Source organism: Carettochelys insculpta, chromosome 11 (assembly GCF_033958435.1).
Source record: "Carettochelys insculpta isolate YL-2023 chromosome 11, ASM3395843v1, whole genome shotgun sequence".
NCBI lineage: Eukaryota > Metazoa > Chordata > Testudines > Carettochelyidae > Carettochelys > Carettochelys insculpta.
Genome location: NC_134147.1, coordinates 3,167,515 through 3,303,019, shown reverse-complemented (window position 1 = coordinate 3,303,019; position 135,505 = coordinate 3,167,515). Strand labels below are relative to the sequence as shown.

The 135,505-nt window shown below is 61.6% G+C and overlaps 5 protein-coding genes across 9 annotated transcripts; 3 read left to right on the top strand and 2 right to left on the bottom strand.

Moving 5' to 3' along the window:
- Positions 1 to 16,203: 16,203 nt before the first annotated feature.
- GRM2 (glutamate metabotropic receptor 2) lies at positions 16,204 to 52,520 on the top strand. Its single transcript, XM_075005881.1, has 6 exons — positions 16,204 to 16,268; positions 29,389 to 29,944; positions 46,578 to 47,415; positions 48,671 to 49,734; positions 51,759 to 51,933; positions 52,322 to 52,520. The coding sequence occupies exons 1-6, from the start codon at positions 16,204 to 16,206 to the stop codon at positions 52,393 to 52,395; spliced, it is 2,772 nt and encodes a 923-aa protein (XP_074861982.1). The 3' UTR covers positions 52,396 to 52,520.
- A 4,916-nt stretch (positions 52,521 to 57,436) lies between these two features.
- Positions 57,437 to 68,805, bottom strand: RRP9 (ribosomal RNA processing 9, U3 small nucleolar RNA binding protein). 4 transcript variants are annotated; one of them, XM_075005232.1, is made up of 15 exons: positions 68,700 to 68,805; positions 68,080 to 68,162; positions 66,614 to 66,732; positions 65,243 to 65,310; positions 63,891 to 63,932; positions 63,169 to 63,295; positions 61,878 to 62,002; positions 61,079 to 61,171; positions 60,528 to 60,628; positions 59,752 to 59,886; positions 59,274 to 59,336; positions 59,027 to 59,172; positions 58,499 to 58,578; positions 58,185 to 58,258; positions 57,437 to 57,753 (listed from the first exon to the last, which is right to left on the bottom strand). In XM_075005232.1, exons 1-15 carry the CDS (start codon positions 68,775 to 68,777, stop codon positions 57,651 to 57,653), a joined length of 1,437 nt encoding a protein of 478 aa, XP_074861333.1. In that variant the 5' UTR covers positions 68,778 to 68,805; the 3' UTR covers positions 57,437 to 57,650. The 4 variants fall into 4 exon arrangements, with proteins under 4 accessions (XP_074861333.1, XP_074861335.1, XP_074861334.1 ...); XM_075005234.1 differs by lacking the exon at positions 60,528 to 60,628; XM_075005233.1 differs by lacking the exon at positions 61,079 to 61,171.
- Positions 68,806 to 71,779: 2,974 nt separating this feature from the next.
- PARP3 (poly(ADP-ribose) polymerase family member 3) lies at positions 71,780 to 85,136 on the top strand. 2 transcript variants are annotated; one of them, XM_075005266.1, is made up of 11 exons: positions 71,780 to 71,957; positions 77,394 to 77,593; positions 78,907 to 79,032; positions 80,795 to 80,983; positions 81,064 to 81,199; positions 82,233 to 82,459; positions 82,731 to 82,889; positions 83,146 to 83,232; positions 83,620 to 83,797; positions 84,392 to 84,557; positions 84,698 to 84,837. In XM_075005266.1, the coding sequence occupies exons 2-10, from the start codon at positions 77,417 to 77,419 to the stop codon at positions 84,523 to 84,525; spliced, it is 1,413 nt and encodes a 470-aa protein (XP_074861367.1). In that variant the 5' UTR covers positions 71,780 to 71,957; positions 77,394 to 77,416; the 3' UTR covers positions 84,526 to 84,557; positions 84,698 to 84,837. The 2 variants fall into 2 exon arrangements, with proteins under 2 accessions (XP_074861367.1, XP_074861366.1); XM_075005265.1 differs by having other exon boundaries at positions 71,786 to 71,957; positions 84,411 to 84,557; positions 84,698 to 85,136.
- Positions 85,137 to 94,583: 9,447 nt separating this feature from the next.
- GPR62 (G protein-coupled receptor 62) lies at positions 94,584 to 96,802 on the top strand. Its single transcript, XM_075005416.1, has 2 exons — positions 94,584 to 95,208; positions 95,324 to 96,802. Exon 2 carries the CDS (start codon positions 95,439 to 95,441, stop codon positions 96,663 to 96,665), a length of 1,227 nt encoding a protein of 408 aa, XP_074861517.1. The 5' UTR covers positions 94,584 to 95,208; positions 95,324 to 95,438; the 3' UTR covers positions 96,666 to 96,802.
- A 7,352-nt stretch (positions 96,803 to 104,154) lies between these two features.
- On the bottom strand, positions 104,155 to 132,303 carry PCBP4 (poly(rC) binding protein 4). The gene is made up of 12 exons (XM_075005418.1): positions 132,170 to 132,303; positions 116,349 to 116,516; positions 114,132 to 114,155; positions 114,004 to 114,036; positions 110,636 to 110,752; positions 110,100 to 110,231; positions 109,606 to 109,734; positions 108,994 to 109,068; positions 108,253 to 108,325; positions 107,782 to 107,834; positions 107,214 to 107,383; positions 104,155 to 106,247 (listed from the first exon to the last, which is right to left on the bottom strand). The coding sequence occupies exons 2-12, from the start codon at positions 116,457 to 116,459 to the stop codon at positions 105,932 to 105,934; spliced, it is 1,233 nt and encodes a 410-aa protein (XP_074861519.1). The 5' UTR covers positions 116,460 to 116,516; positions 132,170 to 132,303; the 3' UTR covers positions 104,155 to 105,931.
- Positions 132,304 to 135,505: the final 3,202 nt, after the last annotated feature.

The following is a 135,505-nucleotide window of genomic DNA, read 5'->3' as shown; positions in this document are numbered from 1 at the left end:
GCAAACCCAGTCTTTTCAGCCTACCTTAATAGGCCATATTTTGTAGACCTTTTATCACTAGTGTTGCTCTTTTCTGGACTGTCTCCAGTTTGTCCACATCTTTCATGAAATGTGGTGCCCCGAAGTGGACACACCACTCCAGCCGAGAACCAGTCAGCATGGAACTGAGCTGAAGAATTACTTCTGGTGTCTTTCTTGCAACACTCCTGTTAATACATCCCAGAATGGCCACCATTGTTTTTGTTGCGCTGGTCACACCCCCTTCAGGCCCAGACAGTTCTGGTTTCCCAAACTATCCGTGTCATCTCACCAGTCATCCTCTCAATGTTCCTTGAGCTCATGACCAAGTGGAACAGGAAGATCAAACACCAGGAGCCACATCTGCCTCACCTCCAGGCTTGATATGTGGATGTCCATCACCCTTAGACTGTTCTTGCTCCACAATGGTACAGGATAGCCTTGCTAAGAGGAGAAAGGGTTCTATGAGACATGTTAACTAGCTAAATGGAAATGCTTCTCTTCTTGGGCACAGGAAAGAGACATTCTTTCAGATACTCCATGTATTCCTTGCATCTGGGATTATATGTTACCTCTGAAGACATTCGCTTTGTCCATCAGCTCCTTGCAAGTCACTTGGCAACAAACACTATGTACCATCCTCCTGCTTGGGGCTGCTTGGGGCTACTAGGGCTTCACATGCCCACCTATTCTGGAAAGACCTACTATGAACCATCTCCCCTACTCAGCAGTCCATTCCACAGCAGAACCTGAACCTTATTCTGCTCACAAAGCCCCACCTTTGAACTTTTATCTACTTGTCCCATGTCCTTCTTTTCCATGAGGGTCACCTTTCTCGAAGCCATCACCTCAGCATGATGTGTTAGCAAATGTGTGGGGGGGAGGGATAGCAGACCATTCATAACCATGTCCTTGTGGAATGTAGAGTTACATCTACACCCTCAAATTCACCCCTAAATTAGTTTCAGAATTTCAGTTTAACCAGCCCATTCACTTGCCTGTGTTCTTCTCCAAACCACACAGTTCTTCAGAGAAATGAAGCCTGTTCCTTTGAAGTGCAGCAAGCTTGGGCTTTTTACCTATGGAGAAAGTCACCAATCTGGAAGTTCCTGAGACTATTGCTGTAGCAGAGAGAGTCACAGGGTGAGCCATCTCCCACCAGGAATCTCCAAATGGATCTCTGGCTGCTTTCTACTCTGTTACCAGTTTTGGAACCTCCCCTCCCTGAGCCATGGGGTAAGAGTTCATTCCATCAGAGTGCAAGCAATAACATCGGTGGTGTTTCCTCAGGATGTGTCTATCCTGAACAACTGTGACATGGCTACGTGGTGCTTTGGTCACACATTTTGTAAGACATTATGTCCTGGCACAGGACTCTTCTGCTTATGCCTCCTTTGGGACAGCAATATTCTGCTCAGCCTTACTGTAACCACCCTGTCCCACCTTCCCTGCCTATTTCCTACTTAGGTGTTTGCTGGTTTAAAACTAGATCAGCTAGAGCAGCATGCAAAAGACCAAACAGGCTGGTGGGCTCTCGTACAACACGTGTATGACAACTTTGAAGAGCAGCAATGCGTAGACCTCATTGATGCTTGTGAGAGGAAGAAAGCAACAGTGAAGAAAGGAAGAAAGAGAGGAAGAAAGCACCAACAGAGCCAGGAGAATTCTTTTGCCCCCCGCTGTGAACGCCCAGGCTGTTCAAAGCTTGGACTCCTCAGACATATGGAAGTCCACAACCGATGAGCCTGTGCAAGCTCAAGACATCATCGTCGGACATGACAGACTACCTAGACGTTGCTTGTCAAGCACCCAGTGAAATGCAATAGGCCTGGTCACTCAAAGAAGAGGAGATTATTTACCAGTAGCTAGAGGTACTTCAAGATGCGTCATTCTTATTTGTAGTAACTGCCCACCCTCCTTCCTCTCTGCTTTGGATCTGATGTGAGGAACAGGAACTGGAGAGGCTATTGGTCTGTCCTGCCCTTTCTCACTGCAGTCAGAAGCATGAGGTGAGCCAGGGTGCATGCATTGACCAGCAGACACAATTTCAAATGCTCTGGGGCTCGGCACACCCTGCACATAAGTACCTCACGGGGAAATATGGATATGGATGGCATATCTTGAAGAACCTCCACGAACAGATCACTAACCTCCTCCTCCACCCTGCTCCACTCTTGGAAGCTGGCTTGGGAAGCAGAACTGCCGGCTGGGCCCTTGCCTGGCGTGTCCCAGCTGGAGAGGGGTTAGCCTTCTTCATTCATTGTGTTTGGTCCTTCCCCTGAAGAACGTGACTCTGAGCCTGACTCCCTGCATGACTCTCTGCTTGGCAGCTGCATGGCATATGATGTGCAACTGACCTGCAGCTGCCATGCTCTGTTCACAAGAGATTTTCATTGGCCCAACGTACACATTTTCCAGCTCAGAACATGTCTGGCGCTGGAGATGGCTCACTGCCCTCTACCAGACACCAGCCAGGGAGGTCATCTGCTAGCCTGCCTTTGCTACTGACTGGGGCTGCCAGGACACTCCTTCTCATCAAGGAACATGCTGAAACAACTGAGCTTCTTGCCACTCATCTGCTCTGTGGAATAACTCTTCCCTGGACCCACTCCTGGCCTTCTCCTCAGCCATTTTCCTCTCTGATTCTCACCATTGGCTCTCCTCTCTTCTCATCCTCATCCTCACCATCCACATTCACATCCCACCTCCCCCACTTCCCCTCCTCTGTTTAAAACTTCGGTTTCCACCACCAAGTCCTCTTTCTCCAGCCATCAACACATCTCCTTCAGCACTGCACACACCCTTCCACTCCACTCTTCTTGGTGTCCAAGACTCCTCTGCCACTTACAACCCCCTCCTCTCCTCTCCTGACTGAACTGTTGAGTTGGTCCACGCTCCCCAACACCCCCCCCTTCTCCTGTGACTGACTCCATCCCATCAGGCCCACCCCCAGCCCAACCGTGTCTCATCACCAGCTTCCGCTGAACACTTGTGAAGAACATCTCAGGAGCAGGTGGGCTTACTCTTTGGCAAGGGCATTGTCTCTCTTCCTTCAGTTTTACCATTGTCCCGGTCACTCATGCACTGAGCTCCTTGAATGGAGGGAGCTATATGGAACAAAAATGTCTTTTGTTTACAAGCAAGACCAGGAGGGGCTGCACTAGCCTCTTCCCAAATCCGCTGTGTCTCTGTCCCAGCTTCTCAAGGCTAATGCTCTAAATGGATTGGCCAAGCAAAATCTTAGGGAGCAGGGTAAACAGACTTGCCAAATGTTCCACTGCAGGTTTGTGGCAGGACAGAGATCAGATGCCCACTCTCCCGGCTCCAAGGACAGGGCCCCAGCATTGATATGGCTCCTTTCAACCACTGATTTCTAAGCATCAATTAAGTCCCACAGGATCCCTTAGCACTTACCTGGGCCCCACCTCTGTCAGTGGTTCCTAGGAGGGGAGACTGGAAGTCCTCACGCCTCTCCTGCAGGCACTGCCCCGCAGCTCCCTTTGGGTGCAGAGGTGCTTAAGGCATGGGGAGCAGATGGAGCACACCTCAGGAGACCATCTGTCCACCTTCCCCTCCAAAGCAAAGTTTCTTACCCCTAGACCATTCCTGCTGGGCCAAGCAGCATGGCTACAGCTCCCCGCAGTCCTGAGCTGCTGCCCAGGGCTGACAGAGGAGGTTCTGTTTGTATGGACTAGGAGGTAAGAGCTCTGCAGGACACGTTTGTGGAGAGTGACCCCCAAAGGAGGTGGCAAAAAAGCCAATGGGCTTGTCCCAGTGAAATGCTGGCAGGAGCCCTCCAACTCCACTCTTTGTATAGGGGGGAGGTGCCAGGCTTTCTCTATGTCCAGGGCTCTGCCTGAGTCTGAGCGGGGAGGTTTGCCTGGCTCCATAGGAGGACCAAAATATCAGATCAACCAGCAACAAAATCAGCCATTGGCCCCCTATCCCTTAGACCTTAGCCCAGTCCCTGCCCTCTTGGAGCTGGGGCTTCTTAGGCCAGCCGGGAGCAGCAGCCTCAGAGTTGCCCAGCAGCTGTTGGGTGTGTGGAATGGGTCCCCAGGGGCCCCCCAGGCTTCGTGCAATCCAGTTCTGGGTGGGCAGCAGCCCCCAGGCCATTTGCCAGCCCAGGAAGCAGCCCTAGCTTGCAAGGGATACCCAGGCAGAAAGCAACAGCAGCAGCCACTTCAGTGCAGCCAGAGGAAAAGAGGGGAGGTCCCACTGATCTCCAGGGTCCTCCCCCTGCCACCATGACCTGAGAGAACAGTGGCAAGGGGGGAGCTTCACTGTAACCTGAGATGACCTTCCAGCCTAAAGGCAGCTCAGGGCCCTGCCATCCTGGGAGCTGCTGGTTTCATGGATGCACCTGGGATCATCTGACATGGCCCAGCCCCTGTCACCCAGCCAAGGCTGTCACCGAGTGACAGTAGGAGGGTGTGGGGCAGGATGCCTGGAGTGAGGCACTATGGGGCCTGAAGGCAGAGGTCTGGTGCACCATTTTGGTGGCTGAGGGCAGGGACGCCCTGTAGGGTGAGGACTTGTCCTCCCTGAGCCCTGGGAATCTTTCAGCCCCTGGCTGGAGCCCATCCATAGAAGGGTGGGGACGAGTCAGCTCCACCACCAACTAGCAACAGTCTCTGGGCAAGAGGAGGGACCCATCTGCAGCCAAGTTGTCCAGCTATACTGCCCCAGAGGCCTGGTCCTGTCTTGCCGGAGGGGGATGAGCCCACCTCACAAGTCAGAAGGGAAAATCCAGCAACCCAGCCTGGCTCTGTCCACACTGTGCCCACTGCTAACCTGCTTTCATGGGTCCCAGAGCTCCCTCCTCTGAGATCCCTGTGACCCATGAATGGACAGCACCAGCCTAGTGGGACCTCTTTGTGAGTGCCTCCCCAGGTGCCCCCAATGCCAGGAGCTGGTCTGGCTGCAGGACCTATCCTTGAGCTTGCAACGCCTGGAGCTGTACGGCTGACATAAGCCCCCAGCCCCCAGCAGCCCTGGGCTCTGGGCTAACGGAGCTAACCCTAACCCTGACCTCTGCCTCGACCCCAGCGCAGGACAGCACCCCAGGATCGCACAGCTCTGTGCCGCAACCTGCCCTCACCCTGCGCTGGGGTTCAGCACCACAGGCCCGGACAGCTCCATGCTGCGAGCCCGCTGGCGTTCAGCACCACAGGCCCGGACAGCTCCATGCTGCGAGCCCGCTGGCGTTCAGCACCACAGGCCCGGACAGCTCCGTGCTGCGAGCCCGCTGGGGTTCAGACCCCCAGGCCCGGACAGCTCCGTGCTGCGAGCCCGCTGGGGTTCAGCCCCCCAGGCCCGGACAGCTCCGTGCTGCGAGCCCGCTCGGGTTCAGCCCGGACAGCTCCGCGCTGCGAGCCCGCTGGGGTTCAGCCCGGACAGCTCCGTGCTGCGAGCCCGCTGGGGTTCAGCCCCCAGGCCCGGACAGCTCCGTGCTGCGAACCCGCTGGGGTTCAGCCCCCCAGGCCCGGACAGCTCCGTGCTGCGAACCCGCTGGGGTTCAGCCCCCAGACCCGGACAGCTCCGTGCTGCGAACCCGCTGGGGTTCAGCCCCCAGACCCGGACAGCTCCGTGCTGCGAACCCGCTGGGGTTCAGCCCCCAGACCCGCACAGCTCCGTGCTGCGAACCCGCTGGGGTTCAGCCCCCAGACCCGGACAGCTCCGTGCTGAGAGCCCGCTGGGGTTCAGCCCCCAGACCCGCACAGCTCCGTGCTGCGAACCCGCTGGGGTTCAGCCCCCAGACCCGGACAGCTCCGTGCTGAGAGCCCGCTGGGGTTCAGCCCCCAGGCCAGGACAGCTCCGTGCTGCGAGCCCGCCCGCGCCAGCTGCTTGGCTTCGGCGCCTTTGGAGGAGTTTCCAGCGGGAGCCAAACCCGCCCGCATCAGGGAGAGGGAGCGCCCCGCTCCGCCGCTGAGCAAATCAAGAGCCTTCACCACCAGCGCGGTGGGCAGCTACTTATGCAAGAGCCGAGGACCGAGAGGCAGAGCCCCTCCAGCACCGGCGGAGGCAGCAGCTCCCCAGCCAGCGAGCCGGCTGCCCGGCTCCGATCGGGAGGCGAGGGACAGGCTGGCCGGAGAGGGACCCGCCGCTGCCCAGACGCTAACAGCTTCCCCGGCTGCCCAGGTAAGCTACCGCTCCATCGGCATCTCCTGCGCCGCGAGCCTTCCTTGCGCCGGCCTGGGGGCTGTGGGAGACCCGGCTCTGCCAGGCTACTCCCCGGACGCCTGCTCCTCTGCCCCCGCGCCAAGAGCTGGGCTCAGCCCCTGCCCCGCTGCGCTGGCTGGGGGGCTCGGGTGCCTGGCTAAGGCTACAGAGAGCCCCGGCTTCCGCCCGGCAGCTAAAGCCGCTGGTGGGCGGTTGTCTCGGGGGCTGCTCCCAGCGCTGGCCGGTCCTCCGCTCGCAAAGTTCACCGGGGGCGAGTCACTCCTGGAGCCGGCCTGCCCCCCTCTCCGCCCCGGGGCGGGGAAGGCGCCCCCTTGCCGCTAGGAAGGGGCTGGGAGGCCAGCCGGGGTGGCCCTCCCCACCGGGTTTTGCAGCTTTTGAATGATTCAGCCTCCTCCGGCCAAAAACTGGACATAGGAGCATACGCTTGGCCGGGGCTGAGCTGCAAACCCAGGGCCGGGGAGGGGAGAGTGATGGGAAGGGCCCGGGTAACGCAGAGCCACTTGTTCCCGCTCCTCGAGCCCTCAGTCGCGGCTGGGAGCGAGCAGCCGCCGGCTCCCGAGTGTATCTGAGCCCTCTGGCTCGCCGGGCTCGGCGCTGTGCATGGCGAGTCGGAGGTGAGTGACGGAGGTGCTGGCTTGGATTTGCTTCCCGGTTTTCTGCTGGGAGTCACACAATTAGCAAGTAAAGGGAAGTACGTGAGTGGCCGGGACGAAGCTGGCCGGGAAGCCCAGCCAGCCAGCCAGCCCGGCCAACAGACCCGTAGAGCGCTCCGCTTTCTTTTCCCCCCGTCCTTCCTTCCCTCCCGTGAGAGAGAGAGATTCACTCACACTGCCCTGGCCTGGCTGCTTTTGCCTAAAAAGCCCTGCCCCAGGAATGACGTGAGGGCAGCTCTCTGGCCTGTCCTATGCAAGAAGTCAGACTAGCCCAACACAAGGGTCCCTTCTGGCCCTGGGGTAGGTGGATTTATGAACCTCCCCTTCGCCTCTCTAAATCCTCCTTTTCCTGCATGAAAGGGGAGAACCTCCTTGGAGATCCCAGCAAGGCTCAGAGGTGGCTGCCATCTACCTAGGGCCAAGGGCTTTCTAAGAAGACAACCCTGTAACATTTCACAAATCCCTGGAGGGAGAAAAGGCCCCCAGAGGTTTTCCAGTTCCACAGCAGTAGCCAGCTCAAGCCTGCAGTTCAACTCGTGTAGAACAAAGGGCGTTATTTATTGCACCGGCTGCAAAGAACCCCACTTCCTCTCTCTCCAAAACAAGCTGAGTCTGTGTTCTGAAGGTGAGAGAAAAGGTTTAACTCATCCCCTGGCCCCGAGGCCTGGGAACCCTTCCGGGCCACTGCTAAGACAGGCAGACAGAAGTCAGACCCAGTTGCCCATCTTTGCCACTGATGTCTTCTGAACGCTTGATTTGACCGGCCATTCCAAAGAGCAACCCGAAGTAACGTGCGTGGCTGTAGAGTCACCCCCGCCAGCCAGCCATCAGACGGTCCCTGACGCACAGTTACCCTCTCCTCAAGCAGGCCTGCAGGAGGTCTATTTTGGGGCAATTTATCCAGCTGACTGATGGCATCCAGCAAGCACAGGGCTTGTGGGGATGGGGCCTTGCTCTCAGAGTCTCCCTGTGCATTGCATAGCCCAGAGCGTCACCAAGAAAGGAGCCCCCACTGGCTTCAGCTGTCAGGTAGGAGACTGAAAAGCAACAGGAGAGCCGAACGAACCCTGGTGCACCAGCCCTGCATATCGGGGCATCTCTGTTGCATGTAAATTCCCCTCGTCTGGTGTCCTCCCAGACTGGGTGCCCCCAGATCCTTCCAGGCCTTTGTAACACCTGCAGGGGATGGGAGATGCTAACCGCTCCCAGAGCAGCTGAGCTGCCACCCGTGGTGCTTTCAGGCTCCTGGTTCAGGAAAGCGTTTCAGCATCTGCTTCAGCACATGCTCAAAGCCAGCGGGCCGAGCAGGTTAAAAGATTCCTCCTTTATCCGACCAGAAGGGACCGTTGCAATAATTTCATCCGGTCTCACCTGTAACACAGCCCACAAGATGTCCCACATTAATTCCTCTTTGGTCTAGGGCAGATCTTTTAGGAAAAGCTGCCTTGATTTAAACCTCACGGGTGGGAGAAACTCCCTTGCACTCCTGGGAATCTTTGCCTAATGGTGGATTGAGCTTGCTGTCGAGCTTATCTTCCCTCTAAATGGATCTAGCTTCAATTCCTGGCCTCTAGGTCGTGGTCCAACTTGACTGTTAAACTGGAGAGGCCATTGTTAATGGTCATTCTCCATGTGGGTGCTTAGAGCTGGGATCACGTTGCCCCTTAACCTTCACATTGTGAGGTTGATTGAGTTCCCTGAGTCTGTCTCCACAAGGCAGTTTTTTTAACGCTTTAATCATTCTCATGGCTCTTCTTTTAACCCTCTTTAACTGTATCTCCATCCTGCTTGAATAGTGGGCACCAGACCTGGACCCAGGAACCCAGCAGTGGTCACGCCAGAGTCAAATGCACAAGTCATATGACCTCACTATGCCGCCTCAAGCGTTCTGCTGGTACCTCCCGGGATCAGGGTAGCTGATTTGGCTATGGCATAATGCCAGGATCTCTCATTCAGCTGAGCATCCCCCATGATCTCCTAGTCTTTGCCAGAGTCCCTGCTTCCCAGGATAGAATCCCCACCCCACCCATTCAGTAAGGGTGGCCCACCTGCTTTGCTCCCACAGGCATTGCTGTCCACTACGCACTGTTTGCTCGTGAGCGTACCCCGTGTGTCTCAGGGGGTTGTGTGAGCACCACATGCAAGGGGTTTCCTGTGTAGGAAGGAGAAAACACATGCATGCCTGTGTTTTCCTGGCTTGGACCGGATTCTCAGCTGCTGACCATCCCTGCAGCTCTGGGAGTAGACCCATTTACTCCTCTGCTATTGGTGAAGTGATGTTGATTGCCACCAGCTCAGGCGCTGTCCCTGGTTGGGTAGATTAAGGTTTAGGACTGAGGTTAAGGAAGCTCAGTATGGCTCTGATTCTAGGGCAATAGAGCCTTTGAATGGACAAGATGGAGAGGAACAGGCCAATGTGATGCTAAATCTGCTCGCAGGCAGCTAGGACGCTGGGCGGGGGGGTTCAGGGCTGGGCGTCAGGCCCTGGGTTGCAGCCTCGAGGGTAGCAACCTGGCTTTTGGCCACAGAGCTGTGCTGAGGCCCAGCCCCAGGGCATGACAGCAGATTGCACATTTGGGGGCTAACCCCCTCTCTGAACCTCAGCACTTGTGACTGTTCGCAAGGACGCTGAGAGGGCCATGGGGCCGTGTCTGCTGTCGCCTCAGTGGGGAAGCTGCTCTGCTCTGCATTGATGCCTTTGCAAGTTGTCTTCTCTTGCCTGTCATGCCGGGCCTTTGATTTTGTGATGTGCTCTCCTCAGCTCCCAGGGCCACCCTACATCTGGAGCTTTGCTCTTCTAACTGCTCAGGAGCCTTCACTGTGTCCTGGGTTTTCGCAGGGTTGCAGAGGCCCAAGCACTGGGCTTTCTCGCTGTGCTGCTGGGGGATGGCACCTGACCCACCTCGACTCTGACGCATGGTGGGAAGGGTGGGCGCTGGCCTGGTGTCGCCCTGCTTGCTGATGACAGAAAGGCCACGGCTCGCCGGTCACAGGCATCGAGGCCACATGCGAGCTCAGTCAGCTGCTGTTTGAGATGCCAGAGCTGCCTGTGGCTGCCAGGGCCAAAGCCACGGCTGGGAGCTAAGCAGGTGCTGGGGAGAGCCAAGCCTGCCCAGGCCAAGAAAGGGACTCAGCTCTGTCCTGGTCATTATTGTGCTCAGCCTGTTAGGGCCCCCCAGCCTGGGGAAGGTGGTGCTTTGGAGACACATTGCCTGAGCTGCCCCTACCTGTCCCAGGCTCCGGTTCACAGCCATTACTGCTTTCAGAGCTGGTCTCCCATGTCCCAAGTGGCTCTGCTCAGTCACACTCCTGAAAGGCCCTAGCGCAGTTACTCTGCTTGGCTTGCCCAAGTCAGCCTCATTGGGCTGTTGGGCCAGCCACAAGGGGCAGGGCGGGGGCAGGGATCTGCCAATGCTTAATTTAGGGAGCCCAGCGTTGTCCTATTCATCTCCCTCTCAGCCATCCAGTCGGATGAAGCCGGGCTCCGGGCCTGGTGTGCTGAGTGCTGGGAGTAGGATGGGTGAGACCAGCCTGGGGCTGCAATGAAAGGAAAAGCGCCAGGGTGCCAAAGATCAAGGCACTACTTAGAAATGCCCGAGCTTCTGGGACTGTCTCTGGCTGCCTCTGTCAACCATGCAGCGGGGCTCCGGGATGCAGGAGACACCTGACCCTGGCCCCCAAAGGCAAGGAAAGGCTGGGACAGGCAGGGTTCCTGCAGATCTCACACTTGGGGTGGGTTGCTCTTACTGTGGGGTGCCCCAAGGCCTTGGGCTGTGCAACTCCTGCTCTGTTACTGTGGGGTGCCCCAGGGTCCTGGGCCCTGTAACCCCTGCTCTGTTACTGTGGGGTGCCCCAGGACCTTAGGCTCTGCGACTCCGGCTCTGTTACTGTGGGGTGCCCCAAGGCCTTAGGCTCTGCGACTCCGGCTCTGTTACTGTGGGGTGCCCCAGGACCTTAGGCTCTGCGACTCCGGCTCTGTTACTGTGGGGTGCCCCAAGGCCTTAGGCTCTGCGACTCCGGCTCTGTTACTGTGGGGTGCCCCAGGACCTTAGGCTCTGCGACTCCGGCTCTGTTACTGTGAATCCCTGGCCCATCAGTTCGGGAGGGAGGTGGGGTTGTCGGCCACTCGCTCAGGGGACAGGTGCCGAGCAGACCTGCAGAGCAGTAGTCCTGTGAGGCACTGACCCCTCTTGGCAGAGACAGGCATGTGGCAGGGCAGACCTGTGACCTCCTGGAGGACCCCGCCCCACAGCAGTTGCCCTGCCTGGTGTTCCCACTCCTGGAGCCAGCTGTGACCAGTGTCCTCAGATTCCCCTGCCAGCCTGTCTGGAGAAGCCGCATCATAGGCGGGGGCTATCCCTCTGTGCTCAGTGTCATCCCAACGCTGTGCCCGTCCCTGTCTCCTGCCACGCTCTGCAGGGGGCCAGCCCCATCTCCCTGGCAGGGTGCTGGGCAGAGTGGTTGGACAGGGGCTGTGCCCTTCAGGAGAGAGGGAGGTGGGGGTTCCCTGGCAGGCTGTACCGCTGAGTCAGTGGGTTAGTGTTATCCTCTGCCTCGGTTTCCCCAACTGCAAATTCAGGCTGACGGTACTTAGTTATAAGGCGCGTGCTTAGCTGATGAGGGCGTTGGAGGGTTCATCCATGAATGAGCGTAAAGGCTAATCGAGACATCCATCACCAGCCTTGTAACCTCTGTCCCCGGCCATGTCTCCGGAGCATCTGGGGATCTGGCGCCCTTCGTGGATGTTGTTAGGGAACCAGTCACTCCTTAATCTGGTGAGACCTTTGCTGGTAACTCAGCCCCTGATGGGGGCTTGTTCTCTGCCCCAGACCACCTGCTTTTTGCCAGGACTGCTTGGCTGTGGGACTCCCCCAGGGACCGGGCAATGAATCTGCCCCCGGCCCTGCAATCTGCACCCTGCCGAGGTGTTGTAAGGCCGGCGCTGCCTCCTTTAAGTGAGTGCCCCTCCCAGTGGGATGGGACACTTGTTGGGGAGGGGCTGTCCCAGGATAACTGGCAGAGCTCTGGTGGGGCAGAGGCCCTGCAGGGGGGCCAATGAGGCAGCGAGTCGCCCACCTCACTGGGCCCAGGCTGGAGGGGTCTCAAAGGGCCCTGGGAGCTGATGACTCTGCAGAGCCCAGAGCTGTCACTGGTGCCCTGGCCTGGCCCAGCTGGCTGAGGACCACAGCCGGGGCACCCGCCTTCATGCCGTGCCGCAAGGCCCAGCCTCGGGCTCGGTGAAGCCTGCAGCGGCAGTGAGAGGGTTAAGGGAGCTGGCAGGCCAGTGCTGGCACCTGGGAGAGCCAGGTAATGCGCCCCAGCTGAGGGGGGGAGGAGAGAGGCTGCAGGATCAGGCGGGTCGGGGGGAAACCTGTCCTCAGGGTTTGGGGTGGTGGGGAGCTGCCAGGCCGGGAACCCCATCAATAGCCTGGCAGGAGGATGCACCAGGAGCCAGGCTGGATGGTGCCTGTGCCAGGTGGAGGTAGGTCAGGGAAGCAGGTGGTGCTAAGGGGGCCAGGTCAGACTCCCTGGGCTGGGGCTGCTGCCCTGGCTGGAGTCCTGCGAAGCGGCTGGGTGGCACAGCGGTGACAGCACCACGTGCCCGTTGCTGGGGGTGGCACTACAGGCACTGAGTGCTCAGCCAAGCAGTTCCTGCTGGGGCTGTGGGCACCGGGCACCTCAGGGAGCCCAGCCCACAGCAGGCCCAAGGGCCGGCAGAGCTGGCTCAGGACCCAGCGCATTTGTCGGGGGATGGGTTGGATTCAGGGACCCAGGAGTGGTTCGGCCCATGGGGGAGCTGAGTGTTAGCTGTGGAGCTGTCGGGTGCTGTGGGGCAGGGCGGGGAGCCCCCCTGGCTGGATGAGTGCTTGGGAGAGCTGGGGAGGGGGATGCCTGCTGTGACATGGAGCGACGCTTCCACTCTCTCTGAACTCAACCCAGTGCGGTGCGGACGCCCCGGGGGGATCAAACCGGAACCTCTGGCTCTGCGTGCCTGAGCTAGAAGCTGTGCTAGTCTGGGCCCCCTCCGGCGGACAGACTGCTCCACCTAGTGGACTGCCCAGCCTGGAGGGCCGAGCGATGTGGGGTGAAAAACCTGGAGTTCAGTGGCACAGCGAGCGGCTGGAATTTGCACGTTCCCGGGCCTGGCTTGCCCGGGCATGGGAAGGGTGCACACGGGGATGGCACAGCCCTCGGCCAGCCTGGCACCCGGAGACTCCGGCTGGGCGAGTCCCTCGGGGTTTGTCCGCTCGCGGTTATCCAACTCCCCTCCCGATTGTCTTGCTAGGTCCCGGCTTAGGCTTCCACCATCCCCGGTGGAGCCTCTTTGCACCTGGCCTGCCCCACGCATGGGTTTTGTACGGGGCCCCCTCGGGAGGCGTTACCCGGACCGGTAGGGTTACGGAGCCTTGTGCGTGTGGGTGTCCAGGGGCCTGGTCCCACTACCCCGGCCACCCGTGTACGGGTATCACCGCCTCCGCGGGGGGGGCGCTGTGTGGGTTAAGCCTTCCCCCTGGCACTATGAGAGGAGTGTTCACAGCACGCAAAGCTGAGAGCTGTGGGGCCTGGCCCCGGCTCCCGGCATTCAGGCATGTGAGCAGCAGTGGAAGGGAGCCAGGGCCCCAATGCAGCATGAAGCTGCCCAGCTGGGGGGCCCTGGGCTGCAGTGGGCGGGGGCACCCTGCCCTATGCCTGGGGCTCCTGGGAGGCAGGTGACGGGCACTAGATGGCCAAGCCACCCATCCCCCAGTCGCCTGCCCTGGCCCCGACTACCACACCCCCAGCTTCCTGCCCTGCCCCCGACCCCCCAGACCCCCAGCTCCCTGCCCTGCCCCCAACCCCCACTACACCCCCAGCTCCCTGCCCTGCCCCCAACCCCCCACACCCCCAGCTCTCTGCCCTGCCCCCGACCCCCCACACCTCCAGCTCCCTGCCCTGCCCCCAACCCCCACTGCACCCCCAGCTCCCTGCCCTTCCCCCGACCTCCCACACCCCGAGCTCCCTGCCCTGCCCCCAACCCCCACTTCATCCCCAGCTCCCTGCCCTGCCCCCAACCCCCACTGCACCCCCAGCTCCCTGCCCTTCCCCCGACCTCCCACACCCCGAGCTCCCTGCCCTGCCCCCAACCCCCACTTCATCCCCAGCTCCCTGCCCTGCCCCCGACCCCCCCCACCCCCAGCTCCCTGCCCTGCCCCCGACCCCCCACACCCCCAGCTCCCTGCCCTGCTCCCCCGCACTCCTTACTGCTACTGTCACCTCACCACCCTCTGCCCTCTGCCCTGCCCTGCGCCTCCCAAGGGCACACACCACAGCGCCGGTAAGAAAGTCGTTACGGTCACCCTGCCCGGGAGGGCCAGGGCACAGACTGAAGAGGAGGAGGAAGCTGCAGAGGTCGGGGGGGGCTGAGGAGAGGTGGGGGGACATGGGGGAAACTGGACACACAGGCCTAGAAGGGACCCCAAGGGGCAGCTGGAGGGTGCCCCAGTGAGATGCAGGATGTGCTGCAGCGAAGGCCTCCGCCCCCGGGAACACGATGCTGGGCTTTGCTTCACGCAGCCCCTGGAGGGCGGGCGTTCTGGCCAGGTGCTGGGCTCTGCTGGGCCTTTCTGGCCTGCAGCTGCTGTGTCCGGCGGCTGACACACGAGGCCCAGGCTCTGGCCAGCTTTTGATGAGGACTTTTGGAATGAAAACCCCCTGAATTAACCCCTCCCCCACAAAGGTTTGCCTGGATTTGGGGGGGCTCTCCAGGCCCCAGGCTGCTTTTGCCCATGAGCTCGGCTTGCGGGGGGCAGGTGTGTGACCGAGAACACTCGGCTTGGAGCTGTTCAGCTGAGAGCTTTCCACTCGGTGGGGAGGACGAAACGTTGGCGTCCGAGCCCGCAAAACTGCGTCCAGTTTGGTCGTGAAGCCGCTGCTCATCCCGCCCTGTAGCTCGGCGACCTTGTGGGGAGTGGTTTCCATTGCACCCACCTTGGGTGCAAATCCCAGTGTGACTCCCCCAACCCCTTGGGGGTGGTACGGCTTTACCCAGCCCAGCACAGGTCACCAGCCGCAGGCACTGATCTGGCAACAGCCATAACGCAGCACGCGGTCAGTTAGCCACCTGTCCGCTTCTCACAGGTGCGGCCAAGTTTTCTGCTGTCCCATGAAGTTTGCTTCCAGCCACCAGCCCTGGCTCTGGATTCTGGGCTGTTATTTAGCTGTAATTTACCCCTAAAGGTCTTGTAGGAGCCTGGGAAGCAGTGGAAGTGTTGGTCTTGTGCTGACAATGTTGCCCTCCCATGGTCTGGTGGATTTTCTCATCCGGCACCGGTCAGGTCCCCAGGGTGCCAGATGAGAGAGGTTCATTCTGTAGCAAACTCCATGACCTGACCTATGGCCCAGCCATCACTAGAGAGGGACAGAGCATGGCGCAATGCGAAGCCTTGTTCCATTGTCTCCCAGCAAGGACACTATCCAGAATACAAGGGTATTGGGCTGGCTGGTGTTTTGGTTCAACCTCATCTCCCACCCCACGTGCACCAGGAGGGCTGGGAGGGCGCCCCTTCGCATGCCGCACGCTCTCGGCACTGCTTGGTGGCATTTGGCCAGGGGGTCGCAGGAGCCAGGCCTGTCTGTCGGCATGCCGAGAGCCGTCTGCGTGTAAATGGCAAGCATTTATAATTGACGAGCCTCCCAGGCAGCCCATGTAAACAGTGTGGCTTGCAAAAGGCATGTGGCTGGGGTGAGCTGAGCAGGTGTTTGCAGCTCTGAGCCCAGTGAATGGGGAGGTGTGAAGTCTGTGAGCTCAGGACTGGCCACGCACACATAGGAGCGGCAGCAGCAGGGCCAACCAGGGGGTTCATAGCGTTGTCTGCAGCCCAGAGGTAAGGGATCGTCCTGTATTAGGGTTGGCACTCAGACAGTGCCTCTCAGGTGTGTATCTCTGAGCACTTTGCAAAGGAGGCAGCGGGTGGCTCTGCCCATTGCTTGGATGGGCAAACTGAGGCACAGTAATGTCTCTACTTTTGGACCGGATGGGGACTCAGGACTGGATGACAGTGCTGCCCAGGTGTTAGACACCTCAGCATAGGGACCAGGGAGCTGGGCCTCTAAAGGAAGAGACAAGCAGGCTTACGCAGAGGGTATCTGGAAAGCCAATGGCACACGTCTATTACAGCTGCACCAAAAAGCCCTTTCTGAACTCAGCCCAGTGCAGGGTGCTGGGCAGTCACATCTTGAGGAGCTTTCAGACTGCCCAGGCAAAGGTTTGCCCGGGGAAACCGAGGCACAGGGCAGGGACTTGCCTACGCTCACACAGCAGTGACAGAGCCGGGGCGGAAGCCAGGTGTCCTGACTTACCCAGTCGAGCATGGGAATGCTTGACTGTAAGACGGGCACCGAGCGAGAGGCGCTGGAGGAGTGTTGGTTGATTTGGTAAGGCAGGAAGGGGGCAGGTAAGGATGATGGCTCTGTGGGCAGGACAGTGCACTGTGACAAGGGCAGAGCACACCTCAAGCTGGCCAAATCAGGCTCACGAGGGAGCCAAGTATGGTCTGGACCTTGTACTGGGCCGCTGGAGTTCAACAGGCAGATGCCATGTGGCGTTGCTGCTGCTCTCGGATTGGACAAGAGTTGTGTCAACTTTTTAACATGAAAAAGAGCCTTTTTCCCAAATCAATTTGTGTTTTAAATGTTTTTCGTTCCCAACGTTCTTTTTCCAGCAAATAGACCCCCAGGGCAACGTGTTTCCCCAAACACAAACAATTCAAAATGAGTTTGAAATGCTCAGGGGAAAACCTAAGCTGCAGAGAAAATAAGTTTCTCCCCCAAAAGCAGGGGGGGTGAGAAAAATTCCAGGCATCTGTCCAAAACTGTCCCCAGACATAGGTGTCATTTCATGACCCAGTTCTGCCAGACGTTCCACATTAGCCATTCCAACTGGATGTCTTCTGACAAGCGCAACACTGAGATAGCCCCTTAGTCAGGGTCTGAGACTCTGCAAACTTCTATGTAGCATTAAACACTCGCCGGGAAGACTTATTTGAATTCGTAACTGAATTTGCTTCAGCCGTTTTTGGTCTGGCTTTTGGCCGTGAGCATTTCAGCCGCTGTGTCTTACTGACTGTGGATGTGCCAGGCAGCTGTTCGCCCTGCACTGAGCTGTAGCACAAGTGGAACCTCTCTAATCCGGCACTCTCTCATCCAGCAACCTCCAGAATCTGGCAGGGGTTTAGTTAGCCAGAGGACCACTTATCCTGGGTGTGGCCAAGTTTCCTACAGTCCCATGAAGTTTGTTTGCAGCCATCAGTCCTGGCTCTCTGTTATTTCAGCTGTAATTTACCCCATATGTCTTCTAGGAGCCCAGGAAGCAGTGGAAGTGTTGGTAATGTGCTGGATAATATTGACCTCCTGTGGTCTGGCAAATTCTCTCGTCCAGCACCGGTGAGAACCCGAGGGTGCCAGACTAGAGAAGTTCAACCTGTATTCTTGGTTGGCCCTCTCCCAGTTCTGGAGACAGCAGAAGAGCTGAAGAGGAGTCAGGCTCCAGGGGCTGATAGGTCTTCAGGCTCTTGGGAAGAAGCCAGTTTTCCTAGGCAGCTAGATTGACAGGTCCCGCAGATGGGTGAGTGCCGAGCCTAAGGCTGGGGACTGACGGAGGAACCTCAGCAGTACTCTGGGCTAGGGGAGAGGGAGAGACAGCCTCTTCCCACGGCCTGTTGAAAGACCATTGGGTAGCTGATGCAGAGGGGGTCATGGCCTGGCAGAGAGGCTCAGGAGAAGCTGTTTGTGGAAGCCGAATTTGAAATTCCCTCATGGAAATCCTTGTCCCGACGTGCCCATGTTCCAGCACCGAGGGGAGAGGCCCAGTCTCGCACGAATTATTTAAGCAATGGCAAACCATCCATTTTCCACTGGCCCAGAGCGGGCCAGCAGCCACGCTAGAGTGAGTGGGAACGATAAACGTGTTCAAGGAAGACACCTTAGCCCAAGGGGGCTTGAGGGCAGAGGGGGTAGATCCCACTTGGCGGACAGATGCTAAAGAACTGCATGTGTGGGATGTGTCAGCAGCCCCCAAATTATGCCCCCCAGGCTGCTCTCTCATGGGGGGCTTGATGTGTTGCATGTAGCTAAAGGCAGCATGTTGGCTGCCTGCCAGACAATAGCTCCCACTCCCAATTACTGGCAGCTACGCTATAGGCTGCCAGAAACAACGAAAACTTCTAATGACCTTTAGCTTCCCTCTTCCATTTCCTTCCTTCCTCCCACCCTTCTACCCCATGCCTCCAGCAGGGTTGGGGGAGAGACCCACTGCCCCAGAGCCGGGATGGGCTGCAGTCCCTTGCGTAGCTGGGCAGAGGGCCCCCACGTGGGTGCCGTGGGCGTGGCTCGCCCGCTAGCGAGGGTTAGTCAGCCTCACTCTTTGCGTTAGAATGAAAATGATCAGGGGCATGACGCGGCAGCGACGGCTGGTGTTGGGGGGTTAAATTCTCTGTTGTGATCTGACCCCTTGCGCTCTGCTCGGGTGGCAGGGAGGGGCCAGATTCTGGCCATGACGTTGCATGCGTGAATTAGCCAGGCTCGGTATGTGGCTGGCGGGGACATATCTGGCAGAGATATTGTTAAGCTGATTTGCTGGGCCAGCCATTCTGCCGCCTCAGCAAAAGGGGCCAGGCACGGCTGTCGTGAATGGGGGAGGGGGTTCGGCTGGAACTCTGTTCCTCTCCCTTCTTAGCCACCAAAGCGGCACAAGTTAGAGCCACGCCTGGGCAGCTCTAACTTCCGCCAGGATTGGCTCATTCCAGGCTGCAGGCTCAGGGAGCCAGAAACCAGCTCCTCGAAGTCCACCATGGCTCTCCTGGCCCAGGGTGTATACTCTAGGGATGAAACTTTGGGGCGAGGGGAGGCGCTTCGGCTGCAAACAGGAATGTGGCTGTTCGACACCCTTTTCCTGTGGAACGCAGTGGTTGGAACTGGCGTGTGACCTGACCAGGCCGAGGTCTCTTGGCAGTGTCATTGGCGGCATGGGTAAACGGTGCCTCTCGCTGTTAAACGCTAATGTTTGTGAGTGGTGCCAGGCACCCGCTGGGCTGGCGGGGGCGGGGGGGTGGGTCTTCACAGACAGCCGCATGAGGTCAGTTGGAAAGCTGGCATGAGAACAGCTGGCGGGGCAGCAGCCGAGGTCTCGGGGTTGTGGTGGCCAAGGAAGGGGCGTGGAGGTGGACTATTGGGAAGTCAGGTTTTGGGGGTTCATTTGAATTCTGACCTATGGAGACTCGATCGCGTGGTGGGTCCCTCGCCCAGGCTGAGCTGTGACTTTGGCTGCTCTGTTACAGCGCCTTGGTGAACAGAGCAAAACTTATTCCACCCACGGATGGGGAAATTCAAGGGCTCGCTGTGTGGCCCGTTTCAAACGGGGGCCTCTGGCGGGGTGACATCTGCAAGACCTGCTTTGCCTGCCCTTGGCCGCGGAGATCTGCCTTGAGCTGTTTGGCGTCTCAGCCCCAACTGATGCTGTGACCCACAAAACGCCGCCAGTAAACCAATGGCAAACACAACTGCGTTTCTTCTCTAATCTGCTCCAGTTACAGCCGTCAGGAGTCCCTGGCTCCAAGAGTCAGCAAAGAACCGTAGCCAGCTCCCTGGGGCCGGATCCCTGGCTGAAGCTGACTGCATCCCATTCTTCCTCCCAGCCATCGGTTCGATGCCGATGGCGAACCCAGCAGGGTAGAAAGGGGGATGTGGGGTCTAGTGTGCGTCAGGACTGTTAGCCAAATCGGAAGCAGCAAATCACCGCCATGCACGATGCCAAAAACACAGAGCAAAAGCCATTGAGGCACTGGGACGGGAGACCAGATTGGGAAGGGAACTCGGCCCTTCAGACAACTGTCCTAAGGCGATGGAAAGTCATTGCAACGGCCCAGGTCATCGCAACCTGAGAACCGTCACTAACTGTATTGGCCCAGGTCGTTACATTCAACAACAGTGCATCCGGAGGTCAGCAACGTATGGTTGATGTGTTTGTATCCCCTTCCCCTTAGCCAGCCTTGGACCCGTGTCTAGGACAGCCTGGGGGCCTGGCACGTTGAAACAGCCTCTCCAGGCCAATGGGAGGGGCTTCAGTGAGTTCAGGGGGCCGAAGAGATGTGTAAAGAAAGTCTGGGGTCTGTAGCAGTGTTCCCTGGGAGCTGAGTGCCTGGGTGGACACCCAGGAGAGATTCAAGTGCCGCCCAGCTGGTTAGCAGCGTGCCCACAGTCTGCAGCATTTGTCTACTGGTGGTGCCCATCCGCACAGGCCTTGGCACATGCAACAAAATTCATTCTGTACCTGGATAGAAAAAAATTGGCCCGTTGTGTTCCTGCTCTGCGGGGCTGAGAAGGGGGGCTCCGAGCAGAGGTGGTGCGGGTGGGGCCTGGTGCAGACAGACTAGGCACATAGTCACACGCATGGCAGCAGAGGACCAAGGAGGCTCAGGGCCAAGTGTTAACAGCAGCTCTCCCAGGTGCCAGAGGGGCTGGAACCAAAGGGAAAGGTCAGAGTTCCTCTTACAGGGTAACTCCCTCCGTCAGCGCGGTTAATAGCAGAGATCCAACTCCCGGCAGGACTCCTAAGCTGGTGCAGGGACTGCTGAGAACGTGGCCCCGGAGCCGCAGGAGACGCTGGCGTGGCCTCCCTGGGCTGAGCGATCCCGTGGGGCTCAGCTGGACAGCAGGGGTGCGGTACAGACGTGGGTGGGCAGGACCCTGCAGGGCCATCCCTGGGGAGGTGCGGGACACAGGACACACCCTCTGCCCCGCCCCCATTCCACAGCCCGGGGACCTGGTGCCAGCGGTAGGGGGCATCCCCCCACTGACTGGGGGGCAGCAGGAAGCAGAGTGATGTGGTCCCAGCCTGCCCCACTTCCCTGCTTCCCAGTGGCAACCCTGTGCGTCTCACCAGCACCCAGTGCAGGAGGGCAGCCCTGACCTCTCCTGCTGCCCTGTCCTGCCCACCGTCCCTGCCACAGGGGGCTACACCAGGCAGCCAAATTCCTGGGATGGGCCTGGGCAGGAGCTCAGACAAGGTGATCCCTCCTGTCCAACCTTCATCTCTGGGTCATGAATTTGGCTGTCCCCTTGGGTCTGACTGCAGCATCTCTCCCTGCCAGCCTGGTCCCATCACACCTGGCTTTGGTGGACCATCTTAGAGCACCAAGGCCCTGCAGAGGGGTCCACAGTGAGGAGCGGGCCTTTGCGGCTGCAAGAGGTAGACAGACAGCCCATGATCCGCTTCGCGCCCCATACCCCAGGTCCCCCAGTTACATACATGAAGCTTTGTTTACTTCAGAGAGTTTCCGATGGGAGACAACCCCTGGAACATGCATGGAATCACCATCCCTGGAGATATGTAGGAGCAGGTTAGATAGACACCAATCGGGGATGGTCTAGATGGTGCCTGGTCCTGCCCTGAGGGCAGGGATTGGACCTGATGAGCTCTCGAGGTCCCTTCTAGCCCTAGTGCTCTGTGCTCAAACCCATGGCGCCTCTAGCCCAGTGTCCTGTCTCGGAGGGAGCCAGCAGCAGCGGCGGCAGAGGAGGGTGTAATCCGGACCCTTGATTCCAGAGAAGAGCGGGTGAGATCTCTCATTTCTTTCCAGCTCTCCTCCCCAGTCCAGCAGTGCCGGGAGCGGCCTGTTATGCAAAGGAGCATTTCAAGGAGCATTCTTAGAATCCCAGGGCTGGAAGGGACCTCAGGAGGTCACTGAGTCCAGCTCCCTGTCCAAAGCAGGATCAACCCCAACTAAGTCATCCCAGCCAGGACCCTGTCGAGCTGGGACTTAAAAACCTCCAGGGATGGAGATTCCACCACCTCTCTAGGCAACGCAAACCAGTGCTTCACCACCCCCTGGAGAAATAGTTTTTGCTAATATCCAGCCTATGCCTCCTGCTCCATAACTTCAGACCCTTGCTCCTTGTGCTGCCATCTGACACCACTGAGAAGAGCCCCTCTCCCTCCTCTTTAGAGCCCCCCTTCGGGAAGTTGAAGGCTGCCTCAGCCCCTCAGTCTTCTCCTCTGCAAACTAAATAAGCCCAGATCTCTCATCCTCTCTTCATCGGTCACGTACTCCAGCCCTTTAATCATTTTCATTGCCCTTCACTGGACCTGCTCCAGCAAATCCACATCATTTCTATACTGGGGAGTCCAGAACTGGACGCAATACTCCAGATGTGGCCTCACCAGTCTTGAACAGAAGGGCATAATAACTTCTCTAGATCTGCTGGAAATGCTCCTCCTAATGCACCCCAATACCCTGTTAGCCTTCTTGGAGTTGCCCGTGAGGTTTTCAAGGAAGGCCTGGGTGTTTGAATATACCTGTTGCAGCGCCCGGGTGCAGATTTTCAAGGGAGGCTTTCAGTGGGAAATCAAAACTCTCCCGTTGGTCAGGAAAAGACAAGTAATCTCCACGGAGACTTCAGCAACTGCCAACACTCCCTGCCCGTTGCAAGAGGCTTTGATTCCCCAGCCCCCGCACTTGTTTGTGCAGCGAGAGCACGTTGGGGTTTTAATTTAAAATTGCTTAAATTGGAAGGGAAAAAATTCGGTGTAAAATTAGCAGGGGAAAAAAGCCAACAGCAGAACTCGAGTGCTGGAGGGTGGGCGACGCAGCGTGGCCAATCTTGGCTACAGAGGGAGATGCTTGTTTAAAAAGAAGCCTCCTCTTGGTCCGTTCTCCAATGGCTTGGCCAAACGGAAGAACAAATGAAAGCATTTGGTGGCAGGCCTCTTTGCTCCATAGAAAGCTACCATGTGCCACCTCCTATCTGAGCTCCCCTTCCATGGCTGCAGGCATTAATTTCACCGTGGCCTCTTCTGCCTGCACAGCTCTGGCAGATTTGCTGTGGCCGCTTGACACAAGAAAAGGGCTGTAAGTCGATGACTCTGAACCACCCCCCATAGATTGCAGGCCAGCTCGCCAGGGGCCGCCAGTATTTAATGGTAAAACTCTGCCGGCCTCCCCAGCTCTTTACGCAGTCGGCCATCATGACACCTCTTGGACAGGTGACTTGTAACAGGTTGTTTGAAAACTACAGTTTAAACCTCTGGTCCGGCACCCTCAAGACCTGACTGGTGCCAGATGAGAGAATTTGGAGGTCGAGATTGTCTAGCACAATACCAACACTTCCACTGCTTCCCAGGCTCTTAGAAGACATTTGGGGTAAATTATGGCTCAATAACTGAAAGCCAGGACGAGTGGCTGGAAACAAACTTTAAGGGACAATGGGAAAAGGCTACACCCATGATAAGTGGTCATCTGGCTAACTGAAATCATGCCAGATTATGGCTGTTGCTGGATTAGAGAATTCTGGATTACAGAGGTTCCCACTGTAGTAACCAGCTGGTCTTTACTATCGCTGTGAAATGTGTGTAACGCGGCTCTCCGGGGACTTCTGGATACGCTCTCCGCTTTGTCATTCTGGAGTCTGGAAACCAAGCAAGCAAGCCAACGAGGTGCTTTCCAGACAAAGGAAAATGACCAACAGAGCTGGGGATTGGTTGCAAATCACACCGGGTGTGGCCAGGAGACATGGGGCTATTCGTTGGCAAGAAAATCGTTTCTATTGTCAAGGCACAGGAGATGGCAGAAAGTAATGGGGCGTCGACCAATGTCCACTCTAATTTTTGCCATCTGTGTGCGGAATAAACTTTACACACACCGAGGCGTAAACACACTAGAAACACACACTGCTGGCTCAGTTAATCAGCTGGGTGGCACCTGACTCTCTCCTAGTTAGCCGCCCCAGTGCTCAGCTTATAGGGAACAGCAGTGTCCGCTCCCTGGGACACAGAAGAACTCTGGGAGGGTTCACTGACTTTGCAAACAGAAGTGAAATGTGAGGGGATAAGGCCCTGCTGAGCTGCTTAGGGGGGCAAAGGAGGGGCTGGCACCCTCTGAGTTCAGGAAAAGCGGATCCTCTTGGCCCGGGAGGCAGGAGTTGCTGAAGCTGATCCTAGGTAGACGCCTGCTCAGACAACTTGCTGAAATGAAACATTAGGCGGCAGGAAGCAGGCTGGGGCTGGTTGGCCTCGTCCCCAGGCTGTCTCCGAGGCTGTCCCTCAGGGTCTTCGAAGTCGCTGTTCTTCCTTAATAAGCCTCTTCCGGCTGGATTAACAACGTATTTTAGGACCGTGTACGGCGGTTCAGCTGAGCTGCCAGGCTGGGGGGTGTGCCGCCTCTTTGGAGATGGAGAACTTGGGGGTGGTCTGGTGAGCAGGGCTGCAGGGGTCTTGGGGCAGGAGGGGTCATCTCGCTAGGAGTAGCTGAGCCGGGGGAAGCTGGAGTCAGGCCGTTGTGCTGTGAGCAGAAGGGTGGCAGGTCGAAGCCACTCAGCACAGGGCAGGTGCAGACACGTCCCCTCACTGCTCGGGGGGACCCCCCAGCCCAGGGGCCCCTCCTGCCAGGCGCCGTGCCAGCCCTGCAAGTGGTGCAGACAGTCCATGCTTGTAGCTACCTTCCCTTCTTCCTGGACTGGGGACGGTCACGCCCAAAGCTCCACTAACCTCAGTGGGCTTATGCCAGGGAGTCTCCATCCCACACTGGGCTTGAAGGGGTTAACCTGGCTCACTTGGCTGAGGAAGCCCCGCCCCCCAGCCCTTCTGGGCATGCTCCAGCTGGAGGCCGGCTATAAAGGCCTGTGGCGCTGCTCAGTCAAGGCTGGCTGCTGTAGGGGAAGGAGGTGACCTTGGAGCTTCAGGGGAGGATGCACCAATGGGCCAGGCCATGGTGGCCAGTCTCCCAGAGGCTGCAGGGGAAGCCCCCAGACCAGGGCAAAAGGCCAGAAGGGACAACCTGCAGGAGACTGGGAGGAAGCAGCCCAGAGCAGGGAATTGTAACCCCGGCTGATGGGGTGCTGGGCTGGAGGCACCCAGCCTCTCTGCCCCCTTCTTCTCCAACCCCCCTGAGAAGATCCACTCCCATCGCTCTGCTGCTGGCTGTTAGGCTGGACTACCCTGGCCACAGGGGGCTTGCATTGACTTCTAGGCTGTGAGGCCGTGCGACCCCATGAGACAGGAGTGGACTCTGACTGTTAGGCGACACTGCCCTGAGAGCAGGCCATGGGGTGCTGTTGGAGGGGCTGGAGAGGGCATGCTAGGCCCAAGGCCCCTCTGAAGATTTGCCTGAGCAGAGGCTGAGCAGCAAGTCTGGATTGGCCTGGGTCCCCAACACACCTGTTACCTGTGTCTCCACCCCTTCCCCGACCTCCCCCATAGCCTCTTCAGCCAAGGGGCTTCTCGGGCTCAGTCACCCCCAGCTCCGCCTCTCTGCGCAGCCCCTGGAGCAGCCGGCTCTGCACATCCCGAGCTGGCCGCAGCATCTCCTGCCTCAGCAGGAAGGACCCACAGCTCCACGCAGGCTACCCAGCTGTCGGAACAGCTCAGGGGACTGGGGGCCACTCTGTCCCCGGTCCGGGACTGGGCGTCTTCCCAGAGCGCAGCTGCCATTGGAACAGGACCTACGGCCCAGGAGTTCTGCCTGCTCTGTAGGTGGCCAGTCTACATGGTCCCATAATTCTGACCTTGGCTCCAGCCCCCTGTGGAGCGCTATGGACCAGAGCCTGGCGAGACAGTGTATTGCCGTGGCTGGAACACAAGGCTGGCTGCCGGGAGACCCGGCTTCTCTTCCTTGTCATGACGGAACCCCGGCATGTGACCTCTGCTCCTCGAAGTTCTCGGTGTCTCTGTCCTTCCATCCCTTCGGCTCCGGCTTGGCCGCGCGGTTCCCCCTGCGCCTCCGAACTACTGCAAATAAATGACAAAGGCGACCAGGCAAACGGGTCTCCCTGCCGTAGCAGTGTCGCAGGGCTTGGGGGACCCCAGGCCTAGCCCCCAGCTGCAGGCAGCTGTGACTCTTGCTCGGCAGGAGAACAGGAGTTGATCGGGCGACAGAGACACAGCGTAGAACAGACCAGTCAGCACAGAACCCAGAAGTCGTCAGTACAGTCCAGCTTGGGGAGAGGGGGTCCCCGAGCCGGGCCCTGGCCTCCTTCCTCCCTCCTGCCAGACAAAACAGACCCACTCAACTCTCCAGTTCCAATTCCAACCACCCAGGCCCCTCCTTCTCCCGTGTCCTGTTTCCCGGGGAAGACAGGGGTCACCTGGCAGCTTGAGTTAGAGCCTGAACCCCCACGGCCTACGTGTGAGATGTCATCACGCTGAACCTCCCCTTGCGCTATGCACCGATGCCGTGCCTGGGGAAACTGAGGCAGCCACCTGGGTTTGCTACAGAACACGAGGAAACGCCTGCGACCGAACCAGGGGACCGAAATCTCCCCCCACTGTCCCACAGGGCTGTTGCCAGGCTTGTGCGGGGAAGGACGAAGGGAGACACTGCAAGTGCTGGCAGCCTTGGGGTGAAGCCGTGGGCTGGGCTGCGCAGAGGGCAGGTTGAAAGCGGCCTGGTAACTCCAGTGGAGTGGTCCGTGATGTCCCAGTGCTGCTGAACGCATCTCTCTGAATCCCATATCTGTCCAGCCAGTGCTAAGGCACAGGTGAGCCAGGCCTGTTTCCAGCTGTGCGTTCAGTGTCACTGGGGGGCCGTGGCAGAAGCTGGCCCCTCCTCTGCCAGCCTCGTAGCAGGACGAGGGACGGAAGGGGCTTTGCCAGCCCACGGGTGGCAGCCCGGCGCAAGCCAGGCTTTCCCTGGCTCTGCCCAGCTGTGAAATCGACCAGGAGCAGTAAGGAAGGAGAATGGAGAAGTGAGGTCTCTGTACTCTCTGTGCTTTCCACTGGCCCGGCCTCACTCCCCGTCAGGGCTGGCAGCTCCTTCCATCCTCTTCCCGCCAGCGGGGCGGGCACGTGGCGTCCGAGCCTGTCGGCAGGCGCCTCGGCCGGAAAGAGGAACGCTTGCTCGGTTCTGGGCTGAACCTTTCTTAGATCGCTGGCTTTAAGCAGGGGTTTGCTGTGAGCGACTCCATGCGCGTCAGGGTGCATGGCCTGGATGGAGGGGGCACGAGGTGGTCTCCCTAGCTCTGCAGCTGGGGGCTGTTAGCCGACACTAAAGGGGTGGCTGATCAGGATAGTGCTTAGTGCCAGAAAGCGTCCCTTTTACATCCAAGTCTTTAACTGCTAGCACACTGTCCCTCTGCAGTGGGCAGCCAGGGTGGCTGATGGATGCCCCAGGAGTTTGCCCCTTGGCAGGTGGCCAAACTTAACACCCGGTTTCCAGCGCACTAGCATCACCAGCCCTAAGGTGTTAGTTAGCCAAAAGCCGGCTAGGGTTCTTTGGTTGTTTATGGCTCGATGCAATTTCTGGAGGAGTCAGGCTTAGCGTAGTGGTTACTGTGATTTATTACGGTGAAAAGTTTAGCATGTAAGAGATGTAAACTTATAGGTAATTTAGATTGTTAAACTTAACTTTAGTTACAACAACAACAATGACACTTAACTTATTAATTGCACGCAAAATAATACCTAGCAGGTATAATTCTCACCCCTGCATCATCTGACTCCAGTGTTGCCAGCATCTGTCACTCAATCCCTCGGGAAGAAGAGTACGAGGAGGACGTCCCCTTACCTCAGGAGGCAAAGGCCTGTTCTGACCAGCAGGTGAGGCAATTGGAGCTCAGCTCATGTCTGCTGCTAGGCCCTACTTTATACCCCTTGGGTCACGTATGAGTGTAATGCAACAGGGCTGATGGTGGCCACTGACCTTGGGGCCAGGGGGTGGGGGCCCAGCTCTGTGGCCCGGAAGGGGGCAGAGCCGAGGCAGAAGGGCAGTCAGCCCTTTGCGTGGCCTGGAGCGTGGCACTGGGCCCCGCCCCGCCCCCCGTGGACTGGCACTGCTGCGGCAGCTCAAAGGGGCCTGGAGCTCCAGGCTGCGCCGCTCCCACGTGGCGGGAGATGTGGCTGGCGCTCTGGGCCCTTTCCAAACCCCAGACCCCGGTGCAGTGTCCACGTCAGTCCCGCCGTGGGCCAGCCTGCTCGTGTCTGAAGGGGTGTGGCAGGCGGGGCGGCTCCCAGGGCGGGATGCCAGGGGCACAGCCAGGTACGCCTGGCTCCACGTTTCTCGCCTCAGCGTTAGGGCGGCCAGGCAGCTCCCCCTCCGCCGTGGAGAGCCCCGCGCTTTTGGGCAGGCTGCTTGCCTCAGAGGCCTACAGCTGCCCTCACTTTAAGCTCTTTCTCAAGGGCACTACCTTGCTGAGCTACTCATCCCTGGCCAGCACGAGGGAAAAGTGGGGAACCAAATTCCACAGTCTCTGTGGACCCTCCAAGTGATGCATACTGGACAAACCCCTCCACCGACACCAGTCCTGTTTCTGTGCTGTAATTGGGAGAGGGCAGTGGGTGGAGCCCTGGTCCACCCTCTTCTCCAGGCTCCAGCTCAGGGACCCTGTGAAAGGAGCTGCTTGCAAACATCTCTCACAACAACTGTGTGACAGTTCCCCGGGCCACTTCCCCACAGACCTCCCCACCATTTTCCTGACCCCCAGCTTCTTCTCTCTGGGACCTGCTTGGTCCTGCTCCTCCCAGATCCTCCACCCCACTCCTCATCAGCTCCTGGCATGCACGGAGCCAACAGCAGAGGAGCCCTTTTCAGCCATCTCAGTTGGTTCTTCATTGCCCCCCGCCACCCCGTGCTCTGATTAGCCTGATTCTGGAAAGGTCCTAGTGCTTTATTTGGCTTGATCGCCCTGATTGGTTCTGGCAAGTTCCTGCTGGTTCTAGAGCAGCCTGAGGACAAGGACCTATTTAATCTGAGACTAATATATTTCCCTTCCACTGCTCTCCTGTAGCCCCCTGGCCTGACTCTGTCTTCGTATGATAACAATTTTGGAGGGCTGTTAAGACAACCTCTAGCTATTTGAGACCAGGGTCAGACCTCCTGCAGGGTTCTTACATCTTCTCCTATAATATCTGGGGCTGTCCACACCCAGAGACAGGCTCCACTGGTCTAGATGGACCCAAGACTGGATCAGAGCCCGTGACCCCCATGTTTCTATATGTGTGGTTCAGTTGTGGGTCTATTACACTACAAACCATAGCCAGACCTTTGTGTAGAAGCTGTCATCGAGAACAGTGGTGTAGAACAGAAGCCAAGGGGTGTTAGCAAAGATGTTTGCGGTGGATAGGTTGGCTGTGATCTTATAACAAGCACCCGAGGTGCAAGGGCGTCTGTGCACCATGCGCATAGGATTGTGGGTCAGTGGCTGGGTGTGCATCGCATTTGTGCTTGGCGTGTGCACATACACAAAGAGTCCATCGAGCGGACATACGTACCACTGTGGGGTGCTTCGGCTTTCCCAGCTGAGGGACCCATTGCAGGCCTGGCTCCTGGGCAGCAGCTGTCTGGCCAGGGCCGGCCCAGCCCTCGGGATTGAGCGCTGTGAGAGGCCAGCAAAGCCCAGTGGGGGCATCGGAGGCCCTGAGGGGTGGTGACCCCACTGACACAGACCCAGGGCAGCGCTCCTCTCCAGACATGTAACTGCCAACCTGCTCCCTCTGCCCCACAGGTGCTGAGTGCTTCTCCTCCTCCCCCAGCGATGGGTCCCTGCTGATCTCCGTGCCCTAACCTGCCAGCTCAGCTGCCGATGCTCCGAGGCCAGAGGCCGTCACTTTGACCAGTGCTGCCTGGTGGCTCTCCCCCCGTGCCGTGGACGGGGCCATGGGGCTCTTTGCCCCCTTGTGGCTTTGGCTGCTGCACGCCACTACCTGCCTGGCCGGCAGCCACGGCCCCAGCCTCGGCGTGGTGGCCAAGAAGGAGATCAGCATAGAAGGGGACCTGGTCATCGGGGGGCTGTTCCCAGTCCACGAGAAAGGCAGCTCCAACGAGGAGTGCGGCAAGATCAATGAGCACCGGGGCGTCCAGCGCCTGGAGGCCATGCTCTTTGCCCTGGACGAGATCAACAAAGACCCCCACATCCTGCCGGGGATCACGCTGGGCGCCCACATCCTGGACACCTGCTCCAAGGACACCTACGCCCTGGAGCAGTCGCTGGATTTTGTCCGCGCCTCCCTGACCCGCGTGGATGGCTCGGAGCACATCTGCCCAGACGGTTCCTACGCCATCCACGACGAGGTCCCCATGGCCATCGCCGGGGTCATCGGGGGCTCTTACAGCGACGTCTCCATTCAGGTATGGCTGGGCCTGGAGGGTGGAGGAGGGGTGCTGAGGCTGACCCTAGCTCTGCTTGGCAGAGCGAACGTGGCTACACGCGGCCGGCTACATGGAATGCTACGGTCTGTGCCGAATTGAGGCGGGGGGGGGTGTTGTTCCAGATCCTCATCTCCAAGGGCTTGTCACAAAGCCATCAGCCAGAGCTGCTGCTCGTGATACAGCTCAGCGAGAGGCCCAGGCCTTGGAAGCTCTGGGAGACCTCGCTGACCTGTGGCTCCGGGAGGTGCTTCCTCCAGGTCAGATCTGAGGGGTGGGATGAGGCAGCTCAGAGGTGTAACCATCCCATCCGTAGCTGTCTGGGGGATGAGCAGGGGTGTGAGCGTACGGGTGTGACCCCCTCACCACGTGCTCATCGCTGTCCTGGGGGGTGTGAGCGTACGGGTGTGCCCCGCCCCATGTGCTCATCGCCGTCCCGGGGGTGTGAGCGTACGGGTGTGCCCCGCCCCACGTGCTCATCGCCGTCCCGGGGGTGTGAGCGTACGGGTGTGACCCCGCCCCACGTGCTCATCGTCGTCCCGGGGGTGTGAGCGTACGGGTGTGACCCCGCCCCACGTGCTCATCGCCGTCCCGGGGGTGTGAGCGTACAGGTGTGCCCCGCCCCACGTGCTCATCGCCGTCCCGGGGGTGTGAGCGTACGGGTGTGACCCCGCCCCACGTGCTCATCGCCGTCCCGGGGGTGTGAGCATACGGGTGTGCCCCACCCCATGTGCTCATCGTCGTCCCGGGGGTGTGAGCGTACGGGTGTGCCCCACCCCACGTGCTCATCGCCGTCCCGGGGGTGTGAGCATACGGGTGTGCCCCACCCCACGTGCTCATCGCCGTCCCGGGGGCGTGAGCGTACAGGTGTGCCCCGCCCCACGTGCTCATCGCCATCCCGGGGGCGTGAGCGTACGGGTGTGACCCCGCCCCACGTGCTCATCGTCGTCCCGGGGGTGTGAGCGTACGGGTGTGACCCCGCCCCACATGCTCATCACCGTCCCGGGGGCGTGAGCGTACGGGTGTGCCCCGCCCCACGTGCTCATCGCCGTCCCGGGGGTGTGAGCGTACAGGTGTGACTTCTGAACCACGGTGCTGTCCCAGGAGCTGAACATGTGGGTGTGATCTCTGCACCCCATCGCGTCTGTGCTCCCGAGGCTGATGCACCCAGATCCCCCCCCAACGAGACATTTTAGGGCCCTACAAGGCCAGAGCAGCTGCAGGCCCCAGATCCGAGTCACGTCACCAAGGAGCGTGCACGGCTCTTCCCCGCAGTAAGCGCGGTGCTTCCAGCGCCTGGGTGGGAGCGGGGAGAACCAGGGGTTTGCCCAGACCCCCTCAGGGTGCGGGTGGGGCTGAGAAGCTCACTTCTCGAGGCGGTTGCCATGGCACCCGGTGTGGGGGTTGCATCCCTGTGCTTGTTCCCTGGCGCGGTGATGGGGAAGATGGGGTGGAGGTCACACCCGTGTGCACAGCCCCCTGGGATGGTAGTGGGGTATCCAGTTCCGGGGCCCTGGTGTTGCAAGGAGGGGGACGCGCTGGAGAGAGCCCAGCGGAGGGCGCTGGAAATGATGAGGCGGCTGGAGCAGGCGGCCTGCGAGGAGCGGCTGAGGCGCTTGGGCGTATCTGGTTTGCGGAGGAGAAGGGCAGAGGGTTTGGCAGCAGCCTCCAGTGACCCGAAAGGGGGTTAGGAGGAGGCTGGAGAGAGGCTGTTCTCAGCGGTGGCCGATGACAGAGCCGGCAGCAATGGTCTCCGGCTGCGGGGGGGAGGCCTGGAGGCTGGAGGTTAAAAAGGGTGTTTCGCCGGGGGGGGTGAAGCGCTGGGCTGGGGCGTCTAGAGAGGTGGTGGAATCTCCGCCCTGGAGGTTTTAAGGCCCAGCTCGACGGAGCCCTGGCTGGGGAGATTTAGTTGGGGGTGGTCCTGCTTTGGGCAGGGGGCTGGACTAGATGAGCTCCTGCGTTCCCTGCCTGCCCTGGGATTCTACAGCCCATCCTGTGTCCTGCCCTGGGTCCACCGCGTTCTCCGGCCCCCTGGTGCCTGTGCAGGGGCTTCTGGTCCTCCTGCTGTGCCTCCCCTTCTGCTGCTCTGCCTGGCAGGCTGGAGCCCTGGTGTGGAGCAGGAAGGACCTGCTTACACCCACCTGCAGAGCCTGGCCAGGGGGCAGCAGGGTGGGTGGCTTAGGGGAGCCAGCTGGATGCCAGGGCGTGCTGAGCTGAGTGGGGCTGGCTCCTTGCAACAGGCCCAGGTGGGGGAGCCATTCCTCCAGCTGAGTGGTTGCCTGAATTAAGGGTGTTGAGGGGGGACTCACTGCAGCCCATTCCCAGCCCCCCTCTCCCCCGATCCTGCCCTATGCTGGGACTACCTCAGCACTGACCCTAGCTGTCCCTGCCAGGGACCTGCCAGCTGTTGCTGCTGGGCCCCAAAACCTCCCCTCCCCTTGCCTGCCAGCCATGGCCCTAGATGAGGCAGGAGACCTTCCTTCCTCTGTGGCTTCCTGGAGTGGGTGACGGCCAGGCTGGCCACCTCCCCTGCAGCGTTCATCCCTCCCCACATCTCCAGGCCCACAGCAATGACATCATGTCATCCTCCTTCCATTCCCACCAGGCCGCCTTTTGATACAGACACGTCTCATAGAGCTGGGAGGGACCTCAGGAGGCTGTCCAGTCCCCTGCCCAGGCCAAGCACCCCCCTCCTTCTTGAAATCTATTTCCCCCCAATTGCTAAATGCTCCCCTGTGCTGGGGTGAGGGGTCCCCAAGCTCTGCACCCCGTCCGCAGGCAGGAGGGACTCTCACTCAGCAGGTAGAACAGGAAGTTTATTAGGCCACAGAGGCCCAGCTCAGCAGAGGTGTCCGTAGAGTCGGCAGAGACAGTCCTTCCAACCCCTCCTGGGGAGAGGAGCCTGAGGGGTGCCCCATCTGGGGTGTAGCTTCCTCCCTCGCCAGGCTGGCTGCCTTCCAGCTCCCTCTCCCCCCCAGCTTCTAACCCCCTCGCCAGATTCAAACCCTGCTTGGATCCTCCCTGCTCAGGGCAGAGGTGTTACCTGCCAGCTTAGGTTACAGCCGCAAGGGGCCATCCTTAGCTGTGGGGAGGCTGCTCTGCCTGTTACACACACCCAGCCTGAGTCTCACATGCACCCCCCGCACTCCATCATACCCCCTCGAGAACTGAACTCACAACCCTCGACTCAGCCGGCCAATGCTCAAACCACTGAGCTTTCCCTCCCCCGCGAAGGAGCCTTCCTTGCTCCTGCCATCCCTGCCCAGGCAGAGCCAGGCACGCTGCTTCCCTGCCCCCTGAGCCGGGGGCCTGCAAGGACGGAGTGGGGGCCTTGCCGGGAGTGGGGGAGGGATGCCCGGCTGCCCGTTTCAGGGGCCACGGATGGGCCTGCCAGCAAGGCGGGGGGAGACCAGAACCTCGTTCTCTCTGAAGCTGCTGGGGCGGTATGGGTGGAAATGAGAACGGGTCAGACGGCAACCGGCTACACCCGCAGCCCAAACGGCGCTAAAGGCAGCACTGGACAGATGGAGGCTGGCAGGAGAACGAGCTCATTAGGCAGCTCGTTACAAAGCTAAACAGCTCATTAGCTGCGGCGGCAGGCGCTAGGCTGGGCCGGGCTGCACGGCCGGAGGAGGCCGCAGAGCCGTTTATTAATAGTTCTGGGCTTTCCTAGAGCCACCTGTGCCCCCTCTGGGCTGCGACCTAGCACCTAGCACCTAGCAGAGCGTTCTGCAGCCTCCCCGGGCCCCGTGCAGGGAGTGCCAGCGTTCAGTCAGCTGAGGCTCTGTTTTTCTGATCATCTCCCCCCCAGCCTGCAGCTGTGCACAGGGGCGCCTCTCCTTCCCGCTGGCCGCCCTCCACGCGCCTCTCTGGGACCGGCGGCCCCTCGTTCTGCAGGCCGAGCCCCCGGCTGGTGCCAGAGGCGGCTGTGAGCGACACCCCCTTGTGAATAAGTACCACCCCAGACGTGCAGCCCTGTGCTGTGCCTGTGGGGAGTGGGGATTCTCCCCCAGCCGCTCAGGGTGCCTCTGTCTGTGGGGACTTCCCAGGTTCACAGCCATGCAAGTCGCGCCAGGCACCCTGACGTCTGGCCTTTTGTGGGCTTTTACTCTCCACAGTACAGATTGCGCTGGGGAGAGCAGCGTTCCCCTGACTCTGGGGATCCTGAGCCAAACGGGAGCTGCAGGGGGATCACAAGGTTATTTTAGGAAGGTCCCAGTATCGACACCCCCCCATTTCAGCTTTGCTTTCGGAGCAGGACAGCTGGGGAGTGTTGGATGTAATGTTGGCCAGGCACCCAGCTCTGACGGCAGCAGCCTGCCGGCAGCAGCGCAGAAGTGAGTGTGGTAATGCCATACCCATTCTGCCCTTACTTCTGTGCTGCTGCTGTCAGTGCTGGGCAGCCAGAGAGTGGCAGCTGTGGACTAAGGTCCCAGTTCTGCAGGGCGGAATTATGGGGGGGCGTTACCACATCCTACCTTCCTGGCTTCTGCGCTGCTGCTGGCTGCAGCATTGCCTTCCGAACTGGACTTTCAGTGAGCAGCTGCCCAGCTCTGAAGGCATCGCGGCTGGCAGCCACCACGCGGAAGTGACGGTGGCAGACCCCAACAACTGCAACGCTGAGGAACTTCAGATTTAAGTATCTGAAAGAATGAAATTTCCCATTTCAAAAACCCTATGGTGGTGAAATTGACCAAAATGGGTGGTGACTTTGGTAGGGTCCTAATTTAGCATTTCCAGCAGACCTAGAGAAGTTGTTATTCCCCTCTATTCGGCGCTGGTGAGGCCACATCTGGAGTAATGCATCCAGTTCTGGGTCCTCCAATATAGAAAGGATGTGGACACACTGGAGCAGGTCCAGCAGAGGACAACGAAAATGACTAGGGGGCTGGAGCACATGACCTGTGAGGAGAGGCTGAGGGACTTGGGCTTGTTTAGTTTGCAGAAGAGACAAGTGAGGGGTGATTTAATAGCAGCCTTCAGCTTCCTGAAGGGGAGCTCTAAGAGGCTGGAAAGAGGCTGTTCTCAGTGGTGTCAGATGGCAGAACAAGGAGCAATGGTCTGAAGTTACAGAGGGAGAGGTGTCAGTTGGATGTTAGGAAAAACTCGTTCACTCGGGAGGTGGTGAAGCACTGGAATGTGTTACCTAGCGAGGTGGTGGAATCTCCATCCCTAGAGATTTAAGTCCTGCCTTGACCAAGCCGGGGCTGTGATGATTTAGTTGGGGTTGGCCCTGTTTGGGCAGGGGGCTGGACTAGATGACCTCCTGAGGTCCCTTCCAGCCCTGGGATTCTAAGATAAAGAAGGCCAAAGCAGCATGCAGCGTTGGGTCTGTCCTGGTCTGCGCCCGGCATCTCCGGAGGAAAAGTCCTTCCCCTCTTTCCCAGATTGTAGCCAATGCTCATGGCTCTCAACCAGACGCGTTGTCACCGCCAGCAGGAGCCCGGCACTGGTTTCTCTTACGGCTTCGTGGGTGGCATCTGGATTAATGTGCCTCCTAGCTGGAGATACAGGGTTCCGCACCTGCACTGAGATGCAGCAGGTGGGGCCAGCCAGGTGAGGCGCCGGGGCCAGCTCAGCGGGCAGGAAGGGAGCAGGAGGGACAAGGGCAGCGGGGTGGGAATTTGGCTCACGGCGGGGGGGCTGAGGCTCTGTTCTTGTGAAAGGCTCTGGGGGGGTTTTGCGAGCGGCTTCTCTGAACGGGAGCCGGGGGCAGCAGCACAGCACCACGCGGCAGTGCCCCGTAGGGGTCCCCCTCCCTGCAGCGCCTGCTTTCCCAGCCTCCTGCTGCGGGTGCTGCCAGCTGGGATGCAGGCGCAGCTCCTCCAAGGCATTGCCGTTCCTAACTTCCATCTATTTCAAGGGTGCCTCGTACCTGGGGCTCTCTGGGCCGTCCCCCTTTTATTCTCCTTCAGCTTTTACTGTCTGGGGAGGGTGTGGGGCGTCCCTGCTGCCTCCCCTAACCAGCCACTGGTCTGGCTCTGAACCAGCTGCCTCAAGCGCTGTGGCTGCCCTATGCAGACTAGGCCTGGAGCTGTGCCACCGAGCAGTGAGCTGCTCTTCCTTCCACCTCCCCTGTCCCGGACACTCGCCGTGTGCCTGGTCGCCTGCCCAGGGAGCAGAGAGCAGCAGTAGCAATTCCACGCCTGAGATCTGCCAGGGTCCCAGGCCCTTCTACAAGCTGCCCACGCCCAGAGCTTTGGCCTTCCACCACTCGGGCTGTGCTGATTTCCACCCAGCTTGGAGCTGGGCTGGGCTCACGCTGTCTCTTCTGCACCCCTGGCAGTGGGGCTGGAATTCGGGGCTGCGGGAAGGAAGCACCACCGGGCAGGACCCCAAGATTAAAGTGGCATCTTTAAGGGCCCCAAGCGACGGGAATCTAAGCAGCTCAGCGCTGCCTCCAGAGCTGACCGAGGCCTCGTTCCGCACGGTTTCTTCCCGCAGGGCACCAGCTTTCCCTGGCAAGCTCCTAGCTAAATCACAGGCCAAATTTTCCCCTGCAGCCCCATTTGGATATGCTCTTCCCCCGCACTCCTGGAGTTAAACAGCTGGTTTGCGTGACTGTCTCCTGTTAAAAACAGCTGCCACGTTTCACCCCAGAGGTGGCTGCGTGACAGGGCAGGGCAGGGGATAAAAAACATCTCGTTATAGCTCCGGCTTGACGTGAGTTATTGCACCTGGTGAAGGAGACATCCTGGGGAGAGTAGCTGAGAAAGGGGGAACCCCTCGGCTACCATTTACCAGGGCCAAGAGAACCGTGGAGATGATAAACTGGGACGGTGAAGCTGAGGTGCAGGCAAAGAGGGGCAGAGTCTGCCAGATGGGTGTTGTGCAGCCAGCCCCCCAGGCATGCGGCGCTGGGCGTGGGAAGAGGGGTGATGCCTGAGAACGCCGGGGCAAGAAGTTTGCTGTGTAGCTCTGCCCCCCCCGGCACACCGCCTACTTTCCAGCCTACTCAACCCAACTGCAGTTGGAGGTGGCGGTGATCCTGCAACCTGAGGGAGGCACTGGGAGCTGAGCTAAGCCCCCTGAGGGGATAAGGTCTGGGGGTGACCCTCTGCACGGCGCCTGATGGGGCCGGGCTCTCGCTCCTGCCCCCAGCCAGGCCCTCGAGGTTGTGGCTGGAAGGGGCAGCGGCTGGCATGAGCCAGCTGGGTCCACCCTCGGATTGCACCCCCACGGGTCCTGGCCTTTTCCAGAGGCTCCTGGGCAGCCCACCCCGGCGTGCCCTGCAGGGCAGGTGGTGCCCAGAGCCCCTGGCTGCAATCAGGGTTTATTCCCCTCCCCAAGCTCAGCCGACCATGATCTCGATGTTCAGCTCCAGGCCCCCGTCCTGCGGGCCGCTCCCTGCCAGCTCTGCGGCCGCTCTGCGTCGGGCGTAGCGCCGCCACCGGTTCTGGATGAGCAGTGCCGCCTCCCGGTACCTCCGGTACTGGCTCCTGGCCCGCCACATCCTGAGCAGGGACTGCAGCAGGACGGTGGCTCTGGCGGGCCTGACGTACGCGGCCAGCGCCTGGAGCCGCCTCGCTTCCCACCTGTGGCAGAAGCCCCGCCTCCACCAGCGCTGGATCACCAGGGCGCAGAGGGTGGCTTGGCGCAGCGCCCGCCGGGTGAGCAGCCCCCGCCACCAGCACTGGATGGCCACAGCGGAACGGCCGTGGGGCTCCGCCGCTCGGGCCGGGGGCAGAGGGGGAGAGGCCTCGTCCTGCTGGGAAGAGAAAGCGGGGATGTCCGGGGCTGCGGGAGAGATCGCCCACCCCGAGTCGGGGAAGCGGCACCCGCCCCCCCCGCCCATCGCTTCTGCAGGAGTGACGCGCTCAGCTGCAGCCCGTCAGCCGAGGCTGAGCTTGCAGCCTTGTGCAGGAGATGGAGGGGTAGCTCCGGGCGCTGGCAGCAGTAGTAGGCTGTGGCCTTCTGTGGGGCCTCTTCCCGAGAGGAAGGAGATATGACCCCTGCGTTTGGCTGAGCACATTTTTGCCCAAACAGAGGTGTCTGTGGAGGCCATAAATGGGCACTTATGAGGCAGGCCTGAACTAGCTGCCTTGGAGTTGAGCCAGCCAATCGCAGCCTTTCAAGTTGCCACCCTGGGGGGGGACCCTAGCGGGACTTAGAATCCCAGCCCGAGTCCCCGGCACCTGGTCGGCAGCGTTTCCTCTAACGTTTTCCATCAGTGTGTGGAATAAATTTTACGCACACTGGGGCCGGTGCAAATGTGCACCACCCATAGAGGCACATGCTGCTGCCTGGAGGGTGCTCTGCTAATCTGCTGGGTGGCACCTGGCTCTCTGCTGGGCAGCTGCCCTGGTGCTTGGCTTGCAGGGAATGCGGGCGGCCGGGAGAGCTGGAGTTTTGGCTGGCTGAAGAATCCCTCTGAGCCTGCCTCTCTGCTCTGCGGTGGGAGGAGAGGACGTGGACTGGGCCTGGCCGAGAGTGACCCTGGTGGGGAAACAGGAGGGTTCCCGGAGCTGGGCAGAGAAGAGAGGTGCCTCTGCTGAATCCCTGCCTCAGTTTCTCCAGTTCCGCTGGGTGTGCCATGCAGCGCTTGCCAGCTCTCGTCTAAGTCCCCTTGGGCTTCCAGAGTCAGGGGGATGTCCCAGGAAGGGGGGCTGGGGGAGGCATTGGCAGCGGAGAGACATCGCCTGCCAGGTGGAGGGTACTCACGGCCACAGCTGCCGCCCGATCCGGAGCGCCCGGATGCTGCAGGGAACCATCTCCAGATGCACCATCTCCCCCTCCCAGGGCAGGGCCCGCGAGCGAGGCCTTCTGCAGCGTCTCGGCATCAGCGGGCTTCTTCCTGGGGCTGCCCTCGGGAGCCTGCCTGGCCCCGCCGTGGAGGAAGGAGAGGGTTAGGGAGGAGGTGGCGGAGCCTGGAAGCCTCCAAGCCACCAGGCTGCCCCAGGAGGAGCGGAAAGCAGAGCCTGGCTCCGCAGGACAGAGAACCAGGGGCTGGAGCCAAGGTGGGAGGATTCTGACCCAGCTGCATTGCTGGGGGGTCAGTTTCCTTGTGTGTGCGGTGGCCGCCGAGGTAGTCCCGGGCACGCCTGGACCAGCACGGGGGCTGGCAGGTTCTCCCCTCCCGCCCCCCGAGAGCCGCGGAAGGGCACGTTATCTCCGTACGGGGGCTTTGCTTTCCCGGGCCCCCATGGTGAACCTCGCAGCTCAGGAGAGGAGCCTGCTTCCTGGGGGCGGCGGGAGTCCACCTCCCGGGAGCTGAGGGGTGGGGAGGGCCCTGGCCTTGGCAGCCTGTGACCAGAGCGGTGATGCTACAATGGACAGCCACCTCGCCAGGCCAGCTGCTCAGCCCAGGGAACGGATGAGGCAATAATAGACCTGCAGCCACCTGTCTGCTGCGGGTCCTTGGCTGGGTCAGGGGCAGCCCAGATCCGGGGGGGGTCACAGGCATGGAAACCTCGCCTTCGGAAGGCCTCCGCAAGGGGCTTGAAGGCCTTGCGGTGCCCTGGGGCAGGACATAGGGGACTGAGGCCCCAGTCGGGCGTGCTCTCTTGTACTTTGGAAGAGGGTGTCTGCAGGCGACACCAGGGTCAGGTCAGGGCGGCAGCCTCTCTTCTGCACAGCGCTGAACAGAGAATCACAGCACATGAGGCAGCTCCCAGCGGTCATGGAGGCCAGTCCCTTGCACCCCGAGCAGGACCAGGCACCAGCCAGATCACCCTGCCAGGTGTTGTTCTAACCGGCTCTTCAAAATCTCCTTCGCTGGGGAGCCCACAACCTTCCCAGGCAACTTACTCCGCTGCTTAACCACCTTAAGAGGAAGATTTTCCTAAGGTCCAGCCTAACCCTCCCTGGCTGCAGCTGAAGCCCATTGCCTCTTGTCCTGTCCTCAGAGGTTAAGGGGAATATATTTCCTCCCTCCTCCTTGTCGCGCCCTTTAGGTGCAGCAAACCCCCAATATACCAGCCTAAGGGTGCGTCTACACTAGCCGGCTACTGCAAAGTAGCTGGCACAATGTCGAAATAGCACCCGTCGCGTCTACACGCGCCGAGTGCTATTTCGAAGTTGAAATCAACGTTAGGCGGCGAGACGTTGAAATCGCTAGTCCCATCCGAAGACGGGAACAGTGCCCTACTTCAATGTTGAACGCCGAAGTAGGGTGTGTGTAGATGATCCCCGTCCCCCTACTTCGAAATAGCGGGGTCCTCCATGGCGGCCATCAGCTGAGGGGTTGAGAGACGCTCTGTCCAGCCCCTGCGGGGCTCTATGGTCACCGCGTGCAGCAGCCCTTAGCCCAGGGCTTCTGGCTGCTGCTGCTGCTGCAGCTGGGGGTCCATGCTGTGAGCACAGGGTCTGCAACCAGTAGTCGGCTCTGTGGATCTCGTGCTTTCCTTTCGGGGGCTTGGCCTCGTCCCTGCTGAAAGGAGGAGCACAGTCCCGGCCGGCCTGAGCATCATCACAGGAACTGGGATGATCCGAAAGCAGGAAATGCTGCAGAAGAGCCCACGTCCCCTTTGGTAATTCACGTCCAGCTCCCCAGGGGGTCTTCAGCAGTTGTGCTTCGCCCCCAGCGTGGCCACACCATCTCCATCCCCCGTGGCCCATGGAGGGTCAGAGGGGAAGGCCGGTAAGGCCATTTGCCCAGCACCACGGGCCCTCGGGTGGCATGATGTCCATCACCCAGCATGAAGCATTGTGGACATTGTAAACCCGATGGTGCCCCTGCTACCCAAGTCCAGAAGTGGGGCAACAAACCGAGCCGCGGTGGGTAACGGGTCTGACCAGAAGATAAGAGGGTGGAGAAGCCACCAGAGTCCAGGCTGTGGAGGCCTCCGCGAGCTGGAGAGAGCCGCTGAAAGGCAAAAGGACCTGCCGTGCCCGGTGGAGGTGCCCCCTTAGCACCAGCGGCCCCGGGCGGGTGGCTCTTGCCCAGAGATGGGGGGATGTCCCCGCTCTCTCGGCAGGCTCTGAGGAGCAGCTGACCCTGAAAGGAACTGGAGCCGCCCGGCCTGACCTGACACACTGGGTGTCCTGGGAGACGCTCCCACCCCAGAGGAGCTCACCTGCCTTTTCAGGGGAGGGTGGCAAAGGTCTCCCCGCAGGACCTGGGTTAGCGAGGTCACTCCTGGGTACCGCCAAGATCCCTCAGCTCCTCCCAGATGCCGGGGCACCTCCATGGGGCCAGATCGAGCCCCGCTCTGGGCTGCGGCTGGGAGCTCTGCTGCCTTCTCCCAGCAAGGAGGCGCCTTTGGCATTTTACCTGGGCCTGGCGAGCCTCAGACCCTCCTGCCCAGCGCCCACCAGGCGTCGGAGCCCGCTGGATCTCCCCGGCCCCGGAAGGGCAGCGGGGCTGAGCTCCGTGACCACACAGTGGTAGGGCGGGAGATGGGTGTCTCTCCTGTGCCTCCGGTCTATTGCTGGCCTGGCGCGAAGCAGGGCAGGGTAATTTTCAGGTGCTGATGCCATCTTAACCTCCCTGGATGTGCTCTTGAAGCAGCCCAGACCACCACATCAGCAGGCACTGGGGAGCAGGGTACAGACTCCCGCTTTTGCACCAGATGTTTATTTATTTCCCCAAAGAGCGAATGGGGTCAGAAGTGCTAAAACCAGGCCCGCAGCACCCCGAAGAAGTCACCAGCTTGGGACAATTACCGCTCTGCGTCTTCAGGAAGCCCGGTCTAAGGCAGCCAGAGACCGGAAGATAAAAAAAAACCTTCGAGCCACTCAAAACAACAGACACCCGTGACCTGCCCCTGACAATGAACACGAGGGCACTGGTAGGGAATGCCTGACAGGTCATCCCCCTCCAGGCTGCTGCTAATTATCTTCCCATCTCGTGGGAGGGGTGGGAAAGGGTTTGTTGGCCTGAAGAAAGGACATGGAAAAGAAATATCAGGAGGCTGCTGCAGCCCCCCAGCCAGCTAGGTACGCTGGTGGGACATTTGGGAAAAGGCAGGGTGCAGCTGAAGGGCCTCGCTCTGAGCCGGAGTTCTCCAGGTCCAGTAGCCAAAGGCCTCTGGCCTAAGGCATCTCCTGTGCTGCTACCTTCCTGAAGGCTCCCTGGCGTTGCTTGTGTTCCATACCGTGACCTTGCAGAGCTGGCAAGATGAGGGGAGGGCGGTGGGATTGTCTCTCAGTCATCTGCCTGGGGGACCTCCTGATCAGCCCCATTGTGTCGTCCTTGCAGGCGGTTGGGGATGGACTCGTGGACACGTCCAGCCTTGCACTTAGTTGCCATTCCAGGCTTCACGGCCAGCTTCGCCCTGGAGCTGGGGGGAGATGGATACCAGGTTTTGTCTTCTTCTCCGTCTCATGGAATCATAGAAGCCCAGGGCGGGAAGGGACCTCAGGAGGTCAGCGAGTCCAGCCCCCTGCCCAAAGCAGGACCAACCCCAACTAAATCGTCCCAGCCAGGACTTTGGCAAGCCAGGACTTAACCTCTCAGGATGGAGATTCCACCAGGGATGGAGGTTCCTCCAGTGCTTCACCCCCCGCCCCAGTGAAAGTTTTTCCTAGTACCCAACCTAGACCTCCCCCACCGCAATGTGAGACAATTGCTCCTCATTCTGTCCTCTGTCCTCTCTGAGAATAGGCTGGAGCCATCCTCTGTAGAACTCCCCCTCAGGTAGTTGAAGGCTGCTATGAATCATAGAATCACAGAACAATAGAGCTGGAAGAGACCTGAAAAAGCCATTGAGTCCAGCCCCCTGCCCAAGGCAGGACCAAACCCATCAGATCAGCCCAGCCAGGGCTTTGTGGAGCCGAGACTTAAACATCTCGGCCGTGTCTACACTAGCCCCAAACTTCGAAATGGCCATGTAAGTGGCCATTTCGAAGTTTACTAATGAAGCGCTGAAATACGTATTCAGCGCCTCATTAGCATACGGGCGGCCGTGGCACTTCGAACTTGACGCGGCTCACCGCTGCGCGGCTCTCCCCGACGGGGCTCCTTTTCGAAAGGACCCCACCTACTTCGAAGTCCCCTGTGATGGAGTGGGGGTGGGGGGGAATGCATGTGTGAGACTCAGGCTGGGTGTGTGAGACAAGCAGAGCAGCTCCCAGCGGCTAATAATGACCCTGGGGCTATAACCTGGGCTGGCAGGTAACATCTCAGCCCTGAACAAAGAGGAGGGTGGAGCCGAGCTGGTTTTGAATGGGGGGGGGGGGCAGCAGTTAGAAGCTTCCCCCATGCATCTGTGTCCTCTTAGAGCATGAGCGTGGTTAGCTGGAGCTTCAACAGCTAGGGCAAAACCTTTGGCTGAGATTTTATGAGACTGGACCAGTGCTGAACACGGGGCTGTGGCCCATCTTTTTCCTGCACGAATGGCCCCTGAGTCTCCCGCAGCTTAACCTCAGCCTCCAGCAGAGGAGAACCTCAATTTCAGATCCTTCAGGGATCCAGGGCCTGACTCTCACCACGGGGTGAGAGTTTTATAACTGCAGCCCCCCTGCAGGTCATGCAAAATAAAGGTGCAGATCTCCGTGTGCAAGGAGCCTGACCAGGCGCGGCTGTGACCACCGCAGGTGCGCACAGCCAGGGAGAAGCGCAATTACCCTCTCGCACCTGGCGTGGCTGTGCCTCTGTGTGTGGGACTGGGGCAAGGTGGGGCCAGGAGAGGGGAGGCAGGAGTGAAGACAGAGCAGAGATGGAGCTGAGGAGCAGGCCGCTTTAAATCCATTAGGGCCAGCTGAGCCCACTCAGGGCTCCCTTTATAAGCCCTTCTCCAGGGGTAAGGGGCAGGTGGTGAAGGAGAGTTGGGAGGTGAGTGAGGAGATTTAGAGGAATCTCAGAAGAGGGGGGAGGTGCCTTGGTGACCCCGGGGGCTGGACTACCCCAAGTGAGGGGGGCCTGGAGCTCCACCAGAGACTGTGGAGAACTGGTCAGCCAGAGGGCCTTGCTCCATGGCTACCGCTAGCAGAAGGAGGTTGTGCTGGGGTTCAGGGCCCCCAAGCTCTGCACCCCGTCCGCAGGCAGGAGGGGCTCTCACTCAGCGGGTAGAACAGGGAGTTTAACAGGCGCCAGAGGCCCAGTTTCTCACAGAAGAGTCAGTGCAGCCGGCAGAGACAGTCCTTCCAACCCGTCCTGGGGAGAGGAGCCCGAGGGGGGCCCCTCTGGGGTGTGGCTTCCCCCCTCGCCAGGCTGGCTGCCTTCCAGCTCCCTCTCCCCTCCACCTCCGATTCAAAAAACCCCCGCTTGGCTCCTCCCTCCTCTTTGTTCAGGGCAGAGGTGTTACCTGCCAGCCTGGGTTATAGCTCCAGGGGTCATCCTTAGCCTCTGGGAGCTGCTCTGCTTGTCTCCCACACATCCAGCCTGAGTCTCACACATGCACCTCCCCCGCCCCCCCAACTCCATCACAGAGGTACAGGGGTGGTGGGGAGGGAATAATCTGGGGAAGTGGCCCAGGGAGAGGAGCTGCAGGGGAAGGGTGAAGGGAGCCAGCCCTCGCTGGTAGCGGCCATCCAGGGTCCCTGGGCTGGAACCTGGAATGGGGGGGTGGGGACTGGGTTTCTCTCCCCCCCCCCCCCGACCATCCCCTGCCCCTGCAAGGGTAACAGGGCTCTCACGGTGGGGCCAGTGGCCTGAACAGGGACCTGGGGCCCAGGAATGAGACTGACTCTGCCACAGGGACAGAGGGCGATTGCAGGAGTGAAGTTATCCGTAGCCAGGGCCTCTGCTCCACCAACGGTCTCGTTCCAAACACAGCCTGGTTCTGCAGCACCAGCCGGGCCCTGTAGTCCAGCTTCCCCCTCTGCAGCGGCGCTGTGGCTGGAAGTGGGCGCCGGGGCAGCGTGATGCAAGGGCACCACGTTCAGTGATGGGATGTTGGGGGGCTACTGCCGGAGTACCCGGACTCTTCCTGGGGCCCCCACCCTTTACCAGTACTGGAATGTGTCTGCACCCAACCCCCGTCCGTCACTGCCCAGCGGGCTCCTCGCAGGAGTTTTGGCTGAAGGTGGGGAGAAGGAAGGAGGCCAGAGCTGGGCAGAGCGGAAGGGGACGGCAGGCAGAGCTGGGGCCGGAGGCAGAGCAGGGGGGTGGACTCGGGGATGGAGCTGGGGTGCCGGACTGGGATCAGAGCTGGGGTTGGAAGTGGGCTGGGGCGCAGCTGGGGTTGGAGGTGGGGGTGGGGGGTGAAGTGGCCTTGTGGCTGGGGCTGCAATGGGCCTTGGATCTAAGGCTTTTCTGTGCTCTGAGCAGGGGAGGGTCCCTGTCTGAACAGCGCCCCGGGTGCCCGGAGACACGGGGATCCTGGCATCCCGCTCACAGGACGCAAGGCCTTGCCCCGAGGACCGGCAGGGCGAGGCATTGGAGACGCTGGTCTGTGGGAGTCGGTCGCCCAGAGGCGCAAGGCCAGGGAATGACAGAGCCGCTCTCTGCACCGCCTTGTCTAACGCTGCCAGGGCAGAGTAGCTGCGCTTGGCACTAGCTACGTGTCCAGCTGCCTGCCCGAGAGGAGCGGAGCCTGCAGCCTGCGGTGTCCCTCTCCTCCCGCCGCACGGCCCCAGAGCAGAGACCCGGGGAGAGGAGCCGTTCGCTGCCCCAATAAGGTCACTTTCCAGGGGCTGATGGCGTTGGAGAACTGCCATTGGCGGGGCTCAGCCTGGTTTCTGGGCTCCATGCGTGGCCTGTCCCACTCCTAAACTGACACCGGCCAATAGAGCAGGATCCAGCCGGCAGCCCGGGGCCAAGGTCGGGGCAGTCGCGTGCAGGTGGGTCAGAAATGGTTGACCAGTCATTCGAGTCCCACCTAGCAGCAGGGTGCAGGGACTGGACCTTAAACCCATCTATATAACCACTGACACTTGGCTCCGTAACGTGCTCCCAACGGCCAGCCAGCCTTGGCTTACAGCCCTTTAGCAAGGGTAGCCTTTCCTGCAGCCACCCCCCCGCTAACGCACCCAGGGCTCCGGGAGCCAGGCCTCCGATATCGCGTTCCTTGCCATGCCGGCTGCGTGCTGATAATCCTGGAGAAGCAGGGCTGGACAGGACCCCGAGAGGTCAGCCCATGCATCCCCCTGTGCTGACGCAGGAGTAGGACTCGCTGCACCAGGTGGGTGGCTCAGCTGGTGCGTAAAACATCTCAGGACAGGGGTTCCGTAAAACTTGACAGGCAACTGACTCCTGGGGCGTGTCTACACTTGCATTCCTGTTTGGAAAGAGGTATGCAAATAAGGTAAACTGGAAATGCAAATGAGGTATAAATTCGCATACTCGGCACCTCGTTTGCATATTCTAATTTCAAAAGAGCATGTTTGGAAAGAAGAAAGCCAGTGCAGACGCTGCTTTTTCGAAAGTAAAGCCCATCTTCGAAACAACCCTTCTCCCCGTTAAAGAAAGGGAAGGAGGGTTCTTTGGAAGACGGGTTTACTTTGGAAAGAGCCGTGTCTCCACCGGCTTTCCTCTTTCGAAATTAGAATAAGCAAATGAGGTGCGGAATACGCAAATTCACACCTCATTTGCATGCCTCGTGGGAAAGACGCATGCAAGTGTAGCCACACCCACCGCTTCTGAAGGCTCTTGGCGGCGGCTGGTGAAAGCGGGAACCCTCCGAGTGGGGGGGGGGAGGGTGTGTTCTCCCTTCTAGCCCCCAGGGGCCCCGCCGAGCTGCCGGGCCCTTCTCCGCCTCCCCCGCCTAACCCCCTCCCCTCCCCTCCCCTCCAGGTGGCCAATCTGCTGCGGCTCTTCCAGATCCCCCAGGTCAGCTACGCCTCCACCAGCGCCAAGCTGAGCGACAAGTCGCGCTACGACTACTTCGCTCGCACGGTGCCGCCCGACTTCTACCAGGCCAAGGCCATGGCCGAGATCCTGCGCTTCTTCAACTGGACGTATGTCTCCACGGTGGCCTCGGAGGGGGACTACGGCGAGACGGGCATCGAGGCCTTCGAGCTGGAAGCCCGAGCCCGCAACATCTGCATCGCCACCTCGGAGAAGGTGGGGCGCTCCGTGAGCCGGGAGACCTTCGAGGGCGTGATCAAGGCGCTGCTGCAGAAGCCCAGCGCCCGCGTGGCGGTGCTCTTCACCCGCAGCGAGGACGCCCGGGAGCTGCTGGCGGCGGCGGGACGGCTCCAGGTCTCCTTCACGTGGGTGGCCAGCGACGGCTGGGGCGCGCTGGAGAGCGTGGTGGCGGGCAGCGAGGCGGTGGCGGAAGGGGCTGTCACCATTGAGCTGGCGGCCTACCCGCTGCCGGAGTTCGCCAGCTACTTCCGCGACCTGCACCCCGCCAACAACAGCCGCAACCCCTGGTTCCGGGAGTTCTGGGAGCACAAGTTCCGCTGCCGCCTGGCCAGCCCGGACTGTGGCCGGCGCTCGCTGTGGGCCGCCAGCTTCGAGCAGGAGTCCAAGATCATGTTCGTGGTGAACGCGGTGTACGCCCTGGCCTGGGCCCTGCACGACATGCGCCGCGCGCTCTGCCCGGGCGCCGCCCGCCTCTGCGATGCCATGAGGCCGGTGCCGGGCAAGCGCTTCTACAAGGACTTCCTGCTGCAGGTCAAGTTTGACGGTAAGGTCAAGGCCGGGCCGGGGGCGCTGCGAGCCAGACGGGCCAGGCTTGGTCTGCGGTCCCCCCGCCTCGCTTGTCCCGCAGCTGGGGTCTCCTGCTGCACCCCGGGAAGGTCATGAGCAGAAAGCCCCGGCCGGCCCGAGCCGCTCTCCTGCGCCGCTGTCTGGGCCTCCGCTCGCAGCTGGGGAGAACTTTGCCCCCTGTCCTGCGTTTGGCTTCATGGCGCAGCAGCCTGGAGCGCTGTGCAGCTGTGGGGCCGCTATTCCCCGCTGCCCGGGGCCAGGCTCTCCGCAGGCAAACGGAGCGGGTCCCCTGCCGGCGGAGGAGGGGAGTGGCAGGGCCCTGCGTGCGGGGGGCTTCATTATCCGCCCCGCGAGTTGTAGCCCGAAAGCTGCGGGGTGGCTGGGTGGGAACCGGGGCTGGGCTGGCATTTGCTCTGGAACTTGCAGTGCCGGGTTCTGTCCCCGGCTGGCCGGACTGGGGCGAGAGGTCAGCGAGCCGCACTCCAGCCTTCAGCCTGGCCGCGGACTGGGGGAGCTGGGAGCTGGGTCCCTGCCCCGAGCTGGGGCTCCAGGCGGCGGAGGAGCTGCCCCGCGCACGCCACAGTGAGGTTAGGCTCCTCTGCGGGGGGCTGGGGAGTGCCGGCGGCGGGAGAGCGTCGACCACACCCGGGGAGCGCAGGGGTGAGTGGTGGGGCGGGATAAGCAGCCACCCGGACCCCGCGGGCTGCGCTCAGGGCGGTTCACCTGATGCCCTCGGGTCACCCCGCCAGCAGCGCGGTGCTGGCTCAGCCTGACGGAGGCGGAGGCAGGCCAGGAAGGTGGCTTCAGTAGCGCACAGGTGTGGCCACGGTCTGCGCTGGGGCCCGCGTTAACGCCGCAGCCTGGCTCACCCCGGCCGAGCTCCTGACGCCCCTCCAGGCTCCCCGGGGTCGCTCCCGGCCTTGGGCTGCTTGGGGTCCCGCAAGGCGCTAAGGGGGGCGCCTCCACACGGCAGCGGCGGGTCGGCCCAGCCCCGAGCTCGACGGCGGGGAACACGCCCTAGCGGCCCGCCTTGAAATCCCAGCCTCAGCAAACCCCGTGGGGCGGGGGGCACCGGGAAGCCAAGGTGCAGTGGGACCCACGCGCCTCCCAGCCCAGGGAGTGTAGCGGAACGCTCCTCCCCTCCAGCGGTCCCGGGTTCGAGCCCCCCTGAGCGCGGGAGGAAAGCCCGGCTGCCCCAGCCCTCGAACCTCCTCCCCTCTTCCTCCTCCCAGCCCCCTTCCGCCCAGCCGACACCAAAAGCATCGTTCGCTTCGACCGCTTCGGCGACGGAATCGGCCGCTACAACATCTTCAACTACCAGCGCGTGGAGGGGCACTACCGCTACCAGAAGGTGGGCTACTGGGCGGAAGGGCTCACCCTGAACACCACCCTCATCCCCTGGGCCCGGGCCTCGGTCCCCGTGTCCCAGTGCAGCGACCCCTGCAAGAAGAACGAAATGAAGAGCGTGCAGCCGGGCGACGTGTGCTGCTGGCTCTGCATCCCCTGCCAGCCTTACGAGTACCTGCTGGATGAATTCACCTGCACGGACTGCGGGCTCGGGTACTGGCCCAACGGCACCTTGAACGGCTGCTACGAGCTGCCGCAGGAGTACATCCGCTGGCAGGACGTGTGGGCCATCGGGCCGGTTACCATCTCCTGCTTGGGCTTCTTCTCCACCCTCTTCGTCTTCGGGGTGTTCCTGAAGAACAACGACACCCCCATCGTGAAAGCCTCGGGCCGGGAGCTCTGCTACATCCTCCTCAGCGGGGTGCTGATGTGCTATAGCATGACCTTCATCTTCATTGCAAAGCCCTCCACCGAGGTGTGCACCCTGCGGCGCCTGGGGCTGGGCACCTCCTTTGCCGTGTGCTACTCCGCCCTCCTGACCAAGACCAACCGCATTGCCCGCATCTTCAGCGGGGTGAAGGAAGGCGTCCAGCGCCCGCGCTTCATCAGCCCCACCTCGCAGGTGGTCATCTGCATGGCCCTCATCTCCTGCCAGCTGATCATCGTCCTCATCTGGCTCCTGGTGGAGACCCCGGGCACGGGGAAGGAGACGGAGCCGGACAAAAGGGACGTCGTCACCCTCAAGTGCAACAACCGCGACTCCAGCATGCTGGTCTCCCTGGCCTACAACGTGCTGCTGATCGCCCTGTGCACGGTCTATGCCTTCAAGACCAGGAAGTGCCCTGAGAACTTCAACGAGGCCAAGTTCATCGGCTTCACCATGTACACCACGTGCATCATTTGGCTGGCCTTCCTGCCCATCTTCTACGTGACCTCCAGCGACTACCGCGTAAGTTACCCCCGCGTGCGGGGCGGGGAGCCTGGGGCGGGCAGCCTGCTCCGTCCCTGCTGGAGTTGGGCCTCCACACGATACATTTCCATCCCACCCAGCAGCGGGGTGCCAGCTCATCTTGCTGGGAGGAGAGGCAGGCAGGAAAGCTTTTGGATGGCCCGCATCATTAGCAGCGCCTACCGTTAAGGCTTCCCGACCCCTCCTGTTACCCGAGGCTTGCTTGCAACTTAGCTGAACTTGAACGCACCAGGGTGACGTTTCCCACCCACCGCCCCCGCCCAGGCTGAGCGTTTTTGGGAAACTTGCAGCCAAAAAAAGGCTTCCGCTGCGTCCAGGACCGGGCGGAGGGAAGCTCTGCTCGGCTTTCGGGGACAGGCTGGAAAGGGGCACCCAGGCGCTGGGGCCACTGGCTACTGATGGCCATTCACCAGCGGCCCCTGTGCCGGGCGAGCTTGTCCAGTTGTGGTCAGGTGTGCCCCATCTTTCTGGGGCCTGCCTGCAGGTCTCCACCCCAGGTGTTTCTGGGGCGCCCTCTGCTCCGTTCCCCTTGTGGGCTCCAACTTCAGGCCTGCCTGGTGACGGTGGTGGGCGGTTTCCTGAGAGTAAGTCCAACCCATCGCCATCTTCTCTCCCTGGTTTCTTCTCCCAGGGGAGGTTGGCGAGTCAGTTGCCCCAGGTCGGGGTGGTTGATGGGTCTGGCCGGTGGGGCCGGAGGCTATTACAGAGGCGGCTGTTGATAAACGTCTGGCTTTTTGGGGGGCTATAGGGGTGGGAAAGTGCAGGAACAAGAGTTATGGGGATGGGCACCACAGCTGTTAAACGTCTCAGCGATGCTTGCGAAAAGGGGGTGAACAGGGAGGTGGGAGAAGGGCTGTGGGCGAGGGGGAGCTCAGGGCCAGGATGCTGAGGACAGCTGCTGGGGCTGAGCGGGAAAGCCAGGAGGGGGTTGAAGAGTCAAGGACAGGGCTTGGGGGGAACTTCAGCTGGGATGGAGGCCGAGGTCTCTGTGGTGAATGGAGAGGTGCCCGGCCTGCTGAATCCACCTGGGTGCCCATGGGAGGGGCTTGGTTTGGGGGGATTTTAAGCTGGAAGCCAGTTCAGGTCGCAAAGTCGAGCCCCCTGCAGTTAGGGCAAGCTGTGACTGCCGGCACCCCCTGGAGCGCGTCCCTTGAATGACAAGCTCCCAGGCTGTGTTCTTCCCAGCGAGACCCCTTCGTCCATCAGTGCAGAGCTTTTAAAGAGCTGAGCCTCAGGGCAGCTGTCCCCCTGCCCCCTCGGCAGCCCCAGATGGGACCGTGGGAAGAGACAGGAAAGCCTTAGGGTTAAAGCAGAGGACTGGTGCCCTGGAGAGAGATCCTACCCGTGCCTCTGCTACGGAGCTCCTGGGGGATGTAGGGAAAGTCACTTTAAAGGGGCTTTTCCTGGGTGGTCATCTCTGGTTTTCGGGGTGCCCGACCGGAGCCGGGCACTCACTGAAGCCCTGCACAAGGCACTTCAGCCTGGGCACCAAAACCGAGTGGGGCCTTTTGTGCTCCGTCGGGCTCTGTGACTCAGTTTCCCAGCTGTAAAATGGGCACAATAATCTGCGCCTCGCTGGCGCCCACTAGCGATGAGACGCAGGGAGAAGCCCAGGAGGGAGGGTACCAGCCTGGCTGCAGCGCAGGTGCTGGGCTGCGTGCAGTAACCAAGGCTTGGCCACGCAGCCGGGGTAAAACAAAACATTGACTAACTGCTCATTAGCCGAGCACCATCTGCCTCGTGTCCTGCGCGAGGAAGAAACAGGACGGGAGCCTGTAATTAAAGCCTAAAGTGACGCAGATGGGGGCTGAGCGGAGGTTGCCCGGGCAACCCCGGCGGGGGCGGGCCCGCACTCCCGCACACGGGCTGGAGTAGGTCTCGGGGCGTTCGGGGGTGCTAGAGCCGGGCGCTGTGACCCGGCGCGGGCTGGGGCGCGTGGGGCGGCCCCCCAGGAGACAGCAGGCGCGCGCCCTGGGCTGACCCCGCCCCGCTGCTCCCCGCAGGTGCAGACCACCACCATGTGCATCTCCGTCAGCCTCAGCGGCACCGTGGTGCTGGGCTGCCTCTTCACCCCCAAGCTGCACATCATCCTCTTCCAGCCCCAGAAGAACGTCGCCAGCCACCGCGTGGCCACCAACCGCTTCAGCGTGACGGCCGCCAGCTCCAGCCACTCCCACGGTGAGCCGCGGGGAGGGGGCGTGGCCGGGGAAGGGGGTGTGGCCAAGGGGGGCGTGGCCGGGGAAGGGGGTGTGGCCAGGGAGGGGGCGTGGCCGGGTGACCCAACCCACCGGCTCCTTTCCCAGGGCTTTGCCATTGACGCGTCTCTGGCTGCCCGCCCGGCAGGTGCCAGGAGTGGCGTGGGGCTGGGACGCGGGGCTGGGACGCGGTCCCCGCTCGTGGGCAGGGCGGGACTGGGGACAGGCTCCACGGCTCGGGCGCCGCAGCAGCTCCAGCGCTCGGCCCCGTGGCTGGATAGGCGGCCGCTCCGGGCGGCGGGGCGCCCCAGGCAGCCTGGGTGGGGCTGGCCGCTGCCCTTGCGTGACACCCCCGTGTCCTTCCCCGCCAGGCTCGGCCTCGCAGCCCGTCCCCACCGTGTGCAACGGCCGCGAGGTGCTGGACTCGACCACCTCGTCCTTGTGAGGCGCGCCCCGACGGTGGGGCGCCTCCCTGGCTCCCGCTGGCCCTGCCCGGCTGCCGCTCTCCCTGCTGGGCGGATTGCACCGCACGGACCTGGACGGGGTGCGCCCGACACCGAGCCAGCCAGATCCCCGGCGGGGCAGGTGACCAGGGAGTTGAGCTGAAGCTGCTGCCCCTCCCCGCCTCTCTGCCCTGGAACGGGGGCGGGGGGAATCCACAGCCCCGCCCCCCAGGCTGCTCCCATCTCCCCCAGAAGGAAGGGGGCCGCTCCCCTCGCCCGACGCAGCTACTGCCAAGGGCCGCCGGGTGGGAAGGCCCGAGCCAGGGCACGCGGGGCCGCGGCTGATCTTCCAGGGCGAGTCCCGCTGGGAAGGGGCCCCCCTGCCCTCGCTGGCTGTGACATGGCCAGACGGGGGCGACGCTCAGCAGGGAGCTGGCTGGCGCTGGCCCCGCAGCTGGGCTTTGGAGGGGCAGTGGGCTGGCGCCAGGGAGCTGCAGCCCGGACGTGCTCCCCAGTCCTTGCCCCTACAGGCAGGGGGAAAATGACCTTCCCGTTGCATTAGCCTTCCCCGTCCTGCCCGAGGGGTGGCTCTCCCGGATTGCCCCTATGCCAACGGGCCGGGGAACCGCACCCCACTCCCGGGCCAGCTGGAAGCAGCCTGCCCCTCACGGCGCCTGGCCACCGAAGCTGCCCCCCTCCATAGACCATCCCACCCCCGGCTTCGCAGCTCCAGGACTCAGGCGGCTGCCCTGCTTCGGGCGGTGTCCTTGGCCCATCCTCCGTCCTGAGCCGGCAGGGGAACGCGGAGGGGCCCGCCCAAGGCCAGAGCTGCTCCGAGCTTTTCAAACGGCACCAGTTGTGGGCCCCCAGTCGCCTGCTCTCTGCACGAGGAACGAAGCAACCTGTGGGACCTTTAAAAAGGCTTTTTTCCGCCCCAAATTCAAACTAGCCGGACTCAGGATGCTGGGGTTTGCCGGAGGCCAACCAGTGCCGTCCAAAAGCCTGGAAGCGTGGCCCGAGGCACTTTGACACTCTCCAGCCAAGTCCCCCTTTCACTCTAATGCCTGAGAACCTGGTGGGAGAAAAACACTCGGTGTGAACCTGGGCCCTCCCAGGAGAGGGAGGGACGCGCCCTTCAGCTCCCCTGGGGCGTTCACCAAACAATGGTTCTGTGACTCCCTCCTTCCCGCCCTGCTCAGCGCCGTCAAAGCCAGGCCACCATGCTAGATGGGCCATGGGCTGACCCAGTGCAGCCAGTCTGCTGGGACTAGGCCTGAGATTTGTAAGCAGAAATAACAAGCCGGGACAGCATCGTCAACCCTGCCAAATTTGTAGCCACAGCTGAGCCGCAAAAATGGGCCACCAGTGTGCAGGACTTTGCCAGGCTCCACGAGGGCACCTCCCATTGGAACCTTTAAAAGACTAAATTTTGCATGACCCACTAGGAAGATTGAAAAGCCACTGCTGGGGCAGGCTGAAGGAAGCCATTGACGAAGGGGGGGATGGGGTCTGCTTCCTTTGCACACTTGGCCACCCCACCCCAGCCATTGCTACTGGTGCGGGGCTTCCTAGGGAGAACCAGTGAGCAAGCCAGGCAGCTGGGAGTTGGGGAGTGCCCAGCTCTGTGGCAGGACCTAGGTACGTTACTTGTAAATCGTTTGTGTTGCTGAACGATTAGCCTTAGGTTCCCCGGCGCGACGAGGCCCGCGCCAGCCCTTGGCTCATGGACTGGGCCCGCTGACCTAGGACTGGGTTGTACCTGTGTTTAACTGACTGATGGGGTTGGGGGAGAGAGAAAAAGTCCATTCCTTGTAGCTCCATAGCCGTATGTAAGCCAGGTAAGTTCTTAGATATAATTGAAGCAAACATGCTGTTATGCATTTGCAGTGGGGGGTGGGGTTGCAGCTTTTTTTACAGTAGCCCCATGATGTGGGTGCTAAGTCCTAGTGTTCGTACCTGTGCCCAGCCCTCAGCCGGTGACACCGGCGCCAACGTCCTGGTGGCCTTCTGCCAATGCCGCCTCCCTGCCAGGCTATCCACTGCTCCAGCAGGACCCCCCGGTGGCACCAGGGCGTGGCACCATGTGTCCAAGAAACAAGGAGCTTGTCCAGGGTTCCCTGTAAGCTGCTCACTTGGGTGTCTGCCCAGCTGCTTAGCAGAACCCCCATCGGGGGCTGCTTGTTTTTAGAGGGGGGGTGCACATCCATGCATGCCTTGGTGTGTTCAACAAAATTATTCTGCACATGGATGGAAAAACTAGCAGGAACCTTGAAATCGGCGGCCTCCTCCACTGCTACCAGTTGCTAATCTCCACCAGGGCCAGCTGCACATAGCTGTCTGCTCCTGCCCTCCCCAGGGGTGCTGGCACTCAGGGCGAGGGTGCCCCTGAAAACCAAACAGGCTGGGCTGGGCACTATAACTCCGTGTCTCATAGTGTCTCTTTCAATTTTTATATCCTATGTAGTGGGTGGAGCCTTTGGGCTGGCGAGAAGAATCCTGTACCAATTAGCAGGCGGCTAACGAAAACAGGCTCTGTTTGGCGCTCGCATAGGAGCCCCCTTGTGACCCAAGTATTACAAACCAAGCCCGTTTTTAAGCGTAGATCTTTTTGTGACCAAGTTTGTGATTTTTTTGTAATTTATGTAAATAAAGTGTTTTTTTTTTTTTTGGTAAGCGGTGGCCCGGGGGCCTCTCAGCGGTGGGTCTGTGGCAGAACGTGAGAGCTGGGTGGTGTAGCAGACTGGTTTGGCTTTGGGGCCAGCATAGGGCATGGCTGGGTTGGGTGAGGCAGGAAATGTGAGTTCGGTTCCCTGCTGTGGCCATGCTCAGCAGAGAGGCCTGCCAGCCCTTTGTGCCTCAGTTTGCCTGTAGGGCAGAGGTGGGGGAAGTACCCCAAAAGTTACTTGAGTAACAATGCAGCTGCCTTCCTTTCTGGCTACTTGAGTAGACTCCAGGTGGGCCATGCATGTCTCTTTACTCAAGTAGTTTTCCAGCAGAGCACCGATAACTTGTATTTAAGTACCACCCCCTGCCCCCAGCTGCACTTTTAGTTAAGTAACTTTGGGGAAACTTTTCTCACCTCTGCTCCAGGCCAGGCTCTGACGCCCTTTGTCATCCTCGGGGGGAGTGGGGGACTGCCCAACAGGTTCCCCCCCTCTCCGCACTGAGGTGCTAGAAGGGGGTGAGCTCTGGGACCCAGGTGGGCATTGCTTCTTGGTTCTAATCCCCTCCTGTCCCTGGGGTGGTTGTGGCCTCAGTCTCCCCAGCTGAGAAGTGGCACTGCTGTGCTATGGAAAGAGGGAGCTGGGAATCTGCAGCAGGGCAGGGCTGACTATGCACGCTGGTCCCCTGCCACCATGCTCATCCCTGGCTTAGTAGAGGTGGCTGGTGCAAGGCATTTGGGTAAGAGTCAGCTGTGCTTCAGCCTCCCAGCTCAGAACTGCCCAACTGCTTGGCTAGGCCTGGTAGGGAGCCATGCACCTCGCTGGGCCCTGCTCCAGCCTGGCTGGCCCTTTAAGAAGAGGGCCACACAGCCCCCTGGTGTTGGCCAATTAATTCTGATAAGTGACCACATCTGCCAGACGGTCAGGAGCCAGGGAGCTGCAGAGGGCTATGGCCCAGAGGTGAGGCTGGAGTTACTGCAGGTTACTGGGAAAGAGCCCAGGGGCTGCCGGGTGGGACCTGGCCTGGCTGACAGCGCTGCACGAGCAGCTGAGCACAGAGCTGGGGCACCAAGCCCTGGGGGTTGGGGGTGGCTGCCGTTGCTGGGCCAGCCGCTGGAGAAAAGAGCACTGCCCCACCACCGGCCGGGCGGCAGGAGCTGAGCTGTTTGGCTGGGCAGGTTGAGCAGCTGGGGCTGTTAACACAGAGCTGTACCCAGCAGAGGGTTAAGAGCTCTGAGCTACCCCAGCCTGCCACTGGCCTTCCCTGCCCTGGGTGCAGTGTGCAGGGAGGCCTGGCTAATGTACAGCACCCAGCCAGAGCCTGTGGTGTAGCGAGCCCCTCGGCCCCTGAAGATGCAGGAGCAGAACACCTGCAATCCAAAAAAACACCCAATGCCAGCCTGACTGTCAGCGCTCTGCTAACGCCAGGAGCAGCAGCAACCCCTGGAAATAGGAGCAGGCCCCCCAGCTGCTTTTGAAGCAGTAGCCTGCCTGGTGGTAGGGAACAGGCCTGTTTAGAAACCCAGCATCCTGTCTGCAGCAGCTGCACTTACAAGCTGAACTCCAGGAGGTGCTGTGTAATGGTCCTGCGATAGTGGCTTAAAAAACAGCCTGGCCCTCACTGCCTGCTTCCAGCTGATCAGCCCTGGAGTTTAGAACCAGCCCCCGCCCCAGGGGAAGAGGCACGCGGGCACTTCAGCCAGACTCCAAGGCTGCAGCTGTCGCTCCCCAGGGTGAGTGGCCAAATGCCACAAGTTTCAAGGCAAAACGCAAGCGAGGCTCACACTTCGGTGCTGGAGCCGGGGGGATGGTGGCTGGCTCTCTTTGGGCTCCGCAGCGTCAGTCTACACCGCTCCGGAGGCAGAGACGGAGCAAAGCAACCTGCCTCTCAGGCTGAGCGGGAGCTGGCATCGCACCGCTACCGGGCCTTTGGGATGTAGACCAGACCTGTCTCCTCCTCTGAACGAAGACAGCCGAGCGGCAGGATCTGCGGCACCCCCCAGCCCTGGACACCCGCGGCGGCTTCCCCAGCAGGGCGAGAACATCACGCGGGGGGGGGCCGTGGCTTGCGGCAAAAGGGCCTGTCGCTCAGCCTTCCCCTCGGCTGCACGCCGCAGGGAGGACTCAGCCCCAGCCATCGCCTAGGGAGCAGCTGTGGCCTGGCCGGGGAAGGGACCCTGGGGGCTGCCACAGCTCTGACCACGGGCCTCTCGCCCCCAAGCCGGCCAGGTTGCAGCCGCACACACCTTTGGAGGGGTTTGGCCACTGCACAGTGGGAAGCGGCTGGTGAGCAAAAGGGCCCGGGTGTTTCACCCCAGCTCCCAGGCCGGTTTCACTGGTGACGAAGCAGCTAAGCGAAGCAGCCGCCGACTGCAGGGTTCTCACAGAGTTGGCTTTTAATGCAGTTTTAGCTCCAGAGTCGTTGTCCCCCCCCGGCCGCCAACCCCGGCAGTGAGCCCATCCGCCCAGCTATGAGGGAGGGGAGGGGTGGGGCGGGGCTAGGAGCTGTCAGCTGGCTGGGCACCGCCCATCTGCCATAAAGGGGCGGAGCTAGGAGCTGGCTGGGCACAGCCCATCTGCCACAAGGGGCGGGGCTAGGAGCTGTCAGCTGGCTGGGTGTGGCTGGCCCCCATCCTTTTCAGCGGGATGATGCAGATGCTGTTCTTGGCTTCCTTGATCCGCCACCAGCGGCCCAACCTGAACAGGAAAGAAATGCTGAGCTCCCTCCCTGCAGTCTCCAGCGCCTCCCTGGGGCTGGGTCGCAGCGATCCAGCCTGCCAGACCTGAACCATGCCGCCTCCAGCCTGGGCCCCAATTCCCCCAGCTGGCTGGGAGCTGCTGGCAAGGTTGGTGGCCCTGCTGCCCTGGCAGGAGGGGCTCCATCCTTGTGCCCGGGGGCTTTCAGGACAGAGCTCCGGGTCCCGGTGCCCCACCAGCCACCTGCTGCTCCCCAAAAGCTGTCCTGTCCCCTGCCCAGCGTTCTGCAGACCCCGCCAGCCCAGCTGCAGCTGGAGCAATGCCAAAAGGTGTGGGTCACCAGCTCCCCCAGCCCGCGCGCCGCGGAGGGTCACCTCCAAGGCTCGCAGGACGGGCTGGGTCTTGGCCAGACGCCCCATGGCCAGCAGTACCTGTGCTCCTGCCCGATCCCAGCAACCAGGAAATCCCCCGCGCTGGAGAACTTCAAGCTGTTGACAAAGCCGACCTGAGAGAGGAGACCATGTCAGGCCACCGCCGTGGGCTCCAGCCAGGGCCAGCCACGAGGGCCCTCGAGCGGGGCATCGCGCTGGCTGGCAGCCCAGGAGGGATTCTGCCTCCGCCATTCGCACTCCCCGCAGCCAAGAGCCCAGCTGGGTGGGGAAGGGGAACCCAGCTGTGCTCCGCCCCCAGGGACTGGCTCCTGCTTCCCGGGGAGCCCCCAGCCCGGGGCCCTGCCCATCCTCACCAGGGGGATGTCGAAGAGCGGCTCCAACCTGCGGAACCCCTCGCCGCACTTCCACAGCCTCATGCTGCCACTGTGCGAGCCTGTGGGTGGAGCGGAGGGTGAGGGCCGGCGCCCCACCCGACCCAGCTCCCCTCCCAGCCACACCCACCCGCCAGGGCCAGGAAGCTGAAGCTGCTGGCCGATTCCAGGGCAAGCCCCCCGCCCTGTACACCAGCACCCCCTCCCCCTGGCCGCTCCCCCTCCTGCCAGCCACCTTCTAAGCAGGGCTGTCAGCAGAGCCCCTGGGGGACCGGCTGGAGGTGAAGCCCCGGAGCTGCCAGGAAAGCAGGGCCAGACTCACCCAAGGGGAAAGTTAGGAGTCTGGGGAATGAATGGACCAGGGTGTTTTCTGGCCCCGCCCCCTCGAGCCCACGCCTCCCAGCTCTGCCCAGACTGGGAAGGAGGCAGAAATCACCCTGCACTGGGGGCCTGAGAGGGCCCCCGTTCTCCCAGCCCCCGAGTGACTGCAGAGCAAGGGGTTCACAGCACCTGTGGCTACGACGTCGCTGTTGAGCAGGGCGGCCACGGCGGAGACCCAGTGCGGCTGCTCCAGGCCCTGGGCCCCGTGGGCCCCATGCGCCTGCCTCACCGTCGCCAGCGGCTTCTTCTTCGAAAGCCCCCAAAGGGCCACCGACCTGCGGGGAGAGGGGGGAGGCAGGTGAGGCCACGGGCTGGACGCCGGGCCAGAGCCCCCCCACCGCTGGCAGCGCCCCCCGCCTCCGGCAGGGCCGCTCACCCGTCGTCCGCGCCCGACACCATGTGCTCCTCGTTGATCAGCTGGACGCAGTCGATGGAGCCCCTAAGACGAGCAGAGGACGGAAAACGGTTGGGGGCTGGGGGACCCCAGGAAGTTACCCTGCAGGGGGCAGAGCCCAGGGCCGGCCCCAGACCTGGTAGCTGAGACCCCCCCCTCTTGCCGGAGACCAGGTGGCACATTCGCCAGGTCACCTGCCAGGACGGCAGATCCCAGCCCCCACGTCAGGATCGGGGAGGAGCAGAGTCCTGCAACCAGCTGAGCCGCTTGCCCTGGCTGGAGCTGCTGCAGACAGAGCAGCCCCTGCATGGTGCAGAGACCTCCGGCAACAGGCCGGTCAGCTGGCAGGCCGGGACCACGCCCGCGGCAGGGGTGGGCGGCACCAGATCAGACGCTGCGCAGCAGCCTCAGCAGAGCACCCCACTCCCCCGGCCCGCGCCCGGGCAGCCACCGGCCTCACTGGTGCCCGTAGAACACGAGCTGCGACTCCTCGGGGATCTTCCAGACCCGCACGGTGCCGTCTCGCCCGCCGGCTGTCACGCAGCACTCCCGGCTCAGGCTGTCCAGCCCCGTGATCGCATCCTGGTGCCCGAACCTGCAAGCGTGGCAGAGAAGGAACCCCTGGCTCAGTAACCCGGGGACCCCAGCCCGGCAACTCTGCCTTCCCGGCCTCGCAGGTCACCATCTCCCACCCCTGAAGGGCGGAGAGCCCATGGGCTCCCTCCAGCCCCCGCCAGCTTTGCCTCTACCAGCTGCGTCTGGCAAGAAGACCTGGGGCCTCTCTTGCGAGCAGCAACGCGCAGCGAGAACGGCTCAGGCCTTCCGATTTCCAAGCCACGGCACCGCTACGGAAACGGGCGGGAGCGCCGGCCCCGAGGCCGCCAAAAGAGGGGCACCCTCCAGCAGCGACCACAGTGCAGCGGGGGGGTAAATGCCCACCTAGGCCAAGTTTGCTGGTGCCCCGAGCCCAGGACAGGGTGCTTGTTAGCTCAGCACTTGGACAGATTTAAATACCGCACAGCTGCTTAGCAGAAAGCCCACAACACCATGAGCGTCTATGGGTGGTGCACATCCGCACATGCCTTGGTGCGTGTAAAATTTATTCTGCATGCTGATGGAAAAAATTCAAGGAACCCCAGTTCTTTGCCTGCAGGGTCACCCCGAAAGCCGCAGCATCCCCACCCAGGAGCCCCGGCCTCCCTGTGTCTGCCTGCACGCAGCCAATGCGGCTCTCACAGCGTCTCCACGTAGGCGTTCTCGGCCACGTTCCAGACCTTGACGGAGCGGTCGTGCGAGGCGCTGTAGAGCTGGTGTGTGCCCTTCTGGAACGAGAGGCCCTGCACGGGCGGGAAGGGGCTGGATGGACAGTCTGGCCCAGAACACAGACCCAGCACTGCCTACCCATCTCTCCCCAGGCCAGACAGCCCTGCCGGGGCGCCCAGTGCAATGGGGATGGCGGGTGGCGCGGCAGCTCTCTGGGCCCTGGAAGGCGTGCACAGCAGGGTGCTCGCGGACCAGCCAGGGCTCCCGAGAGAGAAGATGTCCAGGTCTCTGCAACGCTTGGACCACTCCCGGCCTGGGAGCGGCAGGGGTGTGTGAGACACACGTGCGCACTTCCCACCCCTCCCACCCTCCAGAAGAGAGGGCTCAGCTACGGGCCAGAGGGGTCCCTGGGACTTTGATTCCAAGCCGCCCTCCGCTTCCCAGCTCTGCGTGGAGGGCCTGGGCGCTCAGAGCCACCCAGCTACAGCTGAGTTATCCCTCCCACCCGTCCTCCTGACACTTACTGATACCGCGTCCCGATGGCCGGTGAATTTATACAGGTGCTTGCAGGTGGCAGCCTCCCAGATCATGATCAGTTTGTTCCTGTCTCCTGTGGCCTGGCAGGTAGATCAAACGTGCTCACCAGCAGCCACGAGCTAGCTTCTCTGGGGCTGTGTAGTACGGCCCGCTGTGGGTCCGCCCCCCAACGGGCTGCTGATGCCCACAGGGAGCCTTGGAGACAGAGCCGGCCAGCAGGAGAGGCCTTGGACAGATGGAGGCGGGATTCCCCACTGCCACCCCCAGCTTTGCCCCCACCGCGCGGTCTCCCCCAGGAGGGGGTACGAGCAAACAGCCTTCGCCCTTCTTCATCCTCTTGGGACGAGCCCCGTCCGCACCACAGCCAGCGTTGCCCCGACACCGAGCACTTAAAGCCGCCCAGCAGCATTTTAACTGGCGGTGCACGTCGGCACCTGGATGGAAAAAACGCGGGAGCCCAAGGCTGCAGCCCCAGGCTGGCGCGACGGAGCTGTGGTACACTGGGCGGGGCTGGCAGACGGGTCTGCTTGTGACACAGCTGGGCAGCGGGGGTGGGAGCCAGACCCTGCCCGGAACTGAGCCAGCTCTCCCAGCGGGGTCTCACCGTACGCGCCGCGAGCTGTGCCGAGGTGCCGGCTGCAGCTCCTGTATCCTCCCTGGAAGGAGGCAGAGCCCAGCTGGGGCAGCCCCCCCAGCTCCGCCGGGAGCCCAGGGTCCAGCGTTTGCAACGAAGCAGGAAAGGGACAGCGAGCGCCCAGAGCCCAACGGGGCAGAGCTCCTCCTTACCAGGTACTTGCCGTCCGACGAGACCGCCATGCAGAGGACGGGCGTCGTGTGGCCGACGTGCTGGGCCTCCGTCCCCTTCTTCCCTCCTGGGATCACGTGCAGCTTTTTCCCACTCTCCACGTCCCCTGTGGCGGATGGCACCCGTCACCCCGGCCCGAGCCCCTGGCTTGCTAAGCCAGACTAGCAGGGCTGTCTGGGCCGGGGGTAGGAAACCCCTGGCTGGCAGAGGAGACCGAGGCCCACTCCCTGGCCCAGCTCACCCACGTCTCTCAGACAGACCCAGGAGGATCTGCTCAGTTTGGGCCCCATGCTGTTAGGGAAAGGGTTAAAAACAGCCCTGGGAGACGCCTGTCCCCGGAACCAATGGGGGACGGGAAGGATCGTGGCAGCCAATCAGAGCCCAGGAGGGTGCTATAAAAGAGATTGCGCCAGCTCTGGAGGGAGAAAGACCTAGTTACTGGCTGGAGCTGGGGACAGGAAGGGTGAGCCAGGGGAGCGCTGGCCAGGCAAGGCCCAGGCTGCGGGGCCTGAGGCAAGGCCAGGAGTACTAGGGCGGCAGGTCCAACCCCTCGTCAATGATGAGGGGCCATTTCAGACTGCAGGTGGCCCCTGAAGGAAGGAGCTAGATGAAGACCGGCAGTGTGCCACTGAGGCCAGGTGGGTTACGGGGCTTTGGGACTCCCTGCCGGGGAGGACCGCAGAGTGTGGGGCCCTGCGGCAGGGCAGGTCCTGGATGGAAAGGCTCTGGTCAGGGAGGGAGGTGGGTTCTGGTGAAGAAACTGACAGGCAACAACAACAGGTGGGACACCAGGCAGAAGGGGGCACTTGGGAGGCTGAGAAGCTGATTCCCACGAGACCAGCAGGAGGCACCACAATGGTGTCATGCCTGGGACAGGCCCCCAAGATCTAAGCACCCCGAAAAGGCAGCGGGCGCTGAGTGCGCAGTACTCCTGGAAAACAGGGGCGGAGGTGGTTTGAGCTGAGCCCTCACAACCCCCCCCGCCGACTGGTGCTCCTCCTGAAGATTTAGCTCTTGCTTGCAGGGTCAGGGCTGCTCCGGCCCCGCAATCTCTCCTGTGACACAGCAGGAGACTCCCTGCAGAGCAGGGAAGGAGCAAAGGGAGAAATCCGCGAGCAGAGCCTGCTCTGCGAAGCTAAGGCCTGTGACCTGGCACCTGCTGGGAGGCGGATCATGGCCAGGTTACGGCAGAAGATCCGTCTCACAACCCTCTTTGCGACACACTCCCGCAAGCTGCTGGAGTCCCAGGGGTGTGGGCCAGGCAAAACTCACACTTGATGATGGAGCAGTCTTTGGCAGCTGAGAAGATGCTCTTGTCGTCAGGGGAGATGACCAGGCAGGTGATGGGCAGCTGGTGACCTCGGAGCACTCGGATGGCTGCTGTATCCGGAGGCTGCAACTGTTGACGCACAAGGCGCCTGGTGAACGAAGCGCTCCGGCACCACGGGGCAGCTCTCGAACTCCCAGCGACGGGCTATGTGCTGACTTCATGGGAACGCGGCGCCTCCAAGATCCGTCAGCGTTCAGCTTGGCGAGGCCAAGGCTTTCAGATACCTAACACGCTTATCTACCACCCCATGACCCGTAACTGAGTACCACCCGGAACTCCGAGTACTGCTAGGAGGCAGGATAATGCTATTATCCCCATTTTATGGATAGGAAAACTGAGTCGCACATGTGCCATGTGATTTGTCCGAGGTTACCCAAAAAGTCTGTGGCAGAGCACGGACATGAACCCTCCTCCAGTCCAGTGCTCTACCCACTAGGTCACACTCCCACAGAGGCGTTACCACAATGGCTACCTGGCCCTGCCATGCAAAAGCTGTTACTAAGAGCAAGCTTGTCTCAAACTCCTGCCCTGCGAGAGGAAGAGCTGAGCTGAGATGGAGCCAGCGGGAAAAGGGATCCTATGACAGGAGACAGGAACTCCCCCGTGTCTCCTCGGGTGAAGCACCCCAAAGCCGAGCTGCTCCCGGGAAGCTTTGCAGACTCACCTCTTTGGCGACCGGCCGCTGCAGTTTTCCTTTCTGTTCCAGCTGTTGGAAGAACAAGGCCGTCAGACATGAGCAGCAAAATCCCACGAGCTCAGGCCCTGCGCAGTGGAGGTATTTTACCCTTCTGAGAAGTGGAATAGGGACAACTCAGACGCCAGGTTTACACTGCACAGTCACCTCCTTGCCCACACGCTGGCTCACGAGGAAACACGTTCACGAAAACCAAATAAGCGACAGCTGTCAGACGTGTTGCCAAAGGCCAATATAGAGTCTAGGTCAGGAAGACCCTGGCTCCGAGATGCTCATGTAACGTCTTAACTTCACCTTACGCCAAAGATGACACGCTCCCCAAGTCACCTCTCTAAAGCCACCCGCATATCCTACCCCTTTCCAAGGGGTTCTGTGGATTTCACCCCACTGCTTTCTACCTTGTTTTTCAGGTATCCGGTGGTCCCCTCTACCTCGCCGTACCGCCAGCCTGAAGCCCAGGGGACCTACATCCATGCAGACACCTACTCTTTGCAGGAGGGCAGACCACGGTCTTGACCTTTTGCCTTTGGGACTTTCCAATAGCTATCTGGGAGAGCAATTCCCTGCCTCTCGCTGAGGTAAAACACTCCTATCCTCATCCCGCCAGGCTTCCCAAGCCACAGCTCACTTTGCAAGGCGTTAGGGACATTCGTTATGGATGGATAGGACTGTGGACCCAGTAATACGTTCAATTCAATTCCCAATATAAATGCAAATCTGACAGGCGCTAATGAGTCAAACATAAAGCCCGTGGGCGAGTTTCCTAAGGAACAAGCCCGTCTCTCGCCGCCGATTCATCATTTGTTTGAGAAGCAGCTGCCCCGTGGATCAAAACAGGGAGCATCTGGGAAAATCTAGCAGCGGCAGGACCTGGGGAGGCAGCTGCTGCAGAAGATTCTACCCCCTCCTCTAGCTGGTCTGTAGGCATAAAACAAGTAGCCCTGCCAAGGCGGCCAGGGTCCTATGGACGGAGCAGCTGCTTGGTTGTCTGGAGCATGTGAGGTTCAGAGAGCTGTAGAGCCGCGCAAAGCAGAAAGACGGGGATATAATCCAATGCAGAGCGCGCGTGGTCACTTCCGCACCCACTGGGGGATGTTTGGTAGCCAGAGACCCAGCTCTGCTGTGGCTACAGGAAAGGTCAAGCAAGCAGATGGTCTCAGCTCAGAAGGTGGAGCCCTGAGACAGGCACTCGAGGGCAGATCCCCTGTGCTCCAGGAGCATCAGCAGAGAGGAAGTAGGCGCGGCTCAAAAGAGGAGAACTCTGCAAACAAGGAAGGAGCCTCCGAACCCACTAACCCCTCTCCCCTAAGCGAGCCACTCACCACATCTTCCTTCAGTCGGCTGGCGACCAAGTCCTTCTCAAAGGCCTCCTCTTCTGCCTTCTCCTCCTCTGCCCAAGACACAAGCACACAGACCATTCGCTACGACCGGCGGCCGGCAAGCACAGGGAAGTAGTCCTCAGCGACCGCCTGTTCCAGACTTAGACCCCAGCTCATCAGGCCTGGCCTCATTTACAGCAGTTTCCAGACCCACAGCAGAACACGCGTCCCTGACACCAACATCCAGAAAGCAAGCGAGCCTTATAGGCCTCCTGTTACCACTTTGGGGCCTGGGCTGTGTACTGGAAACCACACTCCCAAACAGCCATCAGATGAGAACTAAATTAGCTGGCATCACTTGAGAGAGCCTGGAGCGATCGGGGAGAGATCTCTGAAAACAACTGCTCAGTGTGCGGCAGCAGCCGTCGAAAAAGCAAACCGAACTTTAGGAATCATTACAAAGGGGACAGAGAATAAGACAAGGATTATTATTATTGCAGCTCTACAAATCCATGGTACACCCACACCTCACATACTGCAGACAGATGTGGTCGTGTCTCTGGGGGAAAAAGGTCTTGGTATTGGGGGGGAAAAAAGGCGAAAAAAGGGCAGCATGAAGGATGAGGGGTTTCGTATGGCTGCCACAGGCGGGGAGGTTAAAAAGAGTGGGGCTTTTCGGCTTCGAAAATGAGACCAAAGGGAATAGGACAGCAAGAGAAAATTGAGTGACGTGTGGCCAAAAGCGCCCTTTGAAATGCAGCGGCTCGTCCTCCTTTCCTGCTGGCTTACTGCCCTAAACAGGGCTGGGCTGGGCTGGAAAGGTCGCCCACTGGCTACAGAATTTGAACCCGTAGTTTGGCTGGACGCGTGACAGCTGCCGTGCTGTCTGCATTCCCAGGAAATGGAAAGAAAAGCTGTGATGTGCCTCCTCTGTCATCTAAAGCCCCCTGCTATGTAAAATACGCTGTCTTGGAGCAAGGCTGCCACAGCTGCAGAGCTGCCTGTTGATCTCTGGGTGCACTGCCCAGCCTGGGACAGGATTCCTCAGTTCTCCTGCTTTCCGACCGGGCTGCTCCACCCTGTGCTTGGCTGTTCTACTCTTATCCTACCCGACATGCTAGTCCCTGCACTGACGAGTCAGATTATCCCCCAAGAGCTCTAAGAGCAGACCCCAAAGATGCAGCCTTCAGCGTAAACTCCAGCAAGTGAGGGTAGCCCGATTGTGACTTTTATTACTACACTGACAACTGAGCAGGAGGGAGGACGCTCCGGCCCGGCACACCAACCAGTAAGGACGAGCAAGCTGGCGTGGAACTCCAGCACAGCGACTGGAGTCCATCCCCGGCACTGCCCGCGCCTGGTCCAGATCCTCACCCTGCTGGCGAAGCTGCTCCAGGTAAACTTTGGCTAATCTCAGCTTCTTCTCCTGCGCTGTCTCCTCTATCTCCTCTTCTGCCTCATTGTCCTTCTTCCGCTTCCCACCCAGCGCAGAGCTGCAAGGGAAGAGAGAGGGGAAAGGGGTGGTTTTTTTTTTCCCTGCAGCCAGTCAGGAAAATCTGCCTTTAGGCTGACAGCTGGCTCCAGGGGCCATTCAGCTGGCAGTTTAGAGTGTGCAAAGGGCCATATTCTTGGGAATCAGCCCAGCCAAGACCCAGCTTTGCAGGGGTGGGGGGTTGCCCCCAGCTGCAGTTTGACCCCCCCCCCACACACACATCTGATCCCAGCACTTCAAGTGAAGGGGAGGGTGACGGCACGTTTTGTTCCAAACCCGTCTACGTGCATCCTTAATTAGCTGTAGTTCCGCCTCCCAAAGGAATAGGTGACCCTGGCCTGCCCAAAACCAGACAGCCCCTAGTCCAGGGGTGGGCAACCTGCAGCCCACTGGGCTATAGGGGTGGCCCACAGGACATTGTTCACCATTGTCCAGCTGCAGGGCTGCCAGATGTTGCTGGTTTCCTTCCACGTAATTTCTCCCTTACTCAAGGGAAACGCACCTAAAGCCAGGGCACCTGCCATGAGGTGTGTGCTGACTGCACCGCCCAGGAAAGCCACACACCCCCTGGGAAGTCAGAGCCCTGCTCTGGGTTCAACGGCACACCCTGCAATTCTAGGTACACAAGCAGCTACCCTAGCCCAGAGGCCATCGTGAGGCCACTCATGAGGCTCACTTAGCCAGCTGGCCTTTAGCTCATGTGGCAGAGCACAGGGGTTTAGTCCCTATGATTGCAGGTTCAATCCCTGGTACCGGCAATCCAGGTCTATCAGCATTAGTTAGCTACGTTGCCCAAGGCCAGAGCTTATTCTCCTCTCCCCAGAGGAGCGTTCTGAGATTGTTTGGGGACACGCACAAAGTGCTGTTCCCATGTGATCCTAGGAGAAGAATCAAGTATCGGAGGGGTAGCCGTGTTAGTCTGGATCTGTAACAGCAACGAAGGGTCCTGTGGCACCTTATAGACTAACAGAAAAGTTTTGAGCATGAGCTTTCGTGAGCACAGACTCACTTCATCAGATGCTGGTCTTGGAAATACCAAGATTCGGATTTCCAAGACCAGCATCTGATGAAGTGAGTCTGTGCTCACGAAAGCTCATGCTCAAAACTTTTCTGTTACTCGACAAGGTGCCACAGGACCCTTCGTTGCTGTGGGAGAAGCATGTAAAAGAAAAGCTCTGAGTACCCCCCATCCCGCTTGTCTCCCAGCCTGGTCACCCCTCTGAACCCACCGGGCGCGATCTCCCCTCTGCAGCGTCTGGGCACCTGGGAGGGGGGGTCTCCTAAATTCTGCTCTGTAGAGTGACTACCCAGGTGACCCTGGGGAGCCAAAGAGGGCTCAGCGTGTTACCTCTCTGCTTCGGAGTCACTGGAGATTTCCTCGTTCAGCTTCGAGCCAGCCTTCTGCCAGGACTTCTCCTCCGCAGCAGGGACCTCGAGAAGAAAACCTCTCAGCACACCCCAACTACAGCAACAAGAGTTGAGGAAGGGAAGCATCACGCCCCCCCCCCCCATGTCTTACACGTGGAGGGGGCAACGGGCAGGTGTGGGCATACAAGGGAATCCCGCACCTGCCTTGCAACACCTACGAGCCTGTCACCTGCAGCCCATACTAAAGAGGGGAAGTGATGGGCAACTAACCCAGCCCACCCCACGCATCCCTGTTTCCCTCCACCCCTGCCCCACTCGCACACCCAAACCCTCTGCCCCCTGCTGAATACCCCCCCACTGGGACCCCAATCTCCTGGCCCCCCACTGGGACCCCAATCTCCTGGCCCCCACCTGCCCCGGGACCCCAACCTCCTATCCCCCCACTGGGACCCCAATCTCCTGGCCCCCACCACCCAAGGGACCCCAACCTCCTATCCCCCCACTGGGACCCCAATCTCCTGGCCCCCACCTGCCCCGGGACCCCAATGTCCTGCCCCTCCGGTCCAGGACCCCATGGGACGCCCTTGGCGCCGTCCCCACCTTGCGCCGCCGGCGCCCGGCTCCCCCCGCCGCGGCCGCTCGCTGCGGCTGTTTCTTCTTGGCCGCCGCCGCCGCCATGCTGCTCCGGCTCTGCGGAGGCTCGCTCAGAGCCAGCTGCACGTGGCGCTCCGGCCCCGCCCCCGAATTCTTCCTATTGGGCAGAACTGCCTCGGCCCCGCCCCGGGTTCCTCCTATTGGGTGGAATTTCTTCCCCGGCCGCTTTCCTTCCGCGCCCCGCCCTCTCCCTCGCGTTGTGTCCCGCCTCCCCCTCCCAGAGGACAGCTCCGCTGCTGGGCCCCGCCCCTACCTCTCGTTGGTGAGCTGAGCTGCCTGTCAGCTGGCTTGCGCCCCCGTGTGTGCCTCTTGCGCAGGCGCCTTGCGCTTTGGTAAGGAGCTGGTGCTGCGCTCGTGAGCCGGGGTCGGGGTCGGGGGGCGCGACCGGGCATATGGGTGGGAGCCTCGGAGTGGGCTCTGGGGGCAGCCGGGGAGCTGGTTATGGGGGGGGATGGGGATGGTTATGGGGGGCTGGTTGGGGGTGTGGGCTGGGGACTGGCTATCGGTGGGCTCAGGGATGGGGCTGGGAGTTAGTTAAGAGCTGGCTCAGAGTGGGGCCCTGGAGCTGGTTGGGGATGAGCTTAGGGGGGACTGGTTAGGCGGGGGCTCTGGCCCCTGGGGCCGGCTCCCGGGGTTCCCACCTCCCTGGAGGCCTGGGCTGTCAGGCGGGGGATTCGGGATGCTCCTTATCCGTAAGGCTCCCCAGTGGGTGCCGTGATCGTGGTTTGTCTGGGAGCGTTCCTTGTCCAGAATCACTAAAACCAACAAATGAGGCAGCCTGGAAATGAACCCTGGTGGGCAAAACTGCAGCTGGCGTAAATTTACACCATTCAGCAGGGGGACGATCTAACCCCTGCTCTGAGCATGTGCTTGAGCCGCTAGCCCCTTCCCTGGTGCTGTTTAATTCAGTGGTCCTCATGTCTGCAGCTGTCTCAGAATTTCTGCAAGGAGAAGAGAGACTTGTCCTGACCATATGACTCCAGTTGGAGAGCCCCAGGCTGTCTGGACCCCACTTTGTGCTGGAAGCTGCTGGTTTGCAGCTGTGTCGTAGAAAGCTAGAACTGGAAGGGACCTCGAGAGGTCATGGAGTCCAGTCCCCTGCCTTACAGCAGGACCAAGCACTGTCTAGACCATACCTGACAGATGTCTGTCTAACCTGCTTTTCAATATCTTCAGTGATGGAGATTCCACAATCTCCCTAGGAAGATTATTCCAGTATTTAGCTGTCCTGACACTTAGGAAGTTTTTTCTATTGTCTAATCTAAACTTCCCTGGCTGCAGCTTAAGCCCGTTGCTCCTTGTCCTGTCCTCAGAGGCCCAGGAGAACAATTTCTCTCCCTCCTCCTTGTAACCCTCTTTTAGGTACTTGAAAACCACCGTCATGTCCCCTCTGAGTCTTCTCTTTTCCAAACCAAACAAGCCCAGTGCTTTCAGTCTTTCCTCACGGCTCATGTTCTCTAGCCCTTTAATCATTCTCGTTGCTCTTCTCTGGACCTTCTCCAATTTCTCCACATCTTTCTTGAAATGTGGGGGCCAGAACTGGACACAATACTCCAGCTGAGGCCTAATGAGCGCTGAGTAGAGCGGAAGAAGGTCTTCTCGTGTCTTGCTCTCCACGCTCCTGTCAATGCATCCCAGAATCACGTTTGCTTTTTTTCCAACAGCATTACACTGTTGACTCATATTTAGCTCATGGTCCACTCTGACCCCTAAGTCCCTTTCCGCAGGACTCCTTCCTAGACAGTCACTTCCCATTCTATACGTATGAAGCTGGTTGTTCCTTCCTAAGTGGAGCACTTTGCATTTGCCTTTATTAAACTTCACCCTGTTTACCTCAGACCATTTCTCTGTCTTCCCAGTACAATGGAAGAGAAAATGCTGATGCTACTGGGCTGAATGCCCTTTGGAGCCAGGTGGATCTGTGTGGAAGTTGGCAGCTGGGTTGATGGGAGGGGACACAGAGATGGGGAATAGCTGGGGGGTGGGTATGGGGCCGGGCAAGGCAGTTGAGGATGTGTTAAGCGCTGCCTGGTAGCACCCGAGGCTGTTTTCCCCCATAGGAGAGGGGCTTGGCACAGGGCGTGGCAGTCCCCAGTGCCGTCTGAGGCCGCAGGCTAAGGACTGGCTGTCTTTCTGCATGCGGGTTTGAATAAGAAATGAGGTATGTGGCGGGTTTTAGGGCCAGCTGGCTGCTCTGTGCCCTCTTGAGCCTCTTCCTGGGGCGGAGGAGGAACAGGGAGGCGGGTTCACGTGTCAGATGTCCCTGTGGCTTTGCTTTCCCGCATCCCAGGGCGGAGTGGTAGGAGCTGCCTGGTTAGTTCCCTGCCTTGGGGGGGATGTCTGGTTTTTAAGTGTGGGTCTCTGTCCAGGGGCACAGGAAGCCAAATGCTCGTCCTAGGGGTGGGGTGGGGGGAACTAGGTCAACCCTACCACTGAGTCACTGCTGCAAACACTGATCTGCTGACCAAGGGGTCCCCCGCAAACCAGGGCTGTGGGAGCAGCTTATACAGTAACCTGCTGAGAGCCGTCAAACCGAACCGTAAGCCTCAGGCCAGGGGGGCAGCCCCTCCTGCGCCTCTACTTCCAGCCCCCGCGCCCCGGTCTGAGCAAACCTTCACGCCGCCTGCCACTGGCGGGGCGGGGGGGGAGCATGTGGCTCCTGTTGGAGCAGGAGCTGCAGCATCCCCGGCGGTGGGGCCGTGCCCCGGTTGTGAGAGCCCCACACCGTCCTATTAGGGCTGAGAGTGGCAGTCTGACCCAGCTCCCGGTGCGCCTCGTGCTCCCCCCTGCTGACTGGCTGCCGTGCGGAGGCCTGAGTGGGGAGCAGAGACCAGGGCTCCCGGCCAGGCAGGAATGTGCTGGCTGGACTGAGAGCTGCTCGCGAGGACGGGGGCGTTTCGCTGCTGTCCCTTCCCGGGCGACGCCCCCCGCGGCGACCTGCAGGCGGGCACGGCTGCTGGCACTCGGTGGAATGCGAGGCTGCCGGCTGGGCTCGCCTGTTCCCTCCCCTGGGCTGAGCTGGTGCCTCGCCCACAAGGGGAGTTGCTTGGCTGTAGGCAGGCTGAGATCACGGGGAGGAGGAGGAGAGAGCAGGCAGCTGTGCCAGCTCCGGCTTGTCTAAACTTGTCCTGTTTCCAGTGCTCCCCCGTGTCCGGCCCGGAGGTGCAGCCCCAGCCCCGCAGGCTTCGAAGCAGCTCCAGGCGGGTGAGTGCCCCTCTGTCCCCTGCAGCTCACAGGGTGGCTGGAGAGCAGGGGCAGAACCCAGCCCAGCTCGTTAAACTGATGGGCCTGGAGGGCACCGCCCGCAGTCTGCTGCCTCGGGCCTGCCTTGAGCCGTCTGATTGACTGAAGTGGCTGAGCTGCAGAGCTGGGACTCGCTCAGGTCCAGCAAATCCCTGGGCTGCCCTGGCTGGCCAAAGCCCCTGTGTTCTGCACTCCGCCCTTGGTTGCAGCTTGCCCCTGCAGGACCGCTGCCTGCCTCCCCCGCGACGGCCTGGCCAGGCGTCGTGCCCAGCGTGCAGCCCTTGCAGCTGGCGGGCGTTCGCGCAGAACGTCGGTTCGAGTTTCCTTGCTCGTCAGAGGGGCGTTCTCGGGGCGACTGAGCTGTGCCGTCTCCGGCGGGAATTCTCCCGTACGTCCCTCCTCGTCAGGGCTGGCTTTGCCCAGCCTGCTCTCGCTGGCTATCACCTGGGAGAAATCAGGCGGTTCCCAACCTGCTTCCCTCAGCTTTGGGGCCTGCGGCTGTCACTCCGTTTCATTGTGCTGGGTATGCAAAGGAGACGTCAGTGGTTGCTCCTGGGCTGGGTGGATTACGTTTCCCTCTTGGCTTCCAGGGGAAGGCTCTGCTGCAGCAGCTGTCTCTGCCTCTTTCCTGCCAGAGTGGAGGCAAAAAAAACCCCTTTGAATGTTCAAGTATAAATTTATGTTCCCGCCCTGCCCGTGCCCCCCGCCTCGTGCCTTCTGGCAGCCTGGAAGGCTTAAAGGTTGGCGAGGTTCTTTTCTTAGCAATATCAGGCCTGTCTTCCCTGGCTTGGCTGGGGGACTCCTTGGCAGCTGCTTATGTTGGACTCAGAGGGCACTTTTTAGCCAAGAAAGTTTTTCTCCAAAGGGTCCAGTAGGTGTTTGAATGTGAAGGCGTTAAAGGAAAACAAGAGCGTTTGGAACAGGGAGAATGCCAATGCTTTCTTTTCCCAGCATGATGTCGCTCGCTTGGTATCGGGGATGTTAATTCTGCCAGCTCTCCTGTGGTCCATAGCGTCCCCCAGGCTGCTCTAGAAGTACTAGGCAGTAGTGTAAGAACGGCCACGTTGGCTGAGACCGCAGGTCCAGCTAGCCCAGTGTCCTGTCTTCTGACCGTGGCCAGTGCCAGGTGCCCCAGAGGGAATGAACAGAACAGGGAATCATTGAGTGATCCATCGCCTGTTGTTTGTTCCCAGCGTCTGACACCTGGAGGCGAGGGGCGCCATTGATAGACCGAACCTCCGTGAATTTATCTAGTTCCTTGGGAACGCTTCAAACATCCTCTGGCCAGGAATGCCCCAGGAGCTGACTAGTGGAGGGATGGCACCGTGCTTTCTCTCCGGGGAACAGGAGCACCAAAAAGGCCCGAGGTTCTGAGTTACCACCCGGTTCTTCTAAGCAAGCACATTTATCCTTAAGGCAAAAGCATTGCAGAGAAACATCTCAAGTGCCTGCACCTGTGCTCAGTTAGCACCTCTCTCCCTGGGAGGTAGTAGTAGGTGGTCCGTCGTGTGCGACGGCGACGTCTTGAGCTCGCGCAGGCTCATCGGTTGTGGACTCGCGTGTGGCTGTGGAGCCCAGGCTTTGCACGGCACGGGCGTTCACAGCGGGGACAAGGGAATCGCCCTGGCTCTGTTGGTGCGGCTGCTGCCGTTGCTTTCTTCCCCTCACGAGCACCAAAGAGGCGTACGCGTCGCTGCTCTTCAGAGTTGTCATGCGCGTGTCGTACGAGAGCACGCCAGCCTGGTCGGGCTTCTGCGTGCTGCTCTAGCTGCTCCGCTTTTAAACCAGCGTCAGCAACGTCGGCCTTCACGCAGCCTTTATGAAGGCCTCCAAACCACCCCCGCTGGCTTACCCATGCAGCTAAGAGTTCTCCACCAGCTCAGATTCAGGATCACCGCAAATAGTCCCGTCCCTTTTTACACAGCCGGAGCCTTTGAGCTTGGCCTCCTGCAAACAGCCGACCAGCTGCCAGCACTCGCTCCTCGGGGTGCGGTTTCACAAGGCTGGAGTTTTGCAGAGCTGCGGGCGGGGGATTTGCCTGCCGCGCCCTGGATCTTTCCCCAAGGGAAACCACATATTTTAGTCCAAGAGTCTGTTCTTGTCTGGCTCGTGGGTCACTATAGTTCTCCAAACCAGCCGCATGTCTGTCTCCTCCCCCCCAGGAGTTACGTACGATTCTGGCCTTATGAATACAATGAGCCCCAAAGCCACTCGGGGAGATCTCCCGAGGGTACAACAAGAAATTACCCCACCTTTTCCCACCCCATCAAACTTTCTGACTCAGCAGCCACTGAAACCGGCGTGCCGTGGTCCCCCTCCTGCAGCCTGCCCTGGCCTGTCTCTTTCCCCTGCCCACTGTGTAGGACGTGCTTGTGTCAGGACATCTTCACGCAACCTGTTTGGTGTTGCTGCGCGATCCTGTTGTGCTGCTTTTTGTGGCATCGTGGCCGGACACCGAATGAAGCCCGGAACTCGGGCTCGGGGATGAAACCTCACTGGAGTCTGCCGGGCTGCGGCTGCCTGGGTTTGACCGGGCGCGGTTCGGCGGATGTAACCGTGCCTCAGTGGGTCACAGCTGAGTGGCCAATTCAGGACCTCCCCAAAGACTGGGGCAGACCAGTCCTGAAGCTGAGGTTCCCAAACGCTTAGTTGGATGTATTGAGCCAGTGCAAACCAGCTCCTGGGCCAACAGCCCAGTTCCTTCAAAGCTGCCCAGCCTCAGGCTTCCATCCAAATCAAATCTGGTGAGAGTCACTGGAGAGCTTCTGTCTGCCAGCCCCAAGGGGTCAGGTGCATCATCTCCCAGGACGAGGAATAGTTCGGACTGGCCACCAGCATGCGTTGGGTGACCATTTGTATTACCTGCAGTGTCTTGGAAGAGTGCCGTGGTCAAAAGACCAGCACGCGTTCAGTAACCCTCCGCCTCACCCGTGGGCTGACAAAAGTCGGGAACGCCGTTTCCGTGGGTATTCCAACCGAAAGGCCGGATGTGCGGCCGAACGGTTCCTTGAAACCGGTTCCGTCAACCGACCTTCTGGTCCCAAAAGTCCGGCCAGGCCCCCAGGTCAGCACACCCCTTAGATCTTCCCCTGCAATCGTGCTGTTGCCAGTCCTTGCGGAATAGACTGATGTTTATTTACGGGGAGAACGTGGATGAAGGGATCAGACTGCAGAGAGGCACAAGAACAGTTCTGAGCCACTGATGGCAGCAGCAGAGCTGCTGGACACCCCAGGACAAAGGGCAGCGGGGGCTGGCTCTGTGATCCTAGAAGGGGCGCGGGGGTCGTGGAACTCAGGCAGAAGGGACAGGGCCGGGGGCAGCCAGCTCTCGGTTCCACCCGCACAGCGCTCCCCTCGGCCAGCAGCCCTACTGGTGAGGTCCGGTCTGGCAGAGAGCTCTTCCTGAATTGTTCCAGAGGTTCTGGTGCAGCGTTCGTGCCCAGGGTGATCCAGGTGGGTCTGGCAAGCTCAGTCACGGGACTCGGATGTCCCAGCATAAAAGCATCAGGCGGCGCGGAGGTCAGAGGCTCAGGCCCTGGGACTGTGCGCAGCCCCCTGGGATGGTAGTGGGGTATCCAGTTCCGGGGCCCTGGTGTTGCAAGGAGGGGAACGCGCTGGAGAGAGCCCAGCGGAGGGCAATGGAAATGATGAGGCGGCTGGAGCAGGCGGCCTGCGAGGAGCGGCTGAGGCGCTTGGGCGTATCTGGTTTGCGGAGGAGAAGGGCAGAGGGTTTGGCAGCAGCCTCCAGTGACCCGAAAGGGGGTTAGGAGGAGGCTGGAGAGAGGCTGTTCTCAGCGGTGGCCGATGACAGAGCCGGCAGCAATGGTCTCCGGCTGCGGGGGGGAGGCCTGGAGGCTGGAGGTTAAAAAGGGTGTTTCGCTGGGGAGGTGAAGCGCTGGGCTGGGGCGTCTAGAGAGGTGGTGGAATCTCTGCCCTGGAGGTTTTAAGGCCCAGCTCGACGGAGCCCTGGCTGGGGAGATTTAGTTGGGGGTGGTCCTGCTTTGGGCAGGGGGCTGGACTAGACGAGCTCCTGCGTTCCCTGCCCGCCCTGGGATTCTACAGCCCATCCTGTGTCCTGCCCTGGGTCCACCGCGTTCTCCGGCCCCCTGGTGCCTGTGCAGGGGCTTCTGGTCCTCCTGCTGTGCCTCCCCTTCTGCTGCTCTGCCTGGCAGGCTGGAGCCCTGGTGTGGAGCAGGAAGGAGATGCATTTAACACACACACCCACCACCACCACATGCAGATGAATTGTTCCTTACCGGGTTCACAGTCTGGCCCGGGGGCAGCAGGGTGGGTGGGCAGGGAAGCCAGCTGGGTGCCAGGGCCCTGGGGTGCTGAGTGGGGCTGGCTCCTTGCAGAACAACGGGCTTGTGGGTTACGAGAGCGGCTGGCTTGTGCTGCTCAGCAAATCGAAGGGGTGGAACGTGCCCCAGCTTGGGGGATCGTCCGTCCCATTCTTTGCCGTTTGACCCAATGGCATAACCTCAGTGTGGCTCCTCTGGGACGCCCATTGGGCTGGGTCCAAAGTCTGCAGGTGCTTAAATAAGGGTTGAGCAGAACTGGGTCCTCCTAGGCTGTGCAGAGCCATGGTCACACTGTGGCTGACAGACGCGTGGGTTGGATTGCTCAAGGCACCAGCCGGCTCGTTCCATGGCAGGGAGCTGGGCCAGCAACAGCTTTGCTGGGTCTGGGTTTAAACAGGGCCTTCCCCGAGCAGAGAGCTCGCCTGGGCAGGTAGCCCCAGGAATGGGCTGTGGGGGGCAGCGGGACCCAGGGACACCACCCAGGACCAAGCTCTGTGGGCGAGTTCTGGATACAGCAGCCCAGCTCAGAGTGCAGCAGGCTGGTCTTCCACCGGCTGCTGGCTCCCTGGGCCAGCAGCCGCCCACCGGTTAGCAGTGGGGCCGGCTGACAGCTGGGTAGGGGGTGGGAGGCTCGGCATGCCCGCGCTGGTGGGGGAAGGAGGGGATGGGAAGCACCCTGGGGGAGCCGGGCCGCGAGGGCTCCAGGAGAAGGCACCGGTGAGCTCTGGCGCTAGCCTCGTGAGCGCGCCTGAGCTGGGCCACTTCCAGCAGCGTTCCTGGAGCGCAGTGAGGGGTCTCCGCACGCCCTCGTGAGGGGGAGCCTTGCACGGCCGCTCTCCGAGCCGGGGGAGGGTTCTCCTCCTTGGGGGTGGGGAAGCTGCAGTCCGAAGCGGTGCACAGTGGCGTATAGCAGGTCTGTGGCAGGGCTGGGCACAGACACCCGTCAGCACAGGGCCGCCCCTCCGCCCTGGGCCTGCCGCTGGGAGACTGCGGGGCGCTGCTGGAAGGGGAGCTGGTGCCCTGTGCTCGCTCCTGGCCCTGGAGGATGTGAGTGACCAGCCGGGCTCTAACCATGGCCCCGCTCTTGCTGCCCCAGGGTGGCTCTCGCTGGTGGGCGCGATGGCCCCCAAACGCAAGGCCCCAGCCAAGGGCCAGGCCCAGGGCAAGAAGGTGAAGCAGGAGCCGGAGGAGGACATTATCCACTCCACGTTGGAGGCGCTGAAATCCGCACCCAAGGAGAAGCTCAAAGCCAGGATCGACTCCGCCTGCCAGCTGAGCGGGGCTGCCGAGGCCCAGGTGAGCACCAGGCTCAGGCAGCCGGGTTCCCTGCAGGGGCAGAAGACACTGTTGTGCCTCAGCCAGGCCCGCGTCCCAGTTGTGGTGCTGGAAGCCCTGGGGAGGAACCCTGGGGTGAGCGAAGCTCCTGGGGAGCAGCAGAGCTGCAAGGATGCAGTCCTGGGAGCGGTTAAGTGCTTTGGCCTCCAAACAGGAGGCAGAGCTGAGGGGCACCTTGTCCCCACCAGACCCCATCCCTAGCCCTGCTCCAGGGACAGTCTCCGGCCCGAGGGACCCGGCGCAGACCCCGTCCCTAGCCCTGCTCCAGGGAGAGCCCCCGGCCCGAGGGACCCGGCACAGACCCCATCATTAGCCCTGCTCCAGGTACAGCCCCCGGCCCGAGGGACCCGGCGCAGACCCCGTCATTAGCCCTGCTCCAGGGACAGCCCCGGCCCGAGGGACCCGGCGCAGACCCCGTCATTAGCCCTGCTCCAGGGACAGCCCCCGGCCCGAGGGACCCGGCGCAGACCCCGTCATTAGCCCTGCTCCAGGTACAGCCCCCGGCCCGAGGGACCCGGCGCAGACCCCATCATTAGCCCTGCTCCAGGGACAGCCCCGGCCCGAGGGACCCGGCGCAGACCCCATCCCTGGCCCTACTCCAGGGACAGCCCCCGGCCCGAGGGACCTGGCGCAGACCCCGTCATTAGCCCTGCTCCAGGGACAGCCCCGGCCCGAGGGACCCGGTGCAGACCCCATCCCTGGCCCTACTCCAGGGACAGCCCCCGGCCCGAGGGACCCGGCGCAGACCCCATCATTAGCCCTGCTCCAGGGACAGCCCCGGCCCGAGGGACCCGGTGCAGACCCCATCCCTGGCCCTGCTCCAGGGACAGCCCCCGGCCCGAGGGATCTGGCGCAGACCCCGTCATTAGCCCTGCTCCAGGGAGAGCCCCCGGCCTGAGGGACCCGGCGCAGACCCCATCATTAGCCCTGCTCCAGGGACAGCCCCCGGCCCGAGGGACCCGGTGCAGACCCCATCCCTAGCCCTGCTCCAGGGACAGCCCCCGGCCCGAGGGACCTGGCGCAGACCCCGTCATTAGCCCTGCAACAGGGAGAGCCCCCGGCCCGAGGGACCCGGCGCAGACCCCATCCCTAGCCCTACTCCAGGGATAGCCCCTGGCCCGAGGGACCCGGCACAGACCCCGTCCCCATCCCTGTACCAGAGCCCCCAGGCTGTGGCAGACCCACGGTGTCCCACCCAGCACAGGCTGTCCCAGGGCAGCCGTCGGTGCTCGGGGGGCCCATCCGCTCACCGCTCCCCGGCTGCGCTGCCTTAGGTCTATGAGGATGACGACTGCATGTTGAACCAGACCGACATTGGGAACAACAACAACAAGTTCTACATCATCCAGCTCATCGAGCAGAGGGGCAGCTACAGCTGCTGGAACCGCTGGGGACGCGTGGTGAGTGCCCTCCGCCTTGTCTCCCCGCTTCCGTCTGGGTCTGGTCTGTGGCAGGAGCCCCTGACCCCCAAGTCTCTTGGGTACTGGGAGGGCACAGCACACCCCCACAGAAACCAGGGTGCATATTCCCCCGCCCCCAACACGCACACATCCTGCAGGAGGGCTATGGGGGTGTCTGGCTCCCAAACAGGTTTCCTGCTGCATCGTTCCATATGCGTGTGGAATAAATTTTGTTGAGTGCACTGAGACCTCTGTGGATGTGCACCACCTATAGACACTCTGCCCCCGGGGGTCCTCTGCCAATCAGCTGGGTGGCAGCTGCATCTCTCCTGGGTGCCCTCCCAAGCTTTCAGCTACAGGGAATGCTGGTTCCAATCCCGGAGGTGGCTCTCAAGCTGGGGGCTCAGCCAGGGCTGACTTGCTGTGCAGGCAATGCTCAGCTCCCTGCGGGACAGGTACTGTTGTGTAAGCAGGTGGTCTCCCTGGGGTGCCACAGTGAGATTCCCTCCCTGGCCGCTATGTGTCAGTCTCAGCCGGCCTCCTGGTTGCTCACCTAGCTGTCGGGGAGGCTGAGGTGAGTGTGCTGGGGAGACAGCCCCAGGTGAGGCTTGGAAGATGCTCCCTGTGCTGGGGTTTGGGGGTCCCCAGGCACTGCACCCCGTCCGCAGGCAGGAGGGGCTCTCACTCAGCAGGTAGAAAAGGAAGTTTATTAGGCGACAGAGGCCCAGTTTCTCACAGAAGCGTCAGTGCAGCAGTCAGAGACAGTCATTCCAACCCGTCCTGGAGAGAGGAGCCTGAGGGGGGCCCCTCTGGGGTGTAGCTTCCCCCCTTGCCAGGCTGGCTGCCTTCCAGCTCCCTCTCCCCTCCAGCTTCTAACTGCCGCCTCTGATTCAAACCCAGCTCGGCTCCTCCCTGCTCTTTGTTCAGGGCAGAGGTGTTACCTGCCAGCCTGGGTTATAGCCCCAGGTTCATCCTCACCCGCTGGGAGCTGCTCTGCTTGTCTCACACACACCCAGCCCGAGTCTCACACTTGCACTTCCCCCCGACTCCATCACACTCCCAAACAGGCCGAGCTGGGCCAGGGACAGCCCAGCCCAGCTCCACTCCAACAAGGTCCCAGGGTCCTGGCTGCAGCTTTGATTTCTGGGCAACCAGGCTGCCCCTTTGGGAGAGCCGCTGTGATCGGCTGTTGGCCAGGTTTGTGGAGGGGGGTCCCAGCTCCTCCGGGAAGTGCAAACAGTCGGGAGTAATTAGAGCCAAGTGCTCAGGTCGCAGCATCTCTGTGGAGCTGCCACCTCCTGGGGACACACACACTGGGTTCCCCAGAGACCAACCCCCAAAGAAAGGGCCATCGGGTAACAGCCTGTGTCACAGCTGGCTCAGGACCCCCCGTCTTGGTTCTGGATCTCAGCCAGACCTGTGCGTAAGGCTGGGTTTTCAGGGGCTGACGCTTCCCAGAGCTGGGCTGGAGTCGGGACGGTCCATCAAAAGCTTTTAGCCCCCGGGTGGCTTCCTTGATTGGTTGAATGTTTTCTCTGCTGTGCTTTTGCCCTGGGAATAAAGGTGCTTGCTTAGAAGCAGCTGTGTGGTCTGTAGAGCTGCTGCCCAGAGCTTGCGAGGAGGGAGCTCGGGGGGGCAGTCTGGATCACTGGGGCTATCGCAGCGTAAAGCTTTCAGGGCCCCGCTCAGGACCTCCGCCCCGGTCCGGGGCAGGGTGAGCAGGGCACCGAGCCTCACCCCCGCGGGTCTCGTCCCTCCCCAGGGGGAGGTGGGGCAGTCGAAGCTCACCTCCTTCCCTTCCCTGGAAGCCGCCAGGAAGGACTTTGAGAAGAAGTTCCGGGAGAAGACCAAAAACAGCTGGGCCGAGCGGGAGGCCTTCGTGGCCCAGCCCGGCAAGTACACGCTGATCGAGGTGGAGCGCGGGGCCGAGGAGGGGGAGGTGATGGTGAAGGTGAGTGGCCGGGGCCGGGCAGGGCTGGGGGGGCCGGGGGTGTGGGTGTCTGGCGGTTCTCGAGCCCTTGCCTCCCCCAGGTGGACCACGTGGATGGCGGGCTGCGCTCGGCGCCCCGGCCGTTACCCTGCACCCTGGACAGGCCCACCCAGGAGCTGGTGGCACTCATCTTCAGCAACGACATGTTCAAGGAGGCCATGGAGACAATGAACATCGGTATGGTGGCGTCTCTGGGGCTCGCGCATGCGGGGGTGGAGTTCTCCCCAGGCTCAGGCGCCGGTGTTTGGGTGGGCAGGTGGGGGGCCTGTGCTCCCAGCCCTGGCTGTGTGACGGGTGGCTGGCTCTGCTCAGGAGCAGCCCGGGGTTGGGCAGGGTGGGGTGGGGTGGGGGACATTGGCAGGGCAGGGGAGGGGAGCCAGGGCTGGACTGAGGGGCTGTGGGGTGGGATGGGGCAGAGGGCTACAGCAGGTGCACAGAGTCCATGGGGTGAAACTAGCAGGAGGCCAAAGCCCAGGGTGAGGGGTTGTTGGGGTCCCCAAGGGGCTGGGGTCAGGCGGGGGGAGGCCAGAGCCCGGGGTGAGGGGTTATTGGGGTCCCCAAGGGGCTGGGGTCAGGCGGGGGGAGACCAGAGCCCGGGCGAGGGGTGGTTGGGGTCTCCAAGGGGCTGGGGTCAGGCAGGGGAGGCCAAAGCCCAGGGTGAGGGGTTGTTGGGGTCCCCAAGGGGCTGGGGTCAGGCGGGGGGAGGCCAGAGCCCGGGCGAGGGGTTGTTGGGGTCCCCAAGGGGCTGGGGTCAGGCGGGGAGAGGCCAGAGCCCGGGGTGAGGGGTTGTTGGGGTCCCCAAGGGGCTGGGGTCAGGCGGGGGGAGGCCAGAGCCCAGGGTGAGGGGTTGTTGGGGTCCCCAAGGGGCTGGGGTCAGGCGGGGGGAGGCCAGAGCCCGGGGCGAGGGGTTATTGGGGTTCCCAGGGGGCTGGGGTCAGGCGGGGAGAGGCCAGAGCCCGGGGTGAGGGGTTGTTGGGGTCCCCAAGGGGCTGGGGTCAGGCGGGGGGAGGCCAGAGCCAGGGCGAGGGGTTATTGGGGTTCCCAGGGGGCTGGGGTCAGGTGGGGGAGGCCAGAGCCCGGGGTGAGGGGCTGTTGGGGTCCCCAAGGGGCTGGGGTCAGGCGGGGGGAGGCCAGAGCCCGGCGAGGGGTTACCCGAGGGCGAAGGTTTCCCCGCCGGCCGCAGCCGACCCCCTGCTGCCGCCCGCCCCAGATGTGAAGAAGATGCCACTGGGCAAGCTGAGCAAGCAGCAGATCGCCAGGGGCTTCGAGGCCCTGGAGGCCATCGAGACGGCGCTGCAGGAGCCGGCCAGGCCCCGCCGGCGGCTGGACGAGCTCTCGTCCCGCTTCTACACCATCGTGCCCCACAGCTTCGGCCGCGCCCGGCCGCCCCCCATCGACACGCCCCAGGTCCTCCGCGCCAAGAAGGACATGCTGCTGGTACGGCCCTGCTGGTGTCGTGGCGGTGGCGGGGGATTGGCTTCCTTGGTCCTAGCAGGGGCTGTGGAGCCCGCAGGGGCGTCTCCTTGCTGCCTGGTGGCTCGGGAGCGCGGCGCTGGGGCCTGACCGCTCGGCGTCCGGCTCCCTCCGCAGCCCGGCAGGCCTCTTTCCCAGGAGCGCCGGGAGCCTCGGCTGGGACTGTGCCCGCCCTGGGCCGAGCATCTCCGGGCTCCAGGGCTCCTGAGGGTCACGTTGGCCCCCTTCCCGGCAGGTGCTGGCCGACATTGAGCTGGCCCAGAGCCTGCAGGCGCAGAAGGAGGAGGACGAGGAGGAGGTGAAGGTGGAGGAGGTGCCTCACCCGCTGGACAAGGACTACGAGCTTCTGAAGTGCCAGCTGAGCCTCTTGGACTCTGCCTCGGAGGAGTACCAGGTCCGGCTGGGGCTGGCGCACGCCGGGGGGAGGCAGCAGCTCGGGCAGGGGGCCGGGGCGGGGCTGGCGATCGCTGCAGGAGAGACGGGGCGGGGAGGGGGAAATGTGTTCAGGTGCCGTCATGCCAGCTCCCGAGGGAGGCGCCCTGGGTACGGCCCGCTGCGGGGCAGGCCCCCGGGGTGGAGGCCAGCAGTGGGGAGTGAGGCGAGGACTCCAGGGTCACGTCCCCCACCGGTCGCGCTGCTTCCCCTCGCAGGTGATCCAGACCTACGTGGACAAGACCAGGACAAAACTCTGGAAGGTCAAGATCCTGCACATCTGGAAGGTGAAGCGGGAGGGAGAGGTGAGAGCCCTGGTGCCCTCTGCTCACGCACGCTTGTGTCCCAGCCCTCGCGCGCGGGCCGGATGCGGGAGCTCAGCCCCGGCTGCTGCCGCTGGGGGCAAACAGCCCCGGGGTTCAGCACCAGGCTTCAGGCGCCACCGGGCCCCTCTCCAGGAAGCATTTGCTGCAGGGGCTCAGTCCCAGCCACTCCAGGCGTACGTGTGGCCTCCGGAGCCCAGGCAGCAGCTGGCGGTGCTCAGCGCCTCCCTGAGGCCAGCCAGGGGGAGGTGGATATGGGTCCTGCGGCTGTAGCCCCCCCCGCACTGAGATCCCCTCGGTGCTGCCTGGGGGGTGGCTGGAGACACGGCGGCCCCGCTGGGTCCGGCACTGAGCCCAGCGCCTCTGCAGGACGAGCGGTTCCGGGCTCACGACCGGCTGGAGAACCGGCGCCTGCTGTGGCACGGCACCAAAGTGGCCGTGGTGGCCGCCATCCTCAAGAGCGGCCTGCGCATCATGCCACACTCGGGAGGGCGCGTGGGCAAGGGGCTGTACTTCGCCTCCGAGGCCAGCAAGTCGCTGGGATACAGTAAGCCCCCCGCCACCCCTTCTTCGTCCCCCAGCCCTCTCGGCTCGCCCGTGGGTCAGGGGAGACGCCGGGCGCGTGGCTGCAGCAGGGCTGAGTCTGATGCCTCGAGTGCGCGAGCTAGAGGTCAGAGCCTGAGAGAGTGCGGAGAGCAGCTGCCCCCGCTCAGGGCCGGACAAAGGGAAGGAAGCTAACCCTAGCCCCCTTCCCCGCCTCCGTGTCGCCCCCTCCCCGTCGCAGCCCTCCACGTGGTGAAGACAGAGGGCAGGATCGGGGCCGGTCCCCAGCCCCTCAGGAGGGCGCTGTGCTAGCGAGCAGGGCAGCAGTTGAATCTCCCCGGGGCAGGGAGGGTGGGGGGCACTGATCACGGCCCCAGCACTGTTTACCCGCTGGAAGGGCAAGCTGTGTGGGGGGGACCTGGGAGGAGGGACAGTGTGGGGGCAGGGTTATGGTTTGGGGGCTAGTGCCCCCCCCACTTCCAGGGAGCCCCTGCTCTGCTTGGCCCTGTCCTGCAGACCCTCACAGCAGCTGCGTGTGCCCTGCTGGTTCTGGGGGGGTGCTCCGGGCCTGGCAGGTCTGCCCGGCTCAGCAGCCCAGGCTGCCCTCCCCTCCGCAGTGGGGTGCACCTCCCAGCGCATCGGGATCATGTTCCTGGGCGAGGTGGCCCTCGGCAAGGAGTATCGCGTCACCCGGGACGACCCCTCCTTGTGCCAGCCGCCCCCGGGGCATGACAGCGTGATCGCCTGCGGCAGGAGCGAGCCGGGTGAGCGCGCAGCCGGGCGCGGCGGCGGGGGGGGCGGCGCTGGGGCGGATGATGGGACAAGTGGGGCCGGGGCTCCGGTGGAGCGCGGTGCCGGAAGTTCCTGGCAGGGGCCAGCGTTAACCTCTCCCTCCCCTCCCCAGACCCTGCCTGGGACCGGAAGCTGATCGTAGAGGGCAGGACGGTGCTGGTGCCGCAGGGGGAGCCCATCCCCGTGGCCCAGTACCAGGACTCCTCCTTCAGCCAGAGCGAGTACCTGATATACCGAGAGAGCCAGTGCCAGATCCGCTACCTGCTCCAGCTCCGCTTCTGAGGGGCTTCCCCGGTGCTGGTGCCCGGGGCGCCACCCCCAGCCGGGAGAGAGGCTGGTGCCCGCTGAGCTGCCCCCAGAGGCACCGCCGCTGCCTGCTGGCTCAGGAAGCTGGAGTTGTGCGGGTGCTGCTCGCTGCATGGCTCGGCTGCTCACTGCCCCAGGGCCGGGCTGCCAGCGAACCTCCTGCGCTGGGGAGCCGCCGAGAGCTGGAGGCGGCAGCTGGCTCCGGGCTCCGTCCTCCCTGGAAATAAAAGCGTGTGCTGATTGCATTGGGCTGGCCTCCCCGCGGGTCTCGGCTCCTGGCCCCAGAACTCGGCAGGGGCTGGGCTCAGGGGCTGCCCAGGCCTGGGAATGACAGCAAGGGGCTCCCCTCACCCCCGAAACACCGGGGCGGAGGGGGGAGGGGCAAGGGGCCCATCAGTGGCCAGCAGAGCCGGGGAGGGGCAAGGGGCTGGCTGGCAGGACGGGAGGGGCAAGAGGCTGCTGGCAGGATGGGGGAGGAGTAAGGGGCCAGCCGGCAGGCAGGCAGGCCCAGAGTCCCTGAGTGTCAGGGTGACGAGCGTGGCGGCCTGGCTCCCACTGCTGGCCTGGCGCTGCTGGCCTGGCTCCTCCTGCTGGCCTGGCCCGTGCTCACTGGCAGCAGCAGGGCAGTTGACACCCCACTGCCCCTGCTCTCTCTGCGTGCGGCTCAGGGGAGGGGTGGAACCACCTCTACACTCCCCAGCGAGGTGCAGAGCGAGCTGGGAGCTGTGTGGCTCCCCTACACCCACCACTGCCGGTGAGAGCTGGGCCAACCCCCGCTGCTCTCTCCAGCGCCCTAGTCCTCCCCGGCACATCGCTCAGGGGAGTGGGGCTGGGGAAGGGAGGGGCCTGAGACACAGAGGGGCTGTCCCAGGCTGGGGGGCACAGTCACATGGCCAACGGCTCCCCTTATATCCCCCTGTGATGGGGTTTGGGGATCCCCCTGCACTGCACCCCGTCCGCTGGCAGGAGTGACTCTCACTCAGCAGGTACAACAGGAGGCTTATTAGGCGCCAGATGCCCAGTTTCTCACAGAAGTGTCAGTACAGCATTCAGAGACAGTCCTTCCAACCCGTCCTGGGGAGAGGAGCCCGAGGGGTGCCCCTCTGGGGTGTAGCTTTCCCCCTCCTCAGGCTGGCTGCCTTCCAGCTCTCTCTTCCCCTAGCCTCTAACTGCCTCCCTGTTTCAAAAAAAAAAACAAACTCTGCTCAGCTCTTCCCTCCTCTTTGTTCAGGCAGAGGTGTTACCTGCCAGTTGTAGCCCCAGGGTCATCCTTAGCCACTGGGAGCTGTTCCGCTTGTCTCTCACATCCAGCCTGAGTCTCGCATTTGCACTCCCCACACTCCATCACATCTCTCCCCCCTTCCAGACTGAACTGAGCAGGGTCACTTAGCCAGTGACCTGGGGAAGTTCGGGGCCCTCCCTGCGTGACAGGGCATCGACTGTGGTGTTGTTGTTCCCCTTCACATGGACCACCTCCATGTCGTAGTCCTGCAGGAGCAGACTCCACCGCAGGAGCTTGGCGTTGGCCCCTTTCATGTGATGCAGCCAGGTCAGGGGTGAGTGATCGGTGTACACGGTGAAACGCCGTCCAAACAGGTACGGCTGCAGCTTCCCCAGTGCCCACACCATGGCCAGACATTCCTTCTCTATGGCTGCGTAGTTCTGCTCCCGGGGCAGCAGCTTCTTACTCAGGTACACGATGGGGTGTTTCTCCCCTTTGTCATTCACCTGCATTAGCACCGCCCCCAGCCCCACGTCTGAGGCATCGGGGAACACCAGGGAGGGTTTGTTGAAGTCTGGATTTGCCAGCACTGGGGCCCTGACCAGAGCCTCCTTCGGCGCGCAGAGGGCCTCTTGGCACTGCTCGATCCAGACCACCTTGTCAGGCTTTCCCTTTTTACACAGCTCCATGAGGGGGGCTGCGATGGAGCTAAAGTGGGGCACAAACCTCCGGTAGTACCCCGCCATCCCAATGAAGGCCTGGACCTGTTTCTTAGTCTGGGGTGTGGGCCAATCTCTGACAGCCTCCACTTTAGCTGGCTCCTGTGTTAAGCAGCCGCTGCCCACCTTGTGGCTCAGGTAGGTCACCTCAGCCATCCCCACCTTGCACTTCCCTGCCTTGATAGTCAGACCAGCCTTCTGGAGTCGGTCCAGCACCCGCTTGACCTGGGACACATGGTCCTCCCACGTCTGGCTGAAGATGCAAATGTCGTCCATGTACGCCAGGGCAAAGCTCTCCATCCCTTTCAGTAGCTGGTCCACCAGACGCTGGAAGGTAGCAGGTGCCCCCTTGAGGCCGAAGGGCAGGACCAGGAACTTGTAGAGCCCCACAGGGGTGATGAAAGCCGACTTGAGCCAGGCATCTTGGTCTAATGGCACTTGGTGAGGTCTATGGTGGTGAGGTAACGGGCTCCCCCCAGCTTGTCTAAAAGGTCATCAGGCCTGGGCATGGGGTAGGCGTCCGATACAGTGATGGCGTTAAGCTTGCGATAGTCCACACAAAACCGAACAGACCCATCTTTTTTAGGGACTAACACCACGGGAGAGGCCCAGGGGCTGGACGAGGGTTGGATCACCCCCAGGGCCAGCATGTCTTCAACCTCCCGCTCTATGTCCTGAGCCGTCCTCCCTGTGGCTCTGAATGGCACACACTTGATAGGGGCGTGGGTGCCTGTCTCTATTCGGTGGACAGCCAGGTCAGTGCGTCCGGGTCTGTCAGAAAACAGCTGTTGGTGCGAATGCAGCACCTCCTTGATCTCCGTCTGCTGGGCAGGGGTCAGCTGGTCTGAGAGGGGAATAGACTCCAGCAAGGAGCCGGCTCCAGTCCCTTTGAGCAAATCCACCAAGGGATCATCCCCCTGCCCCTTCCAGTGCCTGCACACGGCCAGCATGCGCGTCTCCAAGTCACTGGCCACCCCGAGCCGCCTGGCCCTCTCCCCGCTTACCGCAACTGGGGCCTCTTAGCGTCTCGCCTCCGCCATGGCCTGCTCGTGCTCCCGCTCTCGCTCTCTCTCCTCCCACTGTCTCTCTTGTAGCTGGCGCTCGTGCTCGCGCTCTCTTTCCCGGTCCTGGTGCTCCAGTTCCTTTAATTGCATCTCATGCTCCAGCCGTCACAGCTCTGCGGCGGGGGACTCTGCCTGCGATGGACCACCGCTAGCTGAGCGCAACCTGGTGGGCACCGTGTGTGTCTAATGGCGTCGAGCCCCAGCTCCTGTCGGAGAATCGGGAACGCTTCCTGAGGGTGACTGGCCACTTCCTGCTGGGACAGGCTCTGGCCCCCCGGATTGCTCATTCTCTTCCAGCTGGGCAATCAGATGGGCCTTGGTCGCCTTCCCCACGGGCAGGCCCCTCTCTCTGCACAGCCCCGCTAGCTCTACCTTCAGGAGTCGGGTGTAATCCATCTCCCCACCGTCTCCTGGGGTATCCACTCACCAGCAGCAGCTGCAGGAGTCGCTCTGTTCCACCTCCGGCCCCTCTGGCTCTTGTGAGGCTCTTTCCTTCTCCTGCGCTCAGTCAGCCACTGCCGGGAGCTCATCTGTGGGTGCAGGGTGCCCATCCGCTGGCAGGAGTGACTCTCACTCAGCAGGTACAACAGGAGGTTTATTAGGCACCAGATGCCCAGTTTCTCACAGAAGCGTCAGTGCAGCAGTCAGAGACAGTCCTTCCAACCCGTCCTGGGGAGAAGAGCCCGAGGGGGGCCCCTCTGGGGTGTAGCTTCCCCCTCCTCCGGCTGGCTGCCTTCCAGCTCCCTCTCCCCCCAGCCTCTAACTGCTGCCTCTGATTCAAAACCAGCTCGGCTCCTCCCTCCTCTTTGTTCAGGGCAGAGGTGTTACCTGCCAGCCCAGGTTATAGCCCCAGGGTCATCCTTAGCCGCTGGGAGCTGCTCTGCTTGTCTCACATGTGCACTCTCCCCACTCCATCACACCCCCGCCCCTTCCTTGGCCCTGGGCCACCGGGATGCCCTGGGGTGTCTGGGAGAGGTGCTGGTAGCTGCAAATCCTCTTTCCGGGCCAGGCAGCTCCCCCCTCGCCAGCCCCAGTGGAGAGGTGTCTTCTCTGGGCTCTGCGCCCGGGGAAGAACAGGGCAGGGCCGGGGGGGAGACAGGGGGCCCCCATTCCCAACCCTGGTGCTGGGAGAAGGGGCAGTCGGGGGCCTGGGATGTGGGGCGCTGAGAGGAGCCGGGGCGGCTTGGGGGCCAGATGTGAGCAGGGCGGGGGGCAGGGCTGGCCGCCCGGTGCAGAGCTCCACGCCCGCGTCCCAGGGGTTAATATTTGGAAAGGAAGCCAAGCAGCCGGCTTCCCTTATCTAATCTGGCTCCTTCCGTGGGGGCCATCACCATAGCATCCTGCCAGAGCCAGTCACCGCCCCGCTCTGAGAGCAGCCCCCGGGGAGCTGGGTGGGCTCCCAGCGCTGTTCAGCTGGGGGGGGAGCCAGGGCGTGTCCCTGGAGGGCCGTGGTCGCTCAGGGCTGGGCTGGGCTGCACCCTTGCTGAGAGCGCAGTCACCCTGGGCCCCGTCGCGACGCGCCCGGTCGCAAGGGCGCAGCTCAGCCGGCGGCTCGGCCGTGCCTCAGTTGCTGGGCGCGGCGCCCGATCTCGTCTTCGGCACGGCAGCAACGGAGCCGAGGGCCACCCCAGGGAGGGGCCGTCCGCGCAGCTGCTGCAGGGGAGGGGGCTGGCTGGACAGGTCCTGGGGGCCGGGCTCAGCCGGACAGGCCCAGCGCCAGCTTGGACGGGCAGGGCCCGGACTGGCTGCTGCTGGTATCTGAGCTCGGAGCAGTCCACGAGCAGCCCCAGGGCAAAACCTGGGCCCCTGGGCATCGCTCACGCACCCCCCTGGAGCTGGAGCGCCAGGCTCGCACCCAGGCTCTGACGGCCTCGCAGCCTCCAGCAGTCCCCTGGGGAGGGGCTTCAGGGTGACAAGGTCTGGGGCAGCCCCCCCCCCTTCTCTGGAGCTGCTCTCACACCCTGCCCGCCTGCCCCTCCGCCTCGCAAACCCAGCAGCCAGCTTAGCCGCCCACCCAGCTGTGGCCTCCCCTTACCGGCTGGCTTGTCATCCTCCAGCCGGGGCAAGTCCCCTTTCAGCAGGGGAAGAGATCTTAACGCCAGCTGCAGCTGGGCCCTGGTCCAGCTCTAAGGACCGTCCCCCCGTCCCCAGAGCTCCCCCTGCCCTGGCCGCGTCCGTACCGTGGCACGAGCCGCCTGGCTGGTCTGTTGCGTGGCTTTGGGCGGCTTAGCTCCCTGCATAGCAGGACAGCACCTGGCCGGGGCAAGGAACGTCTACACGGCCGCATGGGCGTCCTTCGCCCCTTCGCCTCGCCAGCCCCCCGATCTGACCAGGGCCGTCAAACCGGCGGTGCAGCTCCCTAAGGCGCCTGTAAACAAGCTCAGGGTGGCACCGTGTCAGCGAGGAACCACTCCCCGGCGGCCGGCCGGCTGCATGAGGCTGGAACTGCCTTGGCCTGCCGCACGGGCCCTATGAGGCGGGGCAGGTCTGGGTGCAGCCGTCAACCCCTCTCGCGGCACAGCAGGGCCAGCTCCTCAGCCGGTAGGAGGAGCGCGGGGGCTGAGGTCTGTCCATCCATCAGCTGAGGAGCGGGCCTGGCTGGTGGAAGGGGGAGAGCTCCGCTCTGGGCGGGAGCTGCCCCCCCAGGAGGGAAAGGGGGGCCCTGGCGTCCCTCATGAATAAGGCCTGATCCCAGGAGCCCTCCCCCTAACATGAGACCCCCCCCGCCCCGCTCCAGCTGGAGAGTCACATGCGCTTTGTGTGGCTGGGTGGTGCAGTTGCTGGGCCCAGGCACAGAACTAAGATGGTGTGTTTTGGGGGCGTTGCTGTAGGGGGGTGGCTGCCCCCGCCCCCGCGCTTCCACAGCCGCCTGCAGCATTTATCTTATCTGGCCATGGGTCTGGCAAACCCAGATTACTGTGGCAGGAGGTGGCAGCAGCCCATCCTGCAACTGCAACGCTCGCTGCTCACGCCGGTTTGCTTCAGCGGGCGGTCTCAGGAGGGCACCAGCCCGGAGTGAGGCAGCGCTAAGTCGCTGACAGGGCCAAGCATGGGCGGGTCCCTGGGAGGGTTTCCACAAGCTCTGTGTGTTTGGAGCTGGGGTTGGGTCTGAGCCCATCTCTCGCTCCTGCTTTGCCCTAGCATCTTGCTGACAGCAGTGAGTTAGTTTGCCAGCCCCTCCCAGCAGGTGGTGGTTATGGCCATGTTGCAAGAGAGGAAAAGTGACTTGCCCAAGGAGATATAGTAGATCAGTGGCGGAGAGAGCTGAGGCTTGGCCCCGGAATCACTGCTCTAGCTGCCAGACATACTTTTCCCAGGAGACAACAACAGCCACAGACACCATCCCCCTGTCCAGGCCAAGGGTTTCCAGAGTGACCTGTGATTCTGGGGGGCCTCTGGTTTTGGGGGCCAGTGGAGATGCCGGCCGCAGGTGTGACTTTCAGCAGGTGGGTGCTCAGCTCCTGTGATGAAGTGGGGAATACCTGTGTGTGTGTGTGGCTCACAGAGGGTGTGGGGCTCCTGCTGAGGGTAACCTTGATGACCAGGTAACACCTTTTTACTGCAGACAAAGGAGGAGGTGGAGCCTGAAGGGTTTAAATTGGAACTGGGAGTTGGGAAGCAGTAGTCTGGGCTGAGGGAGAGAGAGACAAAGGAGGGGGCAAGGCCCCAGCTCTGGGGGCCCCTCGGGGCCTCCTCTCCTCAACATGGATTGGACTGGCTGTCTCTGCCTGCTGCACTGACTCCTCTGTACGATGCTGCGTCCTGTCGGCTAATAAACCCGCTGTTTTCCTGCTGAGTGAGAGACTCTCCTGCCTGCGGACGGGGTGCAGAGCTTGGGGGAGCCCAGAACCCCATCACAGCTCCTCAATCTGGAACCCTGAAACCATGGGCCACCAGTGCTCCCTCTCATTTTCCCATCAACGGGTGGGATAAATTTTATTCTGTGCACCAAGGGGCGTGCAAATGTGCACCACACAGAGAGACACAGGCTGCCGGCTGCGGGCGCTCTGCTGAGCAGCTGGACGGCACCTGACTCTCCCCATGGCGCACGCACTCGCCTCACTGGGACCCTGCTGGCCACTTAGGAAACACGTGGCCGTAATCCGTGTGCTGGGTGTGCTGCGTTCTCGTGGGTGGGCCAGGCACAGGCTCCCATATCCCCACTGCCTGCGTGGAGCTCTGGGCTGAGCTTGGTGCCCGTCTGCCGCTCCTGGGCTGGGGCTCTGCCTGGATCGGGCAGCAGGGTCCCCCGATGGGGGGCAGAAAAAGGCCGCCCCGGCCTGGCTGCTCCGGCGGTGAGGCCTTTGCTTTGCCCTGGTGGCGCAGGGATGGGGCAGGCCAGCCCAGGTGGAGGCCTGAGAGCCAGAGGCTGCTTAGGACCCAGCAGAAGTCTCAGTGTGACTGACAGTGCTTTAAAAGGCCAGGCAAAGACCAGATGTGACAGCCTGTGCCATCCACAGAGCAGCGCGGCAGCGGGGAGGGGACTGCTGCCAGGCAGATGTGCCCTCTGCGGCCCCAGGGAAGGCTGAGAGAACCTCTGTCGTCCCTGCTGCAGGGGCTGGGCTGGGGGGCCCCCCCACGCTGGCGGGCCGGGCACACAGGCTCGGACTCTGTGAGCCAAGCGGGTGCCTGGAGGCGAGATGCCAGCTGCCTGGCGGGCAGAGGGGCTTTGATTTCCTGGCACGCGGTAGCATGGGACCTCCAAGCCCACTGTGAGCCTATGGGCAGGGAGACAGCAGCCGCCATCGCAACTGCTACGGATCAGAGGGGTGAAAGGTGCTCGCCTGTCGGCCAGCGGCCCACGAGTCTCCAGGTGCATCTGAGGCTGGTAAGTTACCCACTTCCTGCCAGGAGCCGCCAGGGAGGGGTTAGGGTGGAGGCGTCCTAACCAATCACAGGGCACCTGGGCCCGATCCTGTGAGGCCCTGGGCACCCCCCGATCGAAGGACCCGGCCCCCTTCTTTGTAGCAGTGTGCCACGTGCATTGTCAGCTGGGGGACAGGCGTTACCTGCAAGGACAGCGGAGAGACCTGCGGGTAGAGGAGGTGTATTTACCACTGGAGCTGGAAAGCGGGGTCCTGGGCTTGGCCTGTGCCCAGCCTGAGCAAGGAAGTTTTGTTGGGATAGTAATGCTGGGCGGAGGGAGGTTTTTAAAGCGTCCGTGGCAGGGAGAGCCCTGGTGTAGACAGTTACCCGGCGCTGGGGGTAGGACACTTCATCTGGGGAGCCGCTCTGAGCCTCTTGCTGGGGCACACTGCGTCTCCGCTGGGAGGACCATCTGCTCCTGCCGTAGGTGTACCCACAAACCCAACCCACCACCAGCCTTAGGCGTCAGCCCCACCCAGTTCCTGCACCAGAGCGGTGGGACGGCCGCATGGGGCTTGTGGTTGAGCGTCTCCCCTCGGGTGCGTTTCAGCCCCTCATCTCCAGCCCTTTGTGATGGACGGCAAAGGCTTGGTCTCCCCAGGTTCCAGATGGGGAAACTGAGGCACGAAGCGACACAGCGCTGGGGGGCTGGAAGGGATCTTGAGAGCACATCAGCTCCAGCTCCCTGGTGAGGGGCAGCACATGGCTCAGCTCTCCCAAGGCTGGAGGTGTTTGAATGGCCCAGGTTTCAGCAGTGGTCCCCGCTTCCCCATCCTCTCTGCGGCCATATGGCAGGACGGTCCCGCCACCGGCCCGGGGCAGCCGCTGCAGGATGCTCCGAGCAAACCGGTTCAGACCTGCCCCCGAGGACTGGCCGTGGCCCTGGGCATCGCACGCCTCCCATCCAGGAGCCAGACCTGGCCCCTTCGCCAGCAGAGAGGCTGGCGTTCCACAGGCCCCTTCTGGGCCCCTCACCCCCAGAGGAACGGGCTGCCCCTCGCTCCTGCTGCAGCCCTCCAGCCCTGCAGCTCCCCCGAGCCCCTGGAGTCGAGGCCTGAATTCCCTGCCAGACTCCAGCCCTGCTGGGGTCAGCCCCGGTGCCTGTTGCTGAGAGAGGCCACTTGGACAGCCGGAGGGTGCAGGACTCAGCTGGGCGACATCCCTGGGCCTGGGGGTGCTGCAGCTTGCCCCGCCGTGGGCCTGCGCCAGGGTCCTGGCTGCCAGCCCGCACCCGGGGCCCCCCTGCCACCTGGGGGCCCAGCTACCAGCCTCACTGCTTCTGCCTGGGCTCTGTTCCTCGCCCTTACTGGGGGCTCCACAGCTGCCCCCCCAGCTATGGACCCAGCCAGGGGCAATGGGGGGCGGTGCGAGCAGAGGAACCCCCGTCCCACTCATTGCTCCAGCACCACTCGCAACATCTGGATGCCAGCGGCTTGATGTGTCCCAAAGTGCCCCACAGGTGGGGGGCTGGCCAACAAGAAGGAGAGCGCGGGGAGGGGCGCACAGGCAGGGGCTGGGCCAGGCTGGCTGGGGGAGGGGGCGGGCTCTGTGGCTGCAGAGGGAAGTGGGGGTGCAGTGACACTCGAGAGGACGCAGTGGGGCACGCAGGGCCTGGCACGGGGAGGGCAGGGCCTGCCCCGGTGAGGACACAGTGGGGCACACAGGGCCTGGCACAGGGAGGGCAGGGCCTGCCCCGGTGAGGACACAGTGGGGCACACAGGGCCTGGCACAGGGAGGGCAGGGCCTGCCCCGGTGAGGACACAGTGGGGCACGCAGGGCCTGGCACAGGGAGGGCAGGGCCATGCTCCTGAGGGGGTGGGCTGGACTGAACACAGAGGGAGGAACCCCTCACCCTGGTGGCGGGAATCCCATTGTTCTCGCCGTGTGAAAGTTCCTCCCAAGATGGGGTTTGTCTCAGGAGCCGGTCCCCCGGCTCAGGCCCTCGCGGACGTGCTGCTCCGAAGGCGCTTGGTGAGGTGCTTCAGATGTTGGTCGGCGCCCCTTGGGGAGCACTGGCCGGTGCGTGCTGCTCCTTCCCTGCCTGGCCACCCTCCGCCTGGGCCGCGGTGCACGAGGTTTGGTGCAAACATACAAGAGAGGGTGTCGCAATGTTGTGCGTGTTCCCAGTTGCGTCCCAGAGGTCCTGGCGCGCGATGGAGCCTGCTTTGGTCTCAGCTTCTCACCGTCCCCCACAGAGGCCCTCGGTGGGGAGGGAGTTACCCCGGCCTGGATGGAACCAATCTGCTTCGGTCAGTGGTTGCTGGTTTCCGGCAGCCAGACGTCCTCTCTGGTGGGCAGCCAGCCCGGAGCCCTGGCTCGGCTTGCAGTTCCTTCTCACACCTCACCCTCTAGCATGTCTCCTCCAGGATTGCGCCTGGCGCTGTCGGCTTGAAGATCAGGAGACGCCGCGTTGCTCCTACCCTTGGACCCCTGCGTGAGCTGAAAGGTGAGGGGCTTGCGTCATCCGCAGGGGACTTCCGGGGTTAGCGTCGCTCTCCAGACCTCTTCGTTGCTCGCTTGCGACGCTTCTCAGTTTTGCTTCCTTCCCTTTTTCCCCACAGGGAAGAAAATCCATCCGAGAAGACGATGGGGACGGCAAATTTTCCTGCTAGGAGACCCTGGCAACTGGTTCCTGCTTTCCAGCGGCTGGAGGCCTCGGATTAGGCCTGTGGCACAATGGCAAACAGAACTGGGCTTAACGCCACTCAAGGGCTAGACGGTTCCTCCCTGCCAGAGGTGTCCCAATTCCAGGAGGCCATTGGCCTTTTCTTCATGGTCCTGCTGAACATCATAGCCCTGGTGGCCAACGTGGCGGTGATGGTGGTCATCCTCAGGACCCCTCTGCTGAGGAAGTTCATCTTTGTCTGCCACCTCTGCCTGGTGGATCTGTTGTCCGCCATCTTCCTGATGCCGCTGGGGATCGTTTCCAGCTCCTCGTGCTTCAACCGGGTGATCTACAGCATCGCCGAGTGCCAGACCTTAATCTTCTTGAACGTCTGCTTCATCAGCGCCTCCATCCTCACCATCTCGGTCATCAGCGTGGAGAGGTACTACTACATCGTCCACCCCATGCGGTACGAGGTCAAGATGACCGTTGGGTTGGCGCTCACAGTGGTGGTCTTCATCTGGCTGAAGTCGATCCTGGTCACAGTCTTGTCCGTGGTGGGGTGGCCTCAAGACAACGGGGCCACCAGCGCGAGTAGGTGCACGGTGGCCTGGAGCCCGGGGGCCCAAAAGAAGGTCTTTGTCATTGTTTTCAGCACCTTCTGCTTCTTCCTGCCGACCTTGGTCATCTTTGCCGTCTACGGCAGCATCTACAAAGTGGCCCGGGTGGCTGCCCTGCAGCACGCGCCCGTCCCGTCTTGGACTGCCGCCCCCCAGCAGCGATCGCAGTCGATTCATAGCCAAGTCACCATCATCACAACCAGAAACCAGCCCCCCAGGCTGTCCCCGGAGAGGATGTTTGGCGGGGGCAAGGCTGCCGTGACCTTGGTCCTCATCGTGGGTCAGTTCTTGTGCTGCTGGCTGCCATTTTTCTCCTTCCATTTGTACTCCTCCATCAACTCGGCCAGCCCGGGCCAGGGCCACGGGGAGACGGCCGTCACCTGGCTCGCCTACTCCTCCTTCGCCATCAACCCTTTCTTCTACGGGCTCCTGAACCGCCAGATCCGGGAAGAGCTGTCCAGGCTGGGGCGGAGCTGCCTCAACCGACCCTTGAGCCAGGAGCACTGTCTCTCCAGCCCAGAGGGGTCCATCCAGGAGAACTTTCTCCAGTTCCTGCAGAGGACCAGCTGCACGCAGGAGACCCCCTCCAGCTACGTCAACACCAGCCGCAGGAACACTTTGGACCAAACCATGACGGGCTTCAGAATTCCAGGCCAAATCCCAGAAGAAGCCAACTGAGACAGTGCTGGGAGAAAGCGTGGGGCAGGGTTTTAGCTCTTCCAAGGGACTGACCAACCCTTTTTGGACCTGGTGGGGTGGGAGAACGGGCTTTGCCAGAATGTGCCTTCCTCCGGAGTAAACCCAGCGAAAGGCGATTTCTGTGGCTGGATGAGTTGTGCCAGGTGTGGTGGCTGGGAGCCCAAGAGGGAGGGAGCTGGAGAAGGAAGAAGGCCTCGTTAGCGGTAATTTTCTCTTCCTCCCCCGATGTTTCCCCTGCCGTTGCTATGTCACGAGCGCCAAATACTAGCCACGGCATCTGGGCTGTCAGGGGAGGTTCTGCTGCTCCTTGGTCTTCTAGATGAATAGACCTTGTGATGGAGGTCCGGGGGGGAGGATTAAGTGACATGCCAGAGGTCGCCTAGTCCATCGGTGCCTCGGGTTTAGGAAAGGTGGCAGGAGGACCTCAGGCTCTGTCTGTTTCACTGTTCTTTGCTCAGACCACTTGGCAGCACTGCCTGCCTCTGGCTTACTGCTCAGCCTGTCCAGGTGCGAGGGTTCACCGTCAGGCTTCTGCCCCGCCACGCAACCTAATCCAAAGTGAAGGCGGCTCCTCCAGCGGGCGGGTGTGACGGGCTGGTTGGCAGGGAGAGAAGGAGTTGTTCGCCCAGGGCCAGATTAATCCGTGGGGCGGCACCGCTGATTTCAGGTGCTGCAAAGGAGCCAGCGTGTGGGAGGTGCTGTGGAAACACTAGCAGGTGGTGATAACAATAACTGATACCGTGATTGCAATCCCGTTGCTTGCCAGTAATTCATGGAGCTCCCTGGCTGGGGCAGGAACGGCGCAGGTCACTAGCCCGCTCCTGGGTTGCTCGGGAGAGCCGGGTTCTCGCTAATTCTGTCCATCTGTGGGCAGAATACATTTTATTCGTGCACCGAGATCTGTGCACATGCGCACCACCTGTAGACACACACACTGCCGGCTGGGGGCGCTCTGCTAATCAGCTGGGCAGCAGTTGAATCTCTGCTGGGCTCAGCTTACAGAGGTAGACAGCCTAACTCCTCCCGGGTTTGGTTTTTCTCCTCTGTCGATTTAGGCCCCTAAATACCTTTTGAGGCTCTGGACCTAAGCGCTCTTGACTGGGTATTTTCCCCACCCTGCTGGCTCCCATGGCGTTTGCCATTGGTTTTTCATTGCATGCTAATGTATTTCAACGGATGTTTTAACAACCGTCTAGTAACGGAGGCGAAGGACGTGCAGGGCTCAGAACTCTGGTTCGTTTAACGGGAGAATGGCCCTGCTGGGTCAGACCAAAGCTCCATCCAGCCCAGTGTCTTGGCTGCCGACAGAGGCCGGTGCCAGGTGCCCCAGAGGGAATGAACAGAACAGGGAATGAGCAAGCGATCCCTCTCCTGTCTCCCATTTCCAGCTTCTGACAAACAGGCCAGGGACCCTATTCCTACCCATCCCGGCTAGTAGCCATTGAGGGACCTCCCCTCCAGGAATGTATCTAGTTCTTTTCTGAACCCTGTTTAAGCCCTGGTCTTCACAGCCTCCTCCGGCCAGGAGTCCCACAGGCCGACTATTCACTGTGCCAAGGACAAACCTCCTTTTGTTAGTTCTAAACCCCATTAATTTCATTTGGTGTCCCCCAGTTCTTATGTTATGGGAACAAGTCAATGCCTTTGCCTTCTCCACAGCAGGCGTGATTTGTACAGCCCTCTATCCTATCCCCCCTCAGCCACCTCTTTTCTAAGCTGAAAAGTCCCCGTCTTTTTAATCGCTCTTCATCCGGTGCCTGTTCCGAACTGCGCCTCATCTTCCAAGTCTCCCCCTTTTCCAACGCTAAGGTCCTTTTTTTTTTTTTAGCTGAGGCTCTGCGCGCCGTATTCGAGATGGGGCCTACCATGGATTGACACAGAAGCAATAAGATGTTCTCTGTCTTCTTCGCTGGCCCTTTGACAGATTCCTAACGTCCTGTTTGCTTTTCCGACTGCTGCTGCACCTTGAGTGGATGTTTTCAGAGAAGAAGGCAGCGTGTCTCCAAGATCGCTCCCTTGAGTGGTTAGGGTTCAGGTGGTCCCCATCAGATTGCATGTAGAACCTTGCAGAAGAGAACATTTCACTGTGGAGTTGCCTTTTCCTCCCCTCCTGGTGCAGTTTGGGAGCTGTTTCTTCCTTTAAAAGTCTGAGGGCAAATGAGGAAAGATCCCTTAGCAGGTGGCAGAAATTACTCCCCAGAAGGGTCGAACCCCAAACGTAGTTAAATGATCATTTTTACTGCTTTGTCTTGCTCAGCTCTAGCATCTCTAGCAATGAGAGATGGAAAAGGCCTTGGTGTTAATTACGCCTTGCGTATGCCTGGTTCCCCCCCTGCATTGGGAGCCCCTCCCCGCCGCCAAACCCCTTTAAAAGCGCCCGCCGAGAGGTTTGCGCCTGTTTATCGGGCTTTAGCTAAGCCGCTGGCCAGCTGTGAGTGGGAGCAAAGCCGGGTATTGTAAAGTTCTTGGAGAATGTGGATGTCAGTTAGTTGGTCAGTCTTTAAGGTGCTCCATGTCTGCTTGTTCGGTCCGTTAGTAGTAGCTTTGTCCCCGCCAGAATTCCTTAGCCTGGGTCTGCAGCCGGGGGTAGCCCCCAGCGTAGATCGGACAAGCCGTGTGTGTTCCCAGCCGAGGAGAAACTCCCTGGCCATCGTTAAGCCAGCACACGGGTGCAATGTGTCTACATGAGAGGCAGACACCATCAGCTGCGCCTATAAAATCCCTCCTCGATGAGCCCTCGCTCCTGATCAGGGCTCCCTCCGATTTTTTAACATCCATGAGTGGAATAAATTTTGTTCCGTGCACCAAGGCCTGTGGGGATGTGCACCACCCATAGAAACACATGCAGCTGTGGGTGGTCTGCTAAGCAGCTGGGCAGCACCTGACTCTCTTCTGGGTGGCGGCCGAAGCGCTCAGCTTCAAGGGAACGCCGCTCCTGCCGCTTAATACCAAGCCGGTTGGGTTCCACCTTTCCCAGACCAAACCCACAGCGGCTCAGACGCCCCCCACCGAACGCCCCCAGCAGCCCGTTAGAGCTGACCAGCAAAGCACCTTTTAGCTGCCCGGGTGGCACTGCACAGCTGCGTTGAGTCATAGCTTCTGCGTTTACAGGCACAGACCGGCCCTGTGAGCCCTGAGCGCGCGAGGGAGGCTGGGTTCCCTGGTGCATCCCCGGTTGCCGTGAAGCTGCTGTTCCAGGAGCTTTCTGAGTGACAGGATGTACCGAACCCAGCTGCGAAGACGAGGCTTCGATTGTCGTGGAGCCACAGGTGGGGGTTAGGCTCAGACCTTGCGAACGGAGCCAATTTGCTTAGGGTGGGACATAAAGCCCCCAGAGCGCTACAGCTGGGTGGCGGGGAAGTTCTCTGGCTAATCCCAGCCTACCTGGCCTTCCTCCAGCCCCTTTTTTCCTTTTCTCCCTCTGACTACCCAGGAGGATGACTCATCCGCCTTCGTCATTGGGTCCCTTCTGTGGTCACGCTAAGCCCCGAGAAGCTGGCAGCCTTCCCAGGCCTTTGAGCTGGGCCAGCGGTGCAAAAGTTACCCTGACTTTTCCCGTGCTCTGGCCCAGAGCTGCACGTGGCTGGCTCCAGCCCCAGGCGGCGGCCCTTGCCTGGGATGAGTTGGAAGGACACGCAGGCCAGCCAGGTGTGGGTCCCAGGGCGAGGGTCCCTGCTCTGAAGCCTTGCTGGGGAGGCCTCACCTCTGCCTTTCCCCCCGCGGGTGCGAAGTTCAGCTCAGGCCTCCACTCCAGGATCGGGGCCGTGAAGGGCCCCCCCAAGCCACGCTTCAGTTTGCTGGCATGGGGAGCCCACGCTGCATTTCCATGGGGGCCACGCACAGCAGCTGATGCCCCCAGAAGGACCTGCTCCGTTTAGGCCAATTCCTGCTTCCTTCTACCCAGGGAATCTTGTAGTTTCCCTTCCCAGCCAACCCTCCTGCTAGCCCTCCGTGGAGTGCCGCAGTTCTACCCGGCCCGTTGGCCCAGCTGCTGAAAGGCTAACCACTGCCTGAGCATCTCTGGCAGGTTGGGTTACCCTGCACACGGTCCTGGTCCTGGGCTGACGCTGGGCCCCCTGCAAGAGGTAGAGCTTTGGGCAGAGTGTGAGTGAGTGTGAAAGGCAAACACGGTGTGTGCGAGAGACACAGATGGAGTGTGTGTGTGTGTGATGGTGACTGGGGGGGCACAGACTGGGTGTGATAGTGACACAGGGTGTGTGCCGCCCTCTGTCTCTGTCAGGGAAATCTCTCCTGCTCTGCCGTCTCCCCTCCTCTGCACCCCGAGAGTCACTGACGGTCCGTGCTTCAGCTCTGCTGCCTGTCAGCCTCTCCCCGACCCCTGCTCTGCAGAGATGGGGTACAGGGGCAGGGGAACCCCCTGACTCCAGCAGCTCCCTCTTCCCTCCGCACGGCTGGCAGGAGAATCCCAGGAGCGGCTCGGCTGCAGCTGGAAGGAGGTGGAGGGGCAGCTGAACAGATGCTGCTGGCTGTAAGGATGCACGCTCTGCTCCCCAGCCGGGCTTGGGGAGCTGGATCCAACCCACAGGGCTGATTTTGCCCACCCCTGGTTTAAGCCCTTTGCATGCGGCACAGCCCAAGGCAAGAACGACGTCCTGGCTTCCTCGTTCCCTCCCCTTTCCTGGCCAAGGAACGGCCCCTTTGTAGGCGATGGCCGGTTGGCGTTCCAGACCCTTCCCTTGGGGCGGCAGCTTTTTGGGAAGCAGGACCCTGCCCCCGACTTGTGGAGCAACCGCACGAGTTCGGCTTCTCTGCAGCACGTGACGTCCCACTTCGCGCCGATCAGGGCCTCGCACGGCGTGGTTTGCACAAGGATTATTACACGGGTGTGGCACGTGTGAATACTGGGGCCATTCGGGTCCCACCCGCCCCCCGCCTGCTCCCGAGGGGCGGCGGGCCGGTTTGGGGCATTTTCGGGAGGCCCGACTGTTGAGTCTCCTTAACGGAAAGCCGGCGGGTTCCCATCACCGCCTGCTGCCAGAGCGGCCTTCTGAGCCGAAAGCGCGTGGGGCAGGGTCCTACAGCCACCTAGCTACTGCCAACTGTCCCGGACAGCCCCCAGCCCAGGGGAGGGGGGCAGCTGGAGGGAGCTGCGAGGGGTGATACCCCTGAGGGTGAAGGACCTCTCATCTCAGGCTCCTGGGGCTGCGCCCGCCCCCCGCAGTTCTGTGCCCAGGCCTGCCCTGGCTCTGCCAGCTGGACCCATGCCCTGCGCCCCAGGCCTGGCATCCCTGTGGTAACCAGGCACCGTTTCCCTGGCTGCACTACTCAAACAGCAGGCTGCCAGCCAAGCCAGCCTGCTCCCCAGCATGCTGCAGGTGCTCCTGATAAGACAGCCACGTTCGCTGTCTTATCTGCTCCCCGCCTCACGCAATCACGCACCGCATCTGCATGGTCCCCGCACTTGGCACAGCACCAGCCACACAGGCGGCACCTGGCACCACACTGCAGGAAGAGAGACCCTGTCCCCCAATGGCTGGGAGGTGGGATGCCCCAGCCCCTTGGAGAGGGCACATGCAGCAGCGTCCCCTCTAATTTTTTTCCATCCCTATGTGGAATAAATTTTGTTACATGGTCCAGGTGGGTGCGGATGTGCACCACCCAGAGAGAGGCGCTGGGTGTGCTGCTATGCAGCCAGGTGGTACCTGAATCACTCCTGGTTGGCCGCCCACAGGGAACACTGGCATGCAGGTGAAGCCCCCAGCAGAGATGGGGATAAACCCACTCTCCCCCAAACAATAGCAGCTGCACTGGGGAAAGAGGGAGCTGAGCAGGGCCCCCTCAAACCACTCCAGCTCCCAGTGGGCTCTGGGGAGCCAGGTTTAGAGCCCCAGAGCTATTTAGCTACCAAACCTCCATTGATTTGAATGGGGGGGTTGGACCCTAAATCCTCACAGGAGTGTAATGGGGTGGACAAACCTTGGTGCCTGACGGGAGGCCAGGGGCCTTGCTGCACCCCACCCTGGGGAGAGGAGCAGAAGAGAGGTCCTCCCAGCAGGACAGAGCGGCCGTCTCTACGGCAGCCAATCAGAGCCCAACAGGCTGGTATAAAAGAAGCTGCTGGGTTGGGACCAGGTAGTTCCTTTCAGGAGCTTGACTTGGGCATGTTGCTGTGCTGCTTGCAAAGCTGGCTGGGCCGGGCAGGGCCGGGCAGGGCCGGGCCGGGCCGGGCCGGGCCCTGTGGCTGGGACCTTGGTGACTCCCTGGCCTGGGCTGGTCAGGTCCCACGCTGGTAGCCCTGAAGGCACCAGCCAAGACCCCACGCCACGCCATGCCTTGCTGCAGGGGGGCGCTCGGGGGTGGGTGGAGCCCCTTGCGGGGAGTTATCTGGCTGCCTAGTCCTTCCTGAGGAGCAGGACCCAGGTGGCCCCCAGAGAGCAAAGATCGGCTGCTGTGTGGGGGCATCACACGGGGGGTGGAGTCCTGCCCTCTGCTGTGGGGATTGCAGGCAGAACAATACAGCCCGCCGGACTGCTCCCCAAGGCAGCGTGTCGGCTGGGCTGCCCCTCTGGCCTTTTTCCCCCAGCTCCGCAGCCCCTGTCCCCACAGCTGGGGGGCCGAGGTCCTCACCAGTGCAGAGCACTGAGGAGCTGGCTTCCCGGCCAGGCGGCTGCTCTGGAAACCGGCCCCTGTGGAGCGTCACAACGTTCAGTTGTCCTCCCTTGCCCTTTGCATCATTGTGTTGCTATTCAGTTACTTGAGGCAGTGGCAGCTTGGGGTCTGATCTACTGAGAAGGGACACCGGAGGGGCGTCCCAGGCCAGCCCTATCCGGGGTGCTCCTGAAGAGCCTGTCTTTGATTCCACACCTGGGCTGAGAGCACCTGGGGATGGGGTGGCTTGTCCCTTTAAGGCGGCAGGTGGCCAGCCCTGCCAGTGACGGAGCACGAGGTTTCATCAGTAGGCGCGGCTGGGTGAGGAGGAGCGACAGGGCCCTGCAGCGAAGGGTGTGTGTGGGGAGGGCCAAGCAGAGGGACCAGCCGGGGACCTGTGCCTCTAAACCGGGAGGGTTTAACAGGGCAGACTGGGAATATGGATTTGGAGGAGAGTCCAGAAGTTTACCTTGAGCCTGTTCTGGAAGGCTCGTGCATTCACCCCAAGCAGAGATGGGGCTGACCCAAAGGAGAGATGTTACGAAAAGATTCTTGAGCTGAAGACGAGGGAAACTGAGGCAGACTGCAGCAGGCCCACAGGCCAAGAGGGGATGCCGGCCAGTGGTGTCTTCTTTCCCAGCACCCCCGGCTCTGACGCCCATCAGCCCTCTGGATTGCAATGCCCAGAGGGCGTTAGTGCTGCTTCGACCTCTACCGATCACGCGCCAGCTGGCCAGCTAAGCCCCCAGGACTGGCTTAAAATTACAAATACTTGCGGTAAAGTTTAGGTTCTTTCTCCCCCCTTTGTGGGTCACGGGCTTTTCTCCAGGGCCAGAAACGTTAGAAACGCTCCCCAATTTTTAAATGCAAAGGCCCAGAAGCGAAGGACTGCAGGAGCTGGCGCTTTAAGGAGAACCACCAAACCCCAGGTGAGTTGCCATCGGTGCTGCCACCTGCTTGGGAAGAGCTCTTTGTGGCTGGACAGGAAGCGGCCCAGCTGGCGCGAGGGAGGGGACAGGACCTAACATCTGTGGGATGCTAATTGAGCCGCTATCTTTGCATTAATCTCTTCAATGCAGGCAGGACCGGGCTGCCTGCGTGGACTTTCCCCCGCCAGCCCTTCCCTGGAACTGAGCTCACCAGCTGTTCGTGAGACTGCGAGGTGCCACCCTGAACGGCTCCCCAGCCTCTCCCCATCGCTAGGGCTAAACCAGGGGGCTGGGCCTTTTGCTTCGGACCTGAGGAAGCCCATTAATCCCCGCAGAGTCCTGAGCTCACAAAGTTTCTCTTTTTATTAAACTGGTGATAAGTTACAAAGAAGGAAAAAAATAGAGACTTCTATGTACAGCGTTTTCCAGGTCAGCTGGGCTGGGAGGTGCAGGGGGGGGCCGGGGTCGGGAAGATTTCCCCACGCTCTGGCAGATGGGATGGAGACACAGCTGGTGGGGAGGGGAGGTTCCTGTCTGGTGCTGGCTTGTGTTGGGTTTGGTGCGCTTTTCCTCCAGCCCGTGGACTCTCTGCTGTTGCACAGCAGTGGGGCCGACAGGCCGGTAGCATCGGGGGTGGGAGCCAGGATCTCCACTACGCAGGAGGCCTGTGTTCGGAGCCAGGAACGACTTTGCCAGCGAGTTGCTGGGCCCTGTCCTTACTCCAGCCCCAGGCTCCACCAGACGTGCCTCCAAGGGTGTAACTTCCCATCAGGGAGGAGATGGTGGGTGTCACCCGGCATCCTGGGTAGGGCAGCCGGCAACCTTTGGGTAGCCTGGGTAGGCGCCCCGGGGAGGGCGGGTGGTGGGAGCCTGGAACTGCCGGGGGAAGCGGCAAACCGCAGGAAGCCTGGACTGGCATCTCCATCCAGGCGCGACTGGCTCCACCGGTCCTGGGAACCAGGGAGGCCGCGGTAGCTGTCAGCGCCGGATTCTCGGCCAGGAGGATTCCTGCTCAGCCGCCGTCGCCTACCCAGAGTGGTACTTACTGGAGCAGCGCACAAGCCAATCCGCACCCGCCCGCTTGGAGCCCCAGGAACCTGGGCGTGTGCCAGGTGGGGGGTGTCTCCCCTGCCCCACGGACAGCCAGCTGCTGAGCCAGCCCCCGTTCTCGCCTGGGTCTCAGCCGGGCTCTGGGTGCAGAGGGGAGGCCGGGACTCGGGGTGGCGGCTCCAGCGCTGGGTGCTTGGAGATCTCAAAAGCGCTGACTCCTCGGCAGCGCTGCCCTTCCCTGCAGCCCCACAGCTAGCACTGGCCTGGCGCACGCTGTGGGGTGAGCCAGGCCGGGCTGCGCTGTCAGGTGGGGGGAACCTCCGACCCCCAGGGCCCCTCGCAGTAACTGCACTAGCGCATGCAAGGGAATGGGGGCCGAGGCAGCCTTCCAGGAGAACTGGGGAGGTGGGGGTCAAGGCTGGGGTACCCCCTCATTGTCCAGAGGGGGGTGGGGTTGGGGCAGCCCTGACATCCCCTGAATAACTCAGCCCTTCCCTGCAGCAGGGCTCCAGCTGGTCTCCCCTCGTCCACGCCGCTTGGGGCTCCAGCTGCCCTGGCGTGGCACGGGCGCCTGCCGCAGGGCGCAGCTTTGGGGAGGGGGCAGGCCCAGGTCTCCCCTTCATCTCTGGCCCCCTGGGTGCCCGCCTGCTGGCCCCCTCAGTACGGGGAGAACTTCTGCCGCTCCACCTTCTTGGCGCCGTTGGCCGCGGGCATCTTGGTCGTGTAGGCGGGCAGGCTGCCGTTGCGCCCGGCGGCCGAGGAGGGCGGCAGCGTCAGGAAGGGGAAGGGCTTGAGGCTGACGAAGTTGGGCAGGGAGAGGGCGTAGGGGGCGCCCAGCAGCGCGGGAGGGGGCGCAGCTACCGCTGTCAGCGTGGCGGCTGGAGATGCATTGAGCGCCGGGGAGAAGCTCAGGCTGAGGTCAACGGGGCTGGAGACGGGAGGCGCCGGGGAGGTAGATTTGGCTGTCTCTAAGCTGGAGGAAGGAAGAGGGGGAGAGGCAGTGAGGGGGGCGGCGGAGGGCCGGCAAGCAGGGTGGAGAATCCCCCCTGCACCTGTCAGGGCTGGGGAGGTGGGGGGCCGTCACTGCAGCGTCTGCTGAAGAACCTCCCCAGCTGCCCTGACCCTGGTGATTCACAGCCGCTCGAGAGCGCCGGGCCGGCTACACGGAGCCACACGCCCGGAGCTGCACGCGGCGGTAGCCTGGTCGGACGGGAGCGGACCCAGTGCCAGCCTCTGCGTCCGTGCTCTTAAGGCAGCTGCAGTCAAGCGGATTAGGAACTGGTTTGAAGGAAACCCAGCTGAGCAGCTTTTAAACCAAAGGAAGAGTGTTCACACTGGGCTTGCACAGGCGTAACTAAGCCGGTTTAACGAAAGCGGCACGAGCTGTCGGCCCTTCTGTGCTGCACGCTCCTGGCATGGCGCGCACGACCGGGCTGGATCTGCCCCAGGCGCTGCTTGGGCGCTCTCGCCCGGTGCAGATGGACGTGTGAGGACAAGCAGGGCACGAGGGTTTCTACCCGCCCCGAGCTGCTCTCAGGGGATCCTCCCCTTCCCTGGAGTGCCTCGTGCGGTGCTCCAGGCCTGAGGCAGGGCTCAGCTTTGTGCCTTTTCTGAGCCAGCACGAAGCGGGGCCGGTCAGAAACTTATCATCAGAAGCCCGAGCATGGAGGCTGTGGTGCATCATGGGAGATGTAGTCATCCCGGGGGGCCTGGCCCAGAGAGGGGAATGGGCGCGGGACGCTTCTGAACTACAGCTCCCATGAGGCAGGAGAGGTTGGGGTGAAAGAGAAGCTGGGCCCGAGGCTCGGGAGACTCTTGTCGGTCCGACTGGCGGCCGCCCGGCCCAGGGCAGACTGGGGAAGAGGGGCCCCGCCCGAGGAACCCCGGAAGTCGGTTTACTGCCGCCTCCTCTGCCCCCCAGCGGGGAGCCGGCCCTTACCAGGCTGTGATGAGGTACTGGGCGAGCGTGATGCTGACGGGGGTGCCCGTGATGGTGATGTGGCGCTGGCTGGCCCCCTCGGTCTGGTTCCCGATTTTGATGTGCGCGCCGGACATCTGCCGGATCTCGCTGATCTTGCTGCCCTGGCGGCCGATGATGCAGCCGATCAGCTGGGGAGGAGCAGAGGGGGGTTAGTCGGGGTTGGGGGTGGGGGGGAAGCGGCGGCCCTGGATGGAGTGGGACCAGCCCTGCCCCCCAGCCGCTCTGCCCGGCCCCGTTCGCAGTGGTTCAGGAGTCAGGGGAGTTGCTTGTAAAGCACCTCCGGGGAGCAGCTGCAGCTGCTGCCTGCCCCAGTGAGGCCTGGAGGCGTTGGAGCAGAGGGCCAGGAGGCCCAGACCTCCAAGTAGGGGGTGCTGGCCCTTTAAGTAGAGATCTGATCCCCCACAGCTGGCCAGCCCTGGGGCTTAGCCAGCGGCCCTGCCTCAGTCCAGATCTCTGGGCTGCAGGGCCCCAGAGGCGGCTGGGTCTGGGGCAGGCATGGCCCAGGTGGGAACGACGGGAGACTTACGTCATTGGGCACCAGGAACTCCTGCGAGCTGCTCTGGGGGCTGGCGTCCAGGCCTGGCCCGAGAGGGAGAGAGAAGGCAGCATTGGTGGGGCTCCGGGCCCGAGTCCCAGACTCCCCCCAACGCCCGGCTCCAGCCACGGGCCGCTGGGCTCCGGGCAGAGGGAGCATTCCCAGCAGCTCCCAGCCCCGGGCTCTGGGGGAGCTAGGGGCAGTCTAGGAGAGCTGTTGCATCTGAGGCTCCTGGCTGCCCCTCCACCCGCCTCCCTCAGGCGGGGAGCAGCCAAGGGCCCCCCCTTCCCAGCACACCCGGCCCAGTCCCAGTCTCCCCAGGCCGGGAGACGAACCCCCACAGGGCCCGGGCTTTGCTGTGGGCTGGCTATTCCCTGCTGCAGAACAACGCCAGCTGAGGGCAGGGCTGTGCGGGAGCAGATCACCCGGTGCAGGGGGGAAAGGAGGGGCTGGTTTCCTTACCTGGGACCATGGAGGCCTGGCCCAGAGAGGCAAAGGGGCTGGGGTGCCCAGAGAGCTGCGGCAACTTTGTCACCTGCCAGAGGGGAAGAAATTAGGGGGCTGAAATTAGCGCCCCCCCCCCCGCCCAGCCAGTGCTCCAGCTGCAAGCTGCTCGGAGCCGCAGTGGAATGGCTGCAGCCCGCCTTGTGTCCCGAGCTGCGCACATGTCCACGGTATTCCCTGTGAGGGGGGCACTTGGGGCTGGGAGAGAGTCAGGAGCTGGCTAGCAGAGCGCCCCCTCTGTGGGTAGCGTGTGTTGCTTTGGGTGGTGCGCAGACCCTGGTGCATATAACAAAACTTATTCTGCGCACAAATGGGAAAAAAACTAGCAGGAGCGCTCTGCCCACCAGCTCTGCTGTGCCTCTATGGGCTGCCTGCAGGTTGAGGGGCGCCCAGAGCTGGCTGGGCAAAGCACATCCGGCAGCCAAGCCACAGCTGGCCCCGGCTCCTCTCAGGGAGAGGCGGGCATGGACCTATCTTGCAGGAGAGAGGGGCTCCTGCCCTGTGTGTCTGCTGGGGGAGGAGCAGGCATAGGAACTTGGAAACATGCCCCAGGGACAAGAGAGACGGAGGGGTCCGGGGCCCTGCTGGCCAGGGCTGAATCTGGTGCCCTGAAGGCTGGGGCAGGGGTTCTGGGGCTCGCTGGGCAGGGGAGGGGAGAAGTGGCACACACGGGGGGATTCGGCCCGTGGGCTTCCTTACCTGGCTGGCAGAGAGCAGTGCCGTCCCCAGCGAGAGGCAGGGGTGGTAGGGAATGGTGGCCCCTTTCGGAGGTGACTGAGGAGGGGAAAGCAGAGGAGAAATCAGCCGGTTCTTCCAGGGAGGCCAGTCTTCCGGCAGCCAGCTGCCTGCCCGCGCCTCACCCGGAGCGGCCAGGGGCGCCGAAACTGGTGGTAGGTGAGGGGCTGGCTGGCTCGTGGGTCGTGTGGCTGTGGCCTTGTGTTCCAGGGCCGCATTGTCCCTGGGCTTCAGAGCGGTAACGGGGCAGAGAGAAGCCACCCAGCCGGCAGAGGTGCCTTTCCAGGGACAGCTCCGCTGGGGCTGGACTGGCCCATCTCCTGCAGCCTTGCCCGGCAGGACGTTAAAACCGCCCCGGAAGGTCGTGGCCTGGCAGAGGGTGAGCACGGGTGGCCCTGCTGGGATGTGCTGAGACGTTGCGCAGTGGCCGTCGTGATGGGCACTTTCACCCGGCCGGGCACTGGCAAACCCTGGCTCCTCCTTGCCCCGGCTGCGTCTACCCTCCCGGAGCCGGAGCCGGAGCTGGAGCTGGAGCCATTCTCGGAGCCGCGACCGAAAGGGCCCCTCAGTGGGTACCTCCAGGATGACGCCGCAGATCTGCCGCACGCACTGGACGATGGCCTCTGGCACGCCGGCGACCGTGACCGCCCGCTCTGTGGAGTTGGGCAGCAGGTCCCCTGCCACCTGCACCTGCGCGCCCGTGGCCTGCAAGGAGAGAGGCACCTTGGCATGGGCGCTGGGCGTGCGAAGCGGCTCCGCCCTGGCTGCCCTCCTGCCCTGGAACAACAGAGGGTGGGCTGCTGGTGCTGGCACCACCAGGGCGCCGCCCCGCCCCTGGGCACCCGCTGGCAGCCAGGCTCCTTGCGTTGGCGCAACCTGCCCCTCCGGCGCTGCTGGGCCGTGCTTAGCAAGGTTTCCCTGGCACTAGGCTGCAGGCAGGCCCAGCTTGCCACCGGGGATCCCCTGGGACGTGAGTTACAGGAAGTGAAACCGACCAGCCCGGTTCTGTCCCTGTTCAACCACCACCTGTCCAGAAAACAAAGCAGCCGCCTCCGCCCCCCAGCCCTCACCTCCCGGATCTCCTTGATTTTGGCGCCAGCTTTGCCGATGACGGACCCGCACTGGCTGGCCGGGATGACCAGCCGCAGCGTCACAGGCGGTTTTGACGCGGCCCCTCCGTTGGCCGCGCCCGGCCCCAGATCCTGAAAAGAGAGAGGTACGTCGTAGGGTTACTATGGCTGTGGCCGGCCTGGGGCCCAAGGCCAGGGCGTGGTGCCGTCCATGGGGTCTGCGGAGGGGCAGGATCCCGGCTCAGGCCGGATCGGTATAGCTCAGGCGAACAGCAGGCTCTGTGCAAACGGGTTCTGCTTAGAAGCACCCCTCTATAGTCAGCCTGAGTGACAGGTCCCTGTGGGATGGAAATCTGGGCCCTCTGGAGAGCAGAGTTGCTGCGGGAGGGAGGAGCTGGGGATTTTAGTTTAATAGGATTTGCGTGTTCCGTTGTACTGATTGGGGGCAGGCTGAGCCACCCCCTCACATCGCCCCTCCATCCTCAGCAGGCTGGGGTAGGGCAGGGGAATACAGGAGTTGGGGGACCATCCCATACCTCCTCCAGTTTGAAGGCGATCATGGAGACGGCTCGGAAGACGGCATCGGTGGAGCCTGTGATGGTGGTAATCCGCTCGGGACAGGACCCCTCCGAGATGGTGATCCGGGCGCTGCTCTGAGAAAAGCAAACCGGAGAGAGGGTGAGAGCCCGTCAGAGGGCGAGAACTTGTCTGGCCAACCGTCCCTCGGGTCCGGCTCTGCCAGCCCGCTTTCCCTGCTGCCTCCTTGGTGAGATGGGGTGAGGCCATATTCCAAGTAAGGGCTGTCCTTTGAGCTGGGCAGTATCGTCCACGATCCTCCAGCCCGTTCCTGACGTGCCCTGGTCCGCAACGAGTGGCTCTTTTCACCGAGCTCCCCGGGTACTTTGGAAGTCTCTTTTTGGTCTGTGCTTGTACAGCACCTGGTGTCAAGAGGTCCCGATCCATGAGGCACCAGCTGTAGTGCAGCTCCTAACCATTGCCACAATGCCAAGAATTAATTCATCGTAACCGCAACGAAGGGTCCTGTGGCACCTTATAGACTAACAGAAAAGTTTTGAGCCTGAGCTTTCGTGAGCACCGACTCACTTCATCAGATGCTGGTGATGATGATAATGCAGCATCTGATGAAGTGAGTCCGTGCTCACGAAAGCTCAGGCTCAAAACTTTTCTGTTAGTCTATAAGGTGCCACAGGACCCTTCGTTGCTGTTACGGCTCCAGATTAACACGGCTACCCCTCCGATACTTCATCGTAACCATTACCGGATCTTTCCGGTCGCTCTCTCCAATTCTCATTAGTTTGGATTTGCAGTGAAACTTCAGGGTTGGCAATTCGGTTACCTGTTTGCCTCCCAGGGCTGGGTCTCTTGCCAGCTCCTCAGCCTCGGCCAGGCCTAACCGAAGTAATTTGGTGTCATCTGCAAACTCCGCTCCCGTCCACCTGCTTTTCCACTCCCTGAGGGACATAACGCATGACACAGATCATAGTACGAGCGCTTGAGATGTATTTAGTCAAATACAAATGTCTTCTGGGGGTAAAACCCACTTCACCAGATGGACGGAAGTCACAGGTTCCAGGGTACGTAGCGGGTATAGATCAATCAAATCCTGTTCTAGAAGGATGGCTGCTTTGCAATTCACTGTTGAATGTCCAGGGTGGTTGAAACGCTCCCCGGCTGGTGTACGCGTGGTACCTTTTCTGATGGCTGGTTTGTGTCCGGTCATCCTTTGGCGCAGAGACCGTCCGGGTTGGTCAATGGGCACGACAGAGGGGCATTGCTGGCACATGGTGGCGTAGACCCCAGGAGTGGATGAAGAGCCCTGGTTGGTGTGGCTGATGTGGTTAGGTGTGGCCGTCTGGACAGAGTTGGGACCAGGCCCCGGTGAAGAACAAGGGCACCCACCCTGCTGTTCAGGCCTTGTCATGATGAGCATTGGTTGGCGGGTTGTTCTCTGTTCCAACCGTCAGGTGCGCTTCCTGCTTGTTTCCATCAGTCAGGTGCAGTTCCTGCTTCTTTCCCCCACAGCATCTTCTCGGGACTTGTGCCAACACCTGTTTGACCTTCCAAAGAAACCGTCTCCGTGGTTCTCCTTTAAACCCACTCCGGCAGATTTAGGAGGCTCTGCAGTGAGTGGTCCTGGAATGGCTTTCACAGGGCAGGTCTGCTTCGCATTTCAGCCCATTGGCCTGGGACCAAAGCAAAGCTTTCCAGAGTGCCCGGAGCCCCTCGGGGAGCGCGGATGTGAATAAAAAGTTGCGTATTTTCGCTAGCTCAGCAGCTGCTTCCTGAAATCCCGTGGGAACCCTGGGAGAGCTGCCGCCCAGGCCGGGTGACTTGTGTGACGGAGTTGCCCCCCTCCATCCGCAGTCAGACGTGGCTCTTATTCGGCAGGGAGAACAGAAGGCGACAGGGACACAGTGTAGAGCAGACATGTTAACACAGAACCCAGAAGCCGTCGGTACCATCCGTCTTGGGGCGAGGGACCCGGAGGGGGTCCCTGAGCTGGGTCCTGGTCCTCCTTTTTCCCTCCAGCCAGACCAGACTGTCCCACTCAACTTCCCAGTTCCAGTTCAACCCATTCAGGCCCCTCCTCCCGCCTGTGTCCCGTTTCCCAGGTGTCAGCTGGTGGCCTAGGGTAAAAGAGCAGGCTCCCGCATCGTCTAGGCATGAGAAGTCATCACACCGAAATGCCCATCATTGTTATGCACTGATCCTGTGCTTAGGGAAACTGAGGCACACACCTGGGGTTACTACAGGGCATCAGGAATGCCATGCCACCTCAGCTGGAGACCAAAATCCTCTAACGCCCCACATGGGCACGGCTTGCCGCTCTTTGTAGTCGTCATCTGTTCTGGCACCGATTCCTTCGCCATCGTTGTCACTGGAAGGCACGTCCTCCACATCCTTTGTGATGCAAGGAAATCATTTAGCGTCTCTGCCGTCATCTTCTCCTTAATTTCGCCCTCTGCCTCTGCTGGCCCGGAGATTTTTGCAGGCATCCTGCTCCCGATGTACTTCAAACATTTCTTGACGTTTGTTGCCAAGGCTGTGGCTGTTTGCTCTTCACAGAATCCTAGGACTGGAGGAGACCTCAGGAGGTCGCCGAGTCCATCTCCTGCCCAAAGCGGGTTCAACCCTAATTAAATAATTCCAGCCATCATCTTCCCTCTTAGTCTCTTTATTTTACTTTCCTTAACGTGGCAAGGTGCAGTGTGTTTCTGCCCCAGTTGAAGCAGAGGTCTAGGCCCTGCAGGTTGGCGGCTGATGGCGAATTTGGTGGTGTATAACTTGCTTGCTTTACACCAGGCCTGAAATGGGATGGTCAAACAGCATGCAGGGAAATCCCTCCCTCAGTGAATTTCATCCCGACACCCATGCCTGGTTCCCAGCAATCAGCTCTGCCTTGAGAACTGACTCCAGACAGAGCACATACTCGTCTGATGCTCATACGGCTTCCTCTTGCCCAGACTGCTTCTCCACAGAACCTTTCGAAACCCACAAGTGGCAGAACTGCAGTGTGTCTCCCAAAACTCAAAACTTGCTCGCGTGCAAAGGAGGAGAACTTGGATGGTGTAATGGCGCCACCTGGTGGCAGCATCCTTAACCCCACACTCGAGGCTCTGCCCCCTTGCTGTCCCTGAGTCACCAGGCAGCAGGCTCACCCTCCAGGAGCACGTATGTGGAAGGTACCTCTCCTCCAGCTGGTTCACCCTGGGCAAAGGCCCCCATCGGGCTGGCCAGGTATACGGGCTGCAGGGGGAGACTGAGGAGGAGGAAGAGGGAGGTTTGACGTGTGCTCGTGGTAATGGTCAGTCGCACAGGCCGTAACCTGGCCCCGGGAGACAGCCTAAGCGTGAGCGAGGCGCCACCATCCGCCACCACTTACTTGTTCCCGTATCCTCTTCACAGTCTCGCCTTTCTGCGGGAATAAGAACAGGGAAGGTGGTTAGAGCCCCGCGGCTTCCGGGAGACCCCGAAGAAAGGGCTGGGCTGCAGGGAACACCCGCCTCTTACCTTTCCTATGATGCTGCCAACCTCCTGCGGGAACACAAAGACAGCCCAGTTAGCAGGAGATCCTGAGCACGTGGGGGACCTACCTGACCCGCCCCCGCAACTGCACGTGCCCCCTAAGGACAGCGAGGGGCATTGGCTCTCCCTGAGTCATTGCTGCAGCTAACCTGAAGGTCACCGGGGCAGACGTCAGCGGCAATGAGCTGGTTCACAATGGGAGTTTGCTCTATACTGGGTGCAGATCACGGCTGGCTGTCTCAGGCCCAGGGCTGCTGGAGACAGGGGAGCTCTCGGCCCTCCTGGGGAAGGTGTGGTGGCTCTCAGGGCTCTGCCCGGGGCTGGTTGGGCAGCTGGCCCCAGTGGTGGGACTTTGGGACTTTACCCTTGGGGGGCTCGGGTGTTGATCCCTGGCTCCAGCCATGTGAGCCCAGCTTTGGACTCTGGCTCTGGTCCTGGGCTCCAGCTGTGTGGCGCTAGGAGCTGGCCACGGGTGCTGAGCCTGTCCACGTGGCAGCAGGCTGGGCGGCCTCTGACTCTAACCAGGCAGCACGGCACTGAATCCCGGCTCTGGGCATGCAGGCTGCCTTCTCCCAATTGCCCAGGGCCCTGGCAGTCCTCTCCAATCCCCCATCCATGCCCCATTGCCTGGGTCCTCAACGCCTCGCCAGCCCTGCATCCTTCAACCCTCGCCCCCACCGCCTCCCCACCTAGGGCTTAGTTTGTTGCTGGGCTTGCTGAGAAAAGTGATATTAACAAACATGCAACTCTCCCTTTTCCCAGCAGACTCTGGAGCCGGCTGGGAAGCTGTGGTGAGCAACACATGTTTGTCATCACAGCCTCTCAGCCAGCTCCTGCTGGGCCGAGGGATATTAACGAATGTGCAGCCACCACTTTTCACAGCATTGTTTTAGTTATGGCGGCTGCAGAGCACAAAAACCTGCCTTCCTCCAGTTAGTTAAAGGTTGTTGGGAAAAGGATCAGTGGGCCTTAGTTCTGAGGCCACCAAAAATTCCTTGGGAAATCCACCCTCGTCCAGCCCCAACACAACAATCTCAAGGGTGGGGACTGCTCTAGGGGAGCTGGTAGGTGACCTGCTTAGCCAGTTCCTTTGCTGGAAACAGCAGGTGAAAGCTGAAACAGAAGAGGCAGGAGGCGGGGATGAGCCCTCCTGGAAGGGTGAAGAAAGGACAGGTGGCTTTTGCGGTCATCTTCTCAAAAGATCCACAAACGGAGCAGAAAATTCATATGAAACGGGCTTTAGGAATGGATTAAGAACAAAACATTCCAGGCATGCGCTGGAAAAGATAGAATTGTCAGAGAAAGTAATCTAAAACCCACTTGGACGGTATCGCTTTCAATTTAATTCGACTACAGTTTGAACCCTGCTCGTCCGGCAGCCTCGGGACCTGACCGGTGCTGGATGAGAGGATTTGCTGGATTACAGAGGTCCATATTGTCTAGCACGTTACCAACACTTCCATGGCTTACTGGGCTCTTGGAAGACATTTGGGGTAAATTACAGCCGAATAACAGCTCAGAACACTGAGAGCCAGGACTGGTGGCTGGAAACAAACTTTATGGGACTTCAGGAAACTTGGCCACACCCACAATAAACGGTAGCCTGGCTCACTGAAATCATGCCAGATTACGGGTGTTGCCAGATAAGAGTCCTGGATTAGAGAGGTTCAACCTGTAGTTATTTTTTTTAAATCTAATTCTGTAGCCCTCGGTCTCTCTAGCTGCATCATGTAGGTGGGTAGATGTTTGTTGTGAGCCAGCTGAGATTGTTCCATGTTACACGGCCATGTGCGGAAATAGCAACTTCCCCTCTTGAAAGTGTCTGGCAAATCTTTGCTTCTTTCCCTGGACACCTGCCCTGCCTGGAGTTTTGCTTTTTGCCCAACGTCTGATCAAACAAGCCCTTTGCTGAAGTGACACTTGATGTTTCCACCTGGCTTCTTTTGCTACCAAACATTCCACCTAGTGTTTCTGGCTCTGCTCGAGCCCGAACCTTGCAGAGGTCCCAGGGGCCAGGTATCCGAGGAAGAGACATGAAACATGAACCCTACAACTTCACACCCAGCTGTCTGTCTAAGCCCATTGCTGGCCTGAGCCCCTGGGGGATCCCAGCCTGCAGGAGCCTTCTGCCTGCAGGGTAGACCCCCTAGTCTTGCTTTCCCAGCAGAGCCCAGGGGATTCCTGTCAGACGGCCACGCTTACCTTCCCATGCATCAGCATCCGGAGGGTGAGAGTAATGTTGAGGTCTGGCTCCTCCAGGCCGGGATCTGAGCCGCTCCTGCTGTCTGGCGATGCCATAGCGTAGGACCGCATGAACCTGCTTCTGGGCAGCCAACGCTCAGGGGCTCGTGGGACCCTGAGCAGCTCAACCTGCAGAGAGCGGGAGAGCCAAGATCAGTGGGTTCCCAAAGCCCTGGCACGGACCTTGGCGGCTGGCTCGCCGGCGGGACGGCTGGCACTTCCGGGGGCTGGTGAGAAGGACTGCAGCAAAGCCAAGGCTAGCTGGGCAGGCGGTGGCTTCCCCAGCTCTTGCAACTGCCCTGCAGAGGCAAGAGCAGGTGCTAGCTGTGATGGGGTTCAGGGGTCCCCAGGCACTGCACCCTGGCCGCGGGCAGGAGGGACTCTCACTCAGCAGGTAGAACAGGAAGTTTATTAGTTGACAGAGGTCCAGTTTCTCACAGAGGTGTCAGTGCAGCCGGCAGAGACAGTCATTCCAACCCGTCCTGGGGAGAGGAGCCCGAGGGGGACCCCTCTGGGGTGTGGCTTCCCCCCTCGCCAGGCTGGCTGCCTTCCAGCTCCCTCTTCCCCCAGCTTCTAACTGCCGCCTCTGATTCAAACCCAGCTCGGCTCCTCCCTGCTCTTTGTTCAGGGCAGAGGTGTTACCTGCCAGCCTGGGTTAGAGCCCCAGGGTCATCCTTACCCGCTGGGAGCTGCTCTGCTTGTCTCACACACACCCAGCCTGAGTCTCACACTTGCACTTCGCCCCCACTCCATCACACTAGCACGGAGCAAGTCAGCAATGGTAGGAGGGGAACCGGGCTTAGCATGGAATCCAGGCACAACCTCAGGCAGTAGAGGCTGCAGGACGGGGCCAAGGCACTGGGTGTCTGGCCAGTGCTAGCAAGGATGGTAGAGGAATCAAGGTGTCTGCCCAGGGCCTCCTCTCTTGTGTTCAGTGTTCTCCTGCTCCATTCTATGGTCTCTGCTCCGAGCACTCCCCACACCCTCTCTGGTCGAGCTGTCACCCTGGGGTCACTTGTGGCAGGGCGTGTCCTTGCTCTCTCAGCCCCCGTGCAAGGGGCAGCCCTAGGGAGGTGAGTTGTGATAGCGACCAGGCCTGGAACAGAGCCCGTCGCCTCTGCGTCACAGGACTGAGCCCAGCCCAGCTCAGCAGCGGGGTGGCCAAGGTTGGCTGCCAGCCAATGCCTGGCGAGTGCTGCAACCACAGCCTGGGACCGGACCCTTGGCAGCAAAGATCCCACTCGCAAAAACCAGGGCTGTGACTGGCACCCGAGGCCCCCAGGGCCCCATTGGCCACACTCATTCCACGCACTGCTCTGTCTCCAATGTGTGGTGGCGAGACCACGAGACCTGGGGCTAACCCAGGTGCCTCTTTTAGAGGCCCCTGCGTTTCGAACCAGCTTTGATCCCTGCGGCCTGATGACCCAGTGAAGGGCGTCATGTTACGCATGGGCCCTGGACTGGGTAGTCAGCCCAGAGCAGCGCAAACTGGGGCAATAAATTGTAGCTAATGTATATTACAGCGTGGTGGCTGTTCTATACACGTGGAACCTCTCTAATCCAGCTCCCTCGTCCCACAACATGCGCAATCTGGCAAGAGTTTAGTTAGCCGGACAACCACTTGGCGTGGGTGTGGCCAAGTTTGCTGCCATCCCATAAAGTTTGTTTCCAGCCACCGGTCCTGGCTCTCGGTGTTCTGGGCTGTTATTTAGCTGTATATATATATACAGGCAGTCTGTTGTGTCCGATGGCGATGTCTTGAGCTCGCGCAGGCTCATCGGTTGTGGACTCGCATGTGGCTGAGGAGCCCAAGCTTTGCACGGCACGGGCGTTCACAGCGGGGGCAAGGGAAGCGCCCTGGCTCTGTTGGTGCGGCTGCTGCTGTTGCTTTCTTCCCCTCACGAGCACCAATGAGGCGTACGCGTCGCTGCACTTCAGAGTTGTCATACGCATGTCGTACGAGAGCACGCCAGCCTGGTCGGGCTTCTGCGTGCTGCTCTAGCTGCTCCGCTTTTAAACCAGCGTCAGCAACGTCGGCCTTCACGCAGTCTTGATACCTCTTGTGAGGCCGACCTTGATTCTTTTTGCCCTGGGAGAGTTCACCGTAGAGGAGTTGCTTCGGGATTCTTGACTCCTTCATTCATAGGACGAGCCCTGTCCAGCGAAGCTGGGCTTTCGGGATCGTGGCTTCAGTGCTCGTGGTTCCTGCTCTGTCCACGCTCGTAACTCTCTCCTGCCATCGAATGTGCAGTACTGACCGCACGCAGCTTTATATGATTTCTGTACAAGGTCCAGGTTTCGCAGCCATACAGGAGACTGGTCAGGACTACAGCCTTGGACACTTTCAGTTTAGTGGACTGTCTGATATTGTGCTGATTCAGCACTGGCGTTCTCAGACGTCCTAGTGCCCGGCTGGCCTGGCAGATCCTGGCATTGATTTCTTCATGCACTTATTTAGCTGTAATTTACCTGTAAACGTCTTCTAAGAGCCCAGGAAGCAGTGGACGTGTTGGTGATGTGCTCGAAAATGCTGAACTTCCCTTAGCGCATCAAATTCTCTCGTCTGGCGCTGGTCAGGTCCCGAGAGTGCCGGACTAGAGAGGTTCAGCCTGTGTTTAGATATAAGAAACTGTTCCAGGGACCTCTCCTGCTCTCTGCTGGTGGCTTGTTGGCACTGCCATGCCAACGCTGCCATTTCAAAGTCGGAAAAATCAGTCTGTGCCAGATCTATGGCTAACTGTTGGCTGCGTAGTTAATAGGGCAAAGCAGCCCATAATTTACAAGCCAGGGGCAGTTACCCTGTACGACAGCCCAGGGAAGCTGAACATTAGCCAGTAACTCCAAGGCCCCTAGGAAGTAAGAACATGACTCCTGCTGCAAGAAGCTGCGGCACACACGAAGCAACGCAAAGCTGGTTAGACGGAGGCCAGATCTACACGAGGAGGTAAAACCGCTTTTAGGGACGCAAAGCCAGTGGCGAGAATTGCGTAGCTGAGGGCGACGTCTCTCTAATCGATTTTTGCCGCCATCCACGCAGCGGGAGGTCGACGGGAGAAATTCTCCCATCCATTTCCATTGCTCCGGGGTCGACGGGCGTGCCTGATAGTTTGATTTAGCATGTCCCCACTAGACATGCTGAATCAACCCCTGAAAGATCAATTACCAGCAGGCCAATCTTTCTCTACGTGAAGGAGGACAGATGTGGCTACAGACCCATCCCTGAGGTGGGATCAGTTAAGCGTTAGCAGGAGAAGTGAACACGTATCTCTTTATGCAGCCTGTGGGCTGATGCGTATGAAATGTTCACCTCAGCCTGTGCAGCACGGTGGTTGTTCGGTGATCTGCTCCCGGGCGATGTCACAAGACGAGGCATGAAGGAGCTGTGCGTTCAGAGCAACGTGGGGCCGAGCCAGGAGCTGGCCTGGGCGGGAGCAGGAGCTACAGGCCTGAGCGTTAGGCTGTTCTGTGGCGTCGCCTTCACCGAGTTGTTTGGCTGAAATGGCGCCAGTTCGGTGCTGCGCTGAGAGGTTCTTCTGCGCGCCTGAAGCTAATTTAGCCCAGCAATTGGTGCGGATTGGTTTTTCTGCCCGCCGGGGGCTGAGTCATGGCGGGGACGGGGGAAGCACATGGCAAGGTCTGGCCGGAACCTGGCCTGTGGCTGGAGGACCCTTGTCTCCAGAGCTGGCAATCCAGCCCCTTCCCCACCACTATGGTCATTCGGTGATGTGGAAGAGAGCAGGTCCCTTGGGGTTAGCTGAACAAAGGGGCTGGCACAGTCTGGGGGCTGGGGAAGTTGGACTTGAGTCGGAGGTTTCCAGCTCGGACGGGTGTGACAGCCCCGATCCAGCGTCTCTCCTTTCTACCCAGGCCATAACACGAGGCTGGGGGGCCAGTGTTCCCTGTGAGCTGAGCGTTCGGGCAGCTGCCCAGGAAACAGTCAGGTGCCACCCAGCTGGTTACAGGGTGCCCGCAGCCAGCAGCATATGTCTATCCATGGTGCACATCCGCACAGGCCTCGGGGTGTATAAAATTTATTCTGCCCATGGATGGAAACAATTAGAGGGAACCCTGCCAGTAACCAGCTTTTAAAGTTGTCCCTCAGCCCCGATCCCTCCACCCCGATCAGCACGACAGCCCCACCTCCAGCCTCTCCTCAGCTGGGCTCCCAGTGCGCTCAGAGGGGGCAAACCTGGGCTGGGCCGGCCTAGGGAGGGAAGTGTATGCCAGGCACAGAGACCCCTGCGGGGGGTGGTCTGGCAGGCACGTCAGCACCCTGCCCCTCTCCCCCACTTAAAGGGGCTTCGGCAGGAGATGCTGTGGCTTGAAATCGGGCCAGGCTCACATAAGGGAAATGAGTGGACATGGGCAGCTGCAGGCTGAAGCGCTTGGAGCTGGGTCTTAGCCCGGCTTCTGCAGAGCCAGGGAGCAGCTGCAAAATGCCACTGTGCGTCCCTTCTGTTTCCCAAGTGCCTTCCCTGGGGCAGTCCTGGGGACCTCCAGGGACAGCCACTCTGGCAGGGCTGCGGGGTGCCAGAGTACGGCCTCAACCCAGCCACGCATGGCCTGGCCATCAGTGGCTTCTCCGGGGAGTTGTAGCCAGATGCGCGTTAGAGCAGCCCTGAGACAATCCAGTTAAAACCCGGAAATCTCGCTGCTGCTCCATCTTGCACAGGGGGCTGGGACAAGGACTGGGGATGGTGGCTTAAGCCATTTCTACCTCTCCCCTTCCCACCTGTGGCTGGAAAGGACGGCAGAATGGAGTCAGGATCTGCTGGGCTCTGTCTACACCGAGGAACCAATGAAGCAGAAACCTGGGCCGCAGGGCATGCGTGATCCTGGCAGGGGCATTGCCCCCTTTGCAAGGCAGTAGGGCTGGCTCACACCCACACAGCACCACCAGCGCTAGGACCCAGGTGAGAAGCGGTAGCTGAGAGGAGAGATGGAGCTGTTGGCTGCTGGTGGAGTCGGGACACCATCGGCCTGGCCAATCCTTGGTTTCCTGTGGTCTCCATTTGGTGTCTGAGACGTTCATTCCGACTCTCTTCTCACCCAGCAGCAGAAGTTCCCTGGTGGATCCAGGCACCGTTCTCTGAGTGTTACTGCCCACACCCCACAGCGGGTGTTTGAGGCTGGGCTGGCTAAACAGCCGTGTTGCCCAGGGTGTGGCTACATCCCTTCGGCTGGGTGAGCACATTTCAGACATAGCAAAGTCCCTGTTCCGGTAACAAAGGGCTTGGCCATGTGCCGGCATCGGGAGGATGCGTGGGGATCTGAGTGCCCTCACTTCGGTGAGGAAGGTAGGGAGCTGGCTGGCATATGGCAATCCGCTGAATTATTTTAGGTGGACTGAGCCAAAGGCCCAGCTACCTTAGGGCTGCCATACTGCCGGTCAGTTTCATCTCGGCTTCCGGTCAGTGTCACTTCCTGATTCTCACCAAAGAGCCTCATTGTTATTGTGGTGGAAGGAGCAGTCAGAGGCCTGGACCCGACTGTACAGCCAAAGACCTGCTCCCTGCCTTCAGATCTCACAGTGCTGTCCTTCGGGGATCACCACCTCAGCTGGCGTCACCCAGATAGCTCCTTTAGCCTCAGTACAGCCAGTGTGCCCATTGACACCCACTAAGCATCTGGCCGCAGGTCTCCAGCCCTGCCCAGAGCGGTGGAGCACATTTAAATTGCCATCTGGTTTTCACTGAACTCCCTTCCGTCCAGCCCCTTGTGAAAACCGAAAGCCCAGTGTTTGGGGGGCGCACCCTGATTTTGACATTGTCCCTTCAGTTCTGTGTGCCTGAGGCTCCCACGACTTGTGTAGATATTTACACCGTGGGCTCATACGATAGTATTTTGTACCCACTTTGCAGTCACTGCGCTAGCGTCTGGAGCCCCCTACCATGATTAGCCAGCGACTTGGGCATTCCCCCTTCCTGTCAGAGGTGTGGGGCTGGCTCATCTCTGCACTCCAGCTATTTCTGTTGGCCAGAATGGCCTATTAGGGGTGGAGACAGCTGTGTGCAAGTTAGAGCAGCCTTGGGGCTGCTCTACATTGTGCGGGCTAGCCCTGGAATCAAGGAGCCGTTCCCTGCACACACACCCCAGTTTGGGCCAATAGAAATGCTGCACCAAACAAGGAGCACTGTGAAGGGCACAGCATGACAGGCCCTGCAGTGTGGGCTGGACTACAGCACGCCTTCCCAAAGGTCATATTATATAAAGCTGCAGGCTATGTCTGTGACCAACCAGTGAAACACCCGGAATAGAGACAGCCTGTGTGCAATCCAAGCCAGGTCTTACAGGACTTGACGGGCACCTGGTGACTCTCCAGCAGACCTCAGGCGAAGCCGGCTATGTTCAGTAAAACTGCTCGCACTGTAACTTTCCCGGCCTGCCCGAGCATAGTAAGGACACTCCCTGATTTCCTGCACGCCGTACCTTGCACCCCGTGCTTCTGACGGAGCCAAAATCAGCAGAGCGGCTGTTTATTAACAACTTTGGCAAGTCCTCCAAGGGACTTGCCAACCGCATGCCTTGTTACCTTGCACCCTGTTATCACAGGCCTGGCTTTGCAGAGGTGCTGAACCCCGAACCCTCCGCCTGTGCGTGCTGGATGTGTTGCCTACATGTCAGGGCTGGGCCAATGCCAGGTGAGCGTGCGCACACTACCTCCCTGTCCACACCAGCCTCCCGCCCACCAGAGGGACCTGCCGGCTTCACGCTGGGGTGTTCGCCTCGGCTGGGCTCAGGGCACAGATCGCAGCTGACACACGCTGTCTCCGCACCTCCGGGCAGGGCAGCTCAGGGGAGACTCACGCTTTCTCTCTGTAAGCCGTCTGGGTGCCGCTACAGGGGACAGCGAACCACGCCCAGCCGGTGGGTGGGTAACAACTCCAGGGCACCATTCCAGGTCGAGGAGGAGGGCAAGCTGGCAACGCCATGATGCAGGGAGAGCGTGACCATCAGGGAGGGGGGGAAACTGAGGACAGATGCTCCCTGTTACTGAGCATGCTGAGTACAGCCCAAGCAGCAAATGAGGGGAGGAACCAGTCCCCCCTGCATCCCATCACCTCTTTCCAGGACCTGCTAAGACATGGTCAAACCCTGGTGTTTTGGCAGCTGACTTGGCAACTGGCTGATGGGCGTACGACATCTAATTCCTACAGAAAACAAAATAAAGGTGAGACGCGCCCGGGGCTGATACGAGCAGGCTCTGACATCTCGTGGCCAGCCCTGAAGGGACACTGGTTAGCCTTAAAATTGTAATGTAGATTTTTCCTGTTCGTAACGCTGCGGGGAGAGAGCGAGAGACAAAGCCAGGACGCCTGGTCGCTAGCTCAGCTTGGGGAGACTCGTGAGTTACAGGCAGCAGAGAGGCTTGGCAGCTGCTCCGGAAAGAGTCAGCGGCTGCCCAGCTGATTAGCAGAGCGCCCCCTGGGGGCAGCGTGTGTCTCTATGGGTGATGCGCATCCGCACATGCCTTGGGACATGCAATAAAATTTATTCTGCACTCAAATGATAAAAATTAGAGGGAACCCTGATTCCAGCAGGGGGCAGATACATCTGGGCTCCGTGTAAGAACTTCACAATGCCCATGCTGGGTCAGACCAATGGGCTCCTGTCCTCAGGCAGAGCCCCACGCCAGGCGCTTCAGAGGGAATGAACAGCACCGGCAATCAGTGAGCGATCCCTCCGCCAGCACCCATTCCCAGCTTCTAGCAAACAGAGGCCAGGGACCCCACTCCTGCCCAGTCTGGCTGGTAGCCATTAACGGACCTGTTCTCCTGGATGGTTTTTTTTCGTTCTTATTGGAACCCTGTTACGGTTTGGGCTTTTCCCCCGTCCCCTGGCAGAGAGTTCCAGAGACTGGCCTCCCAGAAATAATGCATTTTGTTTGTTTCCCAACTGCTGCCTATGAATTCCATTGGGTTATGCCAGTGAAGGGGTCAGTAAGGTTTCCTTATTTACTTTACCGCCCCATTCCAGACTGTCTAGACCTCTCGGGGTGATCGGAGATGGGGGCATAGCACCCCTTCTCTGTCTTATTATCTATTCCTTTCCTGACAATCCCCAGGCTTTCGTTAGCTGTTCAGGTGGCCTCGGCACGTTGGGCAGATGTTTTCAGAGAACTGTCCACCGTGATTCCAAGAGCTCTTTCCTCCGGTGGCCACCTCTTCGCTTGCCCCTTTTCCGAGATCGTTTCTCATTTGAACAGCGGTGGTCCACGAGGACCCCTGGAGCTGTGTATTCCTGCTCTTTTCCCCCTGTCTTTTCAGTGGAGCACCCAGCAACCTTCTCATGAACATCAGAGGAGCCTTCAATTACTTATCTTAATGATCCTGCAGCTCTGTGTTCAGAAACTGCCTGCTGGGGCTTGTGCTTTAAGCAACCCTCAAGTATGCAAATCAGGAGTTAGCCCCTCCCCTAAATATTGTCCTTGCCTGAGTGGCCACACCCAGTCACTTCAGCCAATCAGAGCGCACTGGCTGATTGGGGAAGGGTATAAATAAGGGTTTGGCCCAGCTGGGGAGCTGTTTGCTGGCAGCCAGGGTCAGTTGCTGGTTGGGTAAAAGCATGGCTCAGGTGAGTGTGCTTCCACTTTCTCCTCCAAGGGAAACCCTCTGTTAAGGTTTGATCCAGGGGGCTGAGAGGCTTCTGGGCTGTGGACCTGACTCTGTTCAACAAACCCCTAAGAACCAGTCAGTTATTACCACACAGGCTGGAAGGCCCCTGGCTGCAGAGAGCCCAGCCCAGCCTGGCTGCTGGCGGGGTTTGGAGGGCCTGAGACGCTGCCAGCCTCAGGTTCTGAGGAGCCCAGGCAATGCACCCTACGTGTGATGCCGGCTCTGAAAAGTCGTCTGCAAGGGAGGGTCGGCAGGGGATGGGTTTGCCTGGGGTGCGAAGGTACCGACGGGCAGCTGAGAGGTCTCACAGGGTGTGAGAAACCCCTGGAAGGTAAAGCTGTTCTCAGCACCTTGCAGATGTGCACAGGAGGGTCTGGTATCAGCATGCGTGAAATGCTTCTTTGCTGAGGAACTGGATGTCTGCAGAGCTGTCGCAGCCTGCTGGTCCCAGGATCCCGGAAAGGTGCATGGATGAGGCTGTGGCTTTCATTGGACCAGCTGCTGTCAGCGAGAGAGAGGCTTCTGCGCTGCCGCGGGGGGCTCCGCAGACGTGCCCAGCGCTCAGGCCTGCAGGAGGGCTTTGAATAGCTCCAACCCTTGGCCCGTTCACCAACGGAAATGGGTCCGAGCCAAGAGCTGCTCAACTCAGAGGCTGCCCCATGAAGCAAGTACGAGAGCTGGAAGGCACTTGGAAAGCTCGCCGCGTCCAGCCTGCTGCTTGCAAGCACCGCTCCGGGGCGTCCCTGACAGGGTTTGTCTAACCAGAACTTCAATTTCATCTCCAGTGATGGAGCTTCCACAGCCTCCCTGGGCACCTTATTTCAGCCTTTAACCACCCTGACAGTTGGGAAGTTTTTCCTAGTGTCCAACTTAAACCTCCCTTGCTGCAGTTTAAGCCCATTGCTCCTTGTCCTGTCCTCAGAGGCCAAAGAGAATGATTTTTCTCCTTCCTCCTTGCCACACCCCCTTTAGGCACTTCAAAGCTGCTATGTCCCCTTTCAGTCTCCTCTTTCCAAAGCAAACAAGCCCAGTTCTTTGTCTTCCCTCACAGCTCATGTTCTCTAGACCTTTAATCATTCTTGCTGCTCTTCTCTGGACTTTCTCCAATTTCTCCACGTCATGCATGAATTACGGTGCCCAGAACTGGACGCAATACTCCAACCGAGGCTTAATGGGTGCAGAGTAGAGTGGAAGTAAGTCCAGAACTATGATGCTAACTACATTGTAAGAGGGGGTGGGGAACATGGGTGTGTCTTGGAGCTGCTGGGGGTGGGATAATGGGCTGAGAACTGGCATGTGGGTGGGATTTGGAATTCTGGGCGTGGCTTTGTAATGGCTAGGTGTGGGTGTGTGGGCGGGGCTTAGCATTGGCATGACTGGCGGGGTTGGGTTGTAGCTTGGCTGTGTCGGGGTTTTCTGGGCGGGGCTTGGACTCGTGGGCGGGGCACCCTGAAAGCACCTCCCACTTTTGCTTCCCAGGCTGCTCACTGAGAGTGGCTCCCAGGCCTGTAGTCTTTCGGCTTCCTGTATTTGGCTTCGGCTTTGCCTGGGCCAGCTCCGTCCTTGCAGCCGGCTCAGCCTTCTGCTCTCCTGCTGGGGAGAAGAGTTCTCCGACAGGCCCGGGGCTGGGCTTCCGGGTGCCTTTGTTTTGTCACTTGTGTGAGCCTGCTTTGTCCTCTGGGCAACCTCTCCTGAGCTTCCCTGCTGCCAATAAGCTGCCTGTCCTGCCCCGGCACAAAGCAAGCATCCCAGGAATGCAAACCCACGCTCGCGCTGGGGGCTCGGGCCAGCCCCGAGGCTGCTTACTCAGGAAGGGGCCTGGGGGTGCTGAAGGGGGAGGGGTTAATCACCCAGGGCCAAAAGAGCTTTAAGCCCCAGGTTCCCTTCTGGAAATCCTAAAGACAACCCTGCACAGAAGGCCGGTTTACCGGGCGAGCAGGCGGCAGCTGTAGCGGTGCAGACATGGTCACGCTGCTCCTGTGATCTCCACCAGCTGTCCCCGCCGGCAACTGTCCCATCAAAGGGTCTGGGCGGGGGGAGCCGCCCAAGGGAAGGCGGCTATCCCGGGCCAGGATCGGGGACAGGCCTCCGGTATGCAGCCGTGATGCCGCAGGGTGCTGGGCTGGGCGGGGGGTCTCACCTGGCGCTCCCTCCCTGGGCAGCGCTCCAGGGGCTGGGGTCTTCCAGAGGCTGTCCTGACTTGACTGGGGCGAGGCCGACACGTTCCAGCCGAGAGGCCGGGTGGGCTGGTGCGGCTGCGGAGGGGGGTAAGAGTAGCTTGCCTCCCTGTGCTCTCTGCAGCCTTCCTGCCCTGCTAGAGTCAGCTATGGGCCAGGGGGTGGCTGAGATGCCCAGACCTGCAGGACGGGCCTGGGATGTGCCTGGGAATGCCCCCGGCCCTGGCCTTGCGCTCCTGAGAGCAGTACCGTGCTCCAGCCAGAGATGGGCTCTCCCCGGCCTGGAGGTGCCAGGGCAGGGCAGCTCTGCAGAGGGCCAGCAGTGCCTGCGGATGGGGCGGAGGCCAGTGCCCTGGGTTGCAGGCTGGCTGCTGGGGGCCCCGTGGAAGGGCTCTGGGTGAGTGTTTGCAGATGTGGGGGTCGGGGTGGGGCAGGAGCCTGGCAGCGCCCCTGGGAAAGGCAAGCGACTGACTTGGGCCGGCTCTGGGTTTCTTGGGGGCAAGGCGGGGTACAGCGAACGGGACAGTCGAGAAGAAGGGGGTGAGGCTCTGGCTGTGATAAGCACCGTGCAGTGAGGCCGAAGGGGGATCGGCGAGGGTACCCCCCCCGCATTAGCCAGTGGAAGATGGGGCTGCCCTGGCCACGCCCCTTCCTGGGCTCCCCCCACTTTGCAGCATCCCAGGACAGCCCCAGCGATCCCCTCCCCACCCCCCAATACGTCTCTGCACTGGGAGCCCTGCGGCTGGACAAGGGCTTCCCCGGGGAGCAGCTTTGCGCACGCGGCTCTGAGGCCAGCAGGACACCAGAGGAGAAGGACCCTGTCTAGTCCAAGGGGGGGTCGCTGCTGGGCCCCCCCGCCCTTTGATGGCCCCGGGGGAGCCCTGCCCCCTGCAGAGCAGCCCCCCACCTGTCAGGCAATCCCCCTCCTGCAGGATCTAATGCCAGTTACCCACCAAGAGCTGCTGGGAGCTCCTCTTAGGCAGGACCCGATCCGGAGTCAGGCTGGTGAGACCGGGAGGGGAGGGGAGTGGGTGGTACAGGGGTCCTGCTAGTTTTTTCCACCCATGGGTGGACTAAATTTTGTTCTGCTCACAGAGGAGTGTGGGGATGTGCACCACCATTAGAAACACACTGTGGGCTGTGGGGGCTCTGCCTGCAGCTGGGCAGCCCCTGGCTGTCTCCCAGACGGCTGCCCGGGCGCTCAGCTCACTGGGGGTGCTGGAGGTGGACCCCCGCTCTGGGGGGCGCCTGGCACCCTGGCCCAGGGAAGCAGTGCTTGCTGGCACAGCCGGTGGGGTGGGAAGGCAGCAGATGGCGGGAGGGAGCAGGTCACGGGTTGGAAGGGATCAGCAGCCCATGCAGCTTAGGGCTGCCAGCTCTGTGGGCTGGGCCTCGGTGGTGGAGCTCAGAGCTGGGATCAAAGCGCCCAGCCGGGGGCGGGCGGGAGAGACCTAACCCCACGCCCTGGGATCTGGCCCTGCTGACTGTGCTTCTAGGCTGCTCCAGCTCCCGGGCTGGGGGGCCCTGGACGCCCCCAGCGAGCGGGAAGTGGGGGCCAGCTTGCAGCCATGCGGAGCTGCGGGGCTGGAGGCAGGTTCCAAGCCGACCCCCCACAGGGACTTGGGTGCTTTTCTTTTTAACACCCATGCGACCCCCTCCTGATGCTGAGCCCGGGGCCTTCCCAGGGCAGCGGCTCTGTGTCTGCCAGGATGGGGCTTGTGTCCCGCCCACCCGGTGGCTTCAGCAAGCGCCCGGCTGGAAGGGCAGGGCCGCCCCAGAGAATGGCCCCATAGCGAGGGTGGAGGGGTCAGGTGGCTGGATGTGCGACTGGCAGGCCGTGCAGCAAAGGACAAGGCCCTGTGCCTCAGTTTCACCTGTAATACCAGTGCTATAGAAAGACAGGCTGGCCCAGTGGTTAGGTCCCAGCCTGCAACTTACGACACCTGGGGTCTTAGATCACGGGTGAGTCACATGGCCGTTCTGTGCCTCAGTTTCCTCACCTGTGTCATGAGAAAGCGGCACCTGAGACCATCCTGCTCCCCTACCTTAGGGCTCGTCTTCCCAGCTAGCGCAACGGCTGCCCCCAGCTAAGGGTGAGTCTCCCCCACGGGGGAACAAACCCGCCGCTGCTCCGGGGTTGCGTCGATGTAACAGCATCACCGGAGCTGCACCAACGCCGGGGGCTGGTGTTGAGCTGCCTGCAGGGGAGTTACCTGTGCCAGCCTTTGGCAAGGGCCCAGCAGTAGGGAGGCGAAGGCGATCAGCTAGTCCTGCCCTGCTGTTGGGACGTTATGGCAGGGGAGCCACAGCGCGTGGGGACCCGGGTCTGAAATACGGCCGGTGTGAGTGCTCACCGTCTGGCAGCATGTGTTTCTCTGGGTGGTGCACGCCTGCCCCACCTTAGCGCATGTAACAAAATGTATTCCACACATGCATGGAAATGCGCTGGGGAACGCGGCCTAAGGCCCTTGCCTTTTCCAGAAGGGCTGAGGGGTAACCCCCGGTACCCCCAGTTTGTTCGGTTGTTTCCCATGCGAGGCTCTCTGGGCCTGCGACTCCGACGGCAAGGGCCAGTCTACTCTGCGGCGAGAGGGGGGTTTTGAGAGAGCCTGTCCCCCCATTAAAGGGTTGGGCGCTGAGGGGGGGGAATGTGGCAGAGACCTTGCCTGGCACTGCAGCAAAAACGAGGTGACCTGGCCTCTTGGCCCCGCTACCTCTAAATTACCCATCAACTCCTGCACTGCCTCTTTCCTGCCTGTCATGGCACAGCATGAGCCCCCCCACTGCAAAGGGCACCAGCCGTTTGCTCAGAGTCACCCCCAGGGGCTCATGGGGCCAGCTGAGCCCTGCCCATTGGTCCCACTGTGAGGAGGAGCCTGGAGGAGCCCACCCCTCCTGAGTCAACCCTGCCCCTTCCACCGACCGCCTTGGCCGCTGGGCGGGACAAGATGTGAGGCCGCAAGTGGCCGGGGTAGGGGGGTGACTGCCAGCCGCCTCTCCTGGCAATGTCCTTTACATTCCTTGCTGCTTCCCCAGGGGCAGGCTCATGATCGTGCCCATGGTACAGATGGGGAAACTGAGGCACGCATGGGCCCCAGGCCACCATGGCAGAAGCAAAATTAGAACTCAAAAGCCAGTGGCCCGTTGTCTGTGTTCTACTGGCCAAACCCCTTACACCTTGTGCCCCCTTACGCCAACCCAGGATAAGCAGTGTCTCGCTAGCCAGCACAGAGCAGTCTGGCCAGCTGGGTCCAGGTGCTTTCTCAGCACCACCAGCGACCCCCGGGCAGCTCAGGCAGGGGGAGGCAAATTCCCTGGGGAGGAGATTGGGTGGGGAGGGCGCAGGAGAGGCACTTAGCAGAGGACACAGGGGGTCAGTGCCTGGGAAGGGGTTGGGGGGACTTAACCACTGGTGCTGGGAGAGGGGACTGGCCAGCAAGCAAGTCACGTTGTGGGGTGCACCTGGTGGGAAGCTCTGTCTTGACACTAGGGGCTGCGGCAGGGCAGCCACTCCAGAGGGAGTCGGAGGCCATCCAGCTGAGGACCAGAGTGTCCCCTGGTAGGTGTTTTGTCGTCTGGGTGGTGCACATTCGCACCTGCATAGAACAAAATTTATCCCGCATGAGGACGGAAATGAGTAGCGGGACTGTTGCTGGGGGAGGGGTGGGGGTTTTCTGCAGGAGCTGGGTCAGAGATACAGTCCTGCCAGGCTGCTACAGACCAGCATGGAGGGGACCGGCCAGCCAGACGCTTTGACTTGTCCTGGCGGGGATGAAGTCACGGCTCGGTACATGCCCAGATCCTGCGACGCTCAGTGGCTGGCAGCCGCGCTCCGTCTCCAGGGCCATCGCCTTTGGGACGCGGGGCGGTAGCGGAGCTCTCCTCCAGGCTGACACACACCGAGCGTCTCCCAGCTGATTTTCTTCCAGAGTGCCCTAAAACCCTTCTGCTCGCCCACGTCATCTCAAACCCCGAGGGGCTCGGGGAGGGAGGGCCAGGGGCCCACCCAGGAAGGCCTTTGAGTGGGCGCTTCCCAAGATGCAGCCACCCCGAGAAGGTGGCCTCAGCCCTCGGTCGCCCTGGTTTGTTTTTCTCACGCCCACCCACCGTAGGCTCACTCTGGTCCCCACAAACCTCAGCAGGGAAGCGGGGGCTGGCGGCCGCTCGGGGGGCGCAGCCGCATGTAAAGGCCCAGGGGGAGCTACGCGCCCCCCACGGATTTCCCTGGAGCTGCACCAGGAGGTGGCTCTGGGGCGTGTCCGGTGGGTGAAGTTTCTCCTGCCCGGCTGCCGCACGAGTGCCCTGCTCGAACCAGGGGCCCTGCAGAGCTGTGAGGGAGCTCAGGCCTGGCCAAGCCGGGGCTGCAGTCAGCTCAGCCGGCGTGGCCTGGGCAGGACTGAGAGAAGCAGGAGCCGGGCACGGTGCAGAGCCTGGGCCGTGAGGAGCTGGGGTCGGGACTGAGGCCGCTGGCAGGCTGAGCACACGGGGAGCTTGCCCAGTGCCTGGCTGGCTGGGTCTGGCCGCTGCTCAGGCGCTAAAATAACACCGACGCGGTGCCCGGCAATGGGACCAGATCTGCGCTGCAAGACAAAGGGCCTCTGGAGACCCCGGTGCTTGTCTGCCGCTGCCCCTGGGTGCTGGGCACCCACCACTCGAGCACCTGCAAGCTCCCTGGCCAGGGGGCCTCTGCTGGGGCTGGCAGGGCAGGGAGTGACTTGGAGGTGGCCTCCTTCCTGGAGCCAGCCAGCCCCCTCTCCCGGCAGCTCCCTGCCAGGGAGCCACATGGCTCCGGGAGGAGGAAAGCCCCAGCTCTTCCACCCCGTGGACCCCCATGGCACTGAGCAGCGGCGCCAGGCTGCTGTGTCCTGCCGGGCCAGCCCCTGGCCTTGTGTCCCCCACCAACTCCCCCGGCTCTGCTGCAGGGGCCGCCCCAGAGCCTCCCCCCACTGGGCCGGCACCCCCAGAGCTGGGCTGGCCCCCGTTCTCTTACCTTGCCTGCGCGTCCTGGGGCCGGGGGCCTCCTACTCCCACATTGTCACCCGGAGAGGCGCTAGGAACAGCTGGGAGTGACATCAGCCAGGAACAATGAGAGACTTGACAGGCGAGGCCCAGGCCAGAGGCTGGGGAATATTCCCCCCCCCCAGCTGCCCCCAGCCGCCCCCCTCCCTCCGGGATCTAATTACAGCGGATAAAGGAGCCAGGAAAGGGAACAATGCACACTGGGTAAGGCCATCTGCCAAGGACAGGGACATTCCAGCCCCCACGCCTGCCGGCCCCCTCCGCTGGCATACGCTGGCCTTTCCTAACTGCATTCCTTCCCGGTAAGCCTGGGCCAGCCTGGCCTCAAGGACACCGCTGGCAGGCCGGGCACAGGGTGCCGGGCACTGGGATGCGGGCACAGGGCGGGCTTGGTCCCCGCCACCCCCTCCAGGCTGCCTGTCATAGAGCAAGGGGGCTGGCGCCTGCCCCAACCGCCGCCACTCGGTCTTGCTGGTCCAGGGTTCTCGGGAGGCGGGCGCAGGGGTTGGCGCAGCTGCCGCGTCTCTGGCTGCTCCTGGCCATGGGGGATGAGAGCTGGTGGCCATTCAGCAGGCCGCAACGGCCGAGTGCCCCGGGGTGGGGGCCTTGGGGTCTGTAGGCGAGGAAGCCCCCAGCGGCTTCCCAGACTACTGCTGCTGTTGCTGGGCTGCCGGCCGGCTCCTTGGCTTGCTGGTGACGCCCACCCTGGCAAACCAGGCCCTGTTCCTTCCCCGGCTCCTCTGGCTGGTGCAGGAGGGCCAGGGCTCCTGGGCGGAGCGGCTGGGGGGTTTCCAGCACATCCAGGTGTTGCCTGGCTGGTCCCACGCCTCTGCCCCCTCCTGCTGGGCTCCCAGCTGTTGCCGTCTCCCCGCTAGCTGGGGGCCCAGGAGGAGGCCAGTACGCTGCCGAGGGCTCCTGGGACTCCCACCAAGCCGAGATGTGGCCCCCGGGAGCCTGGCACTGGGAGGCGATGGGGGTGGCCGGCAGTTGCAGGGTTTGTACCTTTGGATGTCCTGCTCGGGCCACTTGCGGGGCTCGACCGTGGCCCATCTGGAGCCAGAAGCCGGAGGCTCCTCCAGCTGAGCCAACGGAACGGAACGGAACCAGGGGCCTGAACCCACCGGTCCAAAGGGGCTGTAATGGGCCCAGGCTCTTACCCCTTAGCGACTGCCCCTCGGCTGGGCCCATGGCCCCACTGCCAGCTGGGCGCTCTGCAGGAGGGGCCCTCTTGGAGCCCAGCCTGGGCCAGCCTTGCCTGGCAGACCCTTCCAGGGGCTGCCTCATGCCTCCCTCTGCCACCTCGGCTCTGGCTGCGGCCCCCCGGTAATCTCGTTGCTCCGTTCCTGAGAGCCCACTGGCCGCGCTGCCTTCGGTGGGCTCCCAGCGGTGCTCTGGAAGGCTGTCCTGGTGCCCCCGGGCTTTTGCCTGTGGGGCTGCTGGCACCTGCCACCCTGCTGGGCATGGAGATGCCCCCCCCCACCCCAGGGATGTGACGTGGATGGAGGCCTCTCCTGGCCTGTCCTCCCGTCCCTCCTGGTGGCTGCCTGTCTGTCCGGCCGCAGCCGACGTGGGAGCCTGGGCCTGGCTTGCTGGAGGCCCTAGGAGAACAGCTGTCTCCATGTGGGCATGGCTCTGCCGGCTTCGCCATGCGCCTGTCTGCTGTGGCCGGCTGCTTCTCCCCCACCGGTGCCTGGGACGTGGCTCCCAGCCCAGTCTTGTCTCACGGGGGTGCAGCCTGGAGTAGCCACCCCCCCCCAAGCGAACACCACTCCAAAGGGGTGACAGTCACCCAGGCCCCGGCTGAAGCAGGGTCCCCTCCCCCGGTGCTGCCTGACCCCTGCATGAGGCAGTCCCTGTCCCGGGCACCTCTGCCACAGTCCAGCTCAGCTGGGCCGGCCTCCTCTCTTGGCGCACCGGCTGTGCCCAGGCAGTGCAGGGGGTCTGTGCCACCCACACTGCTCCCCGGTGGCCCGGCTGTGACTGCCCCGCCAGCTTCCTTCTCCAGCACCGGCTGCCCTGGCACGGCCCAGGCAGACCTCAGCAAGGGCTGCTGCCTGCCCTGGTAATGACCAGCTACACCCTAGCTCCATCTCGGCACCGGATCCACCCGGGGCGTCAGGCGCCTCCTGCGTTAACGCCGCTGGATGCAGGAGGAACAGGAGAGCTGCGGTTCAGCCTGCCAGAGAGGAACGCAAGAGCCATCTACAAGAGGGAGGCCTGCTCCCCGACGGGGCCGGGCTGCGTGGGGCTGCCAGGAGCCCTCCTGCACTGGGACAGGCTGCGCAGGGAGGACCCCTCTCTCTGGATCAGCTGGCCAACCTGGGCCGCCCCCGCAGCTGCCCCCCAAGGAACCCTGGGTGCTGTGGGCGCAGCCGTCGGATGGGGCCTCTCCCGGCAGCGGAGACGGCACGGCCAGGACTGCGCCGCCGGGGCGTCTTTGTCCAGCCCTGCAGGCGCTGGGCAGAGCTGGGCCCCCGCCCCGGCCGATCCAGCTCAAGCCTGGGCGTGCCAACGCTGCGCCCTGCCCCGAAATCCAAAACCGGTTCGGCCCACTTCGAACCCCGCTCCCCAGCCCTGCAGGGGAGCTCAGCTGGGAGCTGCCCCAAGGCCGGATCCCCGGCAGGGCCCCTGGGCGGCGCCTGGCCCTGCCAGCTGGGCTAACCCCAGCTCTGAGCACCAGGCTGGCTGGGTGGGGGAGGTGGGGATGCTTGTGCTGGGTGGGTGGGGGAGCGCCCCCTAGTGGTGGGACGAAGCATTTCCTCTGTGGGGTCCACTCCACAGCCAGCCAGGCCTGGGCGGCCAGGTGGTGCTCATGGACACTGGACGGCTGGGACCAAATCCCCACAGGCCCTAATGCTGGGCTTGATCGGCTTAGCCGGCCTCCACCTCCGCCCCTCAGGGTGCCTGGGGAGCCTCAGCGCGCTCCCCGGCCCGGCCGGGCAGCATGTGGCAGGCAGCTTTAGCCCAGGCGCCATCTGCTCGGCTCGGGCGCTCCCTCGGTAATCCCCGGCGTGTCCAGGAAGCTGCTGGTGTCTGTACTCAGGGCTGGGGGCTGGGCACCCGCCACTCTCCTGGGCCATGGGGAGCCAGATCACCCGGTCCATGGGCCCAGCACGAAGCGGGGGGCAGGGCCGGTGCAAAGGGGGTATTGCCACGGGCCGCTACGGAGGCCGGCAGCCCTGCGATAGAGCCAGCTGGGTCTGTAAAGGGGCAGGGCACCCAGGGACCTTCCCCGGGGGACAAGTGGGAGACGGACGTGTAATGCCAGCAGGGAGACCACATGTGGTTCTGGCGTGGGGCAGCCCAG

Bases quoted from the DNA above. Each gene is read 5' to 3' on its own strand.
- PARP3 (XM_075005265.1), top strand. From the start codon at position 77,417: ATGGCCCCCAAACGCAAGGCCCCAGCCAAGGGCCAGGCCCAGGGCAAG. The intron at 77,594-78,906 runs GTGAGCACCAGG...GCGCTGCCTTAG, and splicing joins GCGGGGCTGCCGAGGCCCAG to GTCTATGAGGATGACGACTG. The intron at 84,558-84,697 runs GTGAGCGCGCAG...TCCCCTCCCCAG, and splicing joins CTGCGGCAGGAGCGAGCCGG to ACCCTGCCTGGGACCGGAAG.
- GRM2 (XM_075005881.1), top strand. From the start codon at position 16,204: ATGGGAATGCTTGACTGTAAGACGGGCACCGAGCGAGAGGCGCTGGAG. The intron at 47,416-48,670 runs GTAAGGTCAAGG...TCCTCCTCCCAG, and splicing joins GCTGCAGGTCAAGTTTGACG to CCCCCTTCCGCCCAGCCGAC. The intron at 49,735-51,758 runs GTAAGTTACCCC...TGCTCCCCGCAG, and splicing joins TGACCTCCAGCGACTACCGC to GTGCAGACCACCACCATGTG.
- PCBP4 (XM_075005418.1), bottom strand. From the start codon at position 116,459: ATGCGGTCCTACGCTATGGCATCGCCAGACAGCAGGAGCGGCTCAGAT. The intron at 114,156-116,348 runs GTAAGCGTGGCC...GTGTTCCCGCAG, and splicing joins GGATGCTGATGCATGGGAAG to GAGGTTGGCAGCATCATAGG. The intron at 110,753-114,003 runs GTAAGTGGTGGC...TGCTTTTCTCAG, and splicing joins TGAAGAGGATACGGGAACAA to AGCAGCGCCCGGATCACCAT.
- GPR62 (XM_075005416.1), top strand. From the start codon at position 95,439: ATGGCAAACAGAACTGGGCTTAACGCCACTCAAGGGCTAGACGGTTCC.
- RRP9 (XM_075005232.1), bottom strand. From the start codon at position 68,777: ATGGCGGCGGCGGCGGCCAAGAAGAAACAGCCGCAGCGAGCGGCCGCG. The intron at 62,003-63,168 runs GTGAGTTTTGCC...CATCCGCCACAG, and splicing joins AGACTGCTCCATCATCAAGT to GGGACGTGGAGAGTGGGAAA. The intron at 58,259-58,498 runs GTGAGGATGGGC...CTCCTCTCTCAG, and splicing joins CGCTCTTCGACATCCCCCTG to GTCGGCTTTGTCAACAGCTT.